The sequence below is a fragment of the Trematomus bernacchii genome, unplaced genomic scaffold (genome assembly GCF_902827165.1).
Source record: "Trematomus bernacchii unplaced genomic scaffold, fTreBer1.1, whole genome shotgun sequence".
In the NCBI taxonomy this organism is placed as follows: domain Eukaryota; kingdom Metazoa; phylum Chordata; class Actinopteri; order Perciformes; family Nototheniidae; genus Trematomus; species Trematomus bernacchii.
The window spans coordinates 6,590,236-6,691,617 of NW_022988050.1; the positions used below are offsets into that span (position 1 = coordinate 6,590,236).

General features: G+C 38.7%; 2 protein-coding genes across 2 annotated transcripts; one reads left to right on the forward strand and one right to left on the reverse strand.

Annotated features, from left to right (window-relative positions):
* The first annotated feature begins 4,169 nt into the window (after positions 1-4,169).
* Positions 4,170-25,009, forward strand: gfra1b (gdnf family receptor alpha 1b). Its single transcript, XM_034118956.1, has 10 exons — positions 4,170-4,682; positions 4,993-5,301; positions 6,000-6,083; positions 14,745-14,923; positions 16,577-16,749; positions 17,332-17,441; positions 18,945-19,079; positions 19,917-20,119; positions 22,784-22,831; positions 23,342-25,009. The coding sequence occupies exons 1-10, from the start codon at positions 4,643-4,645 to the stop codon at positions 23,480-23,482; spliced, it is 1,422 nt and encodes a 473-aa protein (XP_033974847.1). The 5' UTR covers positions 4,170-4,642; the 3' UTR covers positions 23,483-25,009.
* Positions 25,010-33,260: 8,251 nt separating this feature from the next.
* On the reverse strand, positions 33,261-101,000 carry atrnl1b (attractin-like 1b). The gene is made up of 29 exons (XM_034120083.1): positions 99,872-101,000; positions 96,554-96,637; positions 96,004-96,117; positions 95,606-95,734; positions 94,928-95,136; positions 92,933-93,107; positions 91,972-92,059; positions 91,029-91,284; positions 90,212-90,395; positions 89,947-90,101; positions 89,700-89,784; positions 88,736-88,950; positions 88,251-88,369; positions 87,802-87,934; positions 85,674-85,861; positions 84,192-84,405; positions 83,398-83,589; positions 78,537-78,770; positions 77,352-77,489; positions 75,108-75,201; positions 67,209-67,261; positions 63,304-63,398; positions 62,973-63,051; positions 59,780-59,937; positions 56,935-56,996; positions 52,741-52,819; positions 42,567-42,674; positions 35,832-35,946; positions 33,261-35,132 (listed from the first exon to the last, which is right to left on the reverse strand). Exons 1-29 carry the CDS (start codon positions 100,120-100,122, stop codon positions 35,008-35,010), a joined length of 4,131 nt encoding a protein of 1,376 aa, XP_033975974.1. The 5' UTR covers positions 100,123-101,000; the 3' UTR covers positions 33,261-35,007.
* Positions 101,001-101,382: the final 382 nt, after the last annotated feature.

The window sequence follows — 101,382 nt, forward strand, 5'->3', positions numbered from 1 at the left end:
GTTAACAGCTTTCAAGCTGACAGGGGCTGAGAGTAGGAGTGTTTGAATAAATCATGTTTGTGAACAAAACTAGTTTATCAAATATGGGTAGGCAGTTCAGTCTGTAGGGAATCGGCTTGGGAACCAGAAGGTTGCCAGTTCCAGTCCCACTGTAGGTTGCATTGGTACTTTGAGAGGCAAGGTTTAAGACCCCCACACTGATTTTTAATATCTGCCCACTGCCCACTAGGATAAGTTAAATGCTTAAATGTCACTGTGTGCAGTGTTAAAAACGCAAAGATAACTTGGATCAAGTCAAACTCTTAATTTTTCATAGGGAGTCTAAACGTAATTTGTATGAACAACAAAATGACTGACTGGGCTTTTAAAGAGAATGTAATCCTTTTAACATGAATGGAGTTATAGCATCCCGTCAAAAGGTGCAGGGGCTGGCCTAGGGACCCGGTAATTGGTTAGTGTTGATCTGGTGATATACACAGAACAATAATATTGATTAGCCCCTTATAAATCTCATCATGCAAGGGTTCCTGTGCAGAGAAGGTTTCAGTGTTCTTAGGGGACACATCAAATGAACGATCACCACAAAGGGCTAGGGATGGATAATGCTGAGGCGAGAGCTTTTTGCAAGGTAATAAAGGGTCCTGGCATGAATGGAGCTCGAGCCTCTTCCTGTTTCTGACTCCCTATAGATTTTTCATTTGTTTAAGTAGGACATATCATATGCAGGAAATACAACATTAGCTACTGTCACTGGAAAACATAACAATGGATGGCTTCCTCACCTCCACTGGGGATTTAATCAATCACATCCTAAAGCTATAACACTATATCATTGTGTGGTTATTTAGCTACAGGGTCATAAATAATCCTTAACTGAGAGGTGATGATAATGCAAGTTAACATAATATAGGCCTATTATTTGTATGATGTAAGTATTGTTGCTTTGTCAAGTCAGTCGACATTATTTGAGGTTTTAAATGTGGACAAAGATTTCCTTTTTAACAAGCAAATACATATTTAATGGTCAGCTCAGCTCAGGCGAGATATTGACGTACTGTATCGGTCAAATAGCACAATGCATTTACAAGAGCCCATCCAATAATCTCTGAACACTTCATTAGAGAGGACAAATTGCCATGTGGTTAAAAATACAACTGAACACAAATTGCCCGAGAAAAATCTCCAATGGGGCTGCCTGAGGCTGAAGGATGTTTCTGTGATAAGGTCTACAGAAGCTGTTCTTATCTTTGTATTAGTCTGCACAATAAATAGACAAATCAATGTCTTTAATGGCTTCCTTTTACTTAGGATGGGAAGTGTGACATGAATTACATTTACCCGAATGAGTTTTTATTATGATACTAATGTAATCCACTGGGCACTCACAATTAATGAATCAGTCCTGCTCCAATCGATTCAATTTGCTTGAGAAATCTTTGCTTGACTCTTTTCATTTGTACAGGCTATTCATATACAATTTTAGAGGTTTACATTTGATATTAAACCTGAATCAAACATTTATTTTGCACCATTACTGCCAATGGGTAGAGCATTTGAGTCACTCACTTGCTAAAAAAATATATAATCTATATAAAATAACATTCACATTTGGCTGGTGTATAAAAAAAAAGTTAGTGTTGCACCCTGACCTAAAGCTTAAAAATTAAAATGTTTTATTTTTCCCAAATCTTTGTACTACTTAATATGATTCCTACATTAATAATGTGGTCACTATCACAGCCTGCATTATTGCAGAGGCAATGGGCCATTTCATTATTACAAACAGAAATAGCCTTAAAAAATACAATGTTTGTGCTTTTATTTATTTAATCGTTTGTTTGGCAGGGACAATGCATAGCAATGAACACTTAAAACATTCAAATGTGTCAAGCGTAACAGTGCCAGATTTAGCTTTGAGCTCATTTCCATCCGCAGTCCCTCACATAAAACATTTAAGAAAATTACATTTTACAAACATAGCAACAACAAAATACATGATATGCAAAAAAGTGCAAAAGGGCAAGAGCAGCATACACAAGTATTTATGACATGGTAATACAATATAGCAGCAACGACATGTAAAGTGCAAGAGAAGATACAAGAGCTACCTAAAGTGCAAGAGGAGATACCCCTGTGTTAAAGTGCAGTTAGCAGTGATTGCACGGATGTTTGTCTCTCAACCATTCTTTGAGTTGACCTTTAAAACTATTGAGGGTGGGACAATCCCGTATCTCAGTTGGGAGGCTATTCCACAATGAGCTGCCTTTAATGGAGAGGACCTTTTGTCCAAAAGTGGTCCATCTACAGTGGACTTCACAGTCTCCTCTGGTTTCTGACCTAGTGCAGCGTCCAGTGTGTTTTTTGTGGATGAATTCCCCTAAGGGAACAGTCCATGTAAACATTTATAAAAAAGCACATACTTTTAAAAGACTTAAAATTGTCCAAGCTCAAGAAATTGTGTTTTTCAAGGATGGTACAGTGGTGGTATGAATATGGCTTTCTGTCAAACACCTTGATAGCTCTCTTGTACAGCTGTTCTATCGGTTTAAGGTTTATGACACAAGCAAACGACATGTTTGTCAAACAGTATTCAATGTGGGATAGAATCATACAGTGGAGGTACGACTTTGCAACATTGACAGTTAAGAAGGGTCTAATTTGTTTAAAACTTTGCAAGTTGAATTTAATAGTATTGGATACTTTCTTAATATGTTTCTTAAAAGTCAAGTTCGAGTCCAATATGACTCCAAGATACTTGAAGTGGGAGACTAGTTATATTTCTGCTCCGTTTAAAAACACGTTGGATCCTTCGATTTTGACTGGTCGTTTGCTTAAACTTGACTCGTCACCATTTAGTTTTCAAACATGGGGATGATAATGCTTGTGCTGCTCTGGGCGTATGATTCCCGAAAGCAAACTGAAGAGGATAGAGGATAATTACTAAATGAAAGGTGGTTTGAAACAGAAAGGGCTTTGTTCTGTTAATTGGGTAGCATTGCATTACAGCATCAATAAAGTTGTATTTACAAATATCTAATAGGTAGGACACACAGATCCTGAAGCATCTTGTATTTTTATCATTTATTGCATGTATGTGAAGTGAGACACAAGGCTGATGTTTTAGTTATTTTGATAATAGCATGGGTGGTCTTACTTTTTCAGGGATGGTCACCAACTTCTATGACTAACAGGTAACCCTAAAAGCAAGGCACTATCCATTCTGTCCAACTTGTTGAGTGGGTTTGATTTGTTTTCTTCATACTGGTCCCTAAGTGGACACAATTCTGTTAGCATGAGAACATATCAAATCAGAACATACTGTAAACAGTATGTTAAGGTAGCATACACAAAAACGTTTTATTTAATTCAAGTGAAAGGGGAATTCTTTGTCACCTAAATAGTTTTTGTTTAGCCAAATCTCTGTACGGCAAAGCAGGCTGGAAGCTCACAAAATCCTTTACCCAGTGAATTCTTCAGTGCTACGTCTTGTTTTTCCACTCATTCTCTAAACCCCCCTAATTTCTCGGGGCAGAAAAACAAACTTTGATAGAAAAAGTTCTGTCAACAGTTATCACAATTTATACGGTAACTGCAATTTTAGATAAAGAAGCAATGTCATTTTTTTTTCTCAGCCAGATTCCACTTACCACTTTCAATTTTGGAGATTGAATACCTTGAAATGTTTAAACCTCCTACAAAAAACACAATTGCAGGCGACCCACTCTCTTAAATCAAAGTGCTGCAGCCTATTATCTATACATATGGAATACCTTGGCTGAAGAGTGCCTTCAGTGAGATACTGAAACACTTAAAAATGGCTGCAATTTAGCTGTTCAAGTAGGAAATATATTACATAAATCGGTTAGGTTCTCATGTTGTGCTGGCCTGCAGGTTACATAAATATATAATGGGCTATTATAAATGTTGAATTTTCACAGAGTTAATAAGTGAACTCGATCCAGCAGAAATGTTCTACATATGTAACATAGTCGCTGCTGGCCATCAAATTGTTTTGAGTGTTTTAGCAGGCTGATGTAAATGGAGGCTGTTAATGGGTTTATTGAGGTTATTGTGCGCATAGTCTCATGACGTCACTCCCTCACGCGTTGCATCTCGAGCCTCTCAATTCTCTGTCATCAGAGTGGAGGACAGTCCGGATCAAACGGGGTTGTTTTGTCTTTGCACCTGCGGAACGGGATGGATTTCTCCAGCTTTTAGAGGATGTATCGTTTAAACACAGTCCAATAAGGGCAGTTATGGACACTTAAAGTTGAATGCATTCCTTTATTAAGTTGGTTTAGAGTTTCATTGTGATTTATTTTCGGTCGCGGGTGTAAAGTTTTTTCCTCCAACCCACTGACAGCCTGAGTTGGAGTTGATGTGAGCGGAGTGAAGTGGAAATGGTCCACCACCAGCGCGCCTCTCTGTGTCACGCGTGTTTTTTTCAATCGTCCAAAAGTCCGACAGTTTTGCACGATGTGGTTTTAGCTGGTGGACTCGGGTGGAGAGTTTGGACTCTCACTGTTGGATCTAGCGGACGGATCATCACCTGAACTAACATGATGTACAACCCGAAGAAAAGCGGATCTGTGTGACAACTTTTATTTGAATCCCCTCTTTAAAAACCACTACAAAAAGCGCAATGTTTTTAATAACTTTTGTCATGATTTTGTCCTTCCCGGGTAAGTTACGCTTTCATCTGTTGATTATATTGGCTATAATATATTTTAAAACTGCACTTGTTCCTTTACAGTTTAACACAATACACGCAGCAGACAGTATTTGGAATAGGGCACTTCTAGCCAAATGGCCAAACGTATGATCTGTTTTGCTTGTTGGGGAAGTGTGTCTAAGGCTCATTGTGCATCTGACAAAATAATCAACCACTCTCTTGTAAATATTGTTAATTGACTGATCGATTACCTTTTGGTGTATAGAAACAAATTAAGAAATTAGTTCACATCTGCATCACAATTCTGTTCCTGCTCCCAGACTCCGGGTTCACCTTGAAGGGTGACGGCAGCTCGTCCTCCCGGCCCGTGCGCCTGGACTGCGTAAAGGCCAGCGAGCAGTGTCTGAAGGAGTACAGCTGCAGCACCCGGTACCGGACCATGAGGCAGTGTGTGGCGGGCAGGGACAGCAACTTCAGCGCGGTGCAAGGTTCCGAGGCTCAGGGCGAGTGCCGCAGCGCCATAGAAGCCATGAGGCAGAGCACGCTGAACAACTGCAGGTGTAGAAGAGGCATGAAGAAGGAGAAGAACTGCCTCCGGATCTTCTGGAGCATTTATCAGAGTTTACAGGGTATGCACTGATTCATAAGCTATACCTTTTAAAGTATAAGTTGTAGAAGAAGTATTAAGATTATTGCAGTCTTCCTTTTAGATTTGACCATTAAGTACAGTCATAACATCAGAACATTTCGTTTTTGATGTAAAAAGCATTAGGCTTATATTGGGTAATTACCACTGCTGTATCTGGCAAAGGTGGATCTATAAAACAACTGCTTGGTCTAATCTTCAATAATGCATTTTTTCCCCATACTGTTCACTTTATATGTGAAATATTGAACTGCAAAGAAATTGTCAGATAAAGGCAGTGAAGCAAAAAAGCACCACATTTGTTTCTGAAATAAATGTAGTAGAGTAGAAGTGGCTTATACTCAAAGAAAGTGCTTAAAACGTGTATTTCGGTCAAGTTAGAATAGTTGCTGATTGATAACACTGACTAATCACAGAATGAATCAGATTTCAGTAAGCAATTATCTCATATCGTATTGTACTTGTAACATAAGATCAAACTACTTCATGAGAACTATTGTCCAATTACACAACAGTATACTCATATTTACAAAACAACCATCAATATGAGTAATTAATAGGGATTCATAGTGTAATTGACAAAATGTTCAAGTGTATCAGATACCATCCTCCCACACCGCATGTTTGCATACACACAATGTCAAGCTCATATTGATGACAGTTCTTTTCTCTCCCATGCAGGTAATGATTTGCTGGAGTACTCTCCATATGAGTCAGTCAATAGCCGTCTTTCAGATATCTTCCGTCTGGCCCCCATCATCGCAGGTAAGAAGCTGCTTTTACGTCGCCAACATTCCTCAGGTTTTAGTTTGGACACTGTGCAAAGTTAAGTCACAGCACACACAGAGCCATTAAGTCTCAGTTGTACTCTAAACCCGGCTTAAATCACCACCCCACTGCTGCAAATCTGTCACTATTTGACAACCACTCTTCTGTTGCCGTCTGGTTTCAGGCTGCAGCTTTCAACGCCCATTATCTATCACAAAAGCTTTTTATCTGCCACTGTGACCCACCGTATACAAAGCAGAGTCATTTAGCATATTTCACTTTCAGCTCTCAAAGCGATGATGAGGGGTTTGTATTTCTTTCCACTGAAATAACACTGGAAGTAGCATTTAAGAGGTATTTTTGAATTAATTATGCCTTTTAGCGCAAAGCCTGTGTTGTCCGAGCACCAGGAGCTTGTAGAGCTTAATGTGTTGATTGTGAAAAAAACAGAAAAAGCCAAACAGAAAAAGCCAAACAGATATGTTGCGGTTTGTTGTTGCGAATGTATATGGTATAGTGGATGCTTTCAAATGTCAAAGGAGTGCATTTGGACTTACATATATGCAGGTCCATATTTAGATTTCACACACACAGAGAAGCAATTAACCATCTGTCTGCCTTCAATGGCACTGATAGAACAAGAGCTGTGTGTGACAAGTGTAGCACTCTGGCTCTCGTCAGTGTTTGGCTTTCTGGCTGCAGGAGGGCGTCTGCTGCACCGGCCAGCTACCATTCCAGTGGGGAAAAAATGGTCATTTGATTCTCCCTCTCTGCTGCTCCCTCTCTGCTGCTCCCTCTCTGCTGCTCCCTCTCTGCTGCTCCCTCTCTGCTGCTCCCTCTCTCCGTCTGGCTCTCGCTGTGATTGAATCCACTTAGCGTATCAAAGTGGCCCTGCTCCACACGCGATGACATAATGGCAAACTGTATTTCAAACACAGAGTAAAGAAATATTTATTGGAATTCGGATTTCTCCACAGCAATGCCAGACTAAGACGAATTGCAACAAAACTGAAAGTGGAAGAGTGGTTTCACAAGGCTTTCAGATAATGAGAGTACTAGTAAAACAAAACAGGAGTTACTAGAGGACAAGAACAACACATTTGCTTTTTGTAGATGAAACACAAATGTGAAATGTTTTGATCTTGATCTCTAGGATATTAAAATAAAATCTGATCTTCAACGTGCTCTTCACTCAGTCAAGGACTAATACAGACATGGCAGTTTAACTAGTGAATCTCTATTTGGTGCCATAAATAATCACCAATGTATTTGTGAATATCTGAGCAATATAAATTGAGATGCAGCCGAGTAGCCAGTTTAATGTATAGCTGTGTAAAAAGCCAAAGGCTATATGAAAAAATAAACCACCTATTGGGTTGAATATCAGGAATCCATTTGCCATAAGTGACCTCATTCCTCTCTGCAACTAAACCAGGCCTCAGGCAATCCGCAGTGTAAATGCAGTAGTAGAAAATCAAGCTGAAAATCTATGTTTGTTACTATACATTGAGGCAATATATACAAAAATATATCATTATATTTAATATATATGAATTAGCAGATGCATCTCAACTTCCTTATAACCCCTTGTTTTTGATTAAATATGTAATATATTTATGATATTTCTCATATAAATGACATTACTAATGAAAATAGCAACAATAAATCAACAAGACCACAAGTCTACAGTATAGCCATGCTTACTGCTCTCTGAGGATGTACATCAGTGTTTGAGCTAAGTGGCTACAGTATGTTCACAATGAAAAAGCCATCACGCTGATGTAAAGCACCATTTTAATATACCAAGCTAACATGTCCTACAGCTGAGGCTGATGGGAATGTCATTAGTTTTGCAAACCAAAGCAGTGCTTTCCACACAGACTTTACTTATTTGGCGACACGTTTTTTAATGAAACAGTAGGCATTCATATCCTAGCCAGCATCCACACAGATGTTGTTCGCCATTGTTTACTGCTATTCCTCAATCATCATCTAATATTTAATCAATCCGCAACCCATGCTATTAATCAGAAGTGTTCATGTTATGAACTGGACAGCTCAATCTTTGCAGATTAACCTTTTCCTATTTGTTTGGTAATAAATACAACTACTTATGATCCAAGCCAAGTGTCTTGCTGGCCACCCACTGATTAAAGTGAAGGGGGCCGGCAAAACAAGTCTCACTTAAGGTGGGCTGAGTTTTAAGGTGGACCAGCTTTGTTGTGCTCAGTTTTTAAAGTCTACCTTCACTGAGTCACTTTGTCATATGCGTCTACAGAAAGCGTCACTTCCAATATATTATTACATTGTTAATTCAAACTGAAAGGAGTGACATTCAAGCCAATAACAGCTCGAATATAGTCTCCAGAAACAGCTGAATTAAATGCTGCGTCATTTAGAAATCAATGAAGTTAATGAAGTGCCTTTCAGAGACGTTACAATGCTGCTGCGCCGACTGAGGGAAGGAGGTGACTACAGAACTCTGAACGAAAGAAAGAAAACTGCTTCTGTACAACATACTGTGTGTTTATGTCTATATAATCTTTATGTAAGCTTAAATAAAAATCTTTGCTAAATTCCACTGATCTTATTACAACTTTAGGTGATTCCAGATGTAACTCTAGCTTCTCTGTTATGCTTCGTTTGCAATCCCATAGCGAGAGTTAAGAAAATATTGTTGAAGGGTATATCTTGTACAACCACATTCCCAACTTATAATTAGAAAGATTTTTGGAGACAAGATGAACGGATTGTGCATTTCCTCAACCAGTCTGACACCACTGATGTAAGAGCAGATTACATCCCAAGGAAAATCTTTGGAGTGTACATGCTACATTTAAGAATAAGCAACGGAATTAACTAATTTTGTTCTCACTGCTTCCCTTTAACAATTAAATAGCTAAATTAGTGCTTATTTGAATATGTCAATTTAGACCAGTCTTAGGGCTTTAATTAATACCATTTGTATGTGCAGACAAACCACTTCTAATCTATTCCTATTAATACATTCCTGCCACTCGTGTTCCTATGATGATATAACCACAAGACATTGGAGCCCATTTCGTTTTAGAGTGTCAAACTTATTTTTTTTAAAACCCTCAAACCAGATCCTCAGTTTACTTGTAGGATTAACTCACGTGTACTGACCCCTACCACTGACCCCAGTACCGTTCCCCACTCCTCCCAGTCTATCCTCATCAGTAGTCCAACAGAGGTTCAAGTCGGTGAACAAGAGATGAAGACAGGCATGATGATTTTCCATTGCAAAGATCTCCAGAATAATTCAGTGGGTCTGGTTGCCTGGAGCAACAGAATCATCCTCTGTTGTCTTTGTCCTCTGCCATTGGTCCGATCAGACCATGAAGTAAATATGAGCAAACTGCTCCAGCTGAACATCAGAGTATAGAAGACAGTCTTTTAATCTGCTGATCCTTTAAACACAAGACTGCTTTCAGCCGTATCAGCGAATCATCTGAAGGCATTTCCTTTCCCACACTTTGTTTTCCTTCTGCCCCTCTGTGACCGCAGAATAACACCATTTGTTCCAACTGAGTTAACCAGAGGGAGCTCCAAACCCAATAATAGACACAAGTTATGGATTACAAGTTTGAAAATGTACTTAGATGCTGCGTAATCAAATAGTACAACTTAAGCATTCAGTGGCAAACTTTATCTTATTTATTAGCAAGCATATTGTGTCAAATGCTTATCCTAGAAGATATGCAACCATGGGTGATGCAAGCAATGGCTAATCATGACTTTGAGATAAGAAAATAAAACGCTGTCGGCTGCAAATGATGTTTTCAGTCAGGCGTGGAAGTATTTGACGTGCACAGCTAACCACACCCTGCACCCACACACAAGCACGTATGTACACAAACACTTAATCATTCATGCTATGTGCATTTGTGCTGCATATAGATAGAGACCTTCATCTACATGCAAATCACCCTGCCTGCACGTTTTCCCTTACATAGACGGTGACATCCTCTCAGTGCCTCAGGCTTTCCTTACATCTCTCAGATTGATGCATTAATGACTATCAATGCTTAAAAGTAGAAGGGAAGAAAAAAGACCCCCCTATTATTATTTAGCAAGTTCATAACTGACTTTATGAACAACACAAGGCATTGATTCGTGCTCTTGCTCTGATATCCTGCATAACATAACAGCGCTATGCGTCTAGTCATCTTAAAACAATCTGATCTATTAGAATCATTCTGAATATGGCCCACTTGAGACATGCAGGAGGTATTTCACTTCCGTTTGAATTAATATAGGACGACTACCTGGAGGATTAAATGGAAATAAAAGGAGGAATAGCTGGTGCGGTATGAACCAAGTGAGATTTAGCTAATTACATGGGTGCACTTTATAAATGGGTCTTGGGTCTGGTCATAAATACTGAGACTTTGGCGTGGATTTAGCGGTGCTGGCAGGGAGCCTGATAGGAGGCAGGGTGCCATGAAGGAATACGCCCTGACCATCGCTGTTTTCCATTATGGGAGATGACAAAGAGGGCACTAAGTGGAGGGATAGGTTTAGAAGGATTAAATAAAGCAGTGATACATTGTAAAGGAGGATATTATGGCATTAATCTGGACAGCATTCAAAGACTCTGCAATATAGTTGTCTTGCAGTTTGTGGGATAGGGCATTTTTAGGTAAATAAAGATAAAATGTTTAAGGTTTGGACATAGTTTTTAAACAAGACATGTCAAATATACATAATATACATACTTTAGCTGGATTCAGGTGCCAGAAAAGTTTCATTCAAAATAGACCAATGGGGAAATAATATGTGCCATATATAGTTATGAATCATCTGCATAAAAAAGGTAGCTTTTTGATACCTGGAAACAATGCATAAGAAAGGGAATGAAAGGCTAATACATATTTTCATTGAGGCAGAAATTGTAATTGGACCTTTAACACAATGCTTAATTTAGACCCTGGATTTAGACCAGGACAATGTAATCAACAATTTATTGATTGATTTTATTAAAATTATTATATGAAATGTCCAAACCTAAAATACATGAATAACTAATTAGATCGAGTTACAATTAGAAACCTTAACAAATGTATTTATTAAAATACACAGCCCTGTTCTTTAACATCGTTGTGAGCCACAGGACTCACCAATGCTGATCAGTTTTATCCGACCATATGCAGTGGGCTCCATATTGAAAGACTTTAAATCCACTTCTCCTACAGGTCTCCATACACACAGCTGGCTTTGGACACACTAATACTCTACTATAATCTGTGTTACTGTATAGGAGGATTTACATGGCAGACGCAGATAAAAAGGGAAATTCCATGACACCATGTTCCTATACATATTCTGGGATTACAAAGAAAAAGCTTGAGCAGTTGCTTTTCAGAACGTTTTTATCCAGAACTGCTACAATGGAATCAAACCATATAGAGAAAGGAGGTTTAATACCAGCTCTACTGCTTCTGCCACACCTATCAGTTATTTTTTACAACTCAACTAATTATTCTAAATATTTCTTCGCTGATAGCCGATTCATATCACAATTACTGTAATCAATATAAATAAACCAAAAATGGTTCTTTACAAACTACAAATGATGATATTAGTCAGACGCTCATAATGGTTCCGACATGGATTTATTGGATCCTTGGAGAAACATGCAGTTAAGATAATGACTGGCAAATTAATGTGTCATTACTGAGGGAAAGGAGAATAGCAGGCTGTGAAGTTAGTTTAAGCCATTTTCTCAATAATACATGGCTGCTGAGGTTAACAAATTAAAAAACTGACAAAAGAGAACATTAGATGGCAAAAGGTGGCTTATTAGTTCTTTTCTGTAAGTAATACAATACGACGTTGATATTGTCAGACCCAATTCACCCCCCCTATAGTTTGTTGAATGGTGGCATCAGTTCAGGAAATTCAGTTGGTGCTTTTTATATCATGTGCAAAGTGATAATAATCCATCTAAACCTGCCCTGTTTGGACATTTAATTAGCATAATTTGCAGCTCGTACACCAGTGTGAGTTTTGTAATTTGTTTGACTTTTTATAGCTCAAACAATGATTCAACTAGCCGATAAAGAAATCATTAATTGCACAATCCTAGTTCGTTTATTATGAAGTGCTTATTTTGTCTAACAGCTGTTTTAGTAAAGTGCACTAAAGTCCTGATACATATGTTTAAGAGCTAAACAAAGATGCTAGCCATGTGTCAATCAAGCTTTGGAACATGCTTAAGCTCACTAATTTGAAGTGTTGTTAGTAATTAAATATAAAAAACGTTATATATGCTGCTAAACGTTCATAATCGAGGGCCTTACAAACACTGTAACGCTTGGCTGCTGTATAATAGAAAAGTTTGGTTCTCATATTTTTACTTTAGTGAATGCACGCCCCCAGGACACCCTCTTCTTTGAGATATACATTTAACCCTACCATGCTGGCGGTCCTTCAAAAGGTCTTTTGTATAAACCAATTAGAGGTCAAAGGGTCAGATTCCAGTGTTTGCTACTCTGGTTTAGTTTGTGGTCCACATCAATGGCAGCATGGTGGCCTTGCTCAGGGGTGCAACTCAAGAAGGCTAAGTGACATTTGTTTTTCTTTAAGCCTATGGATCTTTGAACAAGATATGTTATATTTAAGGGGGGCATATCGCATTACAGTTCTTGGAATGCACTTCTAGGTAAATACATTTATTATACAAGAAACTAGAATAATGTTTAGTTAGAGTTATTAACATATACTCTAGGTTTACATGTTGGAACAGTCGTGTTATAATTATTTTTTGACAAATGACCTCTTTGTTTTTTTAAATGTCAGGCTTCACTCACTGCATTTTAAAGAGAAACATGACCATAGAGACTTTAAGACAGTAAGAGGATTACAGAAACAAGAAAAGAGTGTTTTTCTATTGATTACAATCAGTGCAAGCAGCACAGAACAAAGCACAGACAAATAATAATGTCCAACAAAGCCCTGTTTTTAAGACTCATTGCCAGTATTAAATAACTTCATAGACCAGCATGTGTTGAGCACATTTCTAGAATGTGCTACTACTAATGCCCTCAATATTCTTTTGTGGGAGTTTTCAATAAAAGTAATTTTTGAACTTTGCCATATCAACAATGTCATAACTCTCCCTCTGACTTCAATGTGATCTTAGAGACATTTAAATATGAATTGTACTCTTGAAACTGAGAATAGTTGACCCCGTAATTGGGTTATTAAATGCAAAAATGCTCCAGATAGAAAAGGTTTTCTCCTGCCGTGGGGTGCTGCGTCTTTCTGGAGTCACACTGTGACCTACAGCTCCAACCCTCTTACTCACACTTAGCTCGGCCCGCCTTCTACATCCACATACTTAGATGTAGACAATTATGTCTTAATCCACAAGTAGTTACTTTTAAAATGTGTGTTTTTAAGACCAGAGAGAGCATGTCTCTCTTTGTAACTGTAATTGAGGTAGAACTGTCACACCTATGGCCCCAGACCTACAAACAACCACTAAAGGATCACAGCCCACATCTCTAGGCACTTGTCAGATGTAAGTAATGGGTTTTGTAATATGTGATTAACCCAAGGTTCAACAATGTATTCAAATGTAATCATGGCTCATTCTGCGGTGCATGAAAGAGTGCAGTGAGCTTCAATTCCACCTCAAAAGGCAGAATTACAGAATTCACTCTTCCATGTCGAGGCTGAGGATACAGTTTGCGTTACTGTGCAGGACTCGCTGGAGCAGGAAGGACTTTATACCAACAAATAAGAAAAATGAGATGTGAGGGAGTCATTATGTGGGCCATGGAGTGCTTTTGATGTGATGTGATGGAAGGGCAGGCACACTGGGATGGAAGCAAAGATGGGTGACTTTTACGTTACCTTGAAGCAGGGAAAATGCACTCAGTCTGGGCAGGTTTTTTCACGTTGAACGTTTGTTTTGTTTTTCCCAGAGAGTTCAGACGTGTAACAAAGCAACTGCAACAAATGTGAAGCAACTGGAGCAACAAATTGGTGCAATAATTCATAATGAAGCCCCTTTAAAAGATTGCTATATAATGTTTGGAAATACAAGCATGAGTGAGTTCAACCTGGCTCAGTTGCTCTATTTAATTGTCAATAATGCAATACTAGTATAACATTATAGAAAATATATATATCTAGAGGGACATTTTTGAAAATGTTGTAAAGATTTATTCTGGTTATAACTTTAAGATGAATAATCTCTTCCAATCATTTTGGATAATTCATCATTTGGATAATTCAATAGTAGCTAAATATATTTAAATGTTATCTACTCAATACCTTTTTCCAATGCACCTCAAAGATACTCTCTTATGACTGGAGAAATGGAGATGTGCATTGTTACCAGGTATCATGTAAATAAACTGTCAGTTTCACATCCAGATGTAATGGAACTTTTACAAGTTGAAAATAGGGATTATGAGTGGAATATCCCTTTAAAAAAATAGTATTTCTTTGTGGAGCATTTCTTTCTCTTCTTCACTAGAAAAGCTCTTGTCTCTTGGCTGCACTGTTGGCTGCACTGTATCCCCTCATATAATTCACTTTGAAGCACTAATCCTTCATGATGCGAGAAACTGTACAATACATCTTACATGATGAAATATGAATTGATGCGTTTCTCTTCTTCCTCAGTGGAGCCTGCGTCTACAAAGCAGAACAACTGTCTGAACGCTGCCAAGGCCTGTAACCTGAATGACACATGTAAGAAGTACCGCTCGTCTTACATCACCCCGTGCACCAGCAGGGTGTCGGTGTCTGAGGTCTGCAACAAGCGCAAATGCCAAAAGGCCCTACGACAGTTCTTTGACAAGGTAATTAGGCATGTGATTTCTCAGCGCTATGTTCTGCTTTTGTGTGTGTTTGATGTTGCAGTTGCTGCTAAAATCAACATCAAAACTACATGTCAAATTGTTTTTCTTTGAAACTTTTGAATACAATCGCTCTGAAAAAGTCACAGTGACTTACCAGAACTTAAAGGTCACCTATTATTCAAAATTATTTTTTGCACACGTTATTATTAATAATATACAAATAACAGTGTTTCCCATACATCGACATACAAACCCCACAGATCCTCAACTCCGGTGTGTCTCACTCATTAAGGCGACACACGGCAGTTTGAGATTTTGAGATTTTGTGCTAGTTTGATTCCATAACATGTTTTCTTTCACGCTTTTGGAAGGAAAACATACAAAATACACATTTAAATGTTTATTTTAATTATAGTTTGTCTATTTGCGTCTGTAGATTTCCCCTAAATTCACCAAAAGTTAGCATTCTAACGTAACAAAGTACAGCGACCGCTGTTTGCACCATGTCATCAGAGGTATCGTTGGAAAGCTCCGTCTCTGCACAATCTCATCGGATCCAAATATGGTAATTTCCTTTGTATCAGCAACCAATCGTGAAAGTACAAAGGGGTCTTAAATCAAAAAACGAAATCTCATTGGCTGGTGTCAATTTCTGACAACGTGATTCGTTCAGATGCGTTTTCGCTGGAAATTTAAATCTCAAAATGGCAAAAGAACAGCGAAAAAAACATTCACATAGAAGACTACAACAATTGTCACTTGCACGAAGCAATTTTAGACAAAAAACAAATGATCCCGAATATGAAATACGTTCACGGAGTGCGTCGAGGCGCAAGCTGTCATCCAAAGAACAGCAGGGTTTAGGTAGCGCCACACAGCAATCTTTAAAGGTCGTTTTCTCAAAATGAGTTTTTTCTCCTATTCTGACTGAGAAATGTCCACTTCAGTAGCACGTACATACACCAAACCTTCCAGTTTTATTCCTATCAATATTCTGAAGGCTTTTACAGAAGGGTTTGTTCATATATCATTCATAGCCTGAATTATATAACATTTTATACCTAAAAACATGGCGAAAATTGATATTTTACGGCTGTTGACAATATTTTCTGATTTATGGAGAGATAAAAAGAGATATCCAAAATCCCTTCTGTAAAAACTTGCGGTGCCCCTACAAATAGAATCAAATTCTGTGGGAAACACTGGATAATAATAATTAAAAAAATATATTTATTTATAAAATGTGTGACCCCCACTTTGGGAACCCCTGTCCTAAGCACCATTGTGTTCTTTTTAAGCAAATATCTCTCAGAGGGGCGTTGGGAGTGGCTCCTTATTTTCATTTAAAGTAACAGACAGAAAATCAGCCCTTTTGAAACAGGGCTGAAACAGAGGGGATTATGGGATGCTACTATGCACGATCAGTTTGGTATGTTGAGCCAAACACTTCAGAGACATGTTTTGTATATATATCTGAGACCTATAATATATTGATGAAAAACAGTATAATAGGGGACCTTTAACTATAAAAGTATTTATTAACTGGATATGGTAAGTTCCTCAACTACTCTCGCAGGTGGTAGTGGCATTGGAATTAAAATATGTTTTTTAAGACATCAATGGACATTTTTTATGTTTTATTTCCATAAAAAGGTCCCATCTAAATACAGCTATGGGATGCTGTTCTGCGCCTGTCCATCGGGGGATCCGACAGCATGTGCAGAACGCCGACGGCAAACGATTGTCCCCGTTTGTTCCTACGAGGACAAAGACAAACCCAACTGTCTGTCTCTGCAGAACTCATGCAAGACCAACTACATCTGCAGGTACGAAGTGACGCTTAATGGGCTTCATCTTCACTCTTATGCAGTCTAACGTTCTTCACAATAGTGTTGGTTTTTGTTACGACTTATTATTGAACATTATAAATGTGGCAAAATACTTTATTTGTCCCACAGAGGGGACATTTACATTTGTTACAGCGGAAAAGAGCTAAAGACAGCTTAATGTTAACTAAGAACACAGTCCCCCTGCTTCCACTCCTACTGCTATTTATTTAACTTTTTACTTTATTATTTGCCCCTTTTGTTTGTTTGTTTGTTTACCATGTAAAGCGGCCTTGGGTCCCTTGAAAGGCGCTATACAAATGTAATCTATTATTATTATAATAATTATTATTATTAAGAAGCATGCATAAAAAAATTATTAAAAAAGTAAAAAGATTACACAATTTACAAAATACACATCCTGTAACAGTTCTGAAGATTTAGCAGCCAGGTATATATTGCACAGTTATTAACGGCATATATATATATATATATATATATATATATATTGCACATAGTTGGTATTTAACAACAAGTTAAGCTAATGAGGAAATAAGCATCTTGAATTTGTTATGTTTTTAGGTCAAGGCTGGCAGACTTTATCAGTAACTGTCAGCCAGAAGCTCACTCCATATCGGGCTGTCTGAGGGAGAGCTACGCCGACTGTCTGCTGTCTTACTCGGGTCTAATTGGTAAGTTCTCTGAAGCATTTGAAAATTGGCCTCAGAATTGCGTAGATAAGACTGGTAACAGGACCTAAAGCTGGACTACTGATGCCCTTTGTTCTGTGCCTCTGATATTACTCAACAACGTGTGGCATCCATTCAGATTAACATGTTGCAAGGTCGTTTTTGAAATCAATTATTTGCCGGACAATATTTTTTAATGAGAAGCATGATTAGAGGTGATGTAAAAAGCTTTAATTGGATTCTGTTTGTCTGAAGCCAAAAGATAGCAGAAACCCATTTAAAGAGTAGAATGTTGATTGTTCTTTCAAAAGAGCTGCACATAATATGTGCTAGTTCTTTAAGCTAAAAACAATGGTGGTGATATTTTACCATGACAGTCACTGTGCAGCTATGGCCTTGTTCAAACAGTTAAATAATTCACTTTCCCAAACAGCACTTGTTAAAGAAAGAATAGACTTAGGTACAAATGTCATTTTAATAAAATATAGGAGAAAGGATATATTAAAATATAAATCAAAACATGAACGAATGTCACATGACGTGCAGCCTACATACTGTATAGCACTTTATCAAAGATTACACAGGAACTGCGAATCCTTCTCTGTAGGCATGTATAATAATACAAAGCTGTGTAACAGATGATTTTCAGATGTTAACCAGCAAGCCAAATAACTTAATGTATTCTCCAGTGGAGATTGAGGCACCAGATCGCAGTTTATGAATTGCAAGTCCATATAGGGTACAATTCATTATAGCTCTGTGCAAGACTAGTGATTATTTCCTTTTGTTCTGCCTCTCTGCCATCAGCGGGTTCCATTATGTAGAAAAGGAACAACGCTGAGTTTTAGTAATGAGATTTAAACACAGGGCAACAGTGACCAATTGCAAACTCAACAGGCGGACATTTTAATCTACACCATTAATATTGCACTCCACACAGGTTACACCCTCTAATGGGGCCCCCTGGCTTCACCACTCACTTCTGTCTCCGTACACAGACATTTGCATGTACTTGCACAGCTAATAACTAAGAGCCTACTCAACCCATGCTTCCTGTAAAAAAAAAAGGGGGCAAATTGTCCTCTTTTTCAGTTACATCAAGATGACAAAATTGGCCAAAAATTGTTTAATTTAACTTGAAGTACGCGTGTCCCAGTTCGGTCACAACGGTCGACTCCAATAGGTGGAAGGCAGCCTTGAAAACTTTTTTCAAAACACTTGAATATTTGTGCATGTTGTTGAACAGGCCCTGGCATATATAATGCGTATACTTTACAAGTCATGGAGGCTTATAATCACGATGCAGCAGGTGGTGACATCAGTGAAAAGGCAAAGGGGGGGAATGGAGATAAAGGCACCCTGTAATATTGAATATCTCACTCTCATTGGCCGACCTGAATATAGACATTTGAAACCAAAAGAGTCCCGTTACAGAGGGTTTCAACTGTGAGAGTGGGACTACAGTTTCAAAGACTCAAAGTAGTTTTCTCCTCCTTTATGCTGCAGGTACAGTGATGACACCCAATTATGTGCGATCTCTTGGCATCACCCTGTCACCCTGGTGCGACTGCAGCAGCAGCGGGAACAGCAAGCCAGACTGTGACAAATTCTCTGAGTATTTCACTGACAACAGATGCCTACGTGAGTTCAAACCTTGCACTTTTCTTCACCACAGAATGCCAGATTGACCATTTTCTATTTGTAATTAAAGACTAGGAGATGATGAATAAAACCTGGAGTTGTATGATGATCTTTGTTCTCACTTTCAATACAATGAGTGTTACTTTGAGTGTTATAAGAAATATCTTTAGATCTTTTAACAGCTATTTTTTTCTCATTCAGACTCCAAATCATGAGGGTATATAGAAGAGCAATATGAATTGAATGGCAATGTCCTAAATTGCTTTTACAATAACTCATGCCCAATACGTTATTACTATACAAAGAAACACATTTCAAATGTGCTGGTGCAAAGGTATCTTAGAATAAATGTCAAATAGAAATTGCATTACAACCTTTTATTTTACACGTTTTCTTAATTCAAGCAGGGATGAAGTACATTTTTTGTGAATCGTAAATATTAAAAAGGCGGACGCTGCTTTTAAAAAGGATCTCTTGAGAAAGGTCAAGTCATTTCTTCTCCTACACAACTATCATTTATTTAAGCTGAACATGGACAAAATATTCAGAGCCATGGCATTTGCTCTTATTTCTAAAGCATCTGCTAACTTATAAGATGCGCATAATTTGTTATTAAATGGAGGTTCAGAGGGCATTTTGTTAGATAATACTTATTGTAAGTATTACATGTTTTTATAACATAGAAGTAATGACATTGGGTGCATATTAACTCATGTTTGAAAACAGATGGTTTATTTTGCTTTCCAGTCACATTCCATTTAGTTTTCAAACGGAATAATAGTGCATACATTCAGAAAAGGATCAATAAGGCCATTCATTAATACACTGTTCTTGCAGGTAATGCCATCCAGGCATTTGGTAATGGCACTGATGTTGGAGTTTGGCAACCCCAACCCCCGATCCAGCCCACTGTGCTGGAGCCTAGCATCACCCGGCGGGGGGGGAAGGATCGAACCGGTAACGGGCTGGATTCACTGAGCGACATGAACAAACTGGACCTCAATGACGACTCATTATACAACATCTGTGGGACCTTACAGGTGAAGTGATTTAAAGTAGAGAGTTTCAAAAGTTTCGTTTCTGTGTTCAAATATACAGTAGGATGTAACTTTTTTTTAAATGTTATATTTAATTTAACCATTAAATCTGTGTGTCTTAAAAAAAAAAAGAAGAGTAGAAGATATGGAAACTGCATCAGTTTTTATTAGATTTTAAAGTCAACATTTTTGGAGAAAGCACAAACTAATCTAAAGAAATACGCAACATTTTGATGCAAATTTAATCCAAGGAGTAAATTATTTTTGACTGCAACGTTTTTTTCATGCTTACAGACAAAACAAACATATCAGTGTATGGAAATTCATAATAGAACTTTTCAATTTCTCAGTCAATTTACCTCCACTAATCTCTTCAATAGAGAAACTGTATTAGTCTTCTAAGGATTTCCATGCTGAAAAAGAACAGCTACTTTTATTACTGGTATTATCATTAAAAATACTAATCCTTATGAAGTCATTTGTTTGTAGTGAGTTCTCCTCTTTTTATGGCTGAAGCCTACAATAGGACAGTGCCATTTTAAGGAAAAATAAGATGAAAACATTTACCACAACAACAAAGGATTTTGATATTTCCTTTTTGTCCTTGTGCATTTCAAAAGGCATCAGAAACCTCTCCAAACTTCTGAGCTAAAGTGCCAGACTCTAAATTGATATCAGGGGGAGATCTATTCAGAGCTTTGTGTCTGCGCGTCAGACGTCTGGCTCCGTCACCTTGATGGATCGGGGTCTATGAAGGCACAGAATCTCCCCCCCCCCCCGCAGAAAGATGAGACGTCAGAGCGGAGTCAGAGTCGCCCAAGCTGTCATGTCAAAGCTAATTTGTTGCCAGAGTAACATCACAAATGGCCCACAGGGGTAGCATGTGCGTGTGCGTGTGCGTGGGCGTGTGCGTGTGCAGGGAAACCATTTTATTGTATAGGCAAGGCAAGTTTATTGATATCCTTTCTAAAAAAAGTGTCTTCCAATTTCCTTTTTCTTGTGATTTCCTACCTCTTTAGGGTTAAAAAAACATCTATTTTTGAATTTTACAATATGTCCGCTGTAGAGGACATAAGGACCATTTTAGTGCATGGGATAAAACCATAGACTGTATATATATGGATAAAACACACCTTTCAACACAAAGCAACTCAAAGTGTTTTACAAAAATTAAAGACATTTAAAAAAGGGCATTTAAAAAAAGTCATTAAAAAGCAAAGATAATAAAATAAACATTAAAAGAAAAAATACATGAATAAAAGTTACAGTATACAGTAGGTGTACCGCTTATCTTTATTTTTAGGTGCATGTTTGCTGACATTTCTTAGTTGTTAGTTTTGAAACAACTTATCTGTTCATGCTTGAAAAATGTAAATGTTGATACTGATTACTAGAACTAGACTTTTTTTTTAAAAAGCTAATTTGAGCATCATTTTGAGAACTGTGTTGCTCTGACAGTGACCCAACAAATCAAAAGTACATTTTTGACCTTGGAGACAGTAGTCGGCAAAATGACCTCACCACAATGTCCATTAAGTAACATACTGATCATATTGCATATCTTTCTCAGCAGATCAAGTTTCCACATTTCAAGCACCACTGAGAGTTCTTTCTACTGCTCCCAATTCAAAATGTAAAGAAAAATACATCTAATTTTAACATCTTAGACTCCTGGGACAAATCCATCTGTTGAGGAACATTGTGTGATATGATCGCAAGCTTTAAAACAGCTAACTGCGGCATCGAGCTTGTTGTGACATTGTTTACACTAGACTCACATTTTATTCTTAGATCTTACTCATTTGACATGTGTCTCTTCATCCGTATAAATGTGCTTCAAAAGGAACTGTTTGGCTTCACCAACACTTCAGACCTTTGTTATCCTCTTCTGATAAATACTATTGGGCTATATTTTTAAATGAGATGATATCACATAAGGGAGACAATCTATCATGTTGGCTTTTAATAGCGATAATATGATTTATCTTCAGTTAAAAAAAAAAAACACATCCTCCAGGAGAAAAGACCTCCTATAGAGCAATTAATCACTCCTCTCAGGTTCATAGAATTCTTTCTACTTAAAAACCAACGCATGGACTGTTTATAATGTCCCCAAACCACCATGGAGTCACTTTATCATTTTCTGTTCTTCATCTGTATCTATGAGTGTGTGTTTGTTTGAGTGTGTACAAAATGTGTGTGGGTATTTTTGTGTGTGGCTGAAAAGGTTTGAGGAAAAGTTTTAAATGTATTAAACTGTCATAACCTTGAGTTGGGGATCTCACACACACACACACACACACACACACACTTTTACACAAACAACTGGAATCTCCTGCCCGAGGAGGAGGATTATACAAAGAGGTGCATGTAGGTCTAAACCATGGGAATTGGTGGGCCCTGAAAGCATTATCATAAATCTTATTGTTGTTGATGCAGTAATGATTTTTGCTCATCCTTGTTTTACTTCAAAGTCGATGCCCTTCCTTTAGCAACCTCCAGACAGAGACAGTTTGTTCACTCCACTACGCTGACACTGGCTAAGAGAAAGTCAGCCGTTTGCTTCAGAGCATCTTTGCAGCCAGACTGCGATCTTAAAATACAGGCAAACGAAGAATGAAAATCGATGTTTCTGTGCCGTCACTTACTTATTTTTTGTCCTTCCAGGCCCAAAAACTGGTGTCGAATCTAACGGTGGATACTGCTCAATGTGTGGTGAGTATCGTTTTATACAATCTATTCAATTCATTATTTCAGTGTTGAACTACATATTTGTAAGGCAAATTATTGTTGTGAGCATTCTGATATCATAAGATACAACTACAATATATGGATCCTTAAATGTTGTTATTAAAAGACCAGAACTATGCTTCTCACAGTCCAAATGTCTCGAGCAAAACTTGACGCATGTTTTTTTTTACATTCAAAAGCTGACAAATGCAGAAACACAAAGAATCTGATCCGTGTTTAACCATCCAAATATAACTGACAATTAAACAAAAAGGCAGATAATTGCTTTGCCGTTCTAATTCATCAGGTCTTCATATGCACAAATTAACTAAAAGATATCTAAAATGTAAAAACAAATAACTCTGACCCTGAATTTCAAACCCAACATTATCAGAAATGGTGCCATCGTTGTAGAGTTCATAGTGAAGGAAAAACATATATTTCTAGATATCGTTCTACTCAACCTAACCTCAAAACGATGCTCTCTTCCCTCAGAACCATCAGCTGGATGAGTCCGCTGACTCCAAGGCCAACGCTCGCAGCGCGGCGGCAGACTTCACCTTCTCAAACCCCTCAAGTGTGCTCCTCGCACTAACCGTCGCTTTAATACGGCTCAAAGGTTTCCACCTTTTGTAAGATCTGAGGACTACGGATCAACACTCATCAGGTTCAACTCATTTTTGATTTAGACATTTGCCTAAGTGTGACACCTGCATTTTTCTTGAAATGGAACTACAGTAAGAGCGCTACGAACCTAGAAAACTGAGGATTATATCTGAGGAGTCCACGATGCTGAAATCAGACTCATTTGCCTTCCATAGGGGCAATTCGGGTACTTCAAGAATCAGATTCACACCGAGGAAGACTCACTTTTTTTGGAGCCAAACCCTGTGATATGATGAGCACGTGCGTAATGTCACTTCTTGGGAACCGTTGCATATCAGTGCACATTTGACTGAATGGACGGCCAACGTGCGGAGGAGTGTTTTCGGGATAAAGTGGATCATCGTTCTGCATAACTGTGCTTTCATTCGTCCAGTCAGTAAACTGCTTTAGTTCAACAACAGGAAAACTAGGTGTTGTGCTAATGTATAAATGTCACAAGGGACAACTAACACGTCATAGACACAACGTATGGAACATGATTCATAACACATGCTAACTAAATCAACAGCGTAACATTTTGTCAGAGTATTCTCAAAGTATAAAGACGGAAGAACGCAAACAGCTTCTCTTCTACATGTTCGGTACTAGGTATAGATTTGTTTTGTAGATTGATTTGATTGTTACGGTGGTTTGTGGTTTAATCACATCGCCTCTTAAAGAACATTTTGTACATACGATGCATAAAGTGTGCACTCAATTACAGTGTGCTGCCGTCAGCTTGTTACATATCGTCTGTAATGTTTTTTGAGAGTCTATGTTAGTATCTGGAGACTGAGGCCTCTCAGCATTACCCAGTGTAGCTATGATTTAGAAAATGTGATGGGGTTCTTTAATCACGTGGTGATCACGTATGACTGTTGTGTGATTGTTTTAGATGCAAAGAGCATATCGTTATCTTAAACAGTACTTTTTCCTCGAGGAAAAGCAAACTATCTGTAACACCAACAAGAGCATACAGACTTACAAAAGTGATTTAAATGGATAAAACAAAGTAATGTCATGCTTCTGTTCTAATGAAAGTACATATGTTCTGATATTAATCCATATTCTTCACACTGCTTCCATTTCATTTGATTTTTCATAACGTCCTGTTGAACAGTATAAGGAACTAAGTTTGTTTTTTTAATAACAATGTGTACATATCCACTAGAGCAAATGCCAAAAGATTAAAGCCAAGATGAATACATAATTATTATAAACAGGGCAACTCTTTTTTATCATTCAAAGAATGTACAACATGATGAAAACTTGTTTCTTGCCATTTCTAAAAATAAGAGTGTTCAAATCACATACATTAAAGCCTGTAATGATGCACCTCTTTTAGATTTCAAATGTATTTGTAATGTTTTGGTCCAAAAATACAACTGTGTATCTGACCTATAGATATTACCAGCGTACACTTGAAGACATCTCATAAGGGAGGCCACTTTTATGTACAAGAAGTCTTCATGACCATTTGAAACATTGGAAATCTGAAATAAAAATGGTGAACAATGACTCATGCTGGTTTCTACGATCAACTGCAAACGATACATCCTGTTTTTGCCTCATAATATTCCTTTACCCCAATGTTAGTTCTGTATTTTTAGCATCTAGGATTATAAGACAGCAGCAGACAGGTTGCCATTGTCAGTCCGATCACATCAGTCCCGTTGCGGGGTGACACGGCGTACAAGGACGCAGCCTGTAGAGGACGGACTGCTCACTGGACATGTCTCGCCAAGAATATGACACACCTGTTTTGGCACAGTGATGGAATACTTGACCTAGAGAGGGAGAGAGTCTAAGATTTATGTCCCTGAACCAAAAGGACGAAAACATCCCGCTCATGTTATGCATGAGATGGAAATGACAACTCTCCATTTTAACTGATAAAGGGAAAGTAGAGTGGTTGGAGAAATTGTAGTACATTAATTTCTAACAAATATTTGCAATACATTGGGACGATACATGTGTAGCTAAAACTTTAATGCACAATGTCTGCCATTGAGCTGTATTGCCGTTTAAAAACTACAAAAAACACACTGTTATGAAGCTTTCAAGGTCCTTTAGCTGCCATAAACACTATTATTAATCCACGGCTTAAAATGGTACCAAACAAACGCTATTTACTACTCCATAAGAAAAGTTCGCTAAAAACAAAGCATATTATTATGTTTTATCTTAGAAATTAAAACGTATATTTGTGAAAGATTTAAGTTGCACATCTTCAGAAGGACTGAGCTAGGGGATGAGAGCGATAGACAGGATGGACCAACACAGTGTTGAATGTGTTAAAAAAACTAATATAATTAACAGCCGTAAATATAAAAAGGTATCTATACACAATGTGGTATGAGATGGTGATCAATCAAAGGGGTCCTACAACATGGAATTCAAAGTCATCATGAAACATTTCTAAAAGTTGGGCCCATTTTATTCTGTTAGTTACATGTTGTTGTGTTTGTTCGTTCATGTTCATCAGTTTCTAGAAATGGATACAGGTCATTGAACAACCCACGCAGCACTACTCATAGTTCCAAATTCGTCATTGGATTTGATGGTACTATGACAGATGTGATTAAAATAAAAATTGCACTGCTAAGGATTTAACAATGTAACACATTAGTGACTAAGATAACAGTTGTCATCAAACCTATGATAAATACTATTACTCGCCAGTTTAACTGTTTCCTCGCCATAAAGCCCAGAGGACTGGGTTACAGTATTTTGAGATGCCCCCTCCCACAACTATAGCACCACTGCAGGTATACCAAATCCTAAGGTTCGGCCTGGCATAGATTATAAAGAAACTGATAAAAAAAGGTTTAATCTTAGCTGCCTGGTAGGGATCACATCTAATTACCGCCACTTTGACCTCTCCGGCGACGTCGTTTCAGCCGCTCCAAACTGCTCTGTGGATTTCACCCTTTCCATTAGCCAGGAGAGCAGCACCAATTTCACTTTATTACTTGCTTTTTCTGTTGTGTCCAAATGTCAGGGAGTGCCTGACTTATCCACAGTAAACACTCCACGGCTTCACTTATTCTGAGAGGCTTCCCACCATGTTTTCCACAGCAGAGCAGAGATAAGAGATAATAAAGCCGTTCTTTGATTGCACATTGGAGCCAAAACTATAAGCTCTACTTAACTGAAAAGACTGAAAACTTCTTAAATCACTGGATCGATAGACAACCTTTTAATGTACGTACTGGAGAGAGACAGATAACCCTGTTGACCTTGATAGGATTTGATCACACACACAAGTCAATATTTTATTTAAGAACAACAGAATTTCTTGTACAATATGAGATAATGAACTCTTAAAATGACCAGTAACTAGACACCTTTTGGTTTAGCTGCAACTAACTGATATAAATCAGAGAAAATGCAACAAAACCTCACATTAAAGAATCTAGAACCAAACGTATTAGTATTTCCACTTGAATTGAACAATCAACTGTTTACCAAAATGAATGATGTGTAATAATTTCAGTAAAAATACAGTACACCCGAAAAAACAACCTGAATGGAAAAGAAAATTCAGTTGAAGCCATTAGTCATCAAGAATAATGTACTATTGATATTTCCTGATACAGCAAACTGATGACTCATCACCTGACACCTTAGAAATATACATTTACTTACTTATTGAATTGTACAGAAAGCATATATAACATGATATATTTCCATAACGAGATATGAAATGACCTATAGGAGGTGGATGTTCTTGACAATATCACTCAGTACATGTGCTGATGCTGACCATATTAAAAAGCTGTTAGTATTGTAGAACCTCTAAAAAAAACTTCAGTATATAAGATAAATCACAGTAAAGAGCTATCTGTATACAGTAAAGTGGGTTTGCATCTCTACAAGCGCTGTTCGATCATGATTTAATGAACAGAGACTATGCCAACAGCCAGTAATGAAAAAAGACTTGTTAACTTTGCAAAAGTAAAGCTCTTACTGGATAACCTGGGTCATTTTCCTGAGTAATACTGAGAATCAAACTGAAGTGTAATGCCTCTCAGCCAGCAGTTCGGCACCACGGAGAGCGCCACTTCCACAAAGGGCAACCCGAGGTGAAACTGGAGAATATGACACCAGCTGTTCTCAATCAAAGTAATGACTCTCCCACATGAGAATTACCTCCATCTTCCCTTTAAATTACTGATGGTTAGTTGTTCATTTCCCATTAAAACCTGCTGCTCTCCTCACAACCAGTCGCTAACCTCCTATCTGTGTGTTTTTACTAAGGCAGTGTCTTTCTGCTTTAGTCACAAATTGGCTGCTTTTAAGATTACACCCACTCCACAAAAAGGAACTACCAATCAGCTTTATTACTGCATAATGCTACAAACAAATCTCCTACTCCTACTGCAAATGTGTTCTGTCGAGTTAGAGATTACATGTATATAGTTTTGCGAAATGTGTGAAACAATTATGATTTGTTTGTCGAGAGCTGTTTCATTCTGGAGGTAGTATTGCTTGTAGCATTCACATCTGAGACCTTGACACGTTGGCTGTGTCCTTCACGGGAAGAAGCCAGCTGGAGGCTAATCGTTACACAAACACGATACCTTAAATGACTCCAGTTGAGTAAACCTTGTGTTTTAAAGCTATTTGATATTGGCAAGCAGGCAAGTCACTTAGAGCAGAGTTATTATGTAAAAACAATATGTACACAGTTGATAGATGGCAACCGGGCCCTGACACTGTCACTTCCCAAAAGCTGTTCTAAGATCAGCACTCAGCAAAAAGTCCTGCTCAAAGCTAAAGAAGACACATATTGTCCTGGCTATGGAATACATTGCATTACATTACATATCACTTTTTAGACGCTTATACCCACTAGCAGAATACATGCTACTCTTTAGTCGATAAAGCTATATAATCCTTCAGATATGCAGGAGATAATAATTATGAGGCTAACTTTAACATATTCCACTCTCAAAAAGAATTGTTCTAAACTCGTTTTGTGGTATAAATAAGCAGCAGATGACTGTCAGGACAACAATAATCATCATATGAATTACTGTGCAACTGCAAATGCACATTAATTAAAATGGGCACTTTTTGTGACATACATAAGCACATATAAAAGCCAATCTGCACAGACAGTAGGAACAACAATTATATGACTCTTCCTCCAGTCTATGACAGCACGTTTGATTGTCCAGTATCCTGTGTATGAACAGTGTAAAAGATCCATGAAGCCATTATGTTCAATACAACTACAAATCTGAGTTTTCAACAAACAACAGAAACAGCAAAGAGGAAATGTGCTCTAAGCCAACAACACTCGTGATACTTGAAAATAATTGCTCATACTTCACTATAATGTAAATCAAAATACAATAATCCACCTGACAAACAAACAAATGGGAATACTTCAAAATTCAAACCAAGCAAAAACTGTAAGCAAGCAGCAGAAAAGGGAAGTAAAAGCAGCAGATCAAGACACATCTCAAACATGAAAAGCAGCCACATGTTAAAAGCTTAGGCTGTATGATCAGCAAACATTAACTTAACACATAAGCAATGTCTTACCTTGTTGAAGAGAAGCAGAAATCCCCAAAGGCTTTTGAGTCTCAGAGTAGTCCCAAAGTTTTCAACAGTCCCATGAAAACGTGCAGCTTTGGAAATGTTTGGCTAGCAGGGAGTCCAAATGAAACTCAAGAATTCCTCCACAAAGCAATCCCGAAGCGACTGTAGAGTTGTTGGAAATAATGAAACATGTCCAGTGGCAAGATGCCAGTATTCACGGAAAAGTTGCACAGGTGATTGTAAACGAGAAGATCAGGAGTTTAACTTTGACGCACAAACCATGTGTGTCTAAGTGTGGACAGTTTAAATAACCCGCTTTGCCGCAGGTGTGGTAAATAAAATACTGTTATCATGATCAGCTGGTTGGGGAAATAATCCACTTTGACTGAGAGCTATGTCAAATGTTTGATAGTTGGCGAAACACAGATGTTCTCCACCTGGTGGCGAAGTGCCATGACGGAAGCTCAACGCAAATGACGTAGGCTACTGAATGCAACTTTTTTTTCCTTTTAATTTATTTTTAAATTTTAATCGGTCACCATAATTTCTTTATGTCAAGTTTATCTTGCTAAGAACATGCTTCTACATAAACTACATTAAACAAAATTCAAATGTAGGTGTGACAAACTTTTCCCATTCTTCTTGCAAGCCCTGAATGCAGCATTAATAGGCGAATCGCGTTTCCGGTTCTCTGAAGGTGTTTTTGATGCAAGTCAGTTTAACAATAGCACAAAGGGGAACACATTTGAAATAGCAAACCCTTTTTATTAAAAAGTGGGCAGATATTAAATAGGCCTAATGTAAAAAAACAAACAAGCATAAACAATTCTAGCTGAATCATTAAATCCTTTTCTAAAACTCATAGGTAGTAGGCCTATCTTGATGCTTTCCTAGTAATGAACAGTAGCCTACAATGCACTTACTGGTTGGCCACACCTGACATTAGAGGCCTAATAGCTTTGCATCAATATAGTACAGGGTATACTTTATAACAGCGACACATCTTTTGAGCATTATACAAATAAGTCTTAACTTCCAAAGAACATAGTTGTGCATGCAGATAAGCAGTTGTGATGAGGTGGCAGCAGTGGCACTCATCAAAAAAGATTACCGCACAAATCTAAGATCTTATCCCTATATATAGAGTGGACTGACATTAATATCTCCTGAAGTGAAGGCATGTACAGTTTGATTTAAAATGTGCACATCCATCCAAATTCTTCCAGCAGGATTATATTGAATAGTTTGGCAGACCTGTCTTCTGACACCCCATTATAAATTATATTGCTGAAAGTGACAGTGTAATCATCATCTCTTGGTAATACTGGAGACAAACAGGAATGAAAGTCCATACTCTTCAATCATAAGTAAATCTGGGAGCTTTATAGTCCTAAAGGTGAGGTCATCAATTCTAATTCAATACAGTATTAGTCAAAGTTTGCAAATAATTCCTCATCGTCTGCTAGCTGTGTGTTTTGTGTGTGTCCCAAAAAATCATGTATACATACAAAGCCCTGGCTCTGTAAATGGAAAACAAAGTGGCTTAAACTGAGCCACAAAACACTATCCCAGCCAATCAACAACAAGGGGCATTTACGCTTGGAAAGGCCAGGGATGTATAAATAGGATTAGAGAATATGATTGGCTGTAAATGTTTGGGTGTTGAGTTTACATATCAATAATCTTTCTCCATGTTAGATGAATCCAACTTTAATTTTCAAACAGATGCCAGACAACTTAATTCCAACATTTTGTGAAATACAGAGTGCTCTGCTGGCGGCGATAGGGTTAATCAGAATTGTGTGAACTTGTCTAGCAAGGGGCTTGTAACGGACATTCATTTATATGTAAAAGTCCCGCACTCAAGCCTTAAATTCATTCAGACGTCTTACGCAAGAAAGACAAGGTCAAGGTCTCTTCTCCTTTATTTAATTTATCTCAGGAACATTTTGAAATGTTATCAGGGCAACAAGAAAGTTAACTGAATTAGGTCCTATTTATAAGGAGGGGGAGACACTTTGACATTGAAAGACTGTTTTTTGACTTTGCCATGAGAGGAGAAAGACTTACATGACATTAAAGGTTTCTCTGTTGAGCAACTGCTTTTCATAAAGTAGACCTGTAATTCTTTCAGCAAAAACCTGACCATCAGAGCTGGACCAGAACAGAAAATATGTTGCCAACTATGACTCAGGCGCAGCACAGCAGTCATGCTGAATATTTTTGGTGCATCCCTCTTCAGTACTTAGCAATAACCTCTGTTCACTCAGCTGTCAGTTTGAAAGATAACATTCAGTCACACCTTTGAACACCAGCAGCATGTTTGGTGAAAAGCCCTCAGATTTCAGTGCCTTCTTAGATATTTTTTTCTAAAACAGGGCCATTTATATCACATTTTAATATCATATGCACAAGGACTTGCTAAATAAATGTGTATGTATTGATTAAAAAGCAAAAACATTATAAAGCTACAATACATCTTGACAATATATACATATAGTATATGGTGTGCTGCATTGTATATCTATAAATCAGCACATATTTTTCTTTGTTTTAATATTTACAGTCTGCTCTATTTGCATAAATCATCAGTCTTGTTCAGAAGATGTATAAATGAACATACAATTGTAATTTGGGATTACCCTTTATCCTGATTTTTAGGAACAATCTCTCTCACACCTTTTTTCTATCTAGCTTTTCTATCATTCATTATTCATAACGCGACTATATTGGCTTTGGCTTCTGCACAAATGGCAACGTTTGTACTAATGTGGCTTTTTGAAAGATGTGTCTATTGTCAACATCACTCAAACAGCAGGGGAGGACATGAGAGTCATACAGCACTTCACATGCAGGACTGGCAGCTGTAAGTACTACGAAATTGCAAAGCACAATGCAGCTGCAGAGACCACCCGTCAACTTCAGAGCCTCACCCCTCTTTAACAAGTGCAGACAGGGCGGGAAGATTGTCCTTTAACATAGAAACTAGAGAGTTATAGAGAGTTAAGGTCAAAAACTCATGCATGCTTGGGTTAAAAGCAATGTATTTCTATTGGTAGTATGTTTCGTGCCTGCACCACGTCTTTTTTGTCCGGTCGGGTCTTGGAAGACCGGAAGCTGTGTGTTTAAAAACATTTTCTTACTCAATACACCCTAAGCCTAACCCTTTTATTTTAAATTGTATAATGTTGGAGTTTTTTTGCCATCCGCGAGGAAAAGAAATGGGGCTCAGAGCCTCAGAATACTGAAATCTGTATTTAAAAAAAAAAATGTCCTTCTAATTTGTTATTATTTGGTGCAGGCACGAAACATACTACCAATAGAAATACATTGCTTTTAAAATCGTTGACAGGGTTAGGTGTTGGTGACTATAACACGAAATGCCGTGAGACTGTGTTGGTATTTGGCCCTCAGTGAAAAAAGTTTGGACCCCCTGTAGTACACTATTCCTCTGAAAAAGGGGCATTGTTTAAAATCTAAGTAAAAAAATCTTACATTTACCTTAATACAGTAGCGCTAAATGGTTTTCTCTTTAGATGTCTTGGTATCAACAATATTAAAACATAGCCAAACTCCTTTAGGGTCCTATGGTGGCTTTTCTCCAAGTGCATGCAGCTAATAAGTATACTGTTGAGTTAGTGATGATTCTAGAGTAGCTCTTTGGCAGGCTGCATCCCTTTTTCTTTACATCCTTGTTCAAATGCACAGCACTTTAGGCTGAAGAGCGGCTCAAGCACTCATGTGTTGGCACATCGAAGGACAAACCTCTTAATCTGGCGGGTTATCAAAAGGGCTAATGCAGCATGTTCTTTTCTGTCACATGTACAGCCAACCTTCGCAATAGAAATGAAAAAGTTTGTTACCGGATAATTTCTTTTTTGTAATGTATTTGTCCAATCAACTACTATCCTTTTTCAATCAGAACCGTTGCACTTGTTTGCTTGTTTTGACTGCATGCCTGCTGAATATTAAAAGGTAAAAATAGATTTAACTTAACTGGCATTTGGGTTTTGATTACATTTGCCCGTTATCAGGACTGTAGAGGAAGAATAAATGATAACAAGCTTCATCGATGCGTCTTATTCCATTTCAATTGGACTTTTCCAAGATAGAAAACTTGAATCCTCAAATTCAAAACGGTGTGGATGATTGTCAATCATGTAAAAAAAAAACACAAATTGTCCACATTAAAAATACACAAGACTCGAGATGCACAAAAGATTTTAAAGGTCCGTTTTTTTTATTTTCTGGCATGTTGTCCATTTTTAAAATACACTGAAGATACTGATATGCAGTTTATCATCTTTTGTTCACGGTACAGTTTGACCCCAATTCCTGTGTAATGACACTGTAATCGGATTACTCTACAAACACAAAATAAAAACACAATAGCTGGCATACTGTCCTTATGAAATGCATCATAGGGACAGGTTTGCAACAAAAAAGACAATGCCCATACAGTCCAAAACAACCGATTTAAGTCAACGATAAAATCAAGTTAAATGCTATTACACAGGAATCTGTTAAATATCAAAAGAAAGAATATTAACAGAAATGCTCTTTTCACAAGTGTAGCAAAAGACAATGTATCATAGATATAATAGTAACAGGTGACAAGGCCTAAAATAAATGATAATCTCTTGCCGTTCTGTCATAAAAACCTGACAAACGTATCTCAAGAGATAAGAGTGACAAAGACTCACATTTGTTCCAACAAGACACTGTACAGCTCGGGGGGGGGGGGGTGGGGGGGGGGAGGCCGGGGCTAAAAATGGTCACACAGCTTTTTAAAATTCTGCAGATCAACAGGCCCGCTCCTTCCATGGAAATCCAAGGCATTATAAAAAAAGGTAACGTAACTCCTTGTACTAAAGGAAGGAAATAAAGTCATAGGGCTCTTAAAAAAAACATACGAAACAAACTGGTAAACAGGAGCGTGATGTCCCTGGTCTTTTTTTTTTTTTTTTTTAAAGCAGACATCTTTTTCTTCGACGGCATCTGCCCACCACACCAATCCAAGGGCAAGTGTAAAAAGTTGCACAGCAAAATGACACAATAACAAAGTACAGTAAAGATCCACCAGAACGTCGGTGTTTCTTTGCATTATGTAACTTCTTTGTAACAGTAAGCACACACAAAAAAAAACAAATCTGGCAGTTTGTGACAAATGAAACTTCCAGTTTGCTAATTAAATGCATCTAATTGTTCCTATGGTTTCCGAGTTGTTCCATGCTTTTGTCCTATGACTGATGGTTTGTCCGTGCCTCTTCCAGTTAGCAGTGTTCCCTCCGTGCTGCTGGTAGTGTTTGCAGTCTCTCTGCAGCATTTGTATTATGTATTACACAGAAAATACAGACTTTAGCTTCAGCTGGCTGGATGAGACCTATGTACAGGAAATGCTAAAACAGATCATTAATGGTAATTGGCAAAGTGGTGTTGTCAAAACACTATCACGGGGGTGTTAAAAAGAGGCCTAGCGCATAGCTGTCCCCGCGAAAAGGCAGAGTGATTTAGCAAAAGGCATTCGCATAGGAACTAAATGCTTTAGCACCATAGAATACCACTTGTTGGCAAGCAAAAATAACAAAACCCCCATAGGCAGAATGTGACGTGATGATCTGACCTAATGTACAGACACCTTCCCTCATGCTGAGCAAAATGGATGATGAGGTGTCACGACTGAAGCTTCGGTGGGAGCGAATCCTCGCGATGAATCTGTCTCTGATGTCGCTGATCAGGCAGGTTCCCTCAACAAGTTTTGCTGAACATTAGGCTCCATCTAGTTGGAGTTAATTGGTTCCAGAGATTGGAGATCAGGTGACCAGAAGTGGATTTACGTAGACAAGAGCCGAGGGCAGGAAAGGTTAGCAGGGTTGTGCTCTTGTGGACTTTGCAAGTTTCAGTGAAAACTCGAGTGGTAGCAGCCAAGTGTTATTTTCTACATGTAGCCATGCCATGTCTCTGACTCAGACACAGGTGCCTTGGTGCGATGGATGATGGGCTTTTCTGTTCTTTAAACCATGGGACTTGTCCTTAAAATCTGATGGTTTCTGCTGTGAAATGTCTATCAACGCACTGGCAACGATGAGTCCTAAAGAAGGAGAAAGAAAAAAAGGGGTTGTAAAAAACAAACAATCAAGAAAAACAGCAATTTCAACAGATTGCTTTGTTCAGTACAAAACCACATCAATGGATATTACAGGCTTGTCTATCTTAGTTCAAACACCCAATTTTATGTAGAATGTTTTGCAGCTTCCTGGAGTAAATTTGTTTTTTTACCGTTGAGGATTGGAAGCACATTTTCAGCAGTAAGATCATAGTAGTTTTATTAATTTGTGGAAGAATTGTATTTTTCTTTGTGTGTATGTGCGTTATGTGTTAAGTGTTTTTTGGAAGGTGCACAAGCTGGCTGTTTGTGATGTTGGAAATAGAAGATTTTAAGACTTAATTATTAAATACAATGAAAGTCGGTTGTGTCCTGCCATCTTAAAAGTACATCAAATATTTACAGACAGACAGACTTATGGGTGAATAAACCATGCTCTGATTAAAAACATGGCACTTTCGTACAAAACCTAGGCTGAGCAAAAGGTTTATGACCTTCTCTCTCATGGTCTGTGTGTGTGTGTGTGTGTGTGTGTGTGTGTGTGTGTGTGTGTGTGTGGTGTGTGTGTGTGTGTGTGTGTGTGTGTGTGTGTGTGTGTGTGTGTGTGTGTGTGTGTGGTGTGTGGTGTGTGTGTGTGGTGTGTGGTGTGTGTGTGTGTGTGTGTGTGTGCTGCGTGTGTGTTACCTGACTGTCCTGGAGGAGGTAAGTCTGAGAGCCCAGAGGGAAGACGCATGAGGACGGTCAACACAGCAGCTTTTCCTCCTGAACACGGCTCCATGGCAACGGGTTTAGGTGCACCCTGAGAACAAAGATTAAAAACATTTCATTTAAGAAAGGTACAATAATTAGGATTTGTCATTTATGGTTTGTAATAACAACACTCCTAGTTGGACCCTCCTCCCCAGCAAAAAGAGGGTTATAGAGCTTGCAAGCGTGTGAAAGCAGACCGTGTTTATTCTCGTTTCAGAACAAACTTTGGCGTTTTGCTTTTCATATTCAAATGATTTGGTTCCATGTTCAACATTTTTGTAGCTTCCTTTTGTTTGTGTTTACAATCTTGTACAGAAAGATACATCAACAGTAAGTCTATACATAGTGCTATAAAACAAAATATAGGGGAAGTAATATAGAAATTCACTTTTCCAAACGGAAAAATATCCCTTAATTTATAGTAATGTTTACAGTAAAAACAACTGCATCCTGCAAAGACAACACCAATACTAGTACTTTGAGGCAATGTGGGACAAACAGGATAAAAGATACAACTTTATTGATTTGATGGATTATAATCCCACAATCACTTTACCATCCCATCTTAAATCAAAGTGATGTGGCAGCCATGATTGGAAACCCTTGGTAGTTGAGGATCAGGAGAACAACAGGCACACAGATTAGCCGTTGGAGTTGCTACATGTGTGTGTGTGCGTGTGCGTGTGCGTGTGCGTGTGTCTGTCAGTCCATGTGTTGCGACAATGACCTACCCTCTCAGTTAATGGCCAAAACAGTTTTTCTCAGGCGTGAAAAACATGTCATCCTGATAATGAATGTCAAGGGTTTCACAACATGTTTTGGATGAGGGGAGAGAAATTGGGGAATAATAACATGTCTGAATAGAATTGACTTTTTTTCTGGGGCTTGCTGAATTGAAAATGGAGATGAAAGAGCCAGAAGAGACAAAATGTTAGGGAAACAACAAAAGAATCGGGGGGGTGGGATGTGCTCTTTGGAATCAATGTGGAACATATATTTCACTGAAACACTGATGCTTATTTGTTAGGTATATTTGATAGTCGAAACTACATGCAGATTTGGAGTCCTTAATATAAAAGTGCAATCTTGTTCCTATGAAACATGCAGTGTCATTTCTAATGAAACCTTCTTTCTTTAAAGGATTAACCCAAAGATACTTTTGAACGTTGATTCTGAGAGGTTACTCGATTCGTCCTTCATCAAAAGAGAACCCTCTTTGTCACATTTGAATAATTTGCTGAGGTTATAAAAGCTGTCCACATTGGCCTGGGTTAATTCCGATCTGCCTGAACTGCTAATCATCTGGAACTGATACAGAGGGACGGAGAGATGAGGAGAACAGAGAGCAGGACAAAGGTGGAGCAATGTAGGAGAAGAACGTATATTAAATGTGACAGACATAAACTCAGATTGTTAATCAGTCGTTACACTGGACACAAACTCCAATTGTTAATCAGTGGTTAAACCTTTATAAGAAGCCCAACATTTACTGCACTTTTTGCTCAGGCCATATAACTTCACGAGTGTTCACATTACAAATTCTGATATCTCCAATTCAACTATATGTTTCATTTAAATAAAGAGCATACTTTACTTTAAAAATAATCAATAATAGAGGTGGAAGAAGTACTAAATATCCTTTGAATGAGTAAAAGTAGAAATACTGTGGTCTTAAAATACTCAGGACCACAGTAAAATTACAAGTACAAATTATGTTGAAGTACAGATGTTATCAGCAAAATGTACTTCAATAATCAAAAGTACTCAGTATGCAGATGTGTTACAGTATTATTGTTGGATAACTATTGTGTTTTTATCAACAACAAATACATGTTATTTATTTATATGTCAGTTTTTTAGAGTTGAGACAAATGTAGTTACTTACCCTTGATACTGGGTAGATTCATAATACAGTGAAGGATAATTTCATATAAAGTAAGCATTTTATATGTTTTTATAGGTACAAAATATCTAGTAAATATAAGTGTTGAATTCATGTAGTGGAGTAAATATAATAATATTTGGCTCCAAATGTAATGCAGCAGAAGTATCATTAAATGTGTTGCATAAAATGGAAATGCTAAGTACAAGTATGTCAGAACATCAAGTAAAATACGTAATACTAGTCAAATGTATGTTACGTTCCTCCACTGCTTAACTCTCTTATCAATCACAAGTGTTTCGCTGCACAAAAGGAGGCATGTTTCTGTATTAACAAGTAACATGTAATGTAATGTATTGCAGACATGCCTTATCGAGCCTTACCGATTGTTTATCTGCAATATGACTCGACCCCATTAGGGCCCATGATCAGAACACAGTATTCTCATATTGCTTCTCTTCGGGGACATTCATGATCGAGAGGCCCATTTCAATTTACCGCTGACATACAAGGGCAATTACATTTCCAGCCATTTCATGACCATTCAAGAGATGCTGCTAATGAGCAGCCACAGTATACAAGCCACAGCCAAGCAAGGGAGTTCATTTACTGTAACCCATGCTGAGTTTTTATTAAAGCATATTCCACTGCAAACCACATTTACATGGACCACTGGTTGAAACATCATTACAGCCGTTCGAAACTAATTTATTGTAGAATTCTAGAAATACTGTGTTAATCATTGGGTATTAAATGGATATGTTTAATTTATTACGTGGCAAATGCCATTTCAGCCATTGCTCCAGGGATAGCAATGTGTTAATGACATTTCGTATACATTGTCATGATCCCCAGAGAATGATCCTTCAAACTCTGGTCTCAGACCTTTTTCTCCAACGCCACTTTTGGCCTGACTATTAGATGGATTGCCTTACAACATACAATATGAAACTGGCTTACATTTAGATTATATTTTTCTCTTTGACACATGGTTGTTTACTCTCTTTGTTGCCATGTTACAAAGCTATTACTGTAGTTACTGCTCTACCTTGCACCATGCTCTTGTAACCTAGGAAGCCATTATAGCAACTTATTTCTTCTTACTATATCTGCAAAGTGATTATATTAATCTAGGATAATCATCCAAAATTCAGAGTAAAAAACCCCATCAATAAATAATTTCATTTCAATTACAGAGGTGGCTTTTTTTTTTTTTAAATGGCTGTCTCCATTTTCATATCTTTCAAAGGACACAGCCTGCAATTCCACCATGCATTAATCAAGCTCATTCATAATCTTTCGAGCCCATACACACACATACATGCACACACACACACACACAATGTGTCTGCATCCCTTTGGCCTGCTGACAGGTGTCATCCATCACACTAGCTTTCTGTTAGCGCTCCCATATGTTGAATGCCGGCCATAGTGATAGAGACATCTGTGACACTGCAACCTGTGGGCCCTGATTGGCTCTCTGTCCAACAGCTGTTGACATCTTGCTCACTAAAAGCAATGTCCATCTCCTGGGTTTCAAATGGACCAAAAATGGAAAGAATTGGCACAAAGGCTGTTGTAATTTGCTCTCGGACCAGCTGGAGGGTCTCAGTGAGAAAAAGCTGGTAATAACTAATGCAGTGAGATCAGTGCAAACGGAGAAGAAGACCCTAAAAATGAGTTTAAATGGATGCGAGGGATCATTTTGGTACGGAAGTCCTTCTGTGTTTCCTGTGTTAGCTGGATCATCCATTAGTTGGGTTATGATATTCTAAAATATGCTCCGAACTATGTCCTTAAAGTCAAATGAATGTACGTTTATATATTCTTACATTAGCAATTTAACCTGTATCCAAATCAACCGTGTTTTAGACTCGAAAATACATTGAGGTAGAGACTTATTTTATAATATAGTTGAGTTACAAACAAAAGCATTGCCTTCACTTACTCAGTGAACGCTCTGAGTTGGATGTACAAGCAGATCTGAAGGATCAAATACAGAACCATTAGTGCTAGCGTGACATCAGTGTCCTCTTTGACATCAACAAATGCTTCCGATAGCTAAGTGGTGCCAGATGCTGACCAATCAACCTTTATAAAGAGAATTAAGCTCATTTCATATGGTTCACCTTCAGCTGGAGCCAGGGCATGTGATGGAGCTCTATGTGGGCCAACATATGCATTTGGCACACTGAAAACTAGTTCTTCTTTTGAGATGAGTCCAAAGCACACAGGTATATTTAAAAAGATGGTTGAGTTATGACCTTTTGCTCCTATATATTAAAATATATCACAAAGCTCTAGAAGAAATGAAGAGAAAATGTTCTCAAATCTCAATGTGTTTGGCAGCCATTCCATTCCAGTGTCTGTTCAATTCCAACACCGAGAAATGTCGTCAGTAGTTTATAGAATAATAACAACAAATGTTTATTTTACTCAAACACATAACTTTAAATAGTAAAACCAGAGAAACTGATCATTTTGAAGTGGTCTCTTAAATCTTTCCAGAGCTCTATAGTAGGGCTGTGCAATTAATCGTATTTTAATCTCGATTACGATTTTGGCTTGCAACGTTTTTTGTTTTTTTTATGTGTTTTCAGTTGAATTATACTGAAAGTTCAGGGTAATCAACTGTTAAAAACATACTGTTCACATTTTTTTTTTCAATAAATGGATGTTTTCAAAGTAAATGGATAATCGTTTTTTAATAATCGTGATATCAATTATTGGCCAAAATAATCGTGATTATGATTTTTGCCATAATCGAGCAGCCCTACTCTATAGATACTTAATGCAATTAAGTATATGCAATACATCTTTTTTACAATCAGAGATTTCAATAGAAAAAAGTTCTATGGCAACTACATGTCTGAAAACACATATTTTCAACAGTTAAATAAGTGTTGCCTTTTGTTTACCTGCAAGGTATGTTGTATGACCTTTCAGGAAATGAATAATGTTATGTGTGTGTACTTTACATCTGGACACCATGCATAAAGTAATGCTTGCATCTCAACTCATTGGATGCCATTTGACACACACTTTGTTTGCTGGATTTACTATTTTGACAGCAGTTAAAAGATTGTTTTCATAATACCTTTATTTTTAAATAATGGGTAACACATTTGGAAATGTGCCTGTATCCCGAATATACTGTGTACTATTTTACTAATTAGCATTCAGGATAAAGCTGAAATACATTCAGGACACAGGCATGTCAATCAGTTTTCTCAGGTGTTTTGTCTGGCCAAACTGTGATACTAACTTCTACAAAAGCTGTAGGGACATCTAAGGGAAACTGAAAGTCAAGCATTCCTAGGTTCACTCTGCATCTTGAAAGGGTCAAGAAACAGAAGACTGAAGACATCTTTTCCCAGTTATCGTTTCCAGAACAGCTTTGGGTATGGTTTACACAGCAATACTCTCCAGTGGATGCAAACTCTCTCACTTTTGCAGAGAGTGCAGAAAAGGGAGCAACACTCCTGGTATAAACGCTTGAATAACAGATTAAAGCATACATTCTGAGGACAAGTGTATAATTAACCTTTTACTTAAATCAAGGCAAAGCAATAGTCTCCAAAACTGTTCAGATTCAGACGGTACGTAGCTGCTCTAAAAGCACAACAAAAAGGTGCACTCAGAGAAGCATTGTTTTTCTCCTCTTTCGCTCTTTACATTGCCCTTCACAACACAGTAATGCACGGTGAGTACCACTCAGCATTAGACATTAATAGCTAATGCAGGGGCCTCTTTCCTGGTTGCCACAGTGATTTTATTCCTCTCAGCGGCAGGTGACACAGAGGTGGTTCTAGCTGAGGAAACACTGCTGGACCTCAGATGTCAATTTGAGGATGTAGCTCCCCATATTGCTTCAAGCTATGCTTTTATCCCATGTGTCACCGAGCCCTGGACTGTGCTAAGCGCCAGATTTCGGAACTGCTTTCTATTTTTATGAGAGGTATTCACATGGCGGGAATAAATAGGTGAGGTAGGGACTGGATAGAACATTTCGGGATGTGCATGTGAGCCTAATGAATCACAATTTGAAGGAAATAGTATGCGTCATGTTCCCAGCAAATAACCCTGGAGGAGAAATTATGTTAAATGAAGACATGCACACTACAGGTAAAAGAACAATCATGAAATGTTCAATAAAGCATCCTGACGTCATCCTTTTAATATCAGAGCAATCCCTTTTCAATTCAGTGAAGCTTTTCAAAGTAATGACCACCTTTTTCCAACCATAACATATTTTTGCTTGAAAAATCTATATTAATCTTTTTCCTTCATGACGATATCATTTCGCAGAACATTTATAACATCGATTGAAAAATGTCAGCAAGTCTGTCGCCCTGATTGCAGAGGACAATTCATAGAGAGAGGGACATGGGAATAAAGGACCATCAATGGCCGATTTCTTACTGATGTGAGGAGTGGATAAAAGGCAGACTTATTGCGAGTGGAGGGCATGAGTTGGTTGAGTACATCACAATAACGTCCAATTATGTGGCACAACAAAACTATTGTAGCGATGTCAGTGGAAGCACTTACAAATTCTGGATTGAGATTCTCCAATGGGTGTCTTTGGTGCTTTGAAGGACTCAAGAACACTTTGGGTGAAATCATGTGATGGTGAGATGAGGACGATACAAAAACAAAAGTGCCAGCCTGTAATATGGAAGACTATTATGGTATGCAGTTGTTGTTGTTAACATTAAGTGCGTGTGTGTGTGTGTGTGTGTGTGTGTGTGTGCGTGCGTGCGTGCGTGCGTGTGTGCGTGACTCACTTCAACCACAGGATGCAACAGTTCCGTTTCTTCTCCCCTGGAATCCAGTGAGAGCGCGACTGAGGCAAACGGACGACTGGCCATCTGCTGACGCTCTCTCATCAGCTGCTGTAATAACAAACACAGAAAGGAGTTCGAAATATGGTTAAATTAAATAATCAAATATTAATAAATATAAGTGCGTACATTGATTACATGAAATATAGCATCATAAATCAATAGAAAGCACATTGGGGTTCGTATGATGTTGAAAAAACATATATTTTATTTCAGCCTTTTTCATAAAGAGGACTTGCAGGAAGACACTTAAATCAATACCATGCATACAAACACAACAACTTCCCTAGTGCCATAAATACACACTAAATTTATGCAATATCCATATTAATAGAAATAAGTACAATATTATTTAATTGTGCCTCTAAACCCACCAAGCCCAGAATAATTTGAGGATTTTGTTATGTTATATTATAGACCCGAACCTTGATTAGATATTTTAAAGCAAACAGTGCCTCATTATTAGTACTTGCACATGCTGTTCTACGTCCAGCGCTTCAATCATCTGTGGCTTTTTATATTATATATATATATATATATTATATTATAGACCCGAAAAAATACAAAAACTTTTTTTATTTTTTTCAATATTCAAAAAAACAACTCTCCGCTTAGAAATACTGCGGTAAGCGTTAAGAGTGACACCATTCCTGTTACCTAAACTGTAAAGAAACTACACTCTCTTGTTCCCCACCAATCAATATTGTAAAACAACGAGCACCATTTCATCAGCAACGCAGTGTCTGATCAATATCTTAACAAGCCACCATTTTAGCGCCAAGGACATCACTGATTGGTATTGGATTTGTGATGAGCTTAAGTGTTGAGCATTAGGATCTAATTGTACTTCAGATTACAACGCACACAGAGCGGTTGTGATGATCGGCATCAAGATGTGCCCGTTCTTTACTGAAGAAATAAAAAAAACATGGCAGCATATATTAGCATGCCTGGCTAACTAGCTTACTACCAAACGTAAGCTTGTTTGAAAGTAATGCTGAGATACAACTAGCTTAATACCTACTAACATCACGGATGCTGATGACGATGACCTAATATTTTATTTTCAAGAAAAATATACGCTAGAGGGGGTAGGACCAGAAATGTTTTTAAGCTGCTTCCTGCTCCTGTTGAACATGACAGAGATTATTTGAGAATTTTGTACCTTGAACGTTTGTTGTGCTTCTCTTTGTTATAATTATTATGATAATTATTGTTGTTTCTTTTGTTTCTGACATGTTCAATAAATTGACTAATACAATTTTGCTTGGGAACGGTTAGCTTTATCAATCTTTTAGCACAATTTTATTTCAATTGTCTATACTAAGTGTGCATTTAAGACCCTTTTGATACGGATTTTGGTTCAAAATGTGTCAGATGGTTTTATTAGAAAGTCAGGCAGAGACATTGATAGCTTATAAAGTTAGCTAGCTTCAGCAAAAACAATCTGACAAACAGATGTCATTTCAGCAGCAAAAGCAATGGTCAACAATAGTGAGTAGCATTCATTTATCTACTGTGGTCTTACATGGAGGGGCTATGCATTTATGTAAATCCAAGCATTGATTTCATTGTCCACCTCTTTAATGATTTTCCAGGTACACTTGATTGTTTGGCACTTTCCAATTATCTCACATTACCCGTACAATAAAACTGGGTCAATAGTTTTATGGCTCTGAGTTTTCTGGTGGTCTTGAAACCTGAATAGGAATTTGTCCTTGGTGTAGTAATGAACCCTGATATTCTTCTGTCCAGACCCCCCACACTCACTCGCTCTGAATTTAATTAAGTATTCATTAGTCTGGATATTAATTGGCAAATTTCAGATGAGGTCTGGAGAGGTTGATAGCATTGTACAAGCGAACAAGTGGAGAAAAACAAAATCTGAAGACGACACTCATGGGGAATCAATGTCCCCATCTATATGACAATTGGAGAAAGCCAGAGAACTGTATTCATTTTTATCAAGTTGTTATATTTCTGTTGGGGGTGTACACAGGAAAACATAGACAATTGACGGAAATGGTGGTATTCAATTATGTCAAAAACCTTGATTAGATATTTTAAAGCAAACAGTGCCTCATTATTAGTACTTGCACATGCTGTTCTACGTCCAGCGCTTCAATCATCTGTGGCTTTTTATAGAGGTTGACTAAAAAAAACCTTGCACAGGCTTACAAGCAAAAAATCAAAACGGCATGTTCTCAAATATAGCTGATCTTTAAGAAACATTTAGAGTAAATGCACTCTAACCTGTCTGAAACGCATGAAATGGCAGACAACAATGTAATGAAAAGCATTTTCTTCTTGATATTCAACAGTGAAAATCACTTCCTGACACAATGTAAGCTAATGACGTCTTCTAAATGCATGTTAAAAGTGTAAAAAAAGATGTGTTTATTGTTTATCATTTATTTTAAAATGCCTAGGCTTCCACCTTTTTTTATAAAATAAAATAAGTCAAAATGTAAAAATGCAAAAACTGAGAAATATGGTCAGTGGGTTTTATTTATGTTTTGTGAATCATAAATAAGGCATTTTTTGTATCGATGCAGCCCATAATGACGCATTTTGAATGATCAACACTGGCTAGTTGTCAAGGCTCACTGAAGGGGGAGTGAGTGAGAGAATTGTTGAATCACTCTGAAAACATTCCCTGGGGGAGGTTAAGGTGGGACAGAGAGAACAACAGCCACATGAAATTGAGATTGATCACGCGATTGATTTTTCTTTTTGAAGCTTTGATTTCTAAACTTTAAATCAAAGGGCTCGGGTTAGATTGTTGTACATCTCTACTATTAAACATCAAAACCAGCAACACCAAACCGCTAGATTTAAGCTGCTGGGCCACTGCAGGTCAAAATGAGAAATTTTTGCCCTTTTCCAAAAGATAAAAGCAAGATGGAGGGCCCGGCGGGGTTGTTGCAAAACAAGAAAACAGCTCACGGCTTATTACGGTTTCCAACACAAGAGCCTCAAATCCAACAACATTCATCCTAAATGTCAGATAGCAGTAATGTTATTTATCATGTTGCAGAATGCATTTATAGCAAAAAAAGGAGAACAGAAGCTTTGCTGTGTGCGGCACAGGCATCAAAGAATGTGCTTGGAATACAATCATCAAAAGGCCACTGTATTACCAGATAGACTCTACAAATGAACACTACTGTAAGTAAAAGACAAAAGACAGGAGCGGACCCTTCGAAAGCAAAAACGGTTTCTGATTTGGTCAAGAATACAAGCTGGAGCCATTCACTTTTGCGATAAGGGTGCGCTGCTATGCCTCTTGATTAACTTGGCAGATGAGTGCATGAATTATCCGTCTTTTGAATACAGCATTTTGCTCCCTTCATTGGATCCTATAAAAGGGTAAGTGTCATCCCGCCTCTGAGCATTTCCTACACCTAAGCAGGTCACTTTGTCCTTTTCAAAGATCACTGGCTGTGCCCACAAGGCGCTGCCCTGCAGAAGAAACTGAAGAAAACAAAACGGAAAATAAAATAAAACAAATGCTTTCACAATCTGTACAAACAATGGGATTAAACTCAATGAAGATATTCCATCACTGTATGCCATACTGATATGTTTGGTGGTTTTGTATAGGCTTAAGAAGCAAGAAATCAATGAAATACAACAATATAAAGTCGTGGTAAAAAGATAAGTAATAAGGTTAAACTCTAACATAAAATATTCATTAAATGTTCCCTTGCTGTAATTTCTTTTTGCTCATTAGTGGTACAGTCCAAGGGTAAACAATATCCTGAGATCCTATCCAATATCCTAATCACAGGAACGTTCAATCATCTGTTTCTTTAGAGGAAATTATTAGAGTGCAAACTTTAAACCAAACACGGGACAATCAAGGTGACCAGGGGCTTAAGAGCAGGATAATCTTATTATAGCAATCGATGGCCGCTGATTGGTCTCTTCAAGGGGCATGGGAGGATTATGTGGACAATGTGTTGCTTTCAGATTTGTCAATGCAAGCACATAGATAATAGAGTTGTGTTGATCGAAATGGGTGGTTTACAGTCATTAGTATTACACTGAGAACGTATGCATGTTCTTTTCTTTTACAGAAACAACACTTCGTTCCGAACAACTACAAATCTGAATGAAAAAAGCCTAAATAAAGCCAGCTGGGAGTGCATCAAAATGAAAATAACACCAAACCCCCCCCAAAATTATAAACCTGGACCGCAATGCAACTTCATCCGCCATCAATTATGTGCAAGCTGACATTCTCTTTAATAATATCAGTGTTCAAGTTCTGTATTTCTACCTTAGTGCCTCACAATTGTTATGACAAAATATAAAATAATTGTCACCGTGAATTGCTTGGTGACAATTCGGGTAGTAGTTGATAAAATAGGTAAATAAAAATGTGATCTGTTGGTGGTGAAAGAGAAAAAGGTATTGTATCAAACCAATATTGTTGTCACTATAGCAACACCACTACCGTTGTTAAATAATGTAAATGAGACAATAAGAAATGAACAACATCAGTGAAGCAGAAAACATATATGTGTTTTAAATAAATATCCTTATTATTCACTTGTCGATTTATGGAATGCTTAAAAAAATGACCTTTTTATGGTAACGGCTGCTGAATAATAGTTTGGAGGGCTTTCAGAGTGCAAGCGTTTATGCACGTGTTGGTAAGAGTGTGCGAGAGAGATAAAGAGAGCATTAGATACATCCACATGTTTGTGTGTAAGACATCTTCCGTGTTGCAGTCTTGTGAAATGTCAGGGCCCCCTCCCCCCCGTTCCCCCCACAGGTAGCTTCAAAGAGGTCAGCCCTCGTCCTCCTCCGTGGCATTTACAGCTGCCGTCTTTTCATCCCTTTGTCCCCCCCCACCCACAGGACCCCAGTCTCGTCACCTATCCTCAACTCAAATTATTCAGATACAAGTCCTTTCAACTCCTGACAAAAAAGAGAAAGTGCATTAGTGTGCTGGAAGATCAGCTTTGAGTGAATAAGAGCACTCCAGGAATTACACATTTACCACCTAATGTTTCTTAAGAGGCTGTTTTTCTTATCTTCAGCTAATTTCCACATTACAAACAGACAATGGCAGCTTGGTTTGGTAAAAAATTCACGTCAAATGTCTTTTAAGTAAAACATTACATTTTTTAAAAACTGTTTGATTTCAACACATAGATGTTTATGTCTAGCAGGAAACAGTAGGACTTCAATAGAGGAAGCCAATCCAAAAAGATCAATCACTATCAAACTTCCATATGTCACTGGGCTGGATCAGTGACTCATTATTGTCCCAGCTATCTCTAGAGGCCTCATTACCACTAGTTTATTCCATGTACTTATGTTAAATGGGGGCTTGTGAGCTTTAGATGGCCTCCAGCCCAAATCCTACCTGTCCATATTTGGACAAGCCTCGTAAATGCATGGGCTGATCACAAGCCCTTTTAAATGAAGCAGGCATAACACTCAGCCAATCATCTGATACCATACAAGACTTGCTCCTGTCTCTCAACACAAGCGAGTCATCACAAATTCCACTGAATCTCTGATTATAACTTCACTTTAGTTACTTTATGATGGGATGCTGTATGCAACAAGACCGGCTATTATTACAAGCCATTTGGGAAATGATTTGTTATTAATGCCATCACAAACTGGATCACTTTTTTGGATGAAGAGCACTCTTTTGATTTAGCATTGGACTCCTATAACATTGTAGGATGGACAGTTAATGAACAATTTAAATTGTAGAGCACAACTAGAGATTTTGTCTTTCATAATCCCTTGTTCTTCATTTACAAAAACTGGTCAATACAAATCTAATGAACTGTCATTTTTGTAATTGGCCATATAAAGAAGAAAGACATTTAATTAAGACAAATGCTGATTGTATTGTACCATATGAGGATGCTAAAAATAACGGCACAGTTTATAATTCTTAATATTTAAATTCGAAATGTCTAAATGGGGGAAAATATAGAAACATCTTTATATGCTTAACTAAAAATATACATTCATATGATACTTTAGATTTGACAAGAACAAATGCACTTTTGGTTTTGTTAATCGCGGCATAAAATTGTGCGCACTTTGAATTAGAGACTAATACTTTAATGTATAGTTTCCCTTTAAGAAAGCAAATAAACAACAAAGCAAAAATGTACTGTTCCATATAAATGGAAGAAGATCTTATTTTCTATTTAGAGATTTATTATGTCTGCACCTGTCTGATAACAGAGTAAAACAAATGAGAACAATATTTAAATTGGAGGTTGGTCAGAGGACAAACTGTTGTTTTTATTTGTATTCAATTCTATGATAAATGTGTGTTTGTGTTAGTAAACGGGTACTTTTTGTATCAGTCATATTGGTGGTAATAAACATAAGGCTCTACACCTACATAAAAAGCTTACATTGCGTGAAAAACGCACGACAGTCTTTCTTCTCTGACATCATTACCAAAAACAAAAACAACGCACGTGCCTTGTTTGCTACCGTCGACAGACTAACTAACCCCCCAGTGTCAGTAGCCTCTGAATTTCTATCCACCAGGGCGTGCAATGATTTTGCCTCCTTCTTCACTGACAACATTCAGAAAATTAGACAAGCAGTCAGTGCCTCTGCATCAGGTACAGCAAATGTGTTGTCCCTATGTCCACCTAATATCAATTCAAACACCATGACACAATTCCATCAGATTAATGGTAAAAACTTAGAGGACATTATTCAACTTCTGAAATCCTCCTCCTGCTGCCTTGATATTATTCCAACAGGATTTTCCTTGCATGGCCTCAGATCTACTTCATATAGTAAACACATCTCTTCACTCAGGTATTTTTCCAGAGGCCCTGAAAACTGCAGTCATTAAACCGCTCTTAAAAAAGAATAATCTAGATGCTTCAGTAATGAACAATTACAGGCCAATATCAAACCTGCCATTTCTAGGTAAAATCATTGAAAAAGTTGTATTTCAACAGTTGAGTAACTTCTTGCATTTAAATAACTGTTTGGATGTGTTCCAGTCAGGATTTCGTCCAAACCACAGCACTGAGACTGCTCTTGTAAAGGTCTTCAATGACATCCACTTAAACACAGACAGTGGCAGAACTTCAGTGTTAGTATTATTAGATCTCAGTGCTGCGTTTGACACTGTTGACCACAACATATTACAAGACCGACTAGAAAACTGGGTGGGACTTTCGGCAACAGTTCTAAATTGGTTTGAGTCCTACTTAAAGGACAGAAAAAACGTTGTTTCTATAGGTAAATACACATCAGAGTTGACAAATATGACATGTGGGGTACCTCAAGGCTCCATCTTGGGGCCTCTTCTCTTTAACATCTACATGCTACCACTGGCTCAGATAATGAAAAACAACAAAATAAGTTACCATAGCTATGCGGATGACACACAAATGTACGTAACAATTTCACCAGGAGATTATGCTCCAATTCAAACACTGAGTAAGTGCATTGAACAAATCAATGACTGGATGTGTCAGAACTTTCTCCAATTAAACAAAGATAAAACTGAGGTAATGGTTTTTGGAGCCATGGCAGAACGTATAAAAGTTAGCGCTGAGCTTCAGTCTGCAATGTTCAAAACAACAGATAAAGCCAGAAATCTAGGTGTAGTCATGGACTCTGACCTGAGTTTCAACAGTCACATTAAAACAGTTACTAAATCAGCCTACTATCACCTAAAGAACATATCTAGGATTAAAAGACTAATGTCACAGCAGGATTTGGAAAAACTTGTCGATGCTTTTATCTTCAGTAGACTCGACTACTGTAATGGTGTCTTTACAGGTCTCACTAAAAAATCTATTAGAAAGCTGCAGCTAATTCAGAACGCCACTGCTCGAGTCCTCACTAACACTAAGAAAGTGGATCACATCACTCCTGTTCTGAAGTCCTTACACTGGCTTCCTGTGTGTCAAAGAATAGATTTCAAAATATTGTTGCTGGTTTATAAAGCTTTGAATGGTTTAGGCCCAAAATACATGTCTGACCTCCTGCTAAATGATGAACCATCCAGAACTCTCAGGTCTTCAGGGACTGGTCAGCTTTCTGTCCCCAGAGTCAGAACTAAACATGGTAAAGCAGCGTTCAGTTATTATGCTCCAAATATCTGGAACAAACTCCCAGAAACCTGCAGGTCCGCTGCAACTCTTACTACTTTTAAATCCAGGCTGAAGACTTTTCTTTTTGCCGCTGCTTTTAATTGAACTATTCACATCTTAAACTGCACTGTAACTTTTATCCATGTATTTTTTCTTTTAATGTTTATTTTATTATCTTTTCTTTTTAATGACTGATTTTAAATGCCATTTTCATAATGTCTTCCATTTTTGTAAAGCACTTTGAATTGCCTTGTGTTGAAAGGTGCTATATAAATAAACTTGCCTTGCCTTGCCTTGCCTTACATTGATTGCAGCTTGAGGTCTGCAGATATAAAAACAGCTATAGTGGTTTGACCTTATAGCTAAAGACATTTCAGACTCAAGTACTTACATAAGTGGATGCCCCATTCCAAACATAAAACCGTTTTACTCTGGCAGAATGATAGACAGACCTGAACTACTTTAGATAACATCACTTCAAATTGTCCTGCTGGTTTTGGACATGTGAAAGGTTGACATCCACATGAGATGATGTTAAAGTCTACATGCAAAGCTGAAAAGGCACTGAAGCCCTGAAGACTGTCACAGCTTTCAGGAAGAGGTGACCAACACACAGCGCATCTTTACATCGTGTGGTCAAAAGTAGGGCAGCTGAAAATGCCACGACAGGAATCTTAAAGGTATTCTTTTTCTCAGCTTCATAAAGCCATGTGGCAGACATTTTTGAGAAACTGGTTAACCAGTATGACAGTATTAACAGGATTTAACTGCATAAAGGATCAAAATGTCTTAGGCTAGTCAGATTGTAGCTACAGTTTTAAAAACCTTTTCAATCAAACCTGGATAAATCACAAATCAGCAGCCAACAAAAGCTGTAGCAAAAAAACAACAAAAAGGTTTAGGATTCAAATTCAGAAATAAGATCACTATGAGGAATGTGATGTTTTAAAAAAAGGTAAAAAAAAATAATAATGTCCTGTTGCTAAAAGGGCTAAACTTAACTTAACTTAAATTAATAAATACAAGCTGATGCGTCATCCACAAACAACTCTGTCAGTCCTTCTCAGAGAATAAGAAGTATTTTGTTTGGCTGGTGACAAAACTTTTCAATCACCTGAAATTGAGAGAGATCTTTATTTAAATATGAATCTGTCTTCATGTGGCAGCTGAAGGGCAGTGACAAACAGATGACGGGAATGCCAAGAGCAGACAGCAAAAGTGAGCAGAATTTCAATGACGTGAGCCCATCTGCCTGCATTAACTTTTATTGACTTTAATTCTTTGGATAGGCATGATTCCCGAGTTGCGGCAGCTATCATTCTTGTTTATTTTCATATATCAATTACAGGGTATAAAAATGTGGATCTTTTGATAATCAATGTCATGCCCAAAGGGGAAATAAATTGTGGGAGCTTTATTAGCAGACTGCGGGTCATAAGGCTGGATGAGCACCAAATTAAACTTCCTGATATCAAGTATCTGACAGCATCTAGGAGAATATAGGATTCGGTCTGAAGAGATGGAAATGATGGCAGCTTTCACAGAAACCAGGAACCACCACATGCAGTTTGAGTTCAAGGCTGAATTTACATATATTTGCGCACTTCCTCCATTTCCTTACTTCCTCTTTCTTGCCCTCTTATTTATTTTTACTGCCAGTCATCTCATCTTTCATCCCCATCTTTCAAAGTAACTCTGAATATTAATGTTACTTTCTATCCCCTTTTCCTTGAGTTATTCACAGTATCTCAACTTACTTCTAGGCTACTTCAATCATTAATTTCTGAATGATCTCTACTTTAAACCATATTTACTTTTGGAGAATATAAACCTTTATAAAATGTGACGTCCTAGCCATTGACACATACTGACCTTTTCGATTGTTGTTTAGATTTTAACAATAATGCTGCCTTAGCTAGCATATTGTTAAGTATTTCTACAATGTTAACTGCAAGTTTTTAAAATATTGTAATGGTCATATGTCCACAGAATGTGTTTTAAGGACTTACTTCTCTCCGTCGTGAAGCCCAGCAGGTCTGTTTGATCTTCCAAACCACTGCAGCCACCAGGAGGAGAGACAGGAAGCAACTGGAGGAGAGAGAGGAAACAATATCAATCAGCATGACTTTAACTAATAACATCTGTACCTGAGGAAGTGCACACATATTTACATTGCATATAGGTAGCGGTCAACCCTTGGGTATTTAAAAGCATCAGTAGATACAAACAGAATATGAACATGCAACCCAGAAGAGATTCATATTGTAAGATTCTCTACTATATATATTGGATTTTTAACAAATGTTGTGGTTTTACATTCTCTTCCAAGCATTTTTAGGAATTTACATGTCAATAATTTGTGTTTTCACACTGTTTTCTTGATATATTTAAACATTAACGCACACATTTGAGTCTTTCCTCATGTCTGCCAAAAAGGTTTGACTTTCAAAATGCACACATCTTACACTTTTAATTCAGATAATGAATTACACAGATTTCTATCAAGGTTATATGTCCTGTACTTATTGTACTGCTTTGTGTTCTATATCTATATGCATTGCACACATTTTTTGATTTTATTAAAGCCTTTACTGTATAATAGGTGATATAGTATTTTGTGAAAAACTACATTATTACTGCCTCAAACAGACTTGAATATTCATAGTTTCACTCTTACTTTAAAAAAAGGACAAAACAGATATGATATGAAGAGGTATCACATCAATTTCTTGGCAAACTGAATATTTTGGCCGATTACTTCACTTAATAACCCAAGAGTAAAATCATTAGTCAAGGGAAATTCAACAAGGTCCGAGGGCTGCTGGGATATAAAAATATGACTGATTGAAAGCTTCCACTTCATTATCCTGGTGACAGATGAGAGCGGTAGGATTATTATGGGCTGAAGGGAAAGAGATCGTTGTCACAGCAACACATAGGACACTGATCAATGTGGTTTGGTAAAACATATGGCAAAAAAGGTGAACTCTTTCATTTATATTCATTTACTAACACGTATTTGATGATATCCTTCTTTCTATTCTGTACCCACTGGATGAGAATGACTCTTTTCCTGTTGTCCAGGAACAAAGAAAATCATATTTGGATTTGAAACCTATACCGTAATGTAATATGACCAATGAGCCCTCGTCTTCAGGGACATGCCACATTTCTAAAAGAAAGGGCAGCCTGGTCCAATAAGCACATTTCACCAGAGACACATGACTAGCTCTAATTTCATAGGCCCTTTTGTTTCATATTTTAACTCGCAGGCTTTCATTTTGCCGGCCACACCTGCAAGTCAATTGAACGATAACGTCTGTGAGGAGCGTGATAACACTTGGAAAATTCAGCCTCTCAAATAAAGCAAAGAGTGGGCCACCAAGCTTTAAAAAAAAAAAAAAAAGAGAAAAGTGGAATTTATTTGAGAGGTACACCTTTTCATTCTTTTAGAAATACTTGCACCATCTTAGAACGCTTTGAAGATAACAGTGAATGGAGAAGGGGGAAGCTGTGTGGGCTTCAATGACATTTCCATGTGGCAGAAGTGACAAAAATCCCTAGACAGGTGTTTGGCTTTCATCATCACTATTTTAGACGGCTTAAATCCCCTTTGCTGTTCCTTCTGCTTCAGCTGTTAATAAAGCAGTTCTGCAGTCATTCATGTTCTATCGCCTTAAGGTAGTGAAGGACAAATATAAAAGTCTTAAAACAAAGGATGCACTTAAGTTATCTACAAGTACTTATTGATGTTCGATAGTTAGTAACAGCAGGTGTTAACTTAACTACTCATGATGAAAGCAAACAAGCAGTCGCACATTGCAATTTTCCTAATTGTACTGATCTCAGAAAGGTTTTTAGTAGTACACAGCCAAATATGTTACTTAATATAGTGTAATGTAAAAGTGGCCTTTGGCAGAGAAGAAAATCAACTAAAGAAAATGTTAAATACATGATCATCTCTGTAACCACAAGGCTACAGTTACCAAATGGGAAAAGCAATCAATATTTTCTATACCTGCTTCCTAGATGCTTTATAGGCTGCTAAAACATGATCCTCTGTAGAAAAAGCAACCTTGAAATGCCAAATAGGAACACATAATTATTTCTTGTAGGGTAGCAAATGATATAGTGATCTACAAGCCAGAACTTCTTTAAAATATTAAAATGTTATTTGTTCAGTTTTGAGTGAATAAAGTTGATGAACAGATCATGTGTGCATGCTTCTTAATAAGTCTACTGTGTATGGTTGGAAAACAAAGAGATAACTCATGTGCAAGTGTACACAACTAGACATTCTGTAAATACACACACACACAGATGTAGCATGAATGACACGTGTTAATTAATATAGATTAGACCATGGGGTTCCAGTGCAAGTGTGAAGCAGCGTCCTATTAGACTTTATACAGTATCTAATCAGAACACACAAAACAATCAGACTCTCATTAGATAACAACTAAGTGCTGTGCAAGTAAATATTGTCCATGAAGTCAGTTAGACAAGGTAGCAGTGTGGAAAATTTGTAAAAAATACTGTTAAACGGCATGTATTGAAAAAGCTTGAGGGGATAGTTGAATAAACATGGAAGAGAAAAACAACAGAAGGAGGGACAAGCGTGGGTTAGCAGTCATGGCATAATTTCTTCACCCCTATCTCTCATACAAGGAGGTCTAGAAACCCTGTGGGGTGATTTGACATTTCGTCATCAGGCTGATTATGTTTCCCGCAGGTCGCACACACACACACACACACACACACACACACACACACACACACACACACACACACACACACACACACACACACACACACACACACACCACACACACACACACACACACACACACACACACACACACACACACACACACACACACACACACACACACACACACACACACACACACACACACACACACACACACACACACACACACCACACACACACACACACACACACACACACACACACACACACACACACACACACACACACACACACACACACACACACACACACACACACACACACACACACACACACACACACCACACACACACACACACACACACACACACACACACACACACACACACACACACACACACACACACACACACACACACACACACACACACACACACACACAATGCCCAGGAAAAGTGCTAATTTGTTACTTTAAAAGGACAAACACTGTTCCTACATGATTCCCTGTGCCCTTTTGTGACCCTATTTAAAATGGTTTCCTGTGCAAATGATGCAAGGAGCTGTCAGACACATTTTTAGATAAAATAAGCTGTCCTTCTCCCCTTTCGGTCCAAAAATCCCTGAATTCGGGTGTTCAACTGTAATTTGATCGGATGGAGGCAGAAGATAACTGATCGTGTGACAGCTTTTCGGGGAAAGTTATTGTTGGCTGGGCAATGACGGGCAGGTGCCTTGGGCAAAGACTGTCTTCTATTCCCACCTTGACAGCTACACAGACAATATGTTAGTCCATCGGGAGCACACCTTGAAATAAAGTAAACGCACATTTATACACAGAAACTGCACTACGGTCAGGAACTATCAGTGTTAGGTGAGAAAATAAAAGGTCACCAATAACACAGAGTTAAATATTCAAACCACTATAGTTTATACACTGCTGGTTTTGCATACGGTAACCAAAGCTTTGAGAGGGAACTCTTTTAAAAAGGGGGGAGTCAAAGCTGATCTATTGAAGCTTCTAAAAAAGGCCGATATCTTACTTAAAGCATACATTTTCCAATTATACTCGCATCCTCTTAATGTATTCAGACTTCAGTGCCTTTGAGAGAACTCAATTGACTCATTTTCAACATTTCAATGAGAAAAGATTTCCATCGCAGCTCTACGGATGAAAAATGATTAAAGAGCTTCTCATATCTTGATCGCCCATGCCTGCTCTTTAGATGGCACTCGCAGAGCAATATTCACCTATTTAATTGGTCACTGGCTGCTTCATTTGCCACTCGAAAAAAGGAAAATTGCTGCCTTGAAGACACAAGAAGCATTTACATGTACTTGGTTAACAGAACAGGCTCAAGTAACTCAATAAGCCCCGAGAGACAGGAGCGGAACAGGAAGAGGTGGCGGGTCAAATTCTGGATGATGCTTCTTGACTGCTGAAGAGCTGAATCAAATGACATGAATGAGTGTGTTACATATTGGACTCACTCACCTGAAAAATGTAACAAAGAACTGGACAAGGTCCATGATGCTGTTGTGTTGCGAGAAGGCAATCTAGAGGAGGGAAAGAGAGAAGAGAAATTATAAAAACATCTTGAAAAATTGATATATAAATGACTATACTAAAGGTTAATCAGGCTTAATCAGTCAATACAAATGGGGTTAGGGTTAGTAAACCTGAACTTTATATTTAAAATGTATTGAGAATGTGTGATAAAGAAATATTTAACTCTAAAAAAGGGAACTACTTAGCACAGCCAATCTTGAGTTTATTTTCGATGGACATTGTGAAGGGGTTAACGTGATCTAGTGTTGACAGTTCACGTCGGCAGTAAGAGCAGAATGGACCCGTTAAAAGGTCACTGGCGAGAATTCTTCACTAAAAGCTTCTACTTTTTAGAAAATTGTTGGAAAAAGATACAAACAAGGCAGAAAGCTTCTAAGAAAATAACTTTTTGTTGCTTAGAAGTTTTGGATCATATTTATTGATGCATTTTGATGCAAATGTATAATAATAATAATAAATTGTATTTGTAAAGCACCTTTCATTGCTAAAAACTAATCCCAAAGTGTAAGGGGCGTAATATGAAAAAAGAAGCACAAGTTTAATCAAAGGCTTTTTTAAACAGAAAGGTTTTTAGGGAGTCTGTGTAAAACCTGGTATCTAATGTAATGCAGTGTAACTTTAATGACTCGAGGCCAGAGATGGAAAGCAATGCAGTTTTTTATTTTACGTATTTTGTTTCTGCATTTAAGACTAGAAAAATACCCCAAAACATCCCAGTTCAATAAATTACTGTAAGTAAGAAAGGTACAATTATAGCATTACACACTTTAATTGTTCCCTAATTTGAAAAGGATTCTATTGAGTGAAGGGACAGCCTAATGTAAAAAATATATAAGAATAGTGAATCTCTTATGTAGCTGATTAGCGTATTTATATCAGCAGTAAATAACATTTTACCTTCATTAAAAGAAGGATTGCACATACCCAGCAGCTCAATCACATCTGATAGGCCACATCCTAGTGACACGTCATTATCTACTGTAGATGCTTTGAAGGCATTTAGCCCTGAGAGCATCAAGACAACACAACGTCATCTGCAACAGTACTGTCCCCCCCGGTTCAATAGCACGGAGGGTTAAGTAATATGGCTCAAAATGAGCTTTTAGAGGTTGATTATGTGCGTCATATTGGATGTTATGAATACTGATGAGGCAGAAATTCAAAAGCAATGATTCTTGGTGATTCAGATCAATGACGGACGGTTGATGAATTTGTTATATGTATTACCAAGAGAAGAAGAAAAGTATGTTTGTTTTTGCTTATCACTCAACTATCTTGTAATTGACAAGCTACAGGGCTAAATATATTTGTCTTACACAAAGCTATATGCATGTTCAAGTTGATTATAGCAGTACAGAGTCTAGTGTTCTTGTCTAACGTCTCCAACCAATTGACTTTCTCTTACACTTTTAGGTACATAATAAGATCAGTGATCTGAAATGAGATGCTCGCTGACACGGCTGAAATGACTGAAAAGCACACATTACACACATGTTTTTCTGGCGTTTTTAGTAAGTGGAGCAGTTCTTTCAGTGCTTGCAACCCTGCTTTTCATACAATACGAGGTCAAAGCAATACGTTTGGGGTTAATCTAATTTCAATTCATCTATGTGAGCCGATCAATGGCATCATTTGAGAATGTACTTCCATTACAAGTGGACTTTTATTACATCGAGTGGTCCTCTTGGGTAACAATTATACGAACACATAATGATGTTACAGAAAGCTCAAAACCTCGCTTTGCTATCTTCACCAACATTTAAATGCTTATTTTTATGGGTTAGGCGCCTAAACACGAGGCTCATAAGTGCATTCTCAATTTCTGCTTTATCTCATGCAGGTCTACGCTCTCACCCCGGCATCATAAAGGCAAGCAAAAGAAGAGAGACCCTATCCTGTTACAAAAGCTATTTGCTTTAACAGCTCAGGCCAGTCCATAATAAATAAGTGACTGTTGGCCGGGAAATCTAATAGAAAACTATTACTGGGCCACCTCCACAGATGGACTGACCCCTGAGATATTATCGCCACAGCGTGGTCCAATCATCTACCTTGTGAAAGGGAGGCACAGAACAAATGTGAAAATCAATACTTGGAAGCGTGCTAATTAGCAAAAAGGGAATTGTGTGATAATATTAGGAAAGCATCTATCATGTTGCTGAGTACAAGTGTCTCGCTTAAATGTACAATTTCTCCAATGCAATTTTTGCAGACTAAATGGCTTTTTTTGGCATACATAAATCACAAGCTATTAGGTGATTATAGTCAAGTTGCCAAAAAGTTGAGTATTTACACGTCTGGCAGATATGTAGGAACATTACCATTTATTTAAAAGCCTGCAAGAATAAACCTTGAAAAATTATTTGACAACAAATTAATGATTGTGTTCCTGCAAACCCAAAATAACTGACAGCAAATTGTATTTATTTTCCCATTGTTGTATTTTCGCCACATCAAAACCTCAATCTCCTCTCTTCAGAAAGAGGGGTAGGAAAGGTTAAACGGCGCTTTGCTTTTGCCCGCACAAAGAAAAAACAGCTGTGCACCTATGCACACTAACCATCCCTCATTAAATCTGTAATTAGAATAAAGTGCACTTGAAATCACCCTGAGCAACAACAATAAGCTCCTGCTCTCTGTATGCACGTAGGAACAATTGTTTATCAATGGAATGACAATGTACATACTGTAGTGAGCAATTTAGAAGACAAAATAGCAACATAGATCAAGAATAATGATTAGTTCCCTGTGTTTGCTGCTTCATCCTTACCTGGATCTTGATGGGCCATGAGAAGTTACTGACGTAGACATAAAAGGTGATGTTGGGGTTGCTTCTAAAGGTGTATTTCTCACAGGAGAAACTGTCTCTGTATTCCTTGATGTTAGTTTTGGACACGATGGGCACTTCCTCTCCAGAGATGGTTCCAGCTGTTGGGGCAAAGAGTTAACTTTGAGCACACTCACCTACATACAGACACGGAGCAGCAACTGATCATTATGAATCCATTAATGGGTTTATCAAGCCATTTGGGACGGGAAAGCTCTCGTAAGCAATTCATATTATTATGTCTTAAGTGCATTTAGCTTCTTTTGGTTTGACCTAAAACAGTAGAGCTTTTATTTTGTAATTATACATGCCGTCCGTATTTAATTGTTAAATGGACGTGGGAGAAAGGCGCAGCTTGATAGAGGGAATGTGTGCTGCTGCTGTCCATAGGTCAGGACTGAGTCATGCTAGCACAGTGTCATCATTTGAATCCATTTCACCACTCTCCGCTAATGCATTGAGTATATGTGAGACCTAGAATTTAGCATTTTGTACCCTTGGGCGGATGCAGCATGCGCAGATCCACAATTATTTATTATCAATACTTGTTTGTGTCCCGTTATGTTCAGTATTCACAAGGGAGTGTACGTTCATTTAACAACAGCCTAAAACTGGTAAATAACATGAAATATGGCCAAAACTGCATTGTAAACTTGATAGTGTTTTTAATAGTTGAATAAAACTAATTCATCTCCAAGCCACTCTTGAATTTAAGTCTGTTTTCCTTCTATTTAATGTTTCAAGTCATTTCTTATTCTTCCTCGTGTTACTGGGTCCTCAACATTGACATTCCAACCCACAGCTCTGAAACAAAAGGACTGAAAATGACAGCTTCAGTGTGGCTACGTGAGCATGTTTATCTTAATTGAAATCACCCTCCTCCTCCCACCCAAAGGCGCTCCGACGCTCTTGTCGATTGTGAAGAGGCTCCCGTTCCTTCTGAGAAACAATATCTTTGTGGGGGGAAAGGGGACCCAACTTCAAATATTAATGACGGCGGGTATTCTGAAACAAAAGGTTAAGGTGGCGTGGGGGGGGGGTTAACGTGTTTTAGTGGTTGGAAAATGCCATTGTTGCAGGGAGGGAGAAAGTGGCGGCTGCCTTGAGAGGAGGGGGGGGGGGGGGATAAACGGTGGACCTGGACGACTGCAGTGTCCTTGGCCGTCTCTCCTCAGGGGACATATAATACCCACTCAACAGTGACACAGGACACACTAACAACAGAGCGGACATTATTGTTCCTGATATACCAACCGAATAAATTATTATTGTAATAAGCACATTTCTTTTATCAAACGAAAAACGTAATTATCTACATTATAAACTCATTGTTTATGCCTCAGGCACCTGGAGCGGCTGTTAAGTAATTGGTGTTAGAAAGCAAATTAGAAATAATTTTCATTAAATATAATTAAAAGTGAATGGGAAATAATAAAACAAAGGGTTTTCATCGTATGTAAGCCTATATTCATGGCTTTTCATTATTTGTGTTAATGTTATGGAAGTAGGTGACTATGTTTGTATCGGACCTTTTGGGTATTTCATTGACCATAAATAAAGACAATGTGTCTTTAAGCCGGGGACTGAGTAGGACATGTTGGTATAAAATCCTTTTTTAATGTTCTTATTGATGCTTGGGACAAACTGTGTATTTATTATTTTGTGTGAATGTGGCAAATTATAAAGAAGGAGGACAGTTTGGACGTATCCTAAGATTTTAAATGTCTGCTGCCTTAATCTTCCAATGCTTAAAAAAATATGTATTTCATAAAAACATGACATCAATTTTAAAATGCTGATGCCTTTTCACTACAATCTCTAATAGCATTTATGACCTAAGCCTTTTGTTGTTGTTGGTTTAGAATGTTTTACATGTTTCAACTGCATAATGATTCATGCAAATTTGCGCAGAAGATAGCAATAAGCATTTCCACAGACTAATGGTTGGATCTACAATACAATGAGGAAAGAAAAAGGAAGCCTTTTTCCTCATTAACCAACGAGCTGTTGACATTTTCGCAAATCCATCTACTTAATCTAAAACTAAACTAAGAAATGGACTGATTATTCAATCCATGGGGATTAGATTGGAATCGATGTAACACCAGCTAATGGGATGTGTACACAGTTGAGCCATTGTCAAGGTTTCTGTCATATAGGAAGATAATATAGAGCAGCGGTTTTCAAAGTGTGAGGCGCGACACCCCTGGGAGGCGCCAGAGAGCTTCAGGGGAGGCGCAGCGTGAGAAAGAAATTACGAGAAACAGTGAAATCTAGCTAGTTAACTTCACCTAACTTTAAGCGAGCGGCAACATGGATCGATTTTTAGTGAAGTTACCTAAAGTGAAAGAGGAGACCGCGTCTGGCAGAAAACGTCAGCTTTGTTTTGAAATAAAAGTTGTGGCTCATCGGACATTTATGAGAGAAAATCCCTAATGTCCGAGTGCAAGTGAATGCAGCACAAGACGCGAGCCTTGTAACCCCTCCCCCCGGCCCTGGCGCGAGCGAGGAAATGTGATTGGCGGCGATTTCATTTGAACGGGACGGCGCATTCGGACCCAAGTAGACGGAAGGAATGAGGTATTTGCGGTCTACAATGACAGAGAAGAGACTGTGAAGTTTGGCTGTACTCAGCATTGAATCAAAACGCACTAAAGCTTTAGATCTTAATACGTTTGTGAGGCGATTTGCTGAACAAAATGGTAATCGCCGCATTCAGCTGTTATAGGCATGCCAACTTGATGCTCTGCTCACGGATGACTCGATGAGCATAAAAAACTGTTAAGATGATGACCTTACGTGTGTAAATATATTTTTTTCTTTGTGGGGGTCTGCCCCCAAAAAACTGTTTTAAGTCCTGAGAAAGTCAAATAAGACAGTGTGTAAAACTACACTGCCCAGCCAAACAAAAGTAACCACTTTGATTTAACTAGGCCAGTAGGTAAGGGCATTCCACTGGATAATAATACTCCTGCATTATAGCAACAATAATAATAATAGCAATAATAATTGGGAGGGGCGGGCGCGGCTGTTCTTATGTTCTCTGAGGGGAGGCTCACCTTCCCACACTTTGAAAACCCCTGATCTAGAGCAAGGTGTTTTTACTACACAATAAATTAACTGCAAATAAAGGTACCTGTTGATCCCACCGACCAGGTGATGTTCAGGTTAAAGTTGTTGGATGCGTTAATGGACATGTCCAAGTTCTTGTTAGCCTTCAGACAGAGAACACAAACATGAATGTAATTAAATATAGAAAAAAACTGAGAATATCATACACACACACACAAGAGCCTTAATATGAAAAAGTAGATCTAAAAAGCCTAGGTACAGGAAATGAAACTATTTGAGAGTTTAATCATTTATAAGATGTTCCAGATTCTTAGTGCAACTCATACATCTTGATTATAATGAAGAAAGATCAACAACTCTGAAGGTGTCAGTGTGTGACTACAGGATATAGTTACCTGCTCAGGTGAGGCCATGAAGTTGATGGCTGTGTAGTGATTATCATCTTCCTGGATGAGACTGAAGGTGAACTGGTAGTCTATCAGGAGGTTGTCTGTTTTGGAAATGATAAAACAAAGTTCTCATACCTGGCTCACACTACTAGAGACTACTATGACAAGATGAATACATAGAGACGTACTCAATGTGATATGATCAAAAGAAAAACCAATAATAAACTGCATGAAGGAGACAAGTGAAATCTAAATGTCTGTAATCAAATCCAATGACGGCAATCAGGTTGCACAATTTTCTCATCAAGCAGAGAACGAGAACCTGACAGCGGGCTCTAAAACTCCCCTGCAGCGATTAATGAAGTTACAAATTATTTATTAATAGTGGTCACACATGAATTGACTACATTCTTAGTAAGTATTAAGTATAAGTAAACACACGTGAGATATATTGACCAATATATTTTGGACATTTAAATGGATTTAATAGGGCAGTAGATGTTTTATTTTTACAGTATAAAAGAATATAATAATCATTTACCAGTCAGCACTGTTTTTATAAATACAACTATTTGGATTCAAGTGAATAGGTTGGAGTGAACGTGTTGTTCCCATTTTAAACTTGCCTGGGAGAACGATCAGCTAACTCATGATTCATTAGCTCTGGCAGAAGTGTCTGGTCCCCCTCCGCTTTGGAAAGATTTCAGCAGTCTGAGACAAACTGGGTAAATCTCAACCGTTTATCTGATATGGGCTGTGTTTGAGATGTAGACCAGGGGTTCCCAACCCCCGGTCCGCGGACCAGTACCGGGCCGCGGAGGTGTTACTGCCGGGCCGCAAAATAGCTGTGAGTTTATCGTAATATTTGCAGAATTATAAATATATAAAAATATTTTATCATAATATTTTTTTCAAAAAGTGTTTAATTTTTGCACCTATGCCACCAGTCATATTATTTCATCCAGTAGCTAGTTAATCTTTCACCAGAAAACTGTTGAAAATGGCTTTTATGATGTTCCGAGGGATTCGGCGGCTCAGCCTAAGGTCTCAGCCTCTTGTGCGCACGAGCATGTTACCGGTGCGCCAAGTAGGAAGAGGAGCGCACAGGAGACAACCGTTTGATTGCAGACTGTTATGTTTATGTGGGGAAATGGTGGTGCATACATTATTTGAGATATATTTCAAACTCGGACTTCATTTTAAGGACATGTCGGCCAGGGGTGTAGAGCTATTTGTATAAGCACCGGATTGGCAAAACAGGAGAGTAAACCAGTCTGCCTTGATCTATGAATTAATGTCCGGGACTCTCACGGTATCTGCTGCCCGCAGCTGTTTTATAGAAGGAAAACCTCCTTCACTTCATGAAATGGCTGCAACATCAGGAGGCAGCGGGACGTATACTCGGTAAAGAGCTGTGCCTTTTTACGCACCGCCTTCGCTGTGTTTAACTTAATCAGAACAGCTTAAGAGTGACTGCAGGCTGCTACGTGTTAACCACACACACATCTACACACATCGAACTGCCCGATTACTCCCCCTTTTATTAGTTTTATGAAGGAGATGTCCAGTCAGTCACCAAGGCACATGATGTGTGTGTATGTGCTCTGCTCAGCTCAGCTCTGTGTGTTCGGTGTGTTTGTGTCTGTCCGACACCGGCATATATGCGGCTGTTCCCAAAATAAATTAGTTTAATCTTAATCTCGATGTAGTGCTAAATGGCTGTCGGGGGAGTGCACCGGATACGAACGACACTATCATAAGAGCTTCTGGAAAAACAAATGGCCAGTGACACACACACACACACACACACCACCACACAGCACACACACACACACACACACAACACACACACACACAAACACACACACACACACACACACACACACACACACACACACACACACCACACACACACACACACACACACACACACACACACATCACACACACACACACACACACACACACACACACACACACACACACACACACACACACACACACACACACACACACACACACACACACACACACACACACACACACACACACACACACACACACACACCACACACACACACACACACACACACACACACACACACACACACACACACACACACACACACACACACACACACACACACACACACACACACACACACACACACACACACACACACACACACACACACAGGCGACCGGACACCTCCTTCATAATGCGCCTTCTCCTCCTTTTCCCAGCATTCACTGGATTATCCGTAAATCATACAAACAAAACCAAAACGTTGATTTATCTGTTTTCCCGTTTTGGTTTAAAAACTGAATAACGTCGGTTTTTTGGTTTTCCGAAAAACCAAAAAACAACACCGGTTCTTTTTTAAACTTTGTTAATATGTTTTGGATGCATATTGTTCTAGTATTTGTTCAGGCTGTTACATACAATTAGCCTCTGTTGCTACCTGCTGGTGGTGAGTAAATATTAAAATCAGTTAAAATTGACAACCGGTCCGCGATTTTTTTTTAATGTATCTACCGGTCCTTGGCACAATAAAGGTTGGGAACCCCTGATGTAGACCATAAAGAGGTCTATTAAAGCCACCATAGCGTCCTTTGTATATGCATTCTATGTACATGCCTGTACATGTACGAACAACTTAAGATAGCTATTAACTGCATTAAAAGCTTTTCTTGAGAAGACATTTCTTTAGGTAAAATATTTGGCAGAAGTTTAAGTCGCTCAGATTATATTAATAATGCAAGTCCTGCCCTGATGTGATGTGATTGGCTGGTAGTCATTTGCTGTGATTGGTCATCTACTCTGGTCAGACCTTTGTATCGTTTCTCAGCGCTACGTCACATGTTAATAAGTCTTTGATCATGGTGCGTGAAAATTGTAAATTGAACAAAGACATTGAATTTGCAATTTTGTTTGTATTGTTGACCTATAAATACTGAATTTCATTATAGAAAAAAAATTGCAATAAAAAAATTGCAATGTATAAGTGGTTCTTATATCAACAAACGCAATCGTCATGTATCAAGTCTGTTTATGTGATTTTTCAGCATCGAATGTTCATTCGGATCGACCTGGCATTTCCTTCCATTTGATACACACTGTGAAGTAGCTGGATTACGTCGCTGTGAGATCAGCGTGTTTATCCACGATGCTCAATGGCCTTTCAGATAGTCAGGGGTGTCATGTTTACAATACTGAGTAACAGAGCTCAAGAGAAAGTCCCAGAGGTGTGCAGAGGTTAAAGCCGGCTCCAGGCTTTTTAGTTCCTGCCTCCCCCTCATTGAGCCCGGTGTCAGGCTATGGCATTTCAAAAAAGGGACAAAAACTTGGCAAAGGCTCTGTTGTCAGTGGCAGAGTGTTGAAAGAGATGCATACCGCAGCACCGTGAAGGACACCACATCATGTAAATAAACCCCAACATGTACAGAATACACAGAAACACTGGCACAGATTTGCTCGTCAGCACTGGATGTCAATTTCTTTTTTTCATAACGCTGCAGCTCTTTGCATCACTCACTTTGATATATTCTCCTTGTACTTTGCACTCAAGTCAAACTGACATTAAGTCAACTTTATAAATTAATGAATGAGTAGGTGGGTGATTGAGGGAGTGAGTCGTCGAGCGGAGAGTTTTTACTCCTCCGTCTCCTTGATTAGCTCAATCACTCACTCCTTCTGATGCACTTGACATTTTCACGACAAGTCATTCTGTCACTGAACAAGCGCCCCTGGTGCCAAAGTGCTAAAATGCTCCATCTGCCCTTAACGCAAAAGTGGAAGTGTAGAGACAGAGAGAAAGATAAGCAGAGAGAGAATCGCCAAGAATAATCAAGGAGGTGTGTGTGTGTGTGTGTGTGTTAGCGCTGTCTCTGTACAGTGCAGAATTACTCACAGTAACAGGTTCCTCTGAGTGGATTGCCAAGGTAACGGTTTTCTGAGTCACATCTGCAGAGAGGGAAACAGAGAGGAGAGAACAAGATGAAGGAGAGAGGTGCCAACAGATTGAGAGCAAGAATGCCTTCTTATCAGGAGCCGTGTTCGCCAAGTGCCAGCGCATTAGCTCCTGCTGTCGGCGCCTCATCAAGTAATAATCTGATAGTTAGCAAAAGTTAATTCGTTTTTTTTGGTGAAACTTTTATTTATCCAAGCAACTAAAGTGCCATGAAACAAACTTTACCTGATCCCAGCGCACAGAGAGAAGCATTTTAAAGTACTAAATGTAATCCGTTATGTCCTTGGAGCCAAAAGCACAGTTTATGTAAATGAATTCCTACTTGATTATTTGAGTTGTATAGCAGCAAATTAAGACGTGAAAGAAAAAGAAAACATATCAACAATGAAGGTGAACCCTTTAAAAGCATCAGATAAGTGATTACATCTAGTGAGCTTTGCTTACTTCATATTAGAGGTAAGAAAGAGCCAAGGGCGAGTTTGACTTTGTTTCACACTTGTGTTTATGTACTCAGGATTCAGGCTTGATATTCAGAACTCAGGGTGAACATATTCACAATGCTCACAGCACATGGCTGGTTTGCCTTGGTTTGCAAAATGTATTAGTTTTGATTCTCACCTCCATTCATAGCAATGTAGTTGAAGATCAGTGGATTTATATCCATAGCATTCAAGTACAGAATATCCCTTAATCAGTATTAGAATGCAATGTTGAAAAAGAACAAAAGCAAGACCATACATTAACATAACCTACTTAAAATGTGTTCAAAAACTTAAATAACTCCCGATTAGGAATAGATTTTGACAATAGGTATTTTCTGGCAGCTGTTAACATCTGCACTGACCAAAGCTCTTCATCAGAAACTTTGTGATCAAGATATTGAAGTAGACACGAGGCGTGGCAAACATAACGAGAAATTCTGCCTGTTGGCTCGGAGGCATTTTGATTACAATAAAATGCCTTTCTACCACTAAAATAATGCATGTTGTTCAGTTTGTGAAATGTATACTTTTTTCTTTCTTTTTATTAAACACAAAACTACTTATTACAAATTATAAAACCTGTTCTTCATTGTTAAATGCATTTGTTTATATATTAAGCCTGACTAATAAGGGGCATAAATGGCCTTCACTGGGGAATAAATATACAGTTTAATTTCCCCCTTAAAGACCAAATGAAGCAAGAAAATACTTTTTCCAATTCTGATGACAACGCAGCCAACGCAGAAACAAAGACGCAAACAAAAAGTAGTCATTTCCAGAAGAAGAATAAAACTATAATTACCCTGTGCTTAACCCATGGTTTGTGTTTGTAGCAAGTGTGAAATGACTGTAAGCCCAGGGCGAATGAATGTTGTCTCCAGCTAATGAGGGTCATAACCCAGGGCTACACATGGTGTGAAAATTGGACAATTACGAGGTTCTATTTGCCTCCGATCCATTGTTGTTAGTTGACAAACATTGTAATTTATGAAGCCTCGAAAAGTCTCCACTCTCCACACAAACACCAACTGATTGTATTATTATTTAGGATGCAATCTCTATAACTTTCTATAGATTGAATACAATTCTAAATAAACAGCCTTTACACAAACCTTGCATGTGTATTTGTTAAAAAAGATTGTGATTGGGTTTCTTAGGGTCTTGTAATGTTGTGAGGTTTACCTTAACCTGTTAAGCCCCGAGCCTGTTTTCCAGGTCTCAGGCTCGAAAATGACATTCCCAGAACAAATGACTATAACTTCACTTATAAAAGGGGTAAATTAATAATCTTTTTTCTCAAGGTAATGATAAACCTGAGGGTTGGATGTAGAGAAGTCAAAATCAATATAGTTTTTTTTTTTATTTTAAAGTAAATTCAGATTGAACATAGTAAAAAAACGTAAATGATAGTGTCCGTCCAAAAAAAAACATTACTTATAGTGAAAACCACCCTTGAATGATGGGATCGGAGACTAAAAGCTTTAGGAATCCAAACTATAACATATAATAAGTACCCTGTATCAAGATTGATGCAATACAAGTGACATTTGACCTTTTTAGAGAGATTTAGCAACAAAAAAACAAACACTTCTGGGGTCATTTGGGTGGATTTTCCATATCTCCGGCCCCCCTTGGTCGATTTTGATGATTGACATCTCTTTTGAACCGTTAGAGCCAATAGAATCGAGGGGACTTTCCTAAATCCACCTACACGTTACCAAATAAGGAGTGAGAGTGATGCGTAGCCAGAATACCCAAAACAGGAAGCTGTCATACATATACATTTCATATTCTGTTTGTCTTTTTTTTTTTTTTTTTGATATCCGTAAATGTTAGTCTTTCTCCAATAAGGCGCAAGTTCAATTTCAAGTAGCTATCATAGCAGCTAATATGAAAACTCAGTTTTTGACATAAAAATGGAATGATGGATTATCAGTAATCATTTCAAAGTGACACAGACACATTGGATTAACCTATGGATTAACCTTCAGCCGTGTTTTTCTCGTTTTAATGCCTGAACACAACTTTTGATAAGAAACAGCGAAAGGTAAGATATTTCTCCCGTGTTTCCTCCGTGAAGCTACGTGTTGTGATGTCTGTGTTTGCTTCCCATGTTGCGAGTTCTGATCGCTCAGTGATGATACTAATACCTCTAGAATCTGTGGAATCTCAGCTTGCTAGCTAATATATTGTCTGTGGAGATCCAATAAGTAATAAAGTATTTATACCTAGAGATCTGTGCTAAGTGCGTTAGCATTTTGGCGCTCAGGGCTAATTTAGACGCTTCTTGTGAGACTTGTGTTTTGTTTAGGTAAAAATGGCTCGTATCCTCAGTTAGCTGAGTTTCTTCCCGTTAAGTGAGTATGACACATTCATAGTTTATTAAATGTTAAGAAGCTTAACAGGTTAAACAAACACTATACACACATTTCACACAGATATTGCACCATCTTCCAAAATGGTCCGGTTTTTAAAGGAGGTAATGATAAATAATTTAACATCCACAAAGTGTTACGTCAGGATCAAGGCTTTTCAAAGGCATGTAATGAGGGGAAACGTATGGCAGTGCTCATTGGATTACAGGGTTCTTTATCTCCATTTTAATGCATCCCCTTTGCTTTGTGTCTCTATCTTTACCTGTCTACAATTTACTCTGAACTACCGTGTCACCCCTCTGCTGTTAGAAGAACTACAACTGCACTAACAAAGTGGGAATGACATTCAAACATATCTCACGCTGATTTCGTTTCACAGTTGATTTTTATCTCACAGACAACCAATTAGAGTTGTTAAAATGGGAAGCGGTGTCGAGGAGTCACAGAAGACACCCATCGAGCAATGGGGGGGGGGCAAAACCAGCTGAGAGACACGAACGCTGATGAGGAGGAGGAGGTGACAGAGAGTGATGTTATGCTGAATGACTCTGCCTCTAAAAATAACGCAGCATCGGTTGTTTTGGAGCAATTTGGATTCACGAGACAGCCGGAGTCACCGTCTACGACATTGTGCAAAAAAAACTAAATGTCAGTCAGATGAGGGACCTATTTTGACTCCTTAAATAAGACCAGGGAGCAATACAGAGTAGAAAAGGTTGCAACTTGGCTTTGATTTTGTTTTAAAGAGTGACTTATTCACTACTTCAGACTGTAACACCACTGTTGAGAAATAACAATACTATTTGCTATATATACTTTGTGTTACAACTGGATGCAACTTAAATACTTGATTATGTTCGCTTCCTATATCATAATGCTGCTACTTAATATTAACCATGAATGTGTGCTTATATTTTAAACAATGCGTGCTTGCCTCTTTATTTATCTTTGTTTATTATGATTTATTATGTCCCTTTCCAGTGACAAAGTAAATGTCCCCTGCTGTGGAACAAATAAAGGATTTCTTATTCTGATTTGTAATTATTATAAATTGTTCATATTGCTAAATCTTAAATATGTATCTAATATACTGCTATGTCTCTTGTCCCCACAGTTGTGATATTGTAGCTACTGATTACTCAAGGCCCCCCTACATTCAAAGAAACAATATGAACTGACCTGATCAGGAATGATTCCGACTCTTTATCTAACCACCAGGTAGTGAAAGACAAGCATAGGTGCTCTGGAGGATCTAATGGGGGTCAGGACACCGATATGGGGAGGAATCAGCACCGACACTCTCACTGTTAATATTAAATAAGCGGGGACAGGGTAGAGTGCTCTTTTACTACGGTACAAAGGACGGAGGACACCTCGGGCTTTTTTGACCTTACAGAGCATCGCTGCTGGGGCGTTTCAGCTGCCTGGCATTTGCAGATGGCAAGAAACACACTCACACACACGTGCACCCGCATGCTCATCGTAGAGTGTATAATGCAACTTCCCCCACACTGTATCTTAATTTAATCTACACCTGCATGCATGCGTGCACACATCGGAACTTGAGGCAATCCCCCTCCGCTGTATCTTAATTTGATCTCCACTCAACTTGGAACCTTTGTCTACGCTTGTGCACACACTGGGATTAACAGGCAAAACACACACACACACACAAAGAGAGAAAATGTGGAATAAACATATACAATGTCCTTCACACATACACATGCTGGAGGGAGCACACACGTGTCCACTCTCAGAGCTGCTCCCGTTTACCTCCAGCAGAAGAAGAATCCTGAATGATGTCTGTGTCCAAATGAGCTCTATAATAAGAAATATTTCCCTAACCGCTATTGTTTGACTCATCACTGTAACGCAGTGTGGGCCTCATCAATTGTTTGCAAAAACAATTTTATTCTGCACCGATGCACCCTTCACTTCATTACTGCAGCCATTATTCGGCGGTCCTAATGGTGGTTGCGGTGCATGCATGTGTGAAAACGCGCATGTGTGTGTGTGTGTGTACATTGCGGGAAAAGACAGAGTACCCTTGTGTGGAGGTCTTTGTTTAAGGGGTTACTGCTCTGGATGGTGAGGGTGAGTGGCTGACAGAAACTGATTGCATGTAATGAGATACTAGAAATTACATTACAGGAAAAAGGGACTGTTGGTCAATACATACACCAATTAGATTAAACATGAACAATAAAAGGTGTTCACTCTGACATGTTTAAATGTGAAATTGATTTGAGATGAAGGATACAACTGAAATTAGATAATCTAATTAGTCTATAAGTGGGACTGAATTAACGACATATTCTGGCCGTTTATATTGCTGGCTAAATTTGAATCTGATAATCAGTAATGGGCAACAGGAACTTTTCTCATAACTATCTCCAGAGCTGTATGGGCACATCCGCCCTTTAAGTGGCTGATGATGATCGGCCTGCTGCTGCATGGCCTGTCCTGATACGCAGCTCTGATTTCATTGGGTATAAACTGGCTCGTTTGTGTCATGTTAGCCACCTGCTATCCTGAGAGTGGCTCTGCATTGTACTGCGTTCCATCTGGTAGCAGGACTTAAGGTGATATTTCGTTTTTGGTGCAAAGTGTCATGTATTCGCTGTCAGCGTCAACCGAGAAGAATTGAGGGTTTTGAAGAGGTCTCACTCTCCACCCGACTCTAAACACTTCATGTGTTTTCTCACTTTGAATATTAGTCAAAAGCGTTGATGTTATATCGATTGCATCATCCAGGAGATGAACTTTTGAATACATTTTAATAGGTTTTCATTTTTATTTATTTTTTCATGGTGGTGATCAACACAACTAACAACGTTCAGTTTTATTGGCTGCTATGAAAAAAATGCCCTCACTTTAAAGATGTAACAGGTATACATCCTTGTGCAAATTATTCTTTTATGTTAGGTGTTAAGAAGGCACATTCATGAAAACTGAATATAGGTTGGCCTACAAAAGTATAGTTTCTATCGAGAACATGGTATAAAAATAACAAATCTACATGTAATCATGTGAAAAAGCTGCGGATTATGTAAATGTACATCTTCTAACATTCTTCTGCCCGCATGCTAATGCAACATGTGATTAACCTACAGCGCATGACGCCTCTAATGTGTATTAATATTAAGTGTAATGTTTTTCCATTTGAGACATGTGCAGGCAGTAAACACATTTTCCCAAACATAAATTAAGGCTACCAGCTCGTCTTATACCAATTCATTTTGATGGACTCCCATTTACTAAAAATTATGTTAAGTGATAATTAAAAAAAACCTGCCTTTGTTTGAGATTTAAATCCAAAAGGTTAAATGCACCATGTGAAGTTTATGACTACTAGTTTGGCTATAGAGGGATGTTTTCCCCGTTTTACTGAGGAAGACTAGCTGGTAAAAATGGCTGAAACAATCCAAAATGAAACATATATCAAATTAAACTTGAGAAATGAGGAAGGACATGCATGTTAGACTTTAAGAATATAGACACAATGTTGTTGTTTTTGTAAGAAAGAGAATATTAACAGAACTTTTGTTTGTTAAGTAGGAAAACTCCCATGGGTGACTTTAAGAGCATCATGACTACTGTGACTATTGCTGACTAAACTGTTAGAACCAGTACGGCATGTTCACACGTAGAGATGGCACAATCTGAACACAGGGGGAGTGAGTTCAGGAAGTGTTTTTGAGGACGTGTTTTTGAGGACGTGTTTTTGAGGACGTGTTTTTGAGGACGGATAGAGAGAGAGAGGAAGCTGAGGGCATGGTGCGAGTGAGTGTGTGTGTGTGTGTGTGTGTGTGTGTGTGTGTGTAAGTGTGTGTGTGTGCGTGCGCATTCCCGTTTCCCAGTGACCCCTCTGTATCTCTTACTGCATTAGTGGTATTAAAAACATCAGTCCAATCTGCTTACAACTGGGAAAGCAGGCGGCTAAGTGGAGATGGTCCTCCCACACCAGGGGAATCCACTGCATCAGCAGAAATTGTGCTGGAGGTGGCCAATAACGCCAACTGATGGTTTTCTGTTTTTATTTTAATACCACAACATCCAATTGCCACATCGGAAGGAAGGGCGCTGCTTTAAGTGATCAGAAATCGATGCTCATGAACTGTGACCTCACAATCTATAAATCCCATTATATCATTTAAACAAAAGGGTTACTGAGAGTCAGGGTTCAAATACAAATCAACTTAATTTTTTTTTAATGTGTATACTTATTTTTTGTGTCTCTCTGACTTCCTTATGACAGCAATCCATCACTAAAGAAATGAATTGCTGTGGCAACACATTCATAATTAAACTGAGAGATGCACTGATCCAGTTTGTAACATTTTTGGTAGAGAGTTAAAAAAAACTCCCCGAAGTCTCTATCTTCCATTATGATGTATTGTAAATGGTATTATTGCCATGTTATATAATTTTGTTTTATTTTCTATATGATCTACTGTTAATACCTGAACCAATATTCAGGTGTGTTAAGTAAAAGTATCACAAACAACGTATAACAGCCTCCAATGAGTGACTGTCTCACTTTTCAAAATGACTACCTTTAAAATAGCCCCAAGCGTTTCATCATGGCACTATCCCAACTGATTACTGGCCCGGTGGCAGTCATCTGTTATGATGATGACATTACCTCAAGTCAGTACATTTCTGTTGAAGCATTAACAGTTTTTCTCTTATTTTACCTCAATGGTGCAGATCAGAACTTTTGAAAAAACATGGTGAACTGAAACCATAACCTTGTGTGGAACTAGAATAGGGTTATACTTGGAAATGTAACAAGGATATTTGTTTCCCCGTGTGTGTGTGTGTGTGTGTGTGTGTGTGTGTGTGTGTGTGTGTGTGTGTGTGTGTGTGTGTGTGTGTGTGTGTGTGTGTGTGTGTGTGTGTGTGTGTGTGTGTGTGTGTGTGTGTGTGTGTGTGTGTGTGTGTGTGTGTGTGTGTGTGTGTGTGTAAACACGTGTACTCACAGCTGGCACTGGTCTCCTTTGATGCCCTTGGTGGTGCAGAAGCACTTGCCAGTTAACACCTGGCACACGTTTGCATGACCATTACACTTACAGGCTGAAAAGATGGAGAAGAAGAGAGGGGAGAGAAAGAAGGAATATTAGTATCAAACAAAAAAATGATGATAACTGAATGTTTTCGGTTCCCCGCAGCGCTAACATCAGTTTAAAAGCTTGGAGCTCAGGATCTCCTGAGGGCACAATAAAGCATAAAATCTCCACAACCTGTGCAATAACAGTTGTTTTTCCTTCACTCTAAAGCACATTGCTTGGAGTTTCCCATTGTTTGCGCTAAGCTAGGCTACTTAATAAATCTCTTTGGCTGTACTGAACATGCAGAGATGAAATTGACATTGATCTTTGTAAGATGGTAAACAAGTATATTTCCCAAAAGATTGCCTCAGCTTCAAAGATCTGAGATGTGATGGAGAAAATATGCCCCCCCGCTAGAAAGGACATCAGGATACCCGCGGGGCATTGTGTGTGAGTGTGTGTGTGTGGAATATAAACAGTGAAGCAATAGACGTGTGAATTGGCTCCTTAAGTGCTTCTAGTTTGGCAGCCTTTCAGGTTTGCATTTGCAGGAAGAAAAAAAAAAACATTGACTCATTCCTTTCAGTTGACCGAGATGGAAACGACTGAGAAGGTGTATTACAGGAGGGTCAGCGGACATAGTGCTTCTTAGGCATCTCACAAGAACGTACATATGAATATTTGAGGTGACAGCACTGCTTTTAACTGTGTCATAGCACTTTGTCCAACACTTGTTGTTATTGACAGCGTGTCATACAGGGATTTCGTTGTACTTTGTGCAAGTCACACTGGATAGCAGGGTTCACTAAATGCCCACTGTGCATAAAACACACATTAAATATGCAATGGATCCCCTGTCACATTAAAACATGGATCAATTGGCATGCAGTAATGATTGTCCCCGGGCTCTGAAAGTATAAGATAATATTCCCTTCACTGATGCTCACCTGTGCAGTTTCACTTTACAGGTTACAGCTATAGCCTGTGCATTAACAGATGGTATCTGAGACCATAAAGCTCCGAGGTGTGCTGGTGTGTGTGTGTCGCTCAGTCAATTCAAACAATAGCCTCCATGTAATTTCTCAGGAATGCTTTTCATGTCTCATAAGGGACAAGCGTGGGTAAGTCTCCTGTCAAATAGGAATCTCTACCAGACTTTTTTTCAATCTCAAATGTATTCAGTGACGCCCATGAACATGCAGTAATTTTTATATTTAGTTGAATGCATGTTCCTATGCTACAACCTAATGTTTACACCCATTCTCCGTGTTGAATTCAGCAAACGGTATGTGCCGTTGCTCGGAAAATGAGAACGCTGTATAAATTATGGGCTGCCATGCAATTTATTCAGCAATGAGCAGGAGAGACAGATAATAAATCTGCATCATGAGCGGTTTAAAAAACATAATCAAAACAGTTTTTGACAAGAGAGAGAAACCTGAGTAACATAACCTGAGAACCAGGAAAAAATGAAGTATGTGCAGATGTGTTGGAATATTTATTAGGCCTTTATGATATCAAAACAATCTCCTGTACGTGTGTTAAACCGAACAACCTAAATGAAGATAGATGACGCATTCTTTTTCCAACAAAGCATGGATTTAGGGGATGTGACCTTCAGCGTACCACATCTGCTCCATGCTCACTCTAATGTCAGAAAATCACAGTTAATCTTGACATCTCACCGTCTTTAGTGAGAGTGGTTATTTTCAGCTGAGGTACTACAGCAAAAATAAACCAACAGAGACCAGATGTCTGTTTTTCCTTTGGTTGTTTTTCTGTTAACACTTAATGAAACCAGCATATGGAGGAATATTCCCATTAATCAAACAGGACAGAGAAACTGTCACAAATTTGTATCCACACAACAGTGCCCTCTGTTGGTTAAGATGCTGTATTACTGTGTGTTTATCACGCATTCATTAGAATTCAATGAGTAGCGAAGATTCCTCTAGGAGTTTAATTACCATTTACAAACAGCAGGTCTATTCTAAATACAATTAAATAGCGAATGTAATTAGTGTTTGCTTAAACTTAATGTAGGTGGTTGTGAAAAGATTAAGGCGGTTAGATGATAACCATATCAGTTGACTGCTTCACCAAAAAGATAACAAGTGAATCCGTTAAGTCTCCTGTGAGCAGAATGACTAATTTCTGTGGCGATGCGGCACTCACCCTGGCATTTGCCTCCATTGGTCGGGTCTCCATGGTAACCAGGCATGCAGGTCTGGCAGTGAGGACCGGTGGTGAGGTTACGGCACTGTTCACACACACTGCCGTTCACACAAGTGCTGTGGCCATTGCACTGGCACGCTGAGAAAGAAACAGAGAGCGAATGTTGAAAATGCAACTGCAAGGTCTGCTCTGACTTTCTGCATCTTTAACTACATATTTAAGAAAAGTAAACATCAAATTCCAGATGTTAACATATTGAATAACTCGTGAATATTACAGCTGTATTTGGTTATGCTGGGGGGTAGAAGACAAGATAACACAAGGTGGAACTAGCACTTTTTTTTAATGATTAGAGACAAAATAAATGAGTAATTTCTTCCTACATGCTCGCAGTCACAATCTCAATGTGTCTGTGAGTCTCATTGGACCCTGTTGAGTCAATTCTGAGTCATTTGTGTAACACAATCTTTTTGTGCCCTGTAGCTAATAGTCAGCTAGGATTTTGACACCATCCCAACAGAACTTACACTTAGGGTTGTTGTTGTTATTGCTTCCTGGAAAAGCAACAAACCCATTAGAGCTGTCAGTAGCTTGTGTCTGCCATGTCATAATAATTACTATTTAATCTGATTTTATTTTTTTTAATGGCAGCCACTTTTAATGAACTATGTGTCCAATTGGAAATACAAATGAATGTACTCTAATGGAGTGGTAAACAAACGTCAAAATAATAAAAAGTGTTATTCTATGCAAGATTGATTTGTAGACTAACATACTAAACTAGTTTGTATTGAATGTTCTCCGACAATAAAAATTGATTTTTACAAATAATTCCAACTTTGAGAATGAAAAGGAAAATTAAGACAGCCAGCATCAGACCTAAAGGCTTAAACCTTAAATAGGACAATCACCAAAACCCCTTAAGATGTAACCACTGAGCATCTCATATTCTCAAATTACAACTAGCTGTGAACATATCATGACATGACGTGGCTGTATGGACTTGGGCTTAATGACAGCATTAAATGCCGCACTAGCATAAGGTTGCATGAAGTCCTCAGGGAGGGATAAGTTGCATAGGGAAGTTGTAACAAGAATCCTTCATAAGAACAACCTCTCAAGTAGATAAAGTAATGATGCATGATCTGTAATTTCAGTAAGACAGACAGGAAGTGGATCACTTACCGGGGCAGTGGATGAAGGCCCACTCGAAGCCTTTGTCTTTGGGGCAGACGCCCGGCTCCAGGACCATGTCCGAGGGCTGGACCTGCTGTCCCTGCTTCGCTGGTCTCTTCAGCGGCCCCCGGTAAGAGCCCTCCGTGCAGAGACCCTTCCCCGTGCTGCTGGGGTCTCCGCACCATCCGCACTCAGGCTGCTCCAAACATTGGGAACATGTCCGCAGGCCGGAGCAGTTCTGGGCTGAAGGAGAGGGACGGGGGTGAGACACTTTGCATCCAAAATGTTTTGCTTTATTTATATTGCTTTGTTGTTAGGGAGGTAATTCTTTTTTTTTTTATTGATTTTTGTAGCTGCATTTGTCAATTTCATTTCATTTTATCATTCAGTTACCCGGGTAGTCACCTTGAAACAAACAGCAGAATGCAAATTGTAACAAAAAACGGTCCAATGTGGTTTGAGGTTTTATTTGCTTAGATTTCAGCCTTTTAACAAACAAATTCATTCATTTCTTAGCCTTGAACAGGACATACAGAATGAGGAACATTAACGTACTTTGCACTGAAAACACACGCTGGTTATCTAGCGAGCTGTCAGGTTTAAGAGCACGTAAGAAGACAAGAGATGAACATTTAACAGTCGATAGAGAGGGGGAAAGCCATAGCAGGAGATAGAAAATGTGTCTACAAGCCAAGGCCAGTGAGAAAAGTTTGAGCAAAGTTCAATAAAAGGATTAAATGTGATGTGTGAAGTGGCAGCTCGCTGTTTTGTCAGTTTGGGGACGAACTTTCAGGCCACTTAATTGCTTGACAAGTTTCAGCGCCGCCACTTGCCTGCCAGACAGACTCTTCAGGGTGGGGAGAAATGCCACTACTATTTTAAAGGAGACAAACATTGAGTGCTTTTACCTCAGTTTATGTCAAACAAATCTACAGCGATTCTGCTAATGGATGTGAAACCATGACAACGGCAGAACAATCAGTACAAAGTAAGGCCATTTAAGTCTGTTTTGACGACATGACGCAAATGGCAGATTTCTCACTAACACACCATTCGGAGAAGAGAAGCAGCTGGATGAGGACTTTTGTCTTGCCATAACACAAAAGCATGATCACATACGAAATCTGCCATTAAAACAAAACAGACATTTTCCACATGCATTTCGACAGATAAATCAATACGTGTGAACATGAGCAAACTAAAATCTGATGCCTGGAGCCGTTACGTGAATTCAATGATGATTATGACTAGGACTGTAAGGAAAAGTCGCTGTATCGAGTGTTAACAGCTTTTCCCAGAACAAATAAAGCTTGTACTCAATAGATTGTCCTGCGAAGACTTTATTTATTTATTTATGGAAGCTTTCAAGTGTATTTTAAAATGCACACAAATTGAACTTGTTTGATGTTGCTTGTGAGGTAAGACACTACAGAGATTATTCAAAATGAAAGCATCACCATTGTTTAACGCCGCTGCAATATCTTCACGAGTAAGTGGACTTACTATATGAAAACATCTTCTTAACATCAGTTAAGTGTTTTACTCTCCCTACTGCTCTATTAAATTTAAGAAAATGGTTCCTCCATTATGACAGTTTTCTGCACAGAGCAGCATTAAGACCAGTAACTCTTAAAATATGTAGAAATCCAGTTTTCATGGTACTTAAAGTGGACCTATCATGCTATATTATAATAATATAGTGTAGGACCATACCTATATAAGGCATATTTATACTTTTTTTTTTTCAAAATACCAAACAGATCATGCATTTTAGCCATGCCTCATTTCGCTCAATTTGGACTTTTTTAGCCCTGTTTTTGCAAGGGCTGATTCTGTGAGAAAAGCACCACCTACAGGCCTGGCATATGTACTACAGCGTCTCCAGCGCTTTCGAACGGCAATGGCCGTGGCTGTCTCCTCCTGATTGGTGGAGTTGGCCCAATAGCCGTAGCGCCACTGTCCTGACGTCAGGACAGTGTTCAAATCTGGATCAGTTTTTATCAGATCCGTTGCAGCCCCTTTTTTTGAGATTTGGGTATGGAGGAAAATAGAGAGGGTTGTGTTTTCTGACACTTGGTGAGTTCCCTGGAACACCGGGGACACATATTCATGTATAAAAGACGTACAAAAGTACATTTTGCATGATAGGTCCCCTTTAAGCATTGTGAACATTTTAATGGCAGAGATGCTGAATGATTATTGCCTGAAATTTCTAATGGCATATTTTGCTTTAAAATAAATTATACTATACTATTAAAAAAAAGGCTTTAGGTGCAACTAATTACTTTTATTTAGAAAGAGAAAATATGCATGTTTTTGCTTTATTAATCGATTCATTCTTTTTCCTCCTATTTAATAACAGAACATTTGAATTCCCAGAGGTAATCATAAAAAAAGTTAGTTTTTCGCAAACAAGGAAAGATCCATTTTACCGTCATATATGTTACATAAAGCAGTAAATACCCACATTTGAAAAAAAAGGGTCATTAAATGTTTGCCTCTATTGCTTAAAGTAATACAAAAAAAAGTGTACTTTACTAGTATACACCCAGTCACCTACAGCTTACCTGCAGGAGTAAAAACTTGACCTTGCATGTTTAAAAGTCTGTCTGTAAAGTAAGTGCAGCTCAAGGAGATGCACTCTTGATGATGAAACAGAGGGTGTGTTCATACTGTAGCACAGAGATGTTGATGTGTTTGATCTGGCAAGATATGTCTACACTGACGCGAAAGAGGTTTTTGGATCACTACTTACCTGACAGGTAGAGATCACTAGAACTGCTGTTAAAGAACATAAAAAGAGTCCTTCCCCATATAAAAACAACAAACCAACAACTTTTAGGAACTTACAAATAACTTCCTGTGCAATGTCAAATCTGCAAAAATTGCCTTTTTTTCTGAGAAGAAATGCATTTCTCACAGTCAGCACTTGTTATGATACTACAGGGCTTTTTATCACAAGGTTGAGTTTTTAAGTGCATGTATTCAGTCTGCTCAGCATAAAGAAAGCCTCTTGATGCACTGAAAATGAGGAATAAAGAAGTAAAGTAGGTGAGGTCATTCAATACTTAAGTGGTGATTGAAAAGAGTTAACGTGAAGGAGCAAAGTCAGACAGAGGAAGCTGAAAGAGAATAAAAGAAAAACAGAGAACATGTATAGGATACCCTTCTCTGTCCTTCACGCCATAAGGGACACATTCCTCAAGACAAATATCCACCGTGTTCAGAAACGTCTCGGGGTTGCCTAACACCATCTGACGCAAATGAATTGGAGACTGCACCCTTCAGCTCCCTAAATGTGTTTACTCGCTAAGCCGGTCAGAGATGTTTTGACGATCCGACAGAACCAAGGCTATAATTCAAACATCACACAGCCGAGCCGCGCCCACCTTCAGGTCAGGGAACTCTCTAAACAACTTACCAATGTGACGGGGAAATACTGTTAACAGGGTACCTCTGAATGTGTCCAGTACTTATTTCATTTTGCTTTTTACATGATAACAAATCAAGAATACCAAGCAAAGAGAGCAGATGTGTTTTGTTGTTCTAAGACATTGATTCATGTTTGAATTCAAGCCTGTTACTCTATCCATCCAACCCTGGTGGGTAATCACTTTTTCTGCCATTTGAATTGGTTGTCTTGCGAGTATAGCACCTTATAATTTGGGTTTATTAAAGAATAAAGAGGTCAAATTAAGTTGTTGTTATTATTTTGTTATCCCCAGTAGTGCTTTTATACAAATGGTATGTACTTGTACAGAATATTTAAGGATTAAATTGATTTTTTTTTTTTAATTCTGTTTCCCTTTTCTTTTCTAACCAACAGACATTTAGTCTACTATTTTCCATCTAGAGTACATTTTTCATCTATAGTCTCCATCATAGTTCATCTTTGAAAGGTTTATTTAATTAAGGTACAGCCTGAAAAGGGAACACTTTCATTCTGATGTTTATTACTGTTCATTAAAAAAAGGGCATTGGCTAAATAGCATTATGCAGCGCAGGGCTCGACTAAATTGCGACAGCTCCTTAGTTGTTCCCTGGGTAAATGTATCCCCTGATTCTTCTCCAAAAACTACAATAACATTCATATCAACATTACTGTATTTGCAGCCATTGCCATTATGCTTCTGTTTTCATTCACAGTGTTAACATATGTGTAGGCTTCTCTTAAAAACTGTCCATAAACCACTTAAAGTCAGCTAATGGTAAAGATCCCATCTGCAGCATGGTCAACAGGGAAATCTTAAGAGTTGCGATATGTGAGAGTAATTGGCCATTACAAAGCAAAGCAAAACAAAAAGCTTCCATAGCCAATCACAGGAAATCACATACAAACACCTCCCGCTTTAAGCTGTTTTCCTCCCTTGAGCTCCTTTCTGGCAGTGATGAATATCGACTGCTTACAGAAGCCAATCTGGTGAAGCTTATTGCACCTTAAAGGTGGGGTAGGTAATTTTGGAGAAACCAGCTCGAGTGCGCTAGAATTTGAAAATACACAGCCGGAAAAAATCTGCCACTTCCTTACAGAGCCCCTCCTCCAACACACACGAACGTGCACATGACCAATGAGGGCACGAGATAAGTTTGTGCACAGATGGAAAGCTGACAGGCAGGTAGGTCATCCAGTTATTTTAGCCGGGCTGGTCGTGCTTTTTACAGTCAGCTTCCACAGATGACATTTTTTTATGGATTTTTTGTCAAAGCACTTAAGATATTTATTACTATCGGGATGTTAAGAGCATTCCATGGAATATAACAAAAAGTGTATCTCGAGCCGGTTTCTCAAACTTACCTACCCCACCTTTAATGCTGGACTCTGGGCTTTAAAGACACCTCATTTAGATGAAGTTCAGTAAAAGACACTTACCCAAACAGTCTCGAGTCTGCCACTCCAGACACTGTCCGTAGGGGAAAGAGACGACGTAGGCGGTGGAGTCCAAACAACGCTGGGCATTTCCACACCACATGCACTCCATGGCCTGGTTGGTGCAGTTAGCACAGTTGGTGTGCAGCGAGCACGGCTTCTTACAGGCTGGACGGCTGCTCTGGTTGGGGTTTCCTGGACAGCAAAGGACGAGACAGAAGAAAAAACATGATATATGTCATATGAACAAGAGCATGTGTTGTTATTGTACAACACCATGCAAAAAATATTCAAAAAGAGAAGAGATGCTTTATGCCAGACTATAGCTAAAAGCTCATTTCCATCTGGCAAAGGAAATCTTAAATCCCAGGCTACTTATATTCTATTTTATTTAATTACTTGCTATTTTATCAGTTTTATTGTGTTGCACTGTTGGAGGAGCCTGTGACCTAAGATTTTCATTGTCATATCTACACTGTAGCTATGCACACATGACAATAAAAGCCTTGAACCTTCTTCAATAATGCAAAATAAATTAAACGTAACATTACACTTTTTTTTTTAAAACAGCGAGGGAAGGGGGGGGGGGGGGGGAGAATTGACATAACGGTGCAAGAAAGTTGCAATAAAAATAAATATATATATTTTATCAATTATATTGAGATAATCCCAAATGTGAATTTAAATATTGTACAATACAATAAATATTGCATATGGAAATAATGTATAAATATGACAATATACCCATGTCATATTAAAAACAGATCACATATTTATGAAATATTTGCGCGTCTTACCGGTAGCTTTTTCACAGATGAGGCCGTGGGCGGTGGCCGTGCAGGGATTGGCTCTCAGGCCGGACACCTGGGTCTCCTCCAGGTAGGCACAGAACCCAGAGTCACTGGGCTCTCCGGGCAGCCATCGCAGGCTGCTGTTAGTGAAGGGGGACATGTCCTCCCAGCCCCAGTACGACACGTTGATCTTTCTCAGGCCCACCCAGGGAGAAAGCCGCTGTGGAGACACGGCAAAATACTAAAAACCCAGAGCAACCGGATGTTCAAATGTAAGATAAAACAAATCAAAATTCTGCCTCTGTTTCTGCTCCACCATGCTGTTTAGGGAATAAATGTCTCACAAATGTCCACCTGGGAATCAAAAATGCCATTAAAAGTCTCCTGAAAATAATTACACACGTATAATTTCTTATTTGCCTTCAGGATTCAACTTGTAATGTAATGGGAAATGAGATGTCAAGGCTCTATTTGGAACAAACATGTGTATCTAAACCCAGCAGACTGACAACAAACGATGTTCTCATGAATACAGCAGGCATGACCAAACTAAAATCATCAGTAGACTTCACAATTTTCTTTCAGTGCCAGGTGATGTGAAGCTGTGGTGAGATGAGGAGAGAGAGTGTTTGCCCAAAAGCATCATTTCCATTAAAGAGGAAGAGTCTTAAATTCTGATGTTGTCAGGACAGTTTTGTTCTTGTATAAACAAATCATTATTTATGAGTTATATTTTATGAGCAATTTTCAGTACAGTAAACCCAGGGAGAATAGACATCTCAAGGTCAATATACTGTATCACGGTGAGGGTATAAAGAATTTGGAGCAATGAAATTATAAACTAGAACATGGTTAATGCTATGAACAGACAAACACGTTTAAATTTGCCACATAGATTTCCATTCATGTATTTGTTCTTATTAGTTATACAACTCAAAATGTACTTTATAATAGAAAAGTAATACTAAGAAAAATGCTCTCTTCAAAGTGAAATCTAAGGCTATGTCTTAGTGTTCATGGTTGTTGCCCTGGTTTGTTATATAAGGCAGGAAGGAGAAACTGTGATGGTGTTACGAAGGATAAAATAATTCAAACAAGGCAAAGTGATGTTTTGATTTTAACAGCCAGATTCATCAGGTTCTCAGAAAGCCTAGCAGTGTTGTCTAATTGTAATTGTGACATAGTGAAATGCAAACCGTGCTGTTTGTGGCAGTTCCGAAGAAAACAGATTGATGAAAAATGGTTGAAAGACACAAATTACACAAGCCAAAAGCACAAACGCAATCAGGCATAAAACGGTGCAGCGCACAAACTCAAAACTGATCGGGGAGACAATCATAACAGAATGCATAACTCATCAACAGAGCAGAGAATCACTCGCTGGTCCCTACTGTCGACTAAACATCAGGATTCAAGCTACTAACCCAATCACTGGGACTCTGATGGACATTAAAACTATTCTGACTGAATTTGATGTACTGGATTTACCTTGTCTTCTTGTTGGAGCTTCTTCAGTTCCTCGAGCACAAAGTCCACTTGTTTGGAGGTGGTGAGCGAAGCGATGTTTCCGTTGAGGTTCTTGCAGTAGTGCTGGGCGTTGTCGTAACTCTCGCGGCTGGAGTTGATCCTCAGACAGGCCTCCCCCACATGGCTCCACCCCTCACTGCACTGCTGGGCTGCAAAAAAGAATGATGAGGAGATGTGTGAGCCATGGGCCGAGAGAATATGCAAAAATGATATCAAACATTAAACCTGAAACTACTGATTATTTGTGTGTCCACTAGGGGGCAGCATACACAAGTCGTGAACACAACATTGACATATCATCTACTTTTATATTCCGTATAACTTGTTGGCTTATCAACACATCCAACAGTTACTGAGCAACAATTACACATATGTAGAGTCATGTTTCTGGCCACCTGGCAATATACCGTATATGTACAAAATTCAAATCACTCTTTTTTAGCTATGTTTTAGTCCCTACCAAGTCCCGAGGGTGACATTTGACTCTTCAACCCCCAAATGCTCACCGGCTAGTCACTAACTTTCCCATTCGGTGCTAAGAAGGTTTTGTAAAAGGTGTGTTAGCGCTTTATTGTTAAAAAAAGCTTTAATATTTTATTGATGCTATAAGAGCAGTCCGTGTGACCCAAATGAGTAAAGCTAAATTGAAGGTATGTTACTAGGTGAGACAGTATTCATGGTTTACCCTATCATTTGGTAGAATGTTATAAAAAAATGTAATGAAATCCTTAAATGCTGAAAAACAAGCAGTGCAAGTAGAAGACATAATCATGAAAACAGATTGCAGGAGGTCTGCCTTCCTCCAAACCAAAGAGGATTTAAGATTTGGGACCGTGTGTGTGTGTATGTGTATGTGTATGTGTATGTGTATGTGTATGTGTATGTGTATGTGTATGTGTATGTGTGTGTGTGTGTGTGTGTGTGTGTGTGTGTGTGTGTGTGTGTGTGCGTGTGTGTGCGTGTTCACAGCTTCAGCAGGTGTGTAATCTGCACTTATTTGCCTCGGAGAGATGGAGTGCTGTTTGGATGCCAACTTGTCTGTTAATTACGGCTTCTCGTAAAAATGTGGTGGGTGCACACTAAGATGTACAAGTGTATGTGGATGCACATATCTATTTTGTGTGTGCAGATCCTGCCTCCTGAGATTGAGACATCCTTTCAGGCATTGGAAATAAACACACAAACACACATATCCACTCCCTCTGCAGCAACAAGCCCTTTGGCGACAAGGCTTCACAAACTGGATAAAGTGACAGCAACAATTCTTCAGATTCAGTCGGTTTTAACGTTTGGGAGGGGGAGTAGAGGGTGTTTGCTAAACTAAATAACCTGACAGACCTGATAAACAACATCAGGATGAAGACAGTAATTTCCTGCAAATACTAGATGATGTGTTTAAGTCAGAAGTATAATAAAATGTGCACATCAAATGTATATTTGACAAGAAGGGCATTCAAAAAAGGCACACCTCTGCCAAGGCCATGCCCCAGGGCCCTGCCCGGGACTCTTTTCTTAATCCCCCTCCTGCCAGCAGTGTGTGTGTGTGTGTCTGCTAACACCCTTACCCGCAAACATCCTGCGCATGCTGGCCCGGAGCAACAGAGGTCATCAGTAAAATATGATTTTTATATTTCCCCCCCCCATAAGGTTTAGTCACAGTTAAGGAAGAGGTTGGTGCTGCAGCAGGGAGACTGTGAGAGGCTTTCAAAACAAAAACGAAGAAAGGTAAAGTTTTTGAAGAAGTTGATGAGGTAGAAGCTTCAGAAAAACACCACAGTAACGGAAGAAAGTGTTGTATTGTGTCTAAGTGGTGTTTGTCTTTTCTGTCCATTTCACATTTCTAATAAAGATGGTGCTGCCTGGAGAGAAGAGGGCTTATTACCTGGATAGATTTTAAACAATACTTAAACACATGGTCCCTTGTTGGGTTGTGTGTTGTGCAGAGGAGGAGAATTGCAGGTTGTTCATTGGCCCATGGTACACCCTTCCACCAAGTTTCATGTGTGAGAACTAAATCCAAAAGCCTTCAATGTGATGATGTGTGTTTTTGCGTATGGAAATCAGCTTGGGGACCCAGCGTCTTTCTTACCTGGCAAAGCGTGGCACTCTGACTGATTCTGGTCCCACTGACAGTTGAGATTCACCGAGCAGCTCTTGCAGTTGGCCATCTTGGTGCACACCTGCTCGTTGCGCACCGGACACTCGGTGAAGTTCCTCACGTTCTACAGAAAGAGAGAGTATAAAAGAAAGGAGGGCAATAAACAAAAGCTGAATTTCAGAGCAGAGATTGTTCATGCGAGTAAATATCTTCTCCACCTTAAAAATATAGGTCTGTTTGTCCTATGATAGAATTGATTTAACTAAAATTACATCATGTGGACAAAAGGAAAAATTGTATGAACTCTTCCTGAGCAAAGGCACTAAGTTAAACCCTGATTATCAATTGATTTGAACAGTGATGATGCACAGAAATCTCAAGCTCTGTGCAGTGTTTGAGAAGACCAGCAGTGCTCTGCCGCCCCCTGTTGGACCACTCACAGTGGTGCAGTTGCTGGAGGCAGAGAGGCACTTCTTGTCGTCACACCACTGGCACCCGTTGGTGTTGGCTGTACAGCTGGCACAGTCTGAGAACCGGTAGCAGCGCTCGTCCACTGTGACTAAAAGAGGGAGAGGGACAACGGAGAGCAGCAATGAGTGTGTATGTGGATGAGGTCCATTTCCTGATATGATTTTTTTTTGGGGAAGTAAAACAATAATATGTCCTTAGAAATAGGAAAGAACACTTTGTAACTCAGCTTGTATTACATTTGTTGACAACTCAAAAAGAGGAATATCCTGTGAAAGCACTGAAAGATTAAGTCTATTATTAGTACCAGTCAAAGCTAAAGCCACAATAGAAATCCTTAGGAACAGCTGACAACTTAATTCCTGTGTAGTCACTGGAGAGGAAAAAGCTGGAATAGGAAAAATGCTGGGAAATCTTAATCATTTGAAAAATAGAAAAGAGGAATCCTCTCTCTCACCAGCTTTAAGGGGGCAGAATGGGGCAGGAATAATGCTTCCATTAGCCATGCTGGGTTCCCAGGGGAAACAGCGTCCTCTGCTCCAGATGCAGCGCACCCCTGGCCCAGCCTTGACACACCCCTCCTCTGCCAAGAAGGCCTGGCAGCTGGGGGGTCGGTAAACAAGCACATCGTTGAGCAGCATGCCGGAGAAGCCCCCGAACACGAACATGGACCTGGATATGGGAAAACATGAGAACAGAGTGTAAACAAGATTGTTATTGTAAATCCTTCAGGAAGGGACAAATCAGTTATCAGAAAGTGAAACAAAGTAAAAAATAATTAAAGGACATAAAGACGGAACATTCTTTCATTGTGTTTGGGAGTGTACCAAGATAAAAATAGTTTGGGAAGAGGTCAAATGTATGATAGAAGAGATTTTATCATTGCAGTTAATCATGGAGCCCAAGTTTTTTGTGTTACAAGGGTCAGGGTTAGGGTTAGGGAAGAGAGAACAAATATTTTTAAATGTATGTCGAAACATATGGCAAAACGCATGATAGCACTTTTCATGGAAAAATGTTAACAGTCCAAGTATTGGCTAAAAGAACTGTCTGCATGTGTCTCATTAGAGAAAATAACCTATTCAATTAAAGGAAAACAAGAACTATTTAAAAAAGTATGGGGCCCTTTCCTTAACTATCTGGAACATGCGGATCTAGAGAGTACACTGGGTCAGCAAATTGGAGATGATTAATGTTCCTCTGCTGGGAGAAGGATAAAAGCCTTTCATATCTGCCTACATGTTTGTATATTACCTTACATTTTCTTATGTCTTGTGGATGTTTGTGTACTGTCTTATATATTGTCTATATATGCTAAAACAATAAAGAAAGGACATAAAGACAAAAGGATGCTGGGATGGTAGGTTGTTTGTGGCATCTGTCCAGTGTGTTTTAGTTGAAACTCAAAAAGTGAGACTCACCCATTGCTAACCACAGCAGAGTGACCAAAGCGGTTGACATCCCTGTGCAGGTCTGGTTTAGGCAGGACCCTCCACTCATCACAAGCTGAGGAAAACACGAGAACATATGTCAGAGACCTTTTTATTAGTGCTTTTCAAAATTAAGACTGCAAATACCCGAGACCAGAGACAACACACATTATTCAAGCTGCTGAAAACACCACTGGAGGTAAGCATTCAAACTCAGTTTAAGAACAAGTAGTCCTACCAATGTCGTAGGCTAGGAAGTCCGCAGAGAAACACTTGGCCCCGTTGCTGAGCGATGTGTCGTTATGCGTGTTGCCGCCGAAGAAGAGCAGGGTGCCGCTGAGGAGCACAGCCGAGTGCAGGTACCGCGCAGAGCCGCTCTCTCTCAGGATGAACCTGGAACATATGCGCGACAAGTGTGTCAAGGGCAACTGTGACAAGAAAACGTGTAACCGACAGTGTCACATTCACAGACATGCATGCATAATGAATATCCGTTGATCTACCATGTCCGCGTGTTAGCGTCGTAGCGGTAGAGGTCGTCAACAAGGCCGTATTTGTTGGCAGGAAATGCCTTGTAGCCTCCGTGAACATACACACTGCCGCTGGCACTGTCGAACGTGCTGCTGTGGCCGTAACCTCCCTGGGGAGCGGCTCCTTGAGTCTTGGCTACTACCCACGTGTTGGATCCTTAAAATATATATAAAGAGATTCATTTAATACATATGAAAAAAGGGAAGGAATTAAATGATTTGCACAGTCTACATTCTTTAGAGACAGATGGGCTTCTTCACCCTTAAAATCTTGATATTCTTTGGCAGGAAAATGAGTGGTTGGCAGCAGTTTGTTTTGTGCACTTATTTTGTAGGTTTTGATTTCCTACATTTAACAAATTGTCAAATTACAAATAGGCTACAGTGCTTCCAAGCTTCTTGTATCCCAACATTTAATTGTGAAATGTGGAGTTTATTGTGAGTTCACACAAGTTGTTTTGCCTGTAGGTTTTCAATTGTTAAAAAGAAATATTCCAAAAGTACTAAAAATGTTTGACAAACCATTACCAGACTCAGTTTGACTGCAGTGGGTGTGCAATTGAGCTCAGTTTGATCAAAACATTATCAGAAAAACCAGCTGTGTCAAACTGTTTTCTCTTATTAGCAGGGGATATTCATATTATTGCCAATTAAAGCTGTCTGGAATGTCTGTTTTGCACTGTAATTAAATACCACGCCTTACCCTACAATGTACTAAACGTCTTGTAATAAAACAAACGGGAGCTGGTAGAATGAGAAACAAACAGTTACTTAAAGCTGCGTGACTCACTCAGGTTGTACTCCTGGACGTTGCTGACGTAGCTGTAGATGGGGGAGTAGCCAAAGATGACCAGCATGATGGCCTCGCCCTCGTCTAGCAGCACGCAGTGGGCCGAGTGCCCCTCCACGGCGTAAATCTGAGTCTGTGAGCCCCCCGCGGGAGTTCTCCGCTGCCACGTCCGGCTGGGTAAGTTGAACACCCACAGCTCCTCCGTCGCGTTCCCCAAACCCGCCTCCAACTTCCCCCCGAACATGTAGATATCATCCTGAGGAGAAGAGAGGCGTTCAAATAAGCTTCAAATGATACCTGCTGCTATAAAAGTGGATGGAAGGTTAAAGTGTGTCAAGTCAACTTTATTGTCAATATTTCAGTTTGTGTTTACAGACAGAAAGATGGAAATACCGTTTCCCCACAATCCCGAACACAAAAACAAATATATATAAAAAATATCTATGTACCTATATACACACAATCAAGAGACACATTTATACATATGCACACATTAAGACCTAAATAAAAGCACAACAATCAATATATACAAAATAACAGTCACTTCAATATCTTTGAGGATGTACATTAGTGCAAGACTGTCCAGAGAAGCGTTAAAATAAATAATAAAAACAGAACATAATGCGAGAAAATGTTCCTTTTCAAGCCTGTTTTGTCGTAATTCCTTCATCTACTTACTGTTGAGATAAAGAGGCATATTGCACACTGAGAATATGAAATGTTCCCATGGATATATTACAAACATGTGTCTAAGCTTTGTTTATAAAGACATGTAGCTATTTGAGGATGACATTATAATACCGAACAAAGATTCCTCTCTGTATGAGCAAACTTTATTTTCTCTCTTTCGCCTTTCTAATTCTGCCTCCCTCCTACGGACAGTTGTGGTATTTTTAAATCCTACTTTACCCAGAGAGGTTGAGGCGTATCTGCGCGTGTTTACCTGGTAGGCAGCGAGAGAGTGGCCGTATCTTGGCACGGGGCCACCGCTGACGGGAACGGTGCTCCAGATGCCACTCTCCAGGTTGTAGCTGCAGAGAAAAGCAACAGAACATTACACTCTAATGCATGAACACTTCTGAAACTTATTTAATGACCTGCACAAATGTTGCTGTCCCTCCCTCACTTCAAGTACATCTATTTTCACCTCACGATCAGGTGATTTAATCACAAACGGTAGCAATTTAACTCAGTTCTAAGAGGACATGACTCAGCACATACTGTAAGTCAGTTCTTAAGAGCCCTCCAAGAACACTTAATACTCAATTAGGCTAAGTGAATGCAACACCTATACATTCACAAAGCACACCATTGAAACTTTAACTCCAGCACTTACCATTTTGGACAAACAGTCCGATGGAATTCTTAAGCATTTCTCCCGTTAGTTGTTTTTGCTTAGATGTGTATACGACATGTGAGTATTCAAAGTAAGGGCATGTTCAGAACTTAATCTAAGACATGAGCTTTTAATGGAGTACATACAACTCTACCCAGGCTTTAGTGGAAATGAAAATGATTGAGCAGGCACGGCAGGTTTAGGTGTTTTTGTTTGTTAAACCCCATTTCACGGTGGACTGGACAAACTAACTAAACACTTCCTATTACCTCCACCAGTGTGATGTTTTCAATTTGGTTTGTTTGTTTGTCAGCTGGATTGAGGAAGAACTACAGGCCCGATTTTAATGGAACACGGTGGAAGGGTGTAGCATGGGCCAAATAAGGACACATTTCATTTTAGTGCAGATTCAAGCCATGGGGCAGATACGTGCAATATTTTTCACCCATTGAAATAGCCCTGACAGAGTTCTGGGTTCCCCTACTTTGGATGTTGCCATTACATTTTATTTATTTTTTAAACGGATTCTTTGCATGTGGAAAAATAAATATTATGCAACATGACTTACTTGAGAATCATCTGGAAGGAGCTGTAGTTGAACGTGTATCCGCCCACGACCCACATGACCTTTTCCTGCACCACAGCCTTATGGGAAGCTCTGGCGAGTGATGTGCCAAAGGGTTTGACGCTTGGAAGAACCCAGAAGGACTCGGTTGAAGGAACAGTGAGAGCGCAGTCTGGGCCTAAGAGATAGGATGAGAAAAAAAGAGATCTCAGCTCAACATTTCTAAAATAAAAACACATAAAACTATTTTAAGACCAAGAACTTCTAGCTAAATCTATTTAAGGGATGGGACTTTTTAGCAGTATCCGCCACATATTTTAATTCCTACTCATTCTGAAGAGCAAACATGCCTCTAAACAAAAGCATTACCACTCCTTAAGCGAACATGACAGGCAAGGAGGTGTAAATATGTTAAACTGTGTGTGAATGAAGGCCGTGCTGAAAAAGCGCATGTCTCTGCTAATGATACTGTCAACTTTCATCACGTGAAAGCATTTGGTACCCTCCAGCTGGAGGCACATAATAATAATAATAATAATAATAATAATAACTGTCACGGGGCTTACCGGCGTGTTACCGATCAGCATTATGACACAAAACAACACAGCTGTTCACAATTGTCTGCTAACACATTCTTCATTACATCTTTTACATAATCATTACAGCAGACATGGGAGGAGCGACAGCATGGAATGTTGAAAGTATGTTGCACATGAGTCATACAGTAAGTGCGTGTTATGAATGTGGGGAAATAACTATTGTTATTATTATAAGTGTGTGAATGCTTAACAGGTGCTGGGACTTCTTATTGTTAGTTTTCCTTTAAATCATTTATTTTTATCGCTAGACAAACCATCTAAAGAATGTATTCCAGATAGGATGTATACAAATCAGATTCAGAATATTATATCTATCCCGGGGGAATTGTGTAACATAAAAATGTGCTCAATTTTAGAATAAAATAAATGTAGAATATTGACATAAAAAGTTAGAATGTGCAATAGAAAACACATATTGATATAACATAACACATAGGAAGTTAAAGTAAAATGTCTCATAAATTAAATAGAATATTTATATAAACATAAGAAGTTAGTGTAAAAATGTACACATAGCATTACAACATATAACATGTAAATTACAATATATACATTGGTGCCATTTTTTTCAAGCGGTTTGGCTGCTGATAATAAAGTAAATCCTAATACTAGTCCATTCACTCAGAGAGGGAGCTTTTAGGAAAACAGTCTGATGGCCACAGACAGGAATGACTTCCTGAAGCGTTCTGTGGTGCATCGTGCAAGCAGTCTTTCACTAAAGCTACTTATGTGCCTGACCACATGTAACATTCAATGGCATAGTAATTAAATCACACTTAGTTTCACACACTTCAAACCATCCTTTTGGATCTGAAAGTTTGCAAACATCTGTTGAGTTTAGACCAGGGGTGTCCAAACTTTTTTCGCTGAGGGCCACATACAGAAAAACATATAAAAGGGCCGGGCCCCTCACTAGAGGTGAGGTATACTGCCTTATAGGTTAAGTTATAATTCCACAAAATCAATCAAATGTAGGTCAAGTATGCTTTCTACTTGAATATGATTTAAGAAACATCACAGCTCTCCATAGGGTCTACTTTACTCTGTTTGCAGCTCATCCCTTAAAACAGAAGCCTCAGATTGCTTATAATATGGGGAAATATGAAGGGTCTATTTAAAGCTTGTTATGGAAATAAAACTAGGATTTGTTGGAACATGTTCTCAGCTCTAATTGACTGAATGTATTTGAAAAGTGGGCTTATTAACACATGAAATCTATCGTGTAATATAGGCTCACATATATATTTAAGAAGTACAATATAAGACAAGCACGAGTTTCAGGTGGGGGCCATATACCATTATACTTTGAGAATTTGCTGAGGGCCAATTAGAAATGGACTGCATTTGGCCCCCGGGCCGTAGTTTGGAAACCCCTGGTTTAGACAGAGCTGTCTGTTACCTTGCCAGCTGTCGTTACAGACGCACAGCTTCTCCCCGGTGAGGTCGCAGTAGCCGTGGTCGGGGCTGCCGCAGTTGTTCCTACAGTATGGGATGTCACAGGCCTCTCCTTTCCAGTACTTGTCACACTCACAGTACACTCTGCTGGCGGCCGAGTTACCGGGCGTGCACTTCCCGTGACTGGAGCAGTTATTGGGACAAGAGTTGATCCTGGACAGAAGGAGGTTTTCATTAAGTCAACACTTTTCAGGCCACGCACAGAGCTTTACTTGGAGACTGGGGAAGATTAATGAGTATCATCCAGCGTTTGGCAAAGGAGCTGGGGATAAAAGCATTGGTAATAAATGAAAAACGATCGGGCAGGTCACTGGACATTAGCGGGGATTGTTGCTGTAGGTTTTTAGTCCAGCAGAAAAGCACTTTTTGTTGCTGAAATGTGGGACGCAGAAACATTAACCATCCATCAACAGCAAGGAGGAATAAATGGAACTGGTAAGCAGTCCACTGTAGTTTATTATAAATAAAACACACTAATGAAATGTCTTTACCACAGGTGAGGGCCTTAGATGCCACATCAATGAAATTAGTTCTTCCTGAGGAGTCCAAATGTAAAGATATAAACAATGTAAGGTATTATTGTATGGTAGTTTAAGCTTCAATGTAGAGTCTGCATACTTACGAGTAAAATATTTCAAACCCCGTAAGGTTATATGCGGCATCGCTAAAAAAGTGAAGTAGTGCGTAGCCCGAAGTAGTCTCAACCTCAGGAACCGTCTCATTTCCTCGTATCTCCGGTATGATGAGACCACTGTGAAAAAATGCAGAACATTCGTTTGCGTCACTTTCTGATAACTCACCCCAATTGTATAGTTTACAGTACAATACCCATATGTTTCTGCTAAATCAGGATGACCAGACACATGATACATTAAGTGATGAGCTACAAAAAATTGCAACAAGCTCATGTCTTAAAAAAAAGAATACATCCATTTGGAATTGTTTTAAACAACCAGTATTTGTGGCTGATTTTAAAATGACTTCATGAGAACCATAACGTTTCAATCCACTTTTCTTTACCTGAAAACAGCAACCAGCGGAGCAAATATCGAGTCGCCATCGTAGACGTACATATGGTCCCAACTACATTCTGTAGCAAAGTGGTTAAATCTTAACCGAAGAACCGCATTTGGACTGCAGAAGAAACAATCAAAGACAGGGTTTAGGTTTAATTTATAAACGTTTAAACACACGTTTTTTTTACAACTAGCAGGATTTAGACATGTGGGCCTCCTATCGAATAGGATGTCACGTGTTATATCAACTTATTTATGACATACTTAAGCATGGAAATACAAGAATAAAAACAGTAAATATACATGTTATTTTTTTACATTGATAAAGTTTCCGAACAGCTCTGTCCTTTGTACAAAAACAAGTAGCAACCGACACAGGGATTCTTCCGCTCTCCGAATGATTGCTGATTAAATGTAGCAGTCAAACAGAGTCGCTGTGTGATGCTGTGTAAGCAACAACATGACACTCCTTTCAACAAAGATACACTGCATAATTGAATTTGTCTGTGCATGCTCAGCTTCTGTAAGACATACCAATTAATAAAAGTACTTACTAGCCCTCGATGAGCCATGTGCACTTTGTTTTATACTTGTAGTTGATTGGACCATCTGTGAGATATCCTGAGGGCTCCGTCAACCTGGAAGATCAGAGATCAGCACTGTCAGCACAGAAGTCATGTGTTGCCTTAGGTTGAATGTGTAAGGTCATACGACAGAAATATATTTGTAATCCAAAGAAACAATTCTTCTTATGGTCATTCATGGGTTGTAACAATTATCGGGCTAGACACCAATCACACTTTTTTGATGTTTACGCAATCTGCTGCAAGGTACATTTCTTTGTTTGCATGTCAAGTCAAAGAAATAAAAGTAATGGAAAAGCATCCTAAATAATGATCTTATGTGTTGTGTTGACTTCAAGACAGTGGACATTCTGTAAAACACAAAAAAAAAGTGAATGTTGGTTTAAACATATTCCATACCACTTCATATATTAAACATAGCTTCCAAGTGTGAGTTAATGTCTGTCAAATCACTTATTGAAATGATCTATAGACATGACCCTGAAGCGGCCTAATAGCAGCCCCTGAGGTCATTACAAATTGTCAGAAATCACAGAGATGTTCAAAATGCTAATTGTATTTCATAACCAGTAACACTATTAGTTGGTACAGACAAATGATGCCACCGAAACATTTTCTTCATCTTTAAATGCATTTAGAAGAGTGTTGTGTAATTCGATGATGTCCAACTTTGTTAAATCCTCTAAAGTTTGACAAGTAACAAATCTTATTCAAAACATTTATTTTTGAGTATAAAAGTTAAGAAATGTGCCTTGTGAGGCAGCTCTCCTGTCCAGGTTCAAAGTGTTCTATGAAAGAGAACTGAAGCATAACGAAATTGTCACACATTGCATTCAGTAACAAAAAAACGGTCAGTCAGTCCAATGTCAATTCCTGTCGACCAAAACATTTATTTTTTTCATATTCTTCAAGCTAAATACTACTGTAGTGTGTTGCAATTAGATATGACTTTTAAGTCAACATTCGTCACTCTCTGACATCACATGAGATTGGAGTTGTGTGTAACCCGCCCACAAAACTGTGCAAACAAACTCAGAATGAATTGGAAAAAAATGAGGGGACTGATTACTTGGTTTAAACTAGTTTCTCATAGCTGTGACATTTGTTTTTTTGGTAACAGATTAGATATGAGATACATAGATTTGATAACATTCAGTCCTTGAAATCACTGGAACACTGAAAGCCGGTTATGACTCTGAAAGCTTCACAGGTACATACTGTATTGGGCTGTTGTGGGTGGTCTGAGTAACACCGGGAGGGAATTATATTTATGTGTATGTCCACAGCAGTTGCTTTAGATGCAAAACATGAAGTAAGATACATTCAATTCAGAGGTTTTGACAAGATAATGGACTCAAGATGGGTTAGTAACCAAGATGCAATGGTATGCATATTATAATCTTGAGACATGGCTTCAAATATGTCCTGAAAATTGTTTTGTTTACTACTCACATTACTACACGAAAGCATGTTATACGATAGGTCCATTTGTGGTTTATCTGCAGATTGATAGAGTTTATGCAAAGCCTATTGATCATTATAAACACCTAGCAGGATGCAACCAGCAATGAATTAAGGCAGAGTAGACATCCAGGAGTGATGAATGTTTCATGCCGCACTCTGGACCTCACAGGGAAACCCTATCCTGTTCAAGAGACTGTCCCTAAACGTTTCAAGACTGTGATCCTGTTGTTTAAAAACACTGTTGCTTTCTGTGCTTTCATGTTTAAAATCAGACATTTAAACGGATAATATCAAAAAGGACTCTGTGATGCCAATTCATAACTCACAAGATACGTTTTCACACGTGTTAAGCAGGAAGCCAAAACATGTGTTAATGCGTGTTATGTGTTATGATCATGCTTGTCTACATTCAACTGCTAAAAGGGAAGCTCACAGTTGAATTCTCACATTACAAACTCAGTCACATTCAGGAGGACCAATGGTAAATACTGTGATCAAAGCCCTTCTGTACCATAGAGTGCAGCGTTAGATGTACTGAGAAGCCGTCAGATGTTGATGTCAAGAGTCACTTTCAATATGATTATAGCCTAGTAGTTTGACGTTTATCCTTAGGTCACTTTTGTTTCCCTGCCTTCTCCTAACTACTACCTATGAGCAAACAATCCTTAACTCATTGCCATTATTGTGGGGTAGACATGGTGTTTTCTTACATGTGTATCGTATTCTTCAATTTAGGAACAAAAGATGTCATCCCCATAGACAGGCTGCATGGCATATGTTAAATTAGTTGCAGATGTTTCCTCAAAGCCACTGTAGGCTCTTTTCCCTGGCAGAAGCTAAAGGAATTTATTTCTGAAAGGATTTTATGTGGAATCAATGCAAACGCATCAGGACGCAAGTCAATACAACAGTGTATGTTAGAGCCTTCTTTTTCTTGTCTATGCTCAGAAGTGCAGATGGATTGTGCAAGATAATGGTACATTCCTTCCTGTACTCAACTTTAGACATGTGGGTATATCTCCAAAGATACACTGACAAATCACTAATCCCGAATTGAAGGACTGTGGGAGGCTACAGGCTAAATAAGACATTTTAACTTAACAATTAGTCAATCCACCAAAGCCTAAAGAAAACTATAAGACAAAAAATAACGGACATTACTAAACGTTGCAGTTTATAAACAGTGACGATGTAATGCTTTTCATTGCGTTGTATGCTACTAAACTGAATTTCTTAATGTTGTGGACTTTTAGTCACACTGAACACACACTGAAGTCTGTGACCTAAGATGATTGACATAACTACTCTGTAGCTATGTTCGTATGACAAATAAAGAAGCTTGAACCAATTTGTAATGAATAACTCTGGGTTTTGTAAATTGTGGTGGGCTTTTCTGATACTTGTGTACACCAAATAAATATATTTGTTACAATAAATTGGGTAATGTCATCAAATATGTTTGCTAGTAATCAATTCAAGTATTTTTATTCAGATATGTTGGTCAAATATTAAAATAAGCCTTGAGCACTGTGTTCAAAAGGTCTGTGGAGGCTGCTAGCTCATTCCGAAAAATAGTTTACATTGTGAGCAACAGTCTGATTGTTTACTGAGTATTTAAAGGGCTTTTCTGTTAGTCCTGTCAGACAGTTATTGCAAGCCATCTTCCTAAAATCCTGTGTGCACCAAGGTTTGTTTGTGTGCCAATGACCTACTGACACTGTTGTTTGATGGAAAACAGCCTCCGATTGATCCCATTTGATCCTAACCTACATTGGGAGGCTCTGACACCAAAAGTAATCAGATGTTCAAAAATAAATCACTTACTTGAACCTGCCATGGCAGTACTGACACTGGTCTCCAACCCATCCTCGGTCACAGACGCAGGATCCGTTGATACATTTTCCAGAGAGACAGTTCTTGTCACAAGGTTTCGCCGGGGAGGCGTGAGTGTACAGTACAAAGTAAAACAAAACACAGACCACCAAGTATCTGTTGATACCCCGCAAGTCGCCGTGGGTGGCTAGTTTGGGTCCAAAGAGTAACAGTTCAGTTTTACATTTCCCACCAGGATCCATTTTTTCCTCCAGGTCAACCAAGCCGAGTGAAACACCGGGGCCTTTAGGTCTGCTTTTTGGGGAAAAGCTTCGGCTGTTCAGGGTGCTTCAATTAAAACAAAGAAGTCCTGCATATTCGTCGAGTGCTAGGCATACTTACATTTAGTCTTAGCTTAGCCTGTGTACAAAGCAAAATGGCTATTAAAACGTAACGTTAGCCAAGGGTTTTAAAGGCTGCCTGTTAACCGCATGCATAGATTTGGAGTGGGAGGAATTCCCTTCACCCTACCTCTTGTTGGAAGAACCTACAGAAAAAGCCGAGCATCGATTAAAGCTAATTTAGCAGCTAACTCGTTGAATACTGTGCTTAGCTAAAACATTATTCGTTAGCCTCCGTAGCTTATTTGCTGTTTTCTCTGCTAGGTAATGAAACGTTACTGCAATGATTCAAGACTGCTCTCTTCCAAATGCCATTTCAGCAGCCATTTTAACGCGTAAACAATCCTTCAGACTCAAACAGGGATGTACATTATAACATGCCATGGTCTTTCCACAAACCACCGTGATTTAACCGTATCTTTTCCACAGAAGAACAAAGGGGTTGTGGTGTGTGTAGACCCAGTGGAAAGGCTGCCGCAGTCAACATGGATGTGGGAACTCGAAGGCTATTCTTGCCGACTGGGGGGCATTGAGCAAATACTTTGAACTGTTGTTGGTCCTTCTGGTCTATTCCCACGGCATTTCAAGCACCTTCAAGTGTAGACTTCGTTGGCAGCATGTTGTGGTAGTGTCTCCTTGTATTCCAGTAGGACAAAACACCGCTCTTGTGCTCAAAACATGACAAGAAGGCAGCGATGGATTTGCTAGCGCAGCGACACTAGACAGTTCATCAGGTTGGAGAAAACTAAACAGAAGCTGCGCACGCGCACTGGGGACGGATTGTATTTAAAGGGACAGTGTCACAAAAGACCCCCCAAGATATTTAATGCGGCACTTAAAAGTCTTTCAGGTCAAACAATATACATATCCTGTACTGTTAAAGTTCACAGTGTATGACATTTGGAAAGACAAATATGCCTTGCAAAACTTTTTTTTAAAGATTAAACATTTTATTTTCAACCTTCTTTAATTCTTCAAAAGCAAATTATAAAATGTAATAACTGTGGATAACTATTTTCCTTATTCTGGTTTACTGTATGGCAAATACATGAGCATTTAGGGTAAACAGTTCTAACAATATATGAAAAGTAGCATAAACTATCCCATTGCAAATGACCTAAT

Coding starts and splice junctions, on each gene's coding strand:
- gfra1b (XM_034118956.1), top strand. CDS start 4,643: ATGTTTTTAATAACTTTTGTCATGATTTTGTCCTTCCCGG. Junction 6,084..14,744: donor TCTGGCCCCCATCATCGCAG/GTAAGAAGCTGC, acceptor CTTCTTCCTCAG/TGGAGCCTGCGTCTACAAAG. Junction 19,080..19,916: donor CACTGACAACAGATGCCTAC/GTGAGTTCAAAC, acceptor CTGTTCTTGCAG/GTAATGCCATCCAGGCATTT.
- atrnl1b (XM_034120083.1), bottom strand. CDS start 100,122: ATGGATCCTGGTGGGAAATGTAAAACTGAACTGTTACTCTTTGGACCC. Junction 85,862..87,801: donor AGAGTGCCACGCTTTGCCAG/GTAAGAAAGACG, acceptor TCTTTTTTGCAG/CCCAGCAGTGCAGTGAGGGG. Junction 83,590..84,191: donor CATCTGTGAAAAAGCTACCG/GTAAGACGCGCA, acceptor TTTGCTGTCCAG/GAAACCCCAACCAGAGCAGC.